This window comes from Somniosus microcephalus, chromosome 8 (genome assembly GCF_052327205.1).
Source record: "Somniosus microcephalus isolate GS21.2 chromosome 8, FLI_Smic_1.0, whole genome shotgun sequence".
NCBI classification, from domain to species: Eukaryota; Metazoa; Chordata; class Chondrichthyes; order Squaliformes; family Somniosidae; genus Somniosus; species Somniosus microcephalus.
The window spans coordinates 79212547-79356725 of NC_140994.1; the positions used below are offsets into that span (position 1 = coordinate 79212547).

The 144179-nt window shown below is 45.1% G+C and overlaps 3 protein-coding genes across 6 annotated transcripts; 2 read left to right on the plus strand and 1 right to left on the minus strand.

Annotated features, from left to right (window-relative positions):
* Window positions 1-3746: 3746 nt before the first annotated feature.
* On the minus strand, window positions 3747-17746 carry cisd1 (CDGSH iron sulfur domain 1). The gene is made up of 3 exons (XM_085994905.1): window positions 17613-17746; window positions 8844-9046; window positions 3747-4195 (listed from the first exon to the last, which is right to left on the minus strand). Exons 1-3 carry the CDS (start codon window positions 17635-17637, stop codon window positions 4106-4108), a joined length of 318 nt encoding a protein of 105 aa, XP_085851031.1. The 5' UTR covers window positions 17638-17746; the 3' UTR covers window positions 3747-4105.
* Window positions 17747-31510: 13764 nt separating this feature from the next.
* LOC147113659 (ubiquitin-conjugating enzyme E2 D4-like) lies at window positions 31511-51085 on the plus strand. 3 transcript variants are annotated; one of them, XM_085994909.1, is made up of 8 exons: window positions 31513-31695; window positions 41720-41772; window positions 45740-45803; window positions 45908-45939; window positions 46037-46114; window positions 46203-46308; window positions 47514-47607; window positions 48842-51085. In XM_085994909.1, coding segments are annotated over exons 3-8 (357 nt in total). In that variant the 5' UTR covers window positions 31513-31695; window positions 41720-41772; window positions 45740-45802; the 3' UTR covers window positions 48888-51085. The 3 variants fall into 3 exon arrangements, with proteins under 3 accessions (XP_085851033.1, XP_085851035.1, XP_085851034.1); XM_085994907.1 differs by lacking the exon at window positions 41720-41772 and having other exon boundaries at window positions 31511-31695; XM_085994908.1 differs by lacking the exons at window positions 31513-31695; window positions 41720-41772 and adding an exon at window positions 41787-42048.
* Window positions 51086-59547: 8462 nt separating this feature from the next.
* tfam (transcription factor A, mitochondrial) lies at window positions 59548-118251 on the plus strand. Of its 2 annotated transcripts, XR_015079252.1 has the most exons (8): window positions 59548-59836; window positions 73446-73579; window positions 76178-76248; window positions 76451-76600; window positions 86957-87052; window positions 91281-91337; window positions 110283-111021; window positions 116480-118251. XR_015079252.1 is itself a non-coding variant. In XM_085994906.1 (7 exons), exons 1-7 carry the CDS (start codon window positions 59757-59759, stop codon window positions 110541-110543), a joined length of 849 nt encoding a protein of 282 aa, XP_085851032.1. In that variant the 5' UTR covers window positions 59548-59756; the 3' UTR covers window positions 110544-111048. The 2 variants fall into 2 exon arrangements, 1 of the variants encoding a protein (XP_085851032.1); XM_085994906.1 differs by lacking the exon at window positions 116480-118251 and having other exon boundaries at window positions 110283-111048.
* The last annotated feature ends 25928 nt before the right edge of the window (window positions 118252-144179 follow it).

Below are 144179 nucleotides of genomic sequence, written 5' to 3' on the forward strand. Positions count from 1 at the left end.
TGACGACCTAAGCAGGCAGGCGGGGGCCTCGGTTTAATGTCTCATTCAGAAGACGGCACCTCCAACCCCTGACAAATAAAGTGTCAGCCAAGGTTATGTGCCAGAGTAGGACTTGACCCCACAACCTCTGCCTGAAAGGCGAGAGTGCTACCACTGGGCCTAGCTGACATTTGTCACTGGTATTACTTTAGTACTGAGTGTGATCTTGTGGGGGGGGGGGGGGAAGAGCATTTGGTTTGAAAGTAGGGGCGACAAAATAAAAGGGTAAATTCAACAATCGGAGTGGGAGCTGAGCTTGTCCCATCGCTGACCGGTGCTCCCTTCCAGCATGGGAGGGAGCGTGTGATTGTGTCATTGGTTGGACAAATTAGCCAGTGATGTAGAAAAAGAACACGCTGTAGCTGGTTGTGATTTCTATCCCTTCTCCGAGGCACATCATAGCCGATTGGCTAGTTCATTACATACAAGAGCAAGTCTCCTGCAAGAACATAAATCCTGATTTGCAGCTTGTCATGGTGTATCCTCAGTTTATAAATAAATCTCTACAGAAGTGGAATTAAAATTATGACAAGGCCACTGAAGTACTAACCAAGCATTTTTAATAAATGGGCTGTATATAATGAATTCTGGTGTTTACTATGAAGATGGATTTCAGTGCTCGGCCATGGGGCACTTCAGCCACTCGGTGTTGACTGCAAACACTTACAGGTTTAGTATAGCACACCCAGCCTCACAGTAAAGCTCCATCGACTCTCCTTTAATTATATATTTCTTCATTCTTGGAATGGCAGGATGCATGGGTGCATTCCCAAGCCTCCAGCACTTTTTCTTTTCCTGAAGTAGGTATTTTGGACACAATGGGGCAGAAATTAGTCCTGGGCGGTAACACAAATAGGCCGATCGCAAATCGACCACCTGTTGCACACCCTGCCCGAGATTCATTCCATTGAAATCAATGAAACGGAATAGTGGGTGGGGTGAACAACAGGCAGCCGAGGCGATGGCGCCCATTTTGCGCTCCGGCCCAAAGCAAAATTCTATCCCGATGTAACTTAAACCCATACCACAAGGATTAAGACCATTCAAATTAAATTTATAAAGTATCTTTACATCTGTCAAAGACTCTCACCCCATCACTGAGCTGGGTTGTAAATCCACTATACCGCCCAGTTGCCCCGAGCAAGAATTTGATTTTCTTCGCGATGCAAATTCAGTTTTGATCATTTAAGTTAGGAAATAGAGACACAAATAATAAAAACGCAAAGAACAAAACTAAAATGGCAGCCGTGCTCAACACGAGTGAAATCATTCTGCAAGGGAACAGCCATGTGGAATTGTGTCCCAAAACACAAAGATGTGCATTTCTACATCACCACCTACACTATCCCACTTGACTACATATGGTTAATGATGGTGGCAATAAAGACCGTGAAGATTCCCAAGTACGTTTAGACATCCAAGCATTGTAACATCCAAATATATAACCAGGAACACCCATTTAATGACCGAAAAAGGCCCGAGAATGCACATGTAACTTATAAAAGGTCTTCTTTATGAGCAACCGGAGCGAGGTGTTCGGCGAGTCGGGCGGAGGCAGCGCAGCGCATCGAACAGCAGCCACGTCAACCCACTAGAGCTCGTCGGCCAGCAGCTCCTCAGCGGGAAGGCATTCCGACTGGGAGGAGGGGAGCCGAGCATGGCGGCCAGAGGCCGGACCGGAAGCGGGAGAAGCAGGCCCCGGGCCGTCGGACCGTGGAGCCGGCGACGGTGAGGTGGAGGCCGCGGCGACCGGAGGATGTGTTCAGCGAGTTGGGCGGAGGCAGCGCAGCGCATCGAGCAGCAGCCACGACGACTCGCAGTCTGACTGGGCGGATGGGAGCCGGGAATGGTGGCCAGAGGGTGAGTGGGAGAAGCAGGCCACCACACGTGGAGCCGAGCCGGCAACAGTGAGGAGGAGGCCGCGGTGACGAGGAGGACGGAGCGGCTGAGGGACATCGTGCTCCCACTGCCACTGGATGCCAAAGAATTGACTTTCTGAACACGGCGCTGTAAGAATAGCTGACATGTCCCTACGGGGAGTAAGCATTCCATTGCACTAGTTACATATGGCAAATAGAATTGAATTGAATTGAATTGAATTAGTGGAAATTTCATTTTTCCTGCCGTGGGATTGGTTTACATGACATCTCCAAATTGTAATAGTGACAATTGACTTCAGAAAGACATCACGAAGCATTTCGGAGAAATTACACAGCTGTGAAATTTTCAGCACTATTCCAGTCGTCAGCTTTATGAGCAAAAACAAAAATTTACCGATGTACCTTTCACGATTTATCAAATACACATTTCAAAATGTGCTGCTGTATGTTAATCTAATAATTCCATGTACGCATGTACTCAAGAAAACTACATTTGTCGAACGCATGAACATTTTACTGCTTCAATTAAGTAATGGGTTCTTGATTTGTAAATGGTTTATATTCAAATACATTGGTGCAGAAAAGGGCAATCAAACTGATTCCAGCTTAAGGCAACTGAGCGAGGAAAGGTTGGAGTGTCCATTTATTCTGAAGAGAATGTGCAGGGGAGATGTTGTTTAAGCGATCGAGATTCTTAAAGATAACTTCTGTCTGAGGCTGAACCACACTGTTCGCAACCTTGGAGTCATATTTGACCCTGAAATGAGCTTCCAACCACATATCCACAGCATAACTAAGACCTCCTACTTCCACCTCCATAACATCGCCCGTCTCCGCCCTTGCCTCAGCTCATCTGTTGCTGAAACCCTCATCCATGCCTTTGTTACCTCTAGACTTGACTATTCCACGCACTCCTGGCTGGACTCCCACATTCTACCCTATGTAAACTTGAGGTCATCCAAAACTCGGCTGCCCATATCCTAACTCGCACCAAGTCCCGTTCAGCCATCACCCCTGTGCTCACTGACCTACATTGACTCACGGTTAAGCAATGACTCGATTTCAAAATTCTCATCCTTGTTTTCAAATCCCTCCGTTGCCTTGCCCCCCACCCCCATCTCTAATCTCCTTCAGCCCCACAACCACCACCACCCCCCACCGAGAATCCCTGATTAATCGCTCAACCATTGGTGGCCGTGCCTTCTGTTGCCTGGGCCCCAAGCTCTGGAATTCCCTGCCTAAACCTCTCCGCCTCGCTACCTCTCCTTCCTCCTTTAAGACGCTTCTTAAAACCTACCTCTTTGACCAAGCTTTTGGTCACCTGCCCCAATTTCTCCTTGTGTGGCTCGGTGTCAAATTTTCTGTCTTTGAATGCTCTTGTGAAGCACCTTGGGACGTTTTACTACGTTAAAGGCGCTATATAAATACAAGTTGTTGTTGTTGTTCAAAGTTGCCAGTCTCTCAAACCAGGAGTCAGGGCTCAAACTTAGAAGAGGGAAGCTAATGGATGGTTTGATTTAGCTACTTTAGAGGATGGTGGTGAATGTGTGGAATGGATGGATTGTGTGGAAAAGGTCAAGTCAGAACTGGACAGTTATTCGAGCGAGTGGGCACTTTACAGGTATTCGGTTTTGGAGCTGGCCAGATCGACAGCAGAGTCTTTTCCAGTCCTGTACTTTCCCATGCTCCTCTACATCCAATTTGGAAGTAAGACGACTTTAGGCCCTTGCAAAACAAGGATTTGTATTCCTACATCCAGCCCAAAGCAAATATTATTCAACTGCATGTACTTTTCTCATGACATTAGATAAAATAGTCTAACAATAATCAGATTTCAAACAACTCCCAATCCTTTATTCATTTGACCGTGGTAAAATGATCAAAATAATATGTTAACTACAATTTGGAGAAAATGATCATATTGCATTGTATTACGCCAATATTTTACTTTACATACACAGAAAGAAAATACCAACAACCACAGACATTTGGAAGAATGACTCAAATGATCTCAAGGCCAAGATTAGTGTTTTCACTGTCATACAGCGTGGACCTTGCTGAAAATTAAAAGTCTGCACCGCACAGTTTACATCTATTTCATTTCACGCCTGCCGTGATGGTGTGCAGCGATTATTTGTACATTAACACAAAACATGTCATAGCTTTTTTTTTTAAATATCCCTGCATCAGACTTCTCTTTTTTTGATTATCAGTGGCCCTACATTGTCTCCAGTTTCTTCATTGTGTTTAGCGTGAGAACCATCACACATGGGGAACTGAAATACAAAAGAGAAAAAAAAGTTAGCTTTCTGCTTCATGCGTAGGGTTCTGGTTTTTGGGTTAATGCACAAAACCCAATAAAACCCTTCTTCGATTAAGTAACAGAGCGGGGGTTGATGAAGGTAGTGCAGTTGATGGTGTGTATATGACTTTCAAAAGGCATTCGATAAAGTGCCACATAACAGACTTGTTAGCAAAATTGAAGCCCATGGGATGAAAGGGACAGTGGTAGCATGGATATGGAATTAGCTATGGGACAGAAAATAGTGGTGAACAGTTGATTTTTCAGACTGGAGAGAAGTATACAGTAGTGTCCCCCAGGGGTTGGTGTTAGGACCACTGCTCCTTTTGATGTTTATTAGACCTGCACTTGGGTATACAGGGCATAATTTCAAAGTTTGCAGATGACACGAAACTCAGAAATGTGGTAAACAGTGAGAGGATGATAGACTTCAGGAGGACATAGACAGACTGGTGAAATGGGCAGACACATGGCAGATGCAATTTAATGAAAAGAAGTGTGAAGTGATGCATTTTGGAAGAAGAATGATGAGAGGCAATATGGTACAATTTTGAAGGGGATACAGGAACAGAGAGACCATGAGTGTGATTGATTTTAACAACTTGAATTTATACAGCACCTTTAATTGAGAAAAACTTCCCGAGGTGCTTCACAGAAGCATAATCAGATATAAATTGATGCTGAACCAAAGGAGGAGCTATTAGGAAGGGTAACTAAAAACTTAATCGAAGAGTTAGATTTTAAGAGGGGTCTTAAAGGAAGAGAGAGAGCTGGAGAGGCAGAGAGGTTTAGGGAGGGAATTCCAGAGCTTCAGGCCTAGACGGTTGAAGGCACAAGAGACCAGAGTTGGGGAATGCCAAGTTCTTGGACTGTTGAAGGGATGGAGAAGATTACAGATAGGGAGGGGTGAGGCCATAAAAGGATTTTAGCATGGGAATGATAATTGAAAATTTTAGGCACTGAGGACTGGGAGCCAATGTAGGTCAGCTAGCAGAGGTGATGGGTGGGCAGGACTTGCTGTGGGATAGAATATGGGCAGCTGAGTTTTGGATGAGTTAAAGTTTATGGAGGCTGGCCAGGAGAGCTTTGGAAGGGTCGAGTCTGGAGGTGACAACGGCATGGATGAGGGTTTCAGACTGAGGCAGGGATGGAGACAGATGGTACCAGAGGTGGAAGTAGGATGTCTTTGTGATGGAGAGGATATGGAATTTGAAGTTCAGCTTGGGGTCAAATAGGACTCTATAGTTGTGAACAGTCTGGTTCAACTTGAGACAGTGTCCATGGAGTGAGTTAGAAATGGTGGTGCGGGCAGGGGCCCAAGATGATGGCTTCAGTCTTCCCAATATTTAAATGAAAGAAATTGTGGTTTACCAGAATGTCAGATAAGCAGACTGACAGCTGAGAGGCAATGGAGGGGTCACGAGAGGTGGAGGAGAGATAAAGATGGATGTGATCAGTATACATGCGGAACCTGATCCCATGTTTTTTGATGATGTCGCCAAGGGACTGCATTTTTATGAGGAAGAGAATGGGGCCAAAGATAGATCTGTGGAGGACTCCAGAGGTAACACTGCAGGGGTGGGAAGAGAAGCCATTGCTGGGGATGTACTGGGTACAATTTTATAGGTAAGCGTGGATCCAAGCAAGGGTCGTCTCACGGAGCTGGACAACGGAGGAGAAGTGTTGGAGGAGCATGGTGTGGTTGACCATGTCAAAGGCTGCACAGAGATTGAGAAGGACAAAGAGGGACAATGCACCATGGTCAGTCACAGAGTACGTAACTTGTGACTTAGATTAGGGCCGGTTAAGTGGGTTTTTGGTTATACGTATGCAGAATGCTTAGCCCACCCATTTTTATTTCTTCAGCCTCTGATTTCGAAGCTTTGTATATATTGTGTGGCCTATGAGAAAGTGTCAGATGGAGAACTACTATATTATATTTTAGATGACTTTAGATAGACAGGGTAAATGCGATTTAAACTCTGGCCTCAAAAATCTGCGTTTACAGGCAAAATATGCTCAATGATGAAATAATCAGGATATGTGAAGAGCAGAATTTTATTTTAATGGGCAACTTCAATCAACTAAATATAAATTTTGAAGGGTCTATTCACAGTTTAAGTTGGTAATTGTAATGTGTAACTGCTTCGTGCCCCATGCTTCAGGGAAGCCATGAGAGGCAAGGAACATCTTGTCCTGCTAATGGTTAAGTTACCCTGACAACATGCAGGAAATGCAAGTCATAGCACCCAAGGGGGATAACAACCATAGAATGATCAAGTCCTAAATGATCTGGGATTTATAAATACCAAAGACCAGGGGCCAGCTAACTTCAAAAAAATGAAACAAAAGCTTAATCAAATTGTTTTGGGAGGGTGGTTGTTCCGCAACACTTCAGTAGAGGACAACTGCAAAAACTTTAAAGGAACAGTGCTGAGCATGTAGAATACATACGTATCTGGGATCAGCATGCATTGACTGGACAAGCATGATCTTAAACGGATTAACAAATTAATTATAAGCAAAAAAATGAGGGAAAAAAACAACCTCCAAAAAATCTGCAGGGATAAAGATGAACGGCATGAATGGGATGAATACATGCAGAAACATGTTAACAAGTTGGTCAGAAGGCAAAGTTTAAGACCTGGAAAAAGGCATAGCTGCAAGTGGAAAAAACAGTAAGAAATTCTCTCAATAGTATAATTTTACAGTAGGAGAGCAGTCAGAGAAAAGATGAGAACCAGAAAATACACAAAGGGCTGTAACAAACAAGGAGCACCAGTTAGTAAACATACTGAATAATTTTATCCTCCAAGTATACACAAGGGAAGACATAAACAATATGCCCTCCGCAAACAGATATAACATATGCAACATTAATAACTGAAAAGGAACAAAACAAAAATTCTCCAAAGAGAGACAATGTTTATCTGAAGATGATCGAGAGAGACAGGGAATGGACCTTGAAACACTGACGATTATGAGGAAACCACTGGACTCTGGGAAGGTACCAGGTCAGAAGTAGGCTGCAAAAGCCCAAGTTTCTAACTTTTCTTCACACCTCTGACACGACGGATTAGCCTCAGTGGCTCTTCTGTGAACTGACTCTAGTACTTGAGTGTCTCTGATTTGTCTTGATGATCAGAATTGGATACAGTACACAAGACGTGATCCGATTAGAGCACAATAGAGGTTCAGCATTCTGTTAGCTTTGTTGATTACTACTCAACAGCGATTGTTGCACATGTTAACATCACGCCTACCATGAACCCATAGATCTCTCAACTTCATGGCACCATTCATGGGTTGTGTGTGCCATTCATTTTGTTCCTTCCTATGGGCAGTGTTTTCTTCTTGTAAATTAGAAACTGGTTTATGGACAACAACTTGAGTTCAGAAGCTCAATGGGAATTGGATAAATTTGCAATTTATTCGGAGGAGCCAGCTCAGGAGATAGAAAATATGTTGAACAAAATATACAAATAGGCAGAACAATATCTTTATTTAATTTCATTTGCCATAGTTCTTGCCAGTTTTACACTGAGGAGAAGGTGCAACAGTTTCAGTGACAAAGGTTAATTTTCTATCTACATTTATTACCTTTATTCTATTCTCATTCTCACTACAATTACTTAGGTATCGGGCAGGTAATGGCAATTCCAACTCATTGGGAGCAAGCATTCACTCATGGGACTAGTCTCTGGCACTGAATCCAAGCAAACCAGCAGAGGTAAAAAGCCCAAGAACAAAACTTCGGGGCCCTATTTCTTTCCCAGTGCCTGTGGTGTTGTGCCTTTCTTCAGTCCGTGCTCGGTGTCTGGCTGATTTGCAGTCAGCTAATAGCGGAGCACGTTTGGCATTCTGCAGTTCAGAGGGGGGACAGGTTAGAGGTTTAGTGGCCCTCCAGGGTCACTGTCTGGTTCCAGATTTGCCGATGCTTGGTCCATTGGCGAGGAAGGGTGTTCATCTTTACTTCAGTAGCAGGATCGTGATTTTCAGAGGGGCAGTGAGAAAAAACAGCTGAGATAGCACATGGCCACCGCTGCCAGGACATCCTCATCAAAATAAACACTACTGCCCACTCACACTGCCCTTAAAATTAACACTACCCTGTTTGGTACAGAACAAGAAAACAGTTGACCTGAACTAATAAACATGCTAAAATATACTATTTTCTGTTGTTTGCTCATCAACTTTTACAAGTTGCAACAATTTTCTTTGGAAATATTTTTTGTAAAATTACCCCTTTTTCCATTTTGGATGCAAAAATCTGACCTTGGTCTTCAAAAAGTAAAAAAAAACACAAAAGACACACACACACTGAAATAGGAACATAGGAACATACAGGACTGACAAAGACCACTCTGGTCCATTTGGCCGATCCCAGTGTGTAGGAAATATATTCCATGATCTTTCGCATACTCGTCAACATTTTCTCAGATACTTATCCAATTCACTCTTCTACAACCTCCCTTGGCAGTCCATTCCACACATTCATCACCTTTTGCATAAAGTGAATTCAATCTAAACTCTCTACTCACTCTTCCAAGTTTGAGGAGGTGGCCCTGTACATTTCTATGTTCCCATGACATGTGATGAGGCAATCAAATTGGCATTCTTACCTGTTTAGACCGCCAGCATCTACAATAGACAGCTTTGTCTCCCAGGTCTTCAATATCGAATGCATGCACTACTTTAGGGTTATCCTTCTGGATGTCTAGGTTAACCAATGACTTACGGCCCTTGTCTCTGGAGTATAAAGTTCTGTAGGCCATGTAACCAACAGCAGCTGCTCCAATAGTCAGTGAAATTGCTGCAACCCATTCTGTTTGAGGGAAGAACACATGGACAAAAATGTTTGGATGAAACAAAATATATGAAATTTGCTAAATTATATATCACAGGGACCCTGGTTATCTATCTTTAAGTACAATGGAAGGCAGCAATATGTGGAAAAATATACAACCAGCGGCAGTGGACTGCGTAACCAAGAATGTCGCAGTGCTGAATGGGGAAGAAATTCAACTCATACATGGCAAACATTTCCATACACAGGTGGGGATGTAAATTAGGTTAAACTAATACTTACACTAAAGAGAGGCTACATAGTGTGCATATTGTATCATAACTAACTTATAAACATGAGCACAGATATCAGAAAATTACCTGTCTTACTCTTAATGAATCGGAGCCCAACACTCAACAAGTAATTGTTATTTCTCTCATAAGGACATACTTTAGTCTTACAAGAGAGATGCATCAAGGTTGCAATAAAAATTTTACGGTTTGTTAACTAACTGTAATGTAGACAATTAATAGATAAACCTTGGAATCTCCGAGTGCATAAATTGGAAGCAGTACTTGTACACTAAACAAACACCGAAGGCACTGCCCAATATGATTATTATTAGTATATTAAGCCAGCTTCTGTAGATTAGAAATCAGGGGTTTTTTTTTAATGCAAAAGTAAGTAACAAAATAAAGACAGTTGTCATAACTGTGCATGCAAGATTCTGAGAGCCTGGGTGCTTTCCTTACAACATATTTTTTTATTAAGGGCATCATGGAACTGGGCACAGCAGCTTAACCAATCCCAACTCAGTCTACTGAAAGCATAAAAAGGTTGTGAAAATTATTGAATGCTGCAATCCAATGCAGAATAATTAGTACTGACTCCTACCCTCCAGTTCACACAAAGGAGAAACAGCCATATGAAGTGTTTAAAAACCCACATCAAGAAACTCTGTCATAGCTTCCTAATCTGTTCATTGCCAACAAAAGGAGCCATCAGCTTCAAACAATTCACAGCATTTCAGCAATAAATTAATGGGAGACGCAATATGTAGGCCAGATCAGGTAGGGCTTCCCTGAAGGACGAGTTGGGTTTTTTAAAAAGAAAACCTGGTAGGTTTCATGGTAATTTTTCAGGTGCTAGCCTGCAAATTACCAGATTTCTTGAATTTAGTTTCATAACTTACCTTGGAAGGATTTGAACTCAAAATTTTTGGGCTACTAGTCCAGTATCATAACCGCTCGGCTCTAGTTTGGCTTCACTTGTTACCATGAAAACATAGGAACAGGAGTAGGCCAGTCAGCTCCGCGAGTCTGTTCCAACATTCTATTAGACCATGGCTGATCTGTACCTCAACTCCATTTCCCCACCTTTGATCTATATCCCTTGATACCCTTACCTAACAAAAATCTGTCGACCTCAATCTTGAAAATTTCAATTGACCCAGCATCCATATCCTTTTGGGGAGAGCGTTCCAAATTTACACTCTCCTTTGTGTTGAAAAAGGGCTTCCTGATTTCACTCCTGAATAGCCTAGCTCTAATTTTAAGATTATGCCCCTTGTTCTGGATTCCCCCAGCAGAGGAAGTAGATTTTCTGTATCTACCTTATCAAATCCCTTCATCATTTTAAAGACTTTAATTAGATCACCCATCATCAACAACACCTTGTATTTATATAGTGCTTTTAACATAGTAAAGCATCCCAAAGCACTTCACAGGAGCATTACCAAACAAAATTTGACACCGAGCCACAAAAGGAGAAATGAGGTCGGATGACCAAAAGCTCGGTCAAAGAGGTAGTTTTTAAGGAGTATCTTAAAGGAGGAAAGAAAGATAGCGAAGCGGAGAGGTTTAGGGAAGGAATTCCAGAGCTTAGGGCCTTGGCAGCTGAAGGCACGGCCGCCAATGGTGGAGCGATTAAAACTGGGGATGTGCAAGAGGCCAGAATTGGAGTGCAGATATCTCAGAGGGTTGTAGGGCTGGAGGAGGTAACGGAGATATGGAAGTAAGTGCGAGGCCATAGAGGGATTCAAAAACAAGGATGAGAATTTTAATATCGAGTTAAAACTTTAAAATACACTGTACTACACATAGAAACATAGAAGATAGGAGTAGGTATTTCGGCCCCTCAAGCCTGTTCCGCCATTTAATGAGATCATGGCTGATCATCCAAATTCAGTACCCTGTCCCTGCTTTCTCCCCATATCCCTTGATCCCTTTAGCCTTAAGAAATATATCTAACTCCTTCTTGAATATATTTAATGAATTGGCCTCAACTGCCTTCTGTGGTAGAGAATTCCACAGGTTCACCACTCTCTGGGTGAAGAAATTCCTCCTCATCTCAGTCCTAAATGGCTTACCCCTTATCCTTAAGACTGTGACCCCTGGTTCTGGGCTCCACTGCCATCGGGAACATCCTTCCTGCATCTAGTCTGTCTAGTCCTGTTAGAATTTTACAAGTTTCAATGAGATCCTCTCTCATTCTTCTAAACTCTAGCGGATATAAGTCTTATCGACCCAATCTCTCTTCATACGTCATTCGTACCATCCCAGGTATCAGTCTGGTGAATCTTCACTGCACTCTCTCCATGACAAGAACATCCTTCCTCAGATAAGGTGGCCAAAACTGCACATAATACTCAAGGTGTGGTCTCACCAAGGCCCTGTACAACTGCAGCAAGACATCCTTTCGCTATGAAGGCCAACATACCATTTGCCTTCTTAACCATCTGCTGCACCTGCATGCTTACCTTCAGCAACTGGTGCACAAGGACACCCAGGTCTCGTTGCATTTCCCAATCTATTGCTGTTCAGATAATAATGTCTCCCTGTTTTTGCCACCGAAGTGGATAACCTCGCATTTATCCACATTGTACTGCATTTGCCATGCATCTGCCCAATAACCCAACCTGTCCAAATCATACTGGAGTTTCTCTGCATCCTCCTCACAGCACACACACCCACCCAGCTTTGTGCCGTCTGCAAACTTGGAGATATTACATCTAGTTCCCTCGTCTAGATCATTAATATATATTGTGAATAGCTGGGGTCCTAGCACCGATCCCTGCAGTACCCCACTAGTCACTGCCCGCCACTCGGAAAAAGACCCGTTTATTCCAACTCTTTGCTTCCTGTCTGCCAACCAGTTCTCTATCTTACCCCCCAATCCCGTGTGCTTTAACTTTGCACGCTAATTTCTTATGCGGGACCTTATCGAAAGCCTTCTGAAAGTCCAAATACACCACATCCACTGGTTCTCCCTTATCTATTCTACCAGTTACATCCTCAAAAAATTCCAGTAGATTAGTCAAGCATGATTTACCTTTTGTAAATCCATGTTGACTTTGTCCGATCCTGTCACTGTTTTCCAAGTGCTCTGCTATTACATCTTTTATAATGGACTCTAGCATTTTCCCCACTACCGATATCAGACTTACCAGTCTATAATTCCCCATTTTCTCTCTACCACCTTTTTTAAATAGTGGGGTTACATTAGCTATCCTCCAATCCAGGGGAACTGTTCCAGAGTCTATAGAATTTTGGAAGATGACCAGCAATGCATCTACTATTTCTAGGGCCACTTCCTTAAGTACCCTAGGATGTAGATTATCAGGCCCTGGGGATATATCGGCCTTCAATCCCATCAATTTCCCTAAAACCATTTCCCTACAAATACTGATTTCATTCAATTCCTCCCTCGCATTAGACCCTATGTTCCCCGACATCTCTGGAAGGTTATTTGTGTCCTCCTTTGTGAAGACAGAACCAAAGTATGTATTTAATTTGTCTGCCATTTCTTTGTTCCCCATTATAAATTCCCCAATTCTGACTGCAAGGGACCTACGCTTGACTTCACCAATCTTTTTCTCTTCACATATCTATAGAAGCTTTTACAGTCAGTTTTTATGTTCCCTGCAAGCTCACTCTCAATCTATTTTCCCCCTCTTAATTAATCCCTTTGTCCTCCTTTGCTGAATCCTTTACTGCTCCCAATCCTCAGGTTTGCTTCTTTTTCTGGCCAAATTATATGTCCTCTCCTTGGATCTTATGCTATCCCTAATTTCCCATGTTAGCCACGGTTAGTCACCTTTTTTGTTTTATTTTTATGCCAAACAGGGATGAACAAATTCTGTAGTTCATCCATGCGATCTTTAAATGTTTGCCATTGCCTATCCACTGTCAACCCTTTAAGTAACGTTCCCCAATTCATCCTAGCCAACTCGTGCCTCATACCATCGTAGTTTCCTTTATTTAAATTCAGGACCCTAGTCTCTGAGTCAACTACTTCACTCTCCATCTTAATGAAGAATTCTATCATATTATGGTGGCTCCTCCCCAAGAGGCCTCGCACAACAAGATTGCTAATTAATCCTTTCTCATTACATAATACCCAGTCTAAGATGGCCGGATCTCGAGTTGGTTCCTCAACATATTGGTCCAGGAAACCATCCCATATACACTCTAGGAATTCCTCCTCCACAGTATTGTTACTAATTTGGTTAGCCCAATCTATATGTAGATTAAAGTCACCCATGATAACTGCTGTGCCCTTATTGCACGCGTCTCTAATTTTCCATTTAATGCCATCCCCAACCTCAGCATTACTGTTTAGGGGTCTGTATACAACTACCACTCACGTTTTCTGCCCCATGGTATTTCTCAGCTCTGCCCATACAGATTCCACATCATCAGAGCTAATATCCTTCCTTACTATTGTGTTAATCTCCCCTTGTAACCAGCAATGCTATCCCAACTCCTTTTCCTTTTTTCCTGACCTTCCTGAATGTTGAATACCCCTGGATGTTGAATTCCCAGACTTGGTCATCCCGGAGCCATGTCTCCGTAATCCCAATTATATCTATTTGCGCAGCTAATTCATCCACCCTATTACGAATGCTCCTCGCATTAAGACATAAAGCCTCCAGGCTTGATTTTTTAACACACTTAATCCTTTTAGAATTATTATTTACTGTGGCCGTTTGATTTACACCCTTGATTTCTCCGCCTTCCACTTTTGCTTTTCTCCTTCCTGTCTTTTGTTTCTATCCTTGCTTCCCTTTCCTCTGTCTCCCTGCCATTTTAGTTTAAACCCTCCCCAACAGCACTAGCAAACACTCCCCTTCGGACATTGGTTCCGGTCCCGCCCAGGTGCAAACCGTCCAGTTTGTACTGGTCCCACCTCCCCCAGAACCGGTTCCAATGTCCCAGGCATTTGAATCCCTCCCCCTTGCACCATTCCTCTAGCCACGTATTCATCTGAAATATCCTTCTATTTCTACTCTGACTAGCACGTGGCATTGGTAGCAATCCTGCTATTACTACCTTTGAGGTCCTATTTTTTAAATTTACCTCCTAACTCCCTATATTCAGCTTTTAAGACCTCATCCCATTTTTTTACCTATATCGTTGGTACCTATATGCACCACGACAACTGGCTGTTCACCCTCCCCCTACAGAATGCCCTGCAGCTGCTCCGAGACATCCTTGACCCTTGCACCAGGGAGGCAACATACCACCCTGGAGTCTCGTTTGCGGTCGCAGAAGCGCCTATCTTTTTCCCCTTACAATAGAATCCCTACCTGCCTGCGCCTACTACTCTGCCTGGTGGTCACGCATTCCCTTCCTGCCTGTGCAGCCTTTACCTGTGGTGTGACCAACTCCTTGAACATGTTATCCACGATGTGCTCAGCATCGCAAATGCTCCAGTATGTATCCATTCGCAGCTCCAGTGCCGCAATGCGGTCTGTCAGTAGCTGCAGCTGGATACACTTCCCGCACACATGGTCGTCAGGGACACAGGAAGTGTCCCTGATTTCCCACATGAGGAGCATGCCATGGGGCCGAGCTGTGCTGCCATGACTTGCCCTTTAATGAATTCAAATTAAATTTAAAAAATCAATACCACTAATTACACTAAAATTAAATGATATATTCAAGGGCCCTTGTTTACCAGCACTCCCCGCTACACAACAGAGACCCTAGAAACTATTAACCACAAAAATTAAGTTTGGAAAAAAGCAAGAGAGAAATACTCACCTACCAATCACTTACCTGCTTTCTGGTGACGTCACACTTCTGATTACTTTTTACTTCTCTCTCTCCTCTCGCTGACTCTGTGCCTCTCACAGGTCCGCCGCTCAGCTCCGGTCCCAGGCCTCCTCTCGCTGACTCTGTGCTTCTCGCAGGTCTGCCGCTCAGCTTTCTGGTTGACGTAAGACTCAACTGTTGTGTCTCTGATCAGCTGCTTAAATTTTAAGCAACTTTGATCAGCTGTCCCCCACTGCTGCTGTCACCTGCTGAGCCTGTGACTGGCTTCCTGATTCTACAGCTTCAGCTACAGTCTGGTTCCTGGCCAGAGTTTCACTCTCCTGGGCCGAAGTACATTTCTCAGCCACTTCTGGGTCCTATGGTGACCTTCAACTTCGTCACCGTTTTTCTGTCCCATGATCAGTCAACCTTCTACACTCAAGGGAATACAAGCCAAGTTTATACATGTCCTCAATTTAACCCTTAAAGCTCCAGTATCATTATGATGAATCTGTGCTGTAGCCCCTCCAAGGCCAATATATCCTTCCTGAGGTGCAGTGTCCAGAACCAAACACTGTGCTCCAGATGGGATCTCACTAACGCTCTGTACAACTGAAGCACAACTTCCTCCCCCTTGTATTCCAACCCCTTGAGATAAAGGCCAAAATTCCATCAACCTTTTTTGATTACTTCTCCTAAATATTAGCCAGGACTGCGAGAACTCCACTGAGCTTCAAAGGGTGCCATGGATCCTTTTTTTTTAAATGTCCACCCAAGAGGGCAAACAGTACCACAGTTTAACATCTCATCTAAAAGACAGCAGTTCCAATAGTACACTTCTTCAGTAGGCACTGAAGTGTCAGCCGACATTTGTGGGCTTGAACTCACAATCTGCTGACTCAGATAAGAGTGCTACCACCAAGCCAAGGCTGACACAAAACCCTAGTGTGTTATTTTAGTTACTAATTAAACAAGAGAAGATTCAAATAATTGTACTGGGGATTCCTAAAAACTGATTGATAGAAAATTGATAAATTATAACACCCTAATAAACATTACTTATATAGATATATATTTATTAACAAGGAGCTGATTTGAAGTACAGACATCTTATTGAGATAGTGAATGCTGGTTGTAGTTAATTTTTTGCAGGTCTTAAATAACTTGTCCATGATGTAATCCTGTAAACATTGACAAATGATTAAACTAAAGTGACAAACCCAAAAGAATAACCTTGGTTTTTTTTTAAGTCGTGCTGACGGAAAGATTGCCACGGTCATTTACTCTCATACATGTAGTGGCATTCAGAAACCACTTGAGCTATGAAAGCAAAGGTAAACAGGAAGCCAAGGTACAGAACCAGAGCGAAATCCAGAATGGCATGTGGAGTACAGTTAGCTGTGACCCCAGTGAAAGAAAGTCTGACACGTTAAGCTACCTTATTGACTTGTGCATCACACCCATACTGATATAGCTGGTTATACCACTGTGTGTTTGCTAATGGAGTACTATTGTGCATGGCATCTGTTACTTGCACTAATGAACAGCAACTAAGCCATTGTATTAGCAGGTGGGAATTCATCTACACACTGCTGACAATATTTAATACCTTAACTAAGAAAGAGTACTTTCATGTGACACTTCACATTGTGTACAACTCATTGTAAATATTGAGATATGTGTACTAAAGTCTATTATTCCAGACCAGCACTGTAAAGTGCAGTAATTCACAAGTGAATGAAAATGTTTCTATAACCTGTGGTTAGCCACAAGATTAATACAAGTACCCACTGGGTTGTGCATTGCCAATGTAGTGAGATTTAAGTTAATTTAACAGAATAGAAGGGAAAGAAAGCTGGTAAACAATCCCATTATATCACAGCCAAATTCTTTATTTAGGTCAATGTATTTTTTTTAAAGTGAGGTCAAAATCTCTTGTCAGCAGGGGAGTACGTTAATGAGTGGAAGGACTGACTGCGTTGTGGTAGTTAACGCACAATCTCACTAGACCAGCAGCATAATAACCTCCGTACAATATAATAACCTCCATTTTTAACAGTTGTCCGCATGTTAAAATGAAACCTTGTGTGGCCAGTACAGCAAGAAGACAGTCCACCAGATATAGCTGAATGGTGGGTAGGGGTAAATAACGCTAAATGTGATCTTTGACCTGAAGTTAGGAGTCTTTTCAGCAGCCGACTAACCATTAAGAAGCCAGTCGGTGCATATTGTGGCTATTTACAGCAGTTTTACGATATTGTCCTTGAAGCAGCGCCGGTGTATTTCCAGGCCAGGAGAGTTGCGATTCATCAGCCGTGCACCGCCAGTAAGGTGGCGTTGACCTTGGCTGCTGACATTACTGCACGGTGCCGGTGTCTGGAGGGGGGGACCATGCTGCGCGGTCTTGGATCAGCAGCGCCAGCGACCATTTCGCAGCACTGACCCATTTGCTGCCGGCGCCCGCTCCTTCCCGCAGCCAGGAGAAAGAGAGATGGCGGGGAGGCAGAGGCTGCTCTGCAGAATGCACCGAGAGCCGCCGCACTGCGTGCAATAATAAGCCGGCCATTTACCTTTGACGGCAGAGCTGCTCGCCATCCCGTGGCCGCTTGCGATCTCTGCCTTTCACTCGCCGCCAGCCACGAACAAACAAAGCTCGCCGGCCCCACGTGACACCGTCAAAGGCCGGCCCGCCGCCGACGTCACGGTGAGAGGGAGTGAGCGAGCGCTGTGCGCAGGCGCCAGGCTGTCGCATGACATCAGCGGCAGGGCTTCCCCCGCCCCTAGGCCTGGTTTGTGAGCAACACTCAGCACTGCTCCTGCTCCAGGCTTTGGGCTGCTCCTCAGCCCAAGCTTTTTTTTATTGTTAGTTCCTGGGATGTGGGAGTCACTTGCCCACCCCTAGTTGCCCTCGAGAAGGTGGTGGTGAGCTGCCTTCTTGAACCGCTGCAGTCCGTGTGGTGAAGGTACTCCCATAGTGCTGTTAGGGAGGAAGTTCCAGGATTTTGACCCAGCAACGATGAAGGAACGGCCGATATACTTCCAAGTCAGGATGGTGTGTGACTTGGAGGTGTTGGCGTTCCCATGCACCTGCTGCCTTTGTCCTTCTAGGTGGTAGAGGTCGCGGGTTTGGGAGGTGCTGCCGAAGAAGCCTTGGCGAGTTGCTGCAGTGCATCTTGTAGATGGTACACACTGCAGCCACGGTATGCCAGTGGTGGAGAGAGTGAATGTTTAAAGTGGTGGATGGGGTGCCAATCAAGCAGGCTGCTTTGTCCTGTATGGTGTCGAGCTTCTTGAGTGTTGTTGGAGCTGCACTGATCCAGGCAAGTGGAGAGTATTCCATCACACTCCTGACTTGTACCTTGTAGATGGTGGAAAGGCTTTGGGAAGTCAGGAGGTGAGACACTTGCCACAGAATACCAAGCCTCCGACCTGCTCTTGTTGCCACAGTTTATGTGGCTGGTCCAGTTAGGTTTCTGGTCAATGGTGACCCCAGGATATTGATGGTGGGGGATTTGGCGATGGCAATGCCATTGAATGTCAAGGGACAGTGGTTAGACGCTCGCTTTTTGGAGATAGTCATTACCTGGCACTTGTGTGGCACGAATGTTACCTGCCACTTATCAGCCCAAGCCTGAATGTCGTCCAGGTCTTGCTGCATGCAGGCATGGACTGCTTCATTATCTGAGGAGTTGTGAATGGCACTGAACACTGTGCAGTCACCAGCGAACATCCCCACTTCTGACTTTATGATGGAGGGAAAGTCATTGATGAAGCAGCTGAAGATGGTTGGGCCTAGGACACTGCCCTGAGGAACTCCTGCAGCGATATGCTGGGGCTGCGATGATTGACCTCCAACCACCACAACCATCTTCCTTTGTGCTAGGTATGGCTCCAGCCAGTCGAGAGTTTTCCCCCCAATTTAAATTCCACAGCTGCTGTGGTAGGATTTGAACTCCTGTCTCCGGATCATTAGTCCAGGCCTCTGATCTTTGGTCACCCGGTGCGGGGGGGGAGTGGGCAGGTCGGGGGACCTCCTCATAGGACTGCTCCTGGGCCTGGCCAAGGTGGCCACCAACAAGTCCAGGCGGTCGAGGGGGGTCGTTCGGCCCAACTACCTGCCTCTCTTCCGTGGCTATGTTTGCGCCCGGGTGGCTCTGGAGATGGAGCACGTGGTGTCCGCCGGCACGCTCGAGGCCTTCCGCGACCGGTGGGCACCGGAGGGACTGGAGTGAATCATCACCACTGAAAATTTAATTTTTAGTTAATTTGATAAGTTACCTTTAAACTTTTTTGTTAAGTTACAGTTGTTTTATTGGTTGTGCCCCTTTAAACAGAGGGCACATGGTTGACTTTTAATAGGCAATTGCCTATGATGAAGAAAAAGTCAGCACTGCTTCTGCACCAGACTGTGGGCTGCTCCTCAATTTTTGGCTGCACTTCAGTCCCACGCTCCTGATCTTTGGTCACCCGGTGCGGGGAGGGGGAGCGGGCAAGTCAGAGGACCTCCTCATAGGACTGCTCCTGGGCCTGGCCAAGGTGTCCATTAACGGGTCTGGGCAACGAGCAGTCGAGGGGGTTGTTCGACCCGACTGCCTGCCTCTCTTCCGCAGCTCCGTTCGCGCCCGGGTGTCCTTGGAGATGGAGCACGCGGTGTCCGCCGGCACACTTGAGGCCTTCTGCGACCGGAGGGCACCGGGGGTACTGGAGTGCTTCGTCACCCCACCCCCAAGAGAAAATTTTTATTTAATAGTTATGGTTCCTTTTAAAAGTTTTTTGTTTAAGTTACAGTTTTATTGGTTGTGCCTCTTCCTGGTGACCTGGCCAATATCCAGCAACCAACATCACTAAAACAGATTTCTGGTCATTATCTCATTGCTGTTTGTGGGAGCTTACTGTGTGCAAATTGGCTGCTGCATTTCCTACATTATAACAGTGACTGCACTTTAAAAGTACTTTATTGGCAGTAAATGCTTTGGGATGTCCTGAGGTCCTATAAGGCACTATATAACAGCAAGTTCTTTCTTTCTCCATTATTTGTGTAATGTCGCTATATTATGTATAGTTATTTATTGTTTGTTTATCATATTTGTGGTGCCCAGGACACATGCCTTAATATTTTAATGTTTCCAACTGGTGACACTGCTGCATCTCGATGTCACCCCTACAGGTCGAACAAAAAAGGCTATAGAATCCCACTTTAATGGAAATAAGGACAAAATGTATGATTTTAAAACAGTCACTGTAACTCAGTCTGTATGCATTGGTTTAATTATTCCCTTCTCTGTAACCTCGCTTCAGCTGAAGACTACATTTGGCTTTGACTAGCCATGTAGACCATTCCGGGATATCGACTGGTATTATATCAAAAGTCTTGTGTCTGCCAACTTTATTGTAAATTCCTATGTCCAAATTTATAATGGTAATTTCTTGTGTGAACTTGTGATATAATTACACTCTCTTGCCAGTAATGGCCCTCTCGTCCCTCAGTCTTGTGTGTCTCAGCTCTTCAGCCTATACTGAAGAGAATTTCCAATGCTCGACTTTTCTGTTTTCCAAATTACCACCCATTTTTCCTATTTAGCTAAATAATATAAAATCCAAGTGTTATATAAAAGTAAGGACAGACTATATGATATTAAAATTAATTCTGACTGCACGTCCTGATCCAATTATCTCCTGCCCTCTAATCTTGCTTCACCTGAAGACTACGCTTAGTTTTGACTCCCCGTGTGCAGTGCCACACCATGTCAACTAGTGACTGGAAAAGACAGCAGATCCGAATCAGTCAAGATGCTGTGTCCTCCTTTATATCTCTGAGAGCGTGGCTAAAGAGTTGGTGCAGGAGGGAGGGCTTTAGTTTCCTGGATCACTGGGCCTGCTTCTGGGGAAGGTGGGACTTGTACAAGTCGGACGGGTTGCACCTGAACCAGAGCGGGACAAATATCCTTGCGGGGAGGTTTGCTAGCACTGTTCGGGGGGGTTTAAACTAAAATGGCAGGGGGTTGGGAACCTGAGCAGGGAGACAGAGGAAAGGGAAACAGGGATAAAAGCAAAAGATAGGAAGGAGAAAAACAAAAGTGGCAGTCAGAAATCAACGGTTTAAATCAAACGTGGCCACAGTAAATAATAATTCTAATAGGTCTAAGAGCGTTAAAAAAACAAGCCTGAAGGCTTTGTGTCTTAATGTGAGGAGCATTTGTAATAAGGTGGACGAATTGGCTGCGCAAATAGAGGTAAATGAATATGATTTGGTTGGGATTACGGAAACGTGGCTCAAGGATGGCCAAGACTGGGAACTCAACATCCAGGGGTATTCAATATTCAGGAAAGATAGGCAAAAAGGAAAGGGAGGTGGGGTAGCATTACTGGTTAAAGAAGGGATTAATACAATTGTAATGAAGGATATTAGCTCTGATGATGTGGAATCTGTATGGGTAGAATTGAGAAATACTAAGGGGAAAAAAACATTAGTGGGAGTGGTATATAGACCTCCCAACAGTAAGGCGGAGGTTGGGGATGGCATGAAAAGGGAAATTAAAGAAGCGTGCAATAAGGGCACAGCAGTCATCATGGGTGACTTTAATCTACATATAGATTGGGCCAACCAAATTAGTAACAATACTGTGGAGGAGGAATTCCTGGAGTGTTTACGGGATGGTTTTTTGGACCAATATGTCGAGGAACCAACCAGAGATCAGGCCATCTTAGACTGGGTATTATGTAACGAGAAAGGATTAATTAGCAATCTTGTTGTACGAGGCCCCTTGGGTCGGAGCGATCATAATATGATCGAATTCTTCATTAAGATGGAGAATGAAGTAGTTGACTCAGAAACTAGGGTCCTCAATTTAAATAAAGGAAACTACGATGGTCTGAGGAGCGAGTTGGGTAGGATTGATTGGGGAATGGCACTCAAAGGGTTGACGGTGGATAGGCAATGGCAAACATTCAAAGACCGAATGGATGAGCTACAGAATTTGTTCATCCCAGTTTGGCATAAAAATAAAACAAAAAAGGTGACTCAACCGTGGCTAACAAGGGAAATTAGGGATAGCATAAGATCCAAGGAGACGACATATAAATTGGCCAGAAAAAGCAATAACCCTGCTGATTGGGAGCAGTTTAGGATTCAACAAAGGAGGACAAAGGGATTAATTAAGAAAGGGGAAATAGAATATGAGAGTAAGCTTTCAGGGAACATAAAAACTGACTGTAAAAGCTTTTATAGATATGTGAAGAGAAAAAGATTGGTGAAGTCAAGCGTAGGTCCCTTGCAGTCAGAATCGGGGGAATTTATAATGGGAAACAAAGAAATGGCAGACCAACTAAATTCATACTTTGGTTCTGTCTTCACAAAGGAGGACACAAATAACCTCCCAGAGATGCCGGGGAACATAGGGCCTGATGAAAGGGTGGAACTGAAAGAAATCAGTATTTGTAGGGAAATGGTGTTAGGAAAATTGATGGGACTGAAGGCCGATAAATCCCCAGGGCCTGATAATCTACATCCCAGGGTACTTAAGGAAGTGGCCCTAGAAATAGTAGATGCATTGCTGGTCATCTTCCAGAACTCGATAGACTCTGGAACAGTACCCATGGATTGGAGGGTAGCTAATGTTACCCCACTATTCAAAAAAGGTGGTAGAGAAAAAGCGGGGAATTATAGACCGGTAAGCCTGACATCGGTAGTGGGGAAAATGCTAGAATCTATTATAAAAGATGAAATAGCAGAGCACTTGGTAAGCAGTGACAGGATCGGACAAAGTCAACATAGATTTACAAAAGGTAAATCATGCTTGACTAATCTACTGGAATTTTTTGAGGATGTAACTGGTAAAATAGATAAGGGAGAACCAGTGGATGTGTATTTGGACTTTCAGAAGGCTTTCGATAAGGTCCCACATAAGAGATTAGCGTGCAAAATTAAGGCACATGGGATTGGGGGCAAGGTATTGACTTGGATAGAGAACTGGTTGGCGGACAGAAAGCAAAGAGTTGGAATAAACGGGTCGTTTTCCGAGTGGCAGGCAGTGACTAGTGGGGTACCACAAGGATCGGTTCTAGGACCCCAGCTGTTCACAATATATATTAATGATCTGGATGAGGGAATTGGATGTAATATCTCCAAATTTGCAGATGACACAAAGCTGGGTGGGAGGGTAAGTTGTGAGGAGGATGTCGTGAAACTCCAGTACGATTTGGACAGATTGGGTGATTGGGCAGAAACATGGCAAATGCACTATAATGTGGATAAATGTGAGGTTATCCACTTTGGTGGCAAAAACAGGAAGGCAGATTATTATTTGAATGGCAATAGATTGGGAGAAGGGGAAGTGCAAAGAGACCTGGGTGTTCTTGTGCACCAGTCGCTGAAGGTAAGCATGCAGGTGCAGCAGGCAGTTAAGAAGGCAAATGGTATGTTGGCCTTCGTAGCAAGAGGGTTCGAGTACAGGAACAAGAATGTCTTGCTACAGTTGTACAGGGCCTTGGTGAGACCGCACCTTGAGTATTGTGTGCAGTTTTGGTCGCCTTACCTGAGGAAGGACGTTCTTGCCATGGAAGGAGTGCAGCGAAGATTCAGCAGGCTGATACCTGGGATGGCAGGAATGACTTATGAGGAGAGATTGTGTCGATTGGGCTTATACTCACTGGAGTTTAGAAGATTGAGAGGGTATCTCATCGAAACCTATAAAATTCTGTCAGGCCTGGACAGACTAGATGCAGGAAGGATGTTTCTGATTGCCGGGGAGTCCAGAACCAGGGGTCATAGTCTAAGGATAAAGGGGTAAGCCATTTAGGACTGAAATGAGGAGGAATTTCTTCACCCAGAGAGTGGTGAACCTGTGGAATTCTCTGCCACAGAGGGCGGTGGAGGCCAGTTCATTAAATCTATTCAAAAAAGAATTGGATATATTTCTTGAGGCTAAAGGGATCAAGGGATACGGGGAGAAGGCAGGGACAGGGTACTGAATTTGGATGATCAGCCATGATCTTATTGAATGGCGGAGCAGGCTCGAAGGGCCGACTGGCCTACTCCTGCTCCTATCTTCTATGTTTCTATCATCAGATGTGATGATAGGCTTACCAATGGGCTCTGTGTTGGGGGCCACTCTTATTTGCTATGTACATAACTTATCTCAATTTAGGAATTGATCAAACAATATTGACATTCGCCAATGATACCAAATTGTGGAGAACAGCAAATTGTGATCTGACTGATGAAAGACTGCAGGAGGACATAGGTAGGCTAGCAGTATGGACAGACAGGTGGCAGATGTAATGTAGAAGTAATAGTAGGGGACGTAAATACACGTTAAATGGTAAGAATTTTAAATGAAGTGGAAGAGTGGAGGGTCCTTGGTATACAGATACATGGGTAATTAAAGGTGACAGCACAGTAAATAAGACCGTAGGGCAAATGGAGTCCTTGATTTTGTTTCTAGAGGCATAGATTACAAAAGCAAGGAATATGAACATATAAAAATGTCAGAGAGGAAAAGACCAGCTGGTCCATCTAGCCTGTCCCATACAGTTGTGATGCCTTATGAATCACATACAGGCACTCCCACTCCACCTGGAATTATGTAATCGCCGGGAGAGGCAAAAAAATATAAAAACCCAGGTCAATTATGGAAACAAACTTGGAAAATATGTAATGTTGAACTTGTAAAGAAAGAAAGAAAGACTTGCATTTATATAGCGCCTTTCATAACCACTGGACATCTCAAAGCACTTTACAGCCAATGAAGTGCTTTTGGAGTGTAGTCACTATTATAATGTGGGAAACGCGGCAGCCAATTTGCACACAGCAAAGTCCCACAAACAGCAATGTGGTAATGACCAGATAATCGGTTTTTGTTATGTTGGTTGAGGGATAAATTTTGGCCAGGACACTGGGGATAGCTCCCCTACTCCTCTTTGAAATAGTGCCATGGGATCTTTTACATCCACCTGAGAGAGCAGACGGCACCTCCAACAGTGCAGCACTCCCTCAGCACTGCACTGGACTGTCAGCCTAGATTTTTGTGCGTCTTTCACAACCTCAGGACATTTACAGCCAATGAAGTACTTTTGAAGTGTAGTCACTGTTGTAATGTAGGTGTACAAGACCTGCGTTAGGCTACAGTTGGAGTATTAGGTGCAGTTTTGGCACCCCCAGAATAGGAAAGCTAGAAAAACAATGGCAAAAGTGAAGCATCGATTCACTAAAATGTTACCGTCATGAGGAGAGATTTGAAAGGCTGAGGCTTTAGTCATTGGAGCTGAAAAGGTTAAGTGGTGACCTGAAAGAGGTCTTCAAGATTCTGAAGTGATATGATAGTTTAAATAGTAACAGATTGTTTCTCCTGTTTGGTGAGGCAGTAACGAGAAGGCACAAATTTAAAATAATCACAAAATGAATTAAAAGGGAGGTTAGATTTATTTTTCTTTTACACAGAGGGTGGTTGGAGAATTCTGTTACAAACCATTGTTGAAGCAGAATCCGCAAATTCTTTACAAGGGAACTGGATAGTTGCTTCAAAAAGAGGAATAGCAAAGAGTATGGGTAGCAGGCAGGAATGAGATAGACTGAGTGGCTCTCCTGGGGAAAACCATCTCCACATAGAACAGCTGAGTGACCTATTTCCTGTGCTATAACATTCTGTGATTCTATTATTTCTCTGTCTCTGACATCCCTCCCTCCAACCTCTCCATATCTCCAAGACCCCTCTTCATGTCTCTGAAATCCTCTCCCATTTCCCACTTTCTCCTGGGATGCCATTACTTGTAACATAACCTCAAATCACCGGCTCTCAATACAGCTTAAACCTCCAACAAGGTAAGTGGCCAACTCTACTTTTTATTTCAGTCAATTCTGCTCCCTCCCTCCCAGCGCTACCTGCCACCTCCTTGCTGTTAGAACAAGACGGGTAGCACCGTGACTGTGAGGCTGCCCCAGTATCCTTAACACTCATGAAAACAATTTATTCCCTTCACTAAAGAAACAACTTGCATTTACATAGTGCCGTTCATTACCTCAGGATGTCCCAAAGCAGTTCACAGCCAATTTAGCACTTCTGAAGCTCAGATGGTTGAAGGGCTGGAGGAGGTGGCAGAAATAGGATGGAGAGAGGCCATGAAGGGATTAGAACACAAGGATGAGCATTTTGAATTTGGGGACTGGGAGTCAGTGAACACAGAGGTGATAACTCAGTGGGACTTGGTGTGGGTTACGACACAGGCAGCAGAGTTTTGAATAAACTGAAGTTTTGGAGAGTTGAGGATGGGAGTCCAGCCAGGAGAGTATTGGAATAGTCGAGTCTGGAGGTGGCAGAGGCCTGGCAGAGGCCTTTCAGCAGCAGATGGGCTGGGGCAGGGACGAAGATGGGCGCTTTCGGAGGTGGAAGTAGACGGACTTTGTGATAGAGAGGATATGTGGTCAGAAGCTCAGTTCAGCGTCAAATAGATCTTCGAGGTTACAAACAGTCGGCTTCAACCTGAGACGAAGGCTGGGGAGGGAGATGGAATTGGTGGCACGGGCACAGAGTTTGTGTCAGGGGCTGAAGACGACGGCTTCAGTCTTGCCTATGTTTAACTGGAGGGAATTGCCAGTCATCCAAGACTGGTTGGCAGATAAACAGGCTGACACCACAGAGGCAGTGGAGGGATCGAGAGAAATGGTGAAGAGGTAGAGCTGAGTGTTGCCATGTCTTTGGGAAATGGCACCAAGGTGCAGTATGTACACGAGGAAGAGGAGGAGGCTAAGGATGGATCACTGAGGGACTAAGTTGATGGGGTGGGAAGAGAAACTATTGGTAAAATTGCTCTGGCTTTGATCAAATAGGTAAGAGAGGAACCAAGCGAGGTTGCCCCCACCAATTTGGCCAGCAGAGGAAAGGTGTTGGAGGAGGATGATGTGGTCAACCATGTCAAAGACTGCAGGGAGGTTGAAAAGGACCAGTTGGGTGACATGGATGTTGAGTCTGGTCGCTGTCTGAGTGACAGCTCCTTATCTGTGCCTACTCCTGCCATGCCCCAGCACTCCCTCAGCATATCATGTAAACTGCATAAGCAGAGACCACAGGCTGTAATGAAGCTGCTGAAGCCTTGCTTTGGGATACTTTCAAGCCAACAACCCAGCATGGTAAATCCAGACAGGTCATATTCATGGACATTGAGGCCCAAGATCTGCATAGCATCAGTTAGAATATTCCCAAAGGAATCAACATCTGCACACAGGGCTGCTGTTAAGGGGGGTGAGGAGGAGCTCTGTTGCAAATGGCCCTGGAAGTGCCACATGCTCCAGGGTGGACAGCAGTTCTGTGAAATCGTCAAACACCACTGCACACAGATGCAACTGGTGGACTCCTTCTTTCGTTGTCTCCACGGATTGACAATCCTCAGAAAGCAGCATTCTTTTGTAGATAGATCCTGGATGGTATCAGTCCCAGAACTTGGCAGCTGAGCGTGCCCTTGAGCACCTTTATGCTACTCCTCTCCTCCAGGCAGTTCCTTCCTGCTCCTCTGCTGCCATTTACATTTGCTCCTCCTCATTCATTATCTGTGCTGCAGCTGGTGCTCCTTGCTGTAACTCAGAATCAGAATCCCCAAGAGTGGAAGCTCCTGTGATGGTGCTTGCCACAGTTAGAGTGAGTGTTACTGTGTGCTGTGAGGTGATAGGGTCAGCATCCTCCAGGCCTACACTTTGCTGTTCCGTGAGGCTACCTATGGAGCACAAGAGGAGCAAACATTAGATGATATCAACAACACTCTCCTTATAACAAATGTAAAAGGAAGAACGTTTGCAGAGTGGAATTTCTGAAAGATGGTTCACGTGGCAAAGCAGAAATGCCCAAGGTAGGATTTGGAGCCTCAGACTTTAGAGCAATTCTGGCCAACAAGGAGTGAGCTGGGGTAGAACTGCTTCACTTCTTAGAGCCTTTCCAGTACATCTAATGGAACCAGGGATGAGTGCAGAAGTTATTTGCTGTTGGACCCACATATCAGAGGAAGATACAGGGTTATGGAAAAAGCAGGGCAGTGGGATTAGTTTTGCATTAGTCTAGCAAAGAGCCATCACAGACACCAGAGAACTTGTAATGGTGATCAGGGCCAGAGTGATCTCCTGGACTAGATTTGATCGTCTAAGGTGGTCAGAGAGGAATTTCCCAGATTATTTTAACATAGAAACATAGAAGATAGGAGCAGGAGTAGGCCATTCGGCCCCTCGAGCCTGCTCCGCCATTCAATGCGATCATGGCTGATCATCCAAGTTCAGTACCCGGTCCCTGCTTTCTCCCCATACCCCTTGATCCCTTTAGCCTTAAGAAATATATCTAACTCCTTCTTGAATATATTTAATCAATTGGCCTCTACTGCCTTCTGTGGTAGAGAATTCCACAGGTTCACCATTATCTGGGTGAAGAAATTCCTCCTCATTTCTGTCCTAAAAGGCCTACCCCTTATCCTTGGACTGTGACCCCTGGTTCTGGATTCCCTGACCATCGGGAACATCCTCCCTGCATCTAGTCTGTCAAGTCCTGCCAGAATTTTATAAGTTTCAATGAGATCCCCTCTCATTCTTCTAAACTCCAGCGAGTACAAGCCCAATCGACCCAATCTCTCCTCATACGTCATTCCTGCCATCCCAGGTATCAGCCTGGTGAATCTTCGCTGAACTCCTTCCATGGCAAGAATATCCTTCCTCAGATAAGGTGACCAAAACTGCACACAATACTCAAGATGTGGTCTCACCAAGGCCCTGTACAACTGCAGCAAGACATCCTTGTTCCTGTACTCAAACCCTCTCGCTATGAAGGCCAACATACCATTTGCCTGCTGCACCTGCATGCTTACCTTCAGCGACTGGTGCACAAGGACACCCAGGTCTTGTTGCACTTCCCCTTCTCCCAATCTATTGCCATTCAGATAATAATCTGCCGCCTTGTTTTTGACACCAAAGTGGATAACCTCACATTTATCCACGTTATATTGCATCTGCCATGCTTCTGCCCAATTACCCAACCTGTCCAAATCATCCTGTAGTTTCTCGGCATCCTCCTCACAGCACACACGCCCACCCAGCTTTGTGTCGTCTGCAAATTTGGAGATATTACATCTAGTTCCCTTGTCTAGATCATCAATATATATTGTGAACAGCTGGGGTCCAAGGACCGATCCCTGCGGTACCCCACTAGTCACTGCCTGCCACTCGGAAAAAGACCTGTTTATTCCAACTCTTTGCTTTCTATCTGCCAACCAGTTCTCTATCCAAGTCAATACCTTGCCCCCAATCCCATGTGTCTTAACTTTACATGCTAATCTCTTATGTCGGACCTTATGGAAAGCCTTCTGAAAGTCCAAATACACCACATCCACTGGTTCTCCCTTATCTATTTTACTAGTTACATCCTCAAAAAATTCCAGTAGATTCGTCAAGCATGATTTACCTTTTGTAAATCCATGTTGACTTTGTCCGATCCTGTCACTGTTTTCCAAGTGCTCTGCTATTACATCTTTTATAATGGACTCTAGCATTTTTCCCACTACCGATGTCCGGCTTACCGGTCTGTAATTCCCCGTTTTCTCTCTACCACCTTTTTTGAATAGTGGGGTAACATTAGCTACCCTTCAATCCATGGGTACTGTTCCAGATTCCATCGAATATTGGAAGATGATCAGCAATGCATTTTCCCCTGAATTGGCCTGGGTTTTTAATCTGGTTTATTGCCTCTCTCAGGAGATCACATGGATCCAGGTAGGGTGTCTGTATCGTGATGCACAAGAGATCACAACTGTGTGGGCCAGGCTGGATGGACCAATGGTCTTTTCCTGCCGACATTTTTCGTATGTTTGTATGCGTATTGAGCCTTTACTCTGGACCTTAGAAACATTTTTTGGGGAAAAAAGAACCTTCCTTCCTATTGTTAGTGAAACTGAGGCAAGTCTACAACAACTTGCATTTATATAGTGCCTTTAACGTAGTAAAACATCCCAAGGCATTTCATAGGGGGGTAATCAGACAACATTTTACATCGAGCCACATAAGGAGACATTAGGACAGGTGTCCAGAAGCTTAGCCAAAGAATTAGGTTTCAAGGGACATTTTAAAGGAGGAGAGAGACGGAGAGGTTCAGAGAGGGAATTCCGGAGTTAAATTTGAGGTGTTGCTGGACCGGGAGCCAATGTAGGTTAGCGAGGGGGGCAGTAATGTGTGAAGGGGCAACAAATTTTGAGGAGAGCTTTCCACAGTCTAGATCTTCATTCCAAAGCCCCTGGATAGGTTAGGTTAGATTCTGTTCACTGTGTCTCACCAATCAAACCTCAGTCACTGTACATCACGAGTGCTCTTTTTTCACCAATAGGGCTTGGAGGGTTAATGGCAAGAGACTAGCAACTGTCGAGGAGTGAAGAGATTTGGGTGTCCAAGTACACATCATTAAAAACTAGTGGACAGGTACAAAAAGTAATCAAAAAGGCTAATGGAATGTTGGCCTTTACCTCAAGGGGGCTGGAAAACAGAGGAGAAAGTTATGCTTCAGTTGTATCTTCCTCTGATAATGTGGGTCCAACAGCAAATAACTTCTGCACTCATCCCTGGTTCCATTATATGTACTGGAAAGGCTCTAAGAAGTGAAACAATTCTGCCCCAGCTCGCTCCTGGTTGGCCAGAACTGCTCTAACTTCCAAGGCTCCAAATCCTACCTTGGTCAGACTCCACCTGGAGCACTGTGTTCAGTTCTGGGCACTGAACCTCAGGAAGGATATACTGGCCTTGGAGGAGGGTGCAGTGCAGATGCACCAGAATAATACCAGGGCTAAAAGGGTTAAATTACGAGACTAGGTTACATAGACGAGGCTTGATTTCCCTCGAGTATAGGAGATTGAGGGGTGATCTGATCGAGGTGTTCAAAATGATTAAAGGGATTCGATAGGGTAGCACTTTTGGTGCAAACAAATAGATTGTAAATTATCAAAAAAAAATTAAAGGAAACTTAACTTAAATTAAAATTTGGTTCCCAGGGGTGATGATGCACTCCAGTCCCGCCGATGACAGTAGGTTGATAGGGTAGATACAGAGAAACAAATGGGGAGTGGTTGAGGTGAATAGCATAGATGCATTTAAGGGGGAAAAAAAGAAAGACTTGCATTTATATAGTGCCTTTCACGACCATCAGGCGTCTCAAAGCGCTTTACAGCTAATAAAGTACCTTTGATGTGGAGTCACTGTTGTAATGTGGGAAGCTAGATAAGATGAGGGAGACAAGGAATAGATGAGGTGGGGTGGGAGGAGGCTCGTGTGGAGCATAAACACTGGCATGGACCCGTTGGGCCGAATGGCCTGTTTCTGTGAGGCCAATCCCATGTCGGTGGTCCACTGGCCTCCCACTGCACTGTGAGCCTCGCGAGGCATTCTGGGAAATGTAGTTCGAGCACGCATCGCCCTCAGGCGAACCCGCGCGAGAAGAACCGCAACTCCCAGCCTGCATGGGGGGGCCGCCGCCGCAGTTGCCACGCATGCGCGTCGACGCTGCTCCCTTGTCAGGCTGAAAGCGGAAGCGGAGCGAGTGTGAGGAGAAGGCGACAGTGGAAGCCGCAGCCTCCTGGGCAGTGACAGGACAGCGCTCCGACTCTTCGTCCCCGCACATCATGGCCAAGAGACGGATAGAGAAGGTAAGGCTCTCCCCTCCCACCCCCGCATCAACCCTCCCCTGGTAACCGAGGCCCGGGCCCAGGCCTCGAGCTGGCCGCTCAGCCGGACACAGCAGCAGGCGGCCGGCCACGGGCCGCGCTTTCATTGTTCACGGGCGGAGGAGAGGAGGGGCTGGGGCTTGTGGCCCTCGGAGTGTGAGTGCCCCGAGCCTCGGGCCCTCACTCCCGCCCGCGGGCCTTGGGCCTCCACGGCGGCCGAATGCGGGCCCTACGAGCCGGGTGAAAGGGTTTTTATTTGCGACGCAAGGGGGGATAATGAGCCGCGTCCCGGCGATCTCACAAAGGGCTCGGGGCTGCTGCTGCCGTCTGTGTGCCGGGGCCTCGGCTTAGAGTATGAACCCTGTCCAGGCCAATGGCCCCCAGAGTTGGGTATGACTTGTGCCTGGTGAGTTATTTAAAAAGCATCCATATTTGTATTTACCATCAATCCGGGACTGGCACCGTCCCGAAACCCTGTCACCAGCTGCTGCTACAAACGCCACCCTTTTCCCTGATTCCCTTTACCAGGCCAACAGGAAATGTTGCTTTTTATTATTTACCATATTTGCATCTGAGATTCAAACCTTTCCCAGTTTGAGGACAGCCGAGCTGTTTCTGTGTTAACTTCAATGATATGAAAAGTTTTCCCTTTCCTACCCCGGCAGTGGGAACTCTCTCGTTCTTCTGTACACTTGCTGTTTAGAGGGACAAATGAAAGAGGATTATGGGCAGCTTGAAATTGGATTTATTTTTTGGGGAAGAAAAGCTGAAAGGGGGTTTGTGTTCGTACCAGTGTACGGAATATTGGACAGCAAAGCTGCTCACCGTGGTGATTGCTGCAATGCCAAGCCAGATGAAACTACTTTTGAAGTGTAGTAGATGTGTCACGTTGAAGGAGCAATATTCCTTAATGGGTGGTAGAATTGGTAACGTTTCCATTTCTGCTGCCAACAGCCTGATGCAGATTTGAGATTAGGAAATGCACTGCTGTGTTGCTCCTGTTACCTTGTCTAGGTCACTGTTTAAAATGTGATTGTGTTGAGCAAGCCGGCTGCTTGTTTTCACTCGGGACCAAACCCCACTCTGCAGCTAGCACTGGTACTGTCAGATGTCATGGGCTGGAGGTGCACCAGGCTAGTTTAAGTATTTTCTGCCCCCCAAAAATCAATGTGCCAGGGCAGTGATGATGAATTTTATTCATTTTAATTTCTAAATATAGTCTTTTTTAAAGAAATATCTGGTCATATCACTGGACTTCTGAGGCTCTCTTGCCTATGTGGAAACCATGTTAAAATGCAGCTTAAGAAAGTTCTATAAAAATACACCTTCCAGTACGGTAAACTGTAGTTGGTGGCTTCACAGACCAAATATTGCTTATGGGTGAAGTGCATCATCATTTTATGGGAAATCGTGTAATCTGCATATTCTGCATTCTAATGCTCATTCTCTTTTGCAATCTGCAAGTTTTCACATTAATCATTTCTGAGATGCTAACCTTGTGTAATGTCAGTATTAGTCTGATTCAGTTTGACGCAATCCTGAAGGTTGTAGGTTCAGGCCCCACTCCAGGACTGCCAAGCTACAAGAGGAAAGCTGCGTGAGCAGAGAGAGTTTGGCCTGAACTGGAATGAGTGGATTATACCAGAACGGGGCATTTGAGTTGAGGGAGAGAGAGCAGCCGAATGAGCTGGAGGGAGTATTGACGCTGATTTGGAGTTAGCACAAAACGACTTTAGTTTGGTCCTTGGGTGCATTTGATGTGGCAGGGCAGTGGAAATGAGTGGTGTGGAACTTGCATGCTATGAAAATTTCTGCAACCCATGAACGTCCAGGAAAACCACAGATGCAGGAAATATCTTCAGGTGGACATGCCCAAGCTTGAAGTTGCTCACTTTGAGAAATGGTTAGAGACACTCCACACTATGTAGCAAGAGGACAGGTTCCTGGAATGCACACTGCATGATATGGTCACCCCTCTTGTTCCCCCTCCCCCCCCCCCCCCCCCCAAAATCTAGAGAGGAATAGTGAGGGAGAGAAAGATATCTGGGTGACCATCTCCTGTGAGGAGTGCAGAGTTGGCATAGAGATTGTGCAAGAAATGTTGAATGGTCTGAAGTTGTCTGATGGCTATACAATGCTGAATTCCTATGATGCAAACAAATACGGTGATGCAGGGGGAGGAATTACAACCTAGTACTGTGGAGCAAGTAGTTATCCAGGTGAGAAGAAGTAGTGCTGTCACAAAAAGGCAAGCAGTAGTTTAGGGAATTCTGCTATTTGAAGGATAGATAGCTTTTTTTCTGCAGTTGTGGCCAGGCTCCCCAAATGGATTGCAGCCTTCCAAGTGTCATGGTAAGTGACATAATGGTGCGAGTGGAGAATATGCAGGAAGGCGGGGGAGGGAGTGTAATCAACTTCAGATTGAGGTTCACTTTGGAACCGGTGGTCGAGGGAAGTTCAGGATATAAATCTTCCAAAAAGAGTTTGAGAGAAGCAGATTGGACATCAATTGACAGACGTGGAAGAGAAGGTTTCAGATTTCTGGGGTGGGGTGGGGAGGCTCGATAGTTGGGATGGGTTTCACAAAGCCAAACTGGTGCCTGTGACCTGGCAGAGAATGTAAATTGGTCAGATTTTAAATTAGTAAGGCAGGGAGCTGAGAAAGTCGTGTAGCATGTTTGGAGAGGTTAAGAGACACAGTTGTCTAAAATAGTAAGCTCAAGGGAGATGTGGAAAGATGTAGTTTAGGGCACACGGAGAGGTTAAAGAAAAAGAAAGTGAAGGAAAAACTAAGATAAAAGGTTTCGACTGGGGGACTTGTCTGTCCCAAGATAGACTGGGGTCAAAATAGGGAAGGATGCTGAGACTGTATTAACACTGTTACAAATCCAACAAAGGTGCAGAGATCTGTGTGGCAAAGCAGAACAAGGAAGTAGCCATAACTAATCAGGTTTATATTGAAAATAGATAAAGAAAGTATTGGACTGGCAATTAGTTCATTAGACCTTGCTCAGATTCTCATTTGAATAAAGGGCAGATTAGCAGTGGACCAACAGTGTGAGATGTTTAAATGCAGTATATGGATATGGTACAGGTTAAATACATTGAGTACAAGTAAGGGGGTTGTATAAGCTGGGATTCTACAGATAAAAAAGGAGCTTAGACCAAAAACTAAGTCTGTGTCCCTGTTTCCCCACCCCCACCCCCCCCCCCCCGCCAAAGAGGCATATGATAAGGGTATGGTGGCATAGTGGTATGTTACTGGACGAGTCATCCAGAGTCTGGACTAATGATCCGGAGAATTGAGTTCAAATCCCACCACAGCAGCTGGGGAATTTAAATTCAGTTAATTAAATAAATCTGGAATAAAAAGCTAGTATCAGTAATGGTGACCATGAAACTATCGGATTGTCGTAAAGACCCATCTGGTTCACAAATGTCCTTTGGGGAAGGAAATCTGCCGTCCTTACCTGGTCTGGCCTATATGTGACTCCAGACCCACAGCAATGTGGATGACTCTTACCTGCCCTCTGAAATGGCCGAGCAAGCCACTCCGATGTAAAAAAAAAACGCTACGATAAACAATAGGAATAAAACCGGACGGACCACCTGGCATCGACCTCAGCACTGGCTACGCACACGACAACGGCACAACCAGCCCAGTTGACCCTGCAAAGTCCTCCTCACCAACATCTGGGGACTTGTGCCAAAATTGGGAGAGCTGTCCCACAGACTAGTCAAGCAACAGCCTGACATAGTCATACTCACAGAATCATACCTTTCAGCCAATGTCCCAAACTCCTCCATCACCATTCCTGGGTATGTCCTGTCCCACCGGCAGGAGAGACCCACCAGGGGTGGTGGCACAGTGGTATACACTCGGGAAGGTGTGGCCCTGGGAGTCATCAACATTGACTCCGGACCCCATGAAGTCTCGTGGCTTCAGGTCAAGCATGGGCAAGGAAACCTCCTGCTGATTATCACCTACTGCCCTCCCTCAGCTGATGAATCAGTACTCCATGTTGAACACCACTTGGAAGAAGCACTGAGGGTGGGGCACTTCAATGTCCATCACCAAGAGTGGCTCGGTAGCACCACTACTGGCCGAGTCTTGAATGACATAGCTGCCAGTCTGGGCCTGTGACAGGTGGTGAGAGAAAACTAACATGAGGGAGGAAAACCTACTTGACCTTGTCCTCGCCAATCTACCTGTCGCAGACACATCTGCCCATGACAGCATTGGTAGCCATGACCACCGCACAGCCATTGTGGAGACAAAGTCCCGTCTTTACACTGAGGACACCCTCCATTGTGCTGTGTGGCACTACCACTGCTAAACGGGATAGATTAAGAACAGATCTAGCAGCTCAAAACTGGGTGTCAGTGAGGCGCTGTGGGCCATCAGCAGCAGCAGAATTGTATTCCACCACAATCTGTAACCTCATGGTATGGCATATCCCTCACTTTACCATTACCATCAATCCAGGGGACCAACCCTGGTTCAATAAGGAGTGTAGAAGAGCATGCCAGGAGCAGCACCAGGCGTACCTAAAAATGCAGTGCTAACCTGGGGAAGCTGCAACACAGCTAAAAAGCGGAAGCGGCGTGCTATAGACAAGGCTAAGCGATCCCACAATCAACGGATCAGATCAAAGCTCTGCAGTCCTGCCACATCCAGTCGTAAATGATGGTGGACCATTAAACAACTAACGGGAGGAGGAGATTCCATGAATATCCCCATCCTCGATGATGGTGGAGCCCAGCATGTGAGTACAAAAGGCAAAACTGAAGCGTTTGCAACCATCTTCAACCAGAAGTGCCGAGTGGATGATCCATATCGGCCTCCTCTTGAGGTCCGCACCACCACAGAAGCCAGTCTTCAGCCAATTCGATTCACTCCACGTGATATCAAGAAACGGCTGAGGGCACTGGATACAGCAAAGGCTATGGGCCCCGACTACATCCCAGCTGTCGTGCTGAAGACTTGTGCTCCAGAACTAGCCGCGCCTCTAGCCAAGCTGTTCCAGTACAGCTATAACACTGGCATCTATCCGACAATGTGGAAAACTGCCCAGGTATGTCCTGTCCACAAAAAACAGGACAAATCCAATCCGGCCAATTACCACCCCATCAGTCTACTCTCAATCATCAGCAAGGTGATGGAAGGTGTCGGCAACAGTGCTATCAAGCAGCACTTACTCACCAATAACCTGCTCACTGATGCCCAGTTTGGGTTCCGCCAGGACCACTTGGCTCCAGACCTAGTTACAGCCTTGGTCCAAACATGGACAAAGGAGCTGAATTCCAGAGGTGAGGTAAGAGTGACTGCCCTTGACATCAAGGCAGCATTTGACCGAGTGTGGTATCAAGGAGCCCCAGTAAAACTGAAGTCCGGGGGGGGCGATGGAGGGGAACTCTCCACTGGCTGGAGTCATACCTAGCACGAAGGAAGATGGTTGTGGTGGTTGAAGGACAATCATCACAGCCCCAGGACATCGCTGCAGGAGTTCCTCAGGGCAGTGTCCTAGGCCCAACCATCTTCAGCTGCTTCATCAATGACCTTCCCTTCATCATAAGGTCAGAAGTGGGGATGTTTGCTGATGACTGCACAGTGTTCAGTGCCATTCGCAACTCCTCAGATAATGAAGTAGTCCATGCCCGCATGCAGCAAGACCTGGACGACATTCAGGCTTGGGCTGATAAGTGGCAGGTAACATTCGTGCCACACAAGTGCCAGGCAATGACGATCTCCAACAAACGAGCGTCTAACCACCGTCACTTGGCATTCAATGGCATTACCATCGCAGAATCCCCCACCATCAATATCCTGGGGGTCACCATTGACCAGAAACTTAAGTGGACCGGCCACATAAATACTGTGGCAATAAGAGCAGGTCAGAGGCTGGGTATTCTGTGGCGAGTATCTCGCCTCCTGACTCCCCAAAGCCTTTCCACCATCTACAAGGCACAAGTAAGGAGTGTGATGGAATACTCTCCACTTGCTTGGATGAGTGCAGCTCCAACAACACTCAAGAAGCTCGACACCATCCAAGACAAAGCAGCCTGCTTGATTGGCACCCCATCCACCACCTTAAACATTCACTCCCTCCACCACCAGCGTACCGTGGCTGCAGTGTGTACCATCTACAAGATGCACTGCAGCAACTCGCCAAGGCTTCTTGGGCAGCACCTCCCAAACCCACGACCTGTACCACCTAGAAGGACAAGAGCAGCAGGCACATGGGAACACCTCCACCTCCAAGTTCCCCTCCAAGTTGCACACCCATCCTGACTTGAAAGTATGTCGCCATTCCTTCATCGTCACTGGGTCAAAATCCTGGAACTCCCGCCATAACAGCACTGTGGGAGTACCTTCACCACACTGACTGCAGCGGTTCAAGAAGGTGGCTCACCACCACCCTCCTCGAGGGCAACTAAATATTGGCCTCGCCAGCGACACCCAGATCCCATGAACAAATTTTTAAAAAATACTGGGGAAGAATGCACTGCGATGATTGATTTAAAAAGTATAGCAAGGGAGCAAAAAGTGAGAGGAAGACTAGGAGTATGAAAGAAGACTGGCAGTCAACAGAGGAAAATAATGGGGGCTTTTATAAACACACAAGCAAAAGGATAGTTAAACGATGGGTCCATTTCAAGACAAAGGGGCCATCTTGTATTTGGCAGGAAATGTCAGATGCTTAACTATTGTGGCTCAGTTTTTACAGAGGAAGTTGAAAGTTGGACTGTAAAAGTACATGACCATGTGTAAGAGCCCTGACTGGAGATAATGTTGAAAAAATAAAATATTAAACCTTATGTGACTGATGGTAGAAAAATCATCAGTTGAGACGGTGCACATCCCAGAACACTGAAGATACTGATAGAGGCACGAAGCATAATTTTATGAAAACTTTTGGAAACGAGTTGTCAAAGAACTGGAGGGTGCAGTAGGTATGTGACCACCTAAGGCTGGGTTACAGGTATGTTGGAGCAGAATGGAGAGCTTTACTCTCTATCTGTGAATGTGTGTGTGCTGGCACTAGCCTCCCAAAGTGAGTGTGTTCCATTCCACAGACTCATGCTCATTACCTTAATTGAGCACAAATTCCACCAAAATAAAACTTTGTTCTCCTAAAATGCCTTTGCTCATGAGACTGATGGAAACCATCAATGATCTTGTATGTCGCACTTAGGCCATGACACATTTTCCATCCGCAAGATTTCAGATATAAGTGCCCCAGTAGATTGTCATATTTTCATTATTTGAAGGACAGTTTTTTTTTCTTTTACGTCACTTGCATGCAAAGTATTAGTTTTGCATCGTAAAAGATGTAGACTTAAAAAAACATTCTGAAGTATAAATCCAAGTGTACATTGTTAAATATTCCTTTATCAAAGTACTACAGAGAATGCTAGAGACCAGTTATGATTAATTTTGGAAATCCTATTAGTTTGTGAAGGACTAATATCTATCAATCTCTTGTATATAATTGGATATAGTGCACTCTCCTGTAATGCTGAATCAAAGTCACTTTTTGGCTGGTCCAGGCAAATTTATTCTAGGCATATTCTTTGTACCTGATTGGCTTATTACAACATGATTGACGGCCAGCTCTGCCTAGCACTTTGTCAACAGCTACAGCAACTGTAAGTCCAACAGAACAGACGAAAAGCCAAAAACTGCAAATGCCGGAACCACATTAGCAGGTCAGTCAGCTTACATGGAGAGAACAGGTGGGTCAGTGTTTTGGGCCAGGCCCCCCTTCAGGACATCATGAAGAAGCATTTTAATAGAATCAGGGGAGGAAAAGGCAAGCCAGCAAACGGACGCTAAAAGCCGAGCAGGAGATTGTTAGATAATGTAAACGGTCTTCTCAAGACAACGGAAAAAAGCGTCAATGAAATTGAAGATGTTAAACAGAGAACACGTGAATAGCTAAAGCAGTGAACGGCCCTTCCAAGCAAAAAGGTCGAGGAAAATGGGACAAATTGATAAAACACAGTTTTTAAAACCACTATACTTAACGCACTGTTTGTCAGTACGTATGGCTCCCCTCAACTTCTCGCCCAAATCCTTAGTCACTGCCCATGCTTCCTCGGTGTTCCTAATTGTACCTCCCATTAACTTTCCAGCCCCCTGTAGCACCAGTCACAAGAGACAACATTCAGCTTGGCAAACTGCTATGTGGTATAACGCTCCTGTTCTTAGAAACCATGTTTTTTTTCACTTGCCGTAAGCAACACCACAAGAGATTAACTAGTATATGGTTAAACTTTGTATTATTTTAACGGTGCTTGGTTAGGCTATGTCGAGTATTGTATATCCAGTTAGACTTCCTGGCACTAATAAATCATGTAGAAATTAGTTTTCCTGTTTTTATAGATAGAACCATTGTGGGATGCGAGAGTCAACTTCTGTTGAACTGAGATTTAATACTAATGGATAGGTGGGGTACAATATTTTTGGCAAATAATTTGAGTCATGTTTGGTACTTCCATCTCACAGAATGAGGAAAATAGTAATAGACTTCAAGAGGACAGACAGACTGGTAGAATGGGCAGCCACGTGGCAGATAATATTCAACGCAGAAAAGTGTGAGGTGATATATTTGGGTAGGAAGAATGAGGAGAGACAATACAAGCTAAAGGGTACAATTTTAATGGGGGGGGGGGGGGGGGGCTGGTGGCGGGGAAGAACAGAGAGACCTTGGGGTGTTTGTGCACAAATCTTTGAAGGTTGCAGGACAGGTTAACAAAGCAGTTAATAAAGCATTTGGGATCCCTGAGCTTTATAAATAGAGACATAGAGCACAAAAACCAGGAAGTTATGCTAAACCTGTATAAAACATTTGCCTGACCCAGCTGGAGTATTGTGTCCAATTCTGGGCACCACACTTTTGGAAGGACGTGAAGGCTTTGGAGAGGGTGCAGAAGAGATTGACTAGAATGGTTCCAGGGATGAGGGATTACAGTTACATGAATAGACTGGAGAAGTTGGGGTTGTTCTCCTTGGAGAAGAGAAGGCTAAGAGGAGATTTAATAGAGGTGTTCAAAATCTTGAAGGGTTTAGAGTAAATAAAGAGAAACTGTTTCCAACGGCTGAAGGGTCGATAACCAGAGGGCACAGATTTAAGGGGATTGCCAAAAGCATCAGACGCCAGGAGGAAAAACCTTTTTACGCAACGAGTGGTTAGGATTTGGAATGCACTGCCTGATAGGGTGGTGGATACAGATTCAATAGTAGCTTTCAAAAGGGAATTGGATAAATACTTGAAGGAGAAAAAAATTGTAGGGATATGGGGAAAGAGTGGGACTAACCGGATTGCTCTTCGAAAGAGCCGGCACAGACTCGATGGGCCAAATGGCCATCTCCTGTGCTATACTATTCTATGATTCTATAAACTGTATGAGCTTCATTGTAAATTCCTTGAAGCTGGCTTTTGAATTTTAAATAAGGCATCGTTCTCTAATGTAGCAGATTGTCCTGCGACCTATGACCGGCTTAGTCTTGTTTCCGTCACTGATTTGATAATGGGGTCAAGCTGCAGTTTGCTCTCTTCATCCACATTTTAATAGTGGCATTTTCTTGAAGTAGTGCATCTTAATAATTTTGATATGCACATATCTTTGCTCCTTGAGGTTACTTAGTTTCTGTAGTGCACCTGTAACTCACTTGGCTCTGCCCCTCTTTTTAGATCAATTTGTTTGAGACAGTGAGTGAGCCTTTCACACCTGTATTTGTCCTTTTAGGTAGCCTGTGCAATGGGGTCAGGCTGCAGGTGGACAAACACACAGCAGCAATCTGCTCAGCTTGCCTACACTGGAAATGGTAGCCGAGGCAAGGTAGCAGGAGTGTTACTCTGCTGGAAATTACACAGAAAAAGACCACTTTTACTAACTAGGTAGAGTATCGTTTGCTTCTACCAACAGCATTGGAAATTAAGGATGAATCTCCTTATTTTTGTACAATGTTTATGTAAAAAAACTTATTTTTCCTCTCCAGTTATCACCCCCTCTACTGAAGGCACTGACTCATGCTGGGGTACAGTTCAACAGGTACTGGTCACCACCCGATACCTCGCTCAAGTGGCCATTCTTCATATGTGAACCTAGACAGTGGGTTTTGGCAAGCTGTTCGACAGTAAGGGGCATCACAGCTGAGCCCGATCCTGTCCACACACGCACTTTACAGCAGGGGGAAAACTGATCAGGACCTGGAACCCTGGCTGATTTTACCCTTCCCTAGCCCATGGGTGCTGAGGGCCCCTCCTGCCACCCCGGCTGGGATCAGCTCACTCAGCAGAGACTGGGAATCGAATCTGGGACCTTCTGGTAGGTATAGCTCAGTCACACTCTGCCTTTACCAGCTGAGCTATTAGGGAGATGTACAATACAGTATTTTGTTTTGTAAATCTGCTGTAGTTCATCCCATCAGCAAGAATGTTACTGTAAGGAAATACTTTCAATGTGAAATTATTGGTCTCCTGGACTTGCACATCCCCTTTTCGTTTTTCCTTAAATACCCGTCCGCTCAATGCATCCGAATTCCCAAAATGTTCATCGCTGGATTTGTATATCCTTGATTTGCATTGTAAACTAGTATATTGGACAAGTTTTGCAATGTTCCCTACCAGTACAGTTTACAATCATTGCTCCTGGGATCTAAATGATCACTTAAATCACTCAAGTGGCAGTCTTCTATTTGTTGTCACCTGAACTTCTTGATTAAATTACAGTTTTGCATATTGCTCCCTGGTTTCATCAGTCGCTTTCACATCTTCATTTCATTCTGGTAGATTTTGACAGCTGCAATAACTTGCTTTTTGTTTCGTATGATTATTCTAGGCTGCATTGAATATAAATAACTTTAAAAAAATAAATAAATAAGGCTGCCAAGTTAACTACATTTAGCAGCTCTTGTGTGCAGATAGATTTTGGACCTAATCTTAAATGAAGTATAATGTCTCTTCAGCTGTATCTTCGCTGCCTGACATTTCTGCTGCTGCTCATTTCTGGTGGAACACCTTCCTTCTGCTGTCAGCTGGTGCCACTGCTTCATTTCTGGCCTGGCTTCTCCCAGACCTGGGCCTGTACTGGAGGCCCAGCCATGTGTCCTGGACTGCTTCTAGCTGCACATATTCGGTGTTCTTTTTCTTCCCATTACCCGCCACCCCCCATTTTCACACAGTGCTTTCAGTACCCATCTCTCCTGTGCTCTCTGTTTGTTTCTCTCTCTTCCCCCAGTACACCTACTTCAGGAGCTTCGCTACCCCCAGTCCAGCCCACTCCTCCATTGTGAGTTGCATGGTGTGCCAGTCCAATCATTATAAAACAGCACACCCTCTGACTGTGAGCAATGCCACAGGAGTTTGTGTGTGTGTATGTATGTGGTGCCATCCCTCATGCTTGCAATGTGTGTCACTCCTGCACCTGATTGGCTAAAATGTCATTTATAAAACAGCAACAAATCAGAACTGAACAGGCCGCAAACCTACCAAGTCGGTACAACTTCTACAAATCAAGGTTGAGCATTCAGAAAAGAGCTACTCGTGAAACAACAGATTGATGATAAAACCATTACCTTTAGAGTTGCCTATTAAATGCTTGAAATCTTAACAAATGTTTTCCCCTGGAGGCCTGCCCCTCTTTCAGACACCTGGGAGTTCTTGCGCCTGTCACTGGACCAGCTATCAGATGCCCTGAATGAAGCGGCTCGACCAGGTAGTAGACTGCAACTCCTGGAATGAACCCATGCCACTCTTTTCAAGCACTTGGCTACAACTACCAGAATGCAACTGAAGGCTTGCCTCCCTTCTGGGTCTGAACACTACCGTGTTTTAGAGTTGGGGAGGGTGCAAGGATTTTTTAAAATCTTTTTTTATGACCTACAACAAGACGGGCCATTCTCTGAGTATGCTTGGGCTTGTTCGTAAGCCCTATTACTCCCCAGGTCTGGCAATGACTGGTCAGATTATCTGCTCCCACTAAAAACAAGAGTGACGCATAAACTTTTCATCAATATGTGAGGTAACTTTGGGGGGAAACAATGTAAATAACTATATTCATGGGCTTGTAGTATTAAAAATAGCATGAACACAGCTGACAAGGCATTTAATTTGTTACAGACACAAAACAATTTTTTTTTTTACAGAAAAGACAAAAACTTAATACTGGTTACTACTGGAGCTGAATCTGATGAGAACTTTACAATTTGCAAACTTCCCTGAGCAAACCGTTAAACTCTTGAGTGACCTGAGCTTGCCTTTACTTAATAATTTAGATTTTTTTAAAATCTTAATTTGACACAGCTTTTCCTTTGCACAACAACCCATTGTATATTACATGACGTACACCGTTGTCCTTTATAAAACAGTTTAACATCCAACACCTATGAGCAATTGAGTGAGTGCACACGCTCGTGCGAACGTAAAGTATATTGTAGGGAATTGAACCTGCTATTCTCACCATTAGTCTCGGGAACAACTCGACCCCTCGCCTCAATGTTCTCTGCTCCCCTCAAGTGCTGGATTTTGCCATTCCTGGTTGCCAAATAACAGGAAACCAAACCTGCTCTTTCCCTGCTTCCTCTCTGGCCTAGTGTCCTGCTGCTGCTCCTACTGTACCCAACTGCTCTGCTCTCTGACCCACGTTCCATTGCCTGGGCAAAAGTTCTACTCCCCTGCATGTGCATCGTTCCCACTCAACTGTTCCACTTCCTGATCCATGTCCCAGAATAATCATGAGTGACACCAGGGAGATCTACTGGTTAAATACAAAATAAAACCTCTCATTGTGCTGGACTGGTCTTAATCAGACATTACTTTGAGTTCTGTTGTGGTAAGATTTGATTTGAAAATTGTGCAAATCAAACACCAGAGTGTCAAGTTCCTTCCCCCTGCTTACAAAAATTTACATTTCTAAGATGGGGTGTCAGTATTGTACTTCGAACTAGAGACCAAGAGATTTTATGTTTGCCTAACCTTTGTTAGCAATGAGTATTTATCTCGGTAATATGTATTTTGCTATCATGTATAGGCAGATTGCCAGGGGTATTCGATTCCAACCACATAGCGATTTATTGAATGCTGATCACAGTTGGGCACTAAAAGAAATCAGTTTTGTTTACAAGTAGACCCCAAAAAATTGTTCAGTTTGTGATGGGCATAAATACTACTTCACGGCTTGCACGTGGGGAAGGCAGCTTGTGGGTGGAGCAAAATATTTGTTGCAGTTACCCTCTAACACTGCAACCGATTAGTGTAGCAGTTGGTGTCTTTACTCTCTGTAATGAGCAGGTCATTACAAAACTTGTGTCTCTGCTCTCTTCCCTATGTGATTGCATTGAAAGATAGCAAACATGCACAGTACATATACTGTAGACCCTTAAAGTCAGGTACCTGGAATTGGAATCCATATAATCATTATATGACATTCATACTGCTCCTTTTGGACAAAGTACATTGTGAAACAAGTCCTGGGAAATTAATTCTGAAAATATTTACAGTATTTATTTAGGTACTAATGCATCTAACATTTATTCTGTTTTAAATTAACAAAAATATCAACTTGAAGTTGAAGCAGATTCAATTGAGGACAAACTTATTTGAGTTCTTTTCCATTCTGAGCAATACCACACCTCACTGATTTTTCAGTCTTGCAGTGTTGTGTAGTCTTGCTATGCATCACTGTTTCTTTTTAATGCTGTTGCTGTTTTGGCCCTCAGCATATGGCATAGTATGTTGTGAGCATTGACAAGTCTTCGACTTCTCGACACCGTGTTTACTCTTCAGCCTCGGGGTTTGAATCGGGTCCAAATTCATAGTTTGTATTTTAATTCAAATGCAAGTGGTGTATTTTTTCCCCCAACATTGCATCAGTTTAAAGAAATTTTTCAAAAACTCTTGCAGCTAAGCTTGTGTAAACCACACTCCCTGCCTAACATGTCAGGCAGGTGCTTTCGTAATTCTTTGCATGGGAGGTGATTTTGCTGCAGTAACGATGATATTTTCTTTTGATCATTTAGGAATTAAAAGACTTGCAACGAGATCCACCAGCTCAGTGTTCAGCAGGTCCAGCGGGAGATGATAGTAAGGGCGTTGTTTTTTTAAAAAAAAATTTACACTTTTAAAATATTTTTCGAAGGAGACTTTGTTCTAAATATTGCTTAATATCTCTTGCCTTCAATGTTTAGTGTTCGCTTGGCAAGCTACTATAATGGGACCTGTGAGTAGTTCATAAATCTTTATTTTACATTTTCTTGAAGTTTTTTCTCGAATCATGGTTGTGTTTAACGCGTGGGTTTGTTTTTCTTCTTCCCCAGTATGACAGTCCATATCAGGGAGGAGTTTTCTTTCTTGCAATTCAGTTCCCCACAGATTACCCTTTTAAACCACCAAAGGTAACCTGCCTTTAAGACATTCTGCACTTTGGGAGGGGATAAAGGGAACTTTTCTCTGAGTGTAATGGTAACTTTTTATACTTTAAAGGTTGCATTTACAACAAAAATATATCATCCAAACATAAACAGCAATGGCAGTATATGTCTTGATATTCTGCGGTCACAGTGGTCACCAGCATTAACGATATCAAAAGGTAGGGCCAATGTTCTTGATATTTTATTTGAGTGAATCCTTTTCATGTTAGTAATGTGTCCTCTCTTTTGTTTGTAATTTCAGCAAACTTTTTTTTGTTCAACAAAGTAAACATTTGAAAACTGAAGGAGAGCAGTTGAAATTTAAAGACCTGGTTTCAAACTAAGCTCAGACTAACAAAGTGTTCTGATATTTTGCCAGCCTCAATTCATCCCCCTTGATGGTTCTCTCTTTAGAATATAAATTTTGGCATTCAACTGGCAAGGCTACTTAGAGACCACATTGATATCTAGTGTAAGAGGACGAAAGGTCACATTAGTGTTCAGAGGGTTAAGGCACATCTTGGAGCAGAATGGGGGTGGACTTTACTTTGGAAATCCGAGTGTGATCTGATCTGGTGTGAATTGGTCTAAGGGCTGTAAGGTGCTGAGGATTATCAAAAGAATGAAGGGTGAAGTTAGAAAACTATTTCCCAGAGTTATTAGAAGATGGAGTGCTTTGCCACAAATGGCTATTGAGGCAGAGGCAACAACGACACCTAGAACAGAATCAGATGGATAAAGAAAATAGAAAAGGAATAAAAGTATTAAGTTAAAGATAGGCAACTGGGATTACAGTAGATGGATCTAGTGGATGTTCTAGCACTGGCACAGGCACAATGGGCCAAATGCCTGCTGTGCTAAATGTCTATTATTCAAAACCTGAAAAGCTTTTTTACTTTTATTCACTGCAGTACTGAAGGAGTGCTGCATTGTTGAAAGTGCCATCCTTCAGATGAGATGTTCAACTGAGGTCCCGTCTGCCCTATGAGGTGGATGTAAAATATCCTATGGCACTATTCGAAGAAAAGCAGGGGAGTGTCCTGGCCAACATTCATCCCTCAACCAAAATCACAAACAGAATAACTGGTCATTAATCTCATTGCTGTTTGAGAGACTGTGCTCTGCACAAATTGGCTGCCATGTTTGCCTACATAACTGTGACTACACTTCAAAAGTACTTCATTGGCTGTGAAGCACTTTGGAATGTCCTGAAAGGTGCTACATAAATGCAAGCCCTTTGCTTTCTTTTGCACCTATGGTTTTAGTCTGGTACAGTGTCTTAGTTAATTACACCAACTAAATGTGTGCAGTTTGCTTTTCAATAATTGCACTGGTTTGCAAAGTACACTGGAGAGTAATGGGCATTGTTCTTCCTTCCTGACAGTTTTATTGTCGATTTGCTCACTGTTGTGTGATCCTAATCCTGATGATCCACTGGTTCCAGAAATTGCACACATGTACAAAACAGATAAGGAAAAGTAAGTACTGTCTGTAGAATTGCAAACATCACCTAAGAATGCTGTTTAATCAACTGGAAAAAAGTTTGACAAATTTTATAGTTTTATCAAAATGCAAGAATGCACTCCAGCAATGGCCTTTTGCTCCTATAAATATGCTGGTTAATTGGTAAAATTGTATGAATGTTATAAAGCTAATTGGAGAAGTGCCTGTAACTACTGTTGCTTAAATAAACTGGGGGAAAATAACTTTCTATTGGAGTCTCAGCAAACTTGATGCACCCTTTTTTTAACCTCTGGGTTCTTGAAAACAGGCATTTTGGGAACCTTTGGTGCATCTGACTAGGTGTGCATAGACTACAATTTATATGATTTTCACTGATTGATTGAATTGCTAGAGTCAGTCACAGACCCAGTGCTCGACTTAACTGGGAGACCAACTAAGATTTGTTCCTCCCCTGAAGACTGTGACCAGTCCTGACTACCCTCCAATGCCTCCCTCAAATGCACATGCTTTCTGTGGGCCTGCGCTCCCACTATCCACTGCGGACAATGGGAGGCCGTAGGGTGACTCCATGCTGCCCCCGATATTTTTGTTTGTTCCAGAGTTTGGTCATTCTATCGACAAAATCACCCCCTCTGAAAGCTCATGGCTTTTTCATGCACCAACCCACGGGTCTGAGGGGGAAGGCCTAAAACGTTCCCCTGAATCATGGGCTCCCTAGCTACAGATTGAGCACTGAAAGGTAGCGAGGACTAACCTCCAGCAAGCCTATTGGGAGGCCTCCGCAACACTGACCTCAGAGGAGCTACCAACCTTAAAATCAGCAGAGAGCCCACCTGTTTAAATGGGCTCCTGAGGCCGCTGATTCCGGCAGCAGGACCAATGGCGATGAGTGCTGATGGAGAGGATTGAAGTAGGCAAATTGGGGAATGCAGAACAATTAGCATTGCAGTCATTTGGAGATTCCGTTATCTCTATTATTTAACCACCGGGCTCCCCTCCGGTATGCCAGGACGTCCTGTTAAAATTGTGTTCGAGTGTGGTGAAGCATCAGTTTAGATGCTGAGAGCAGTATTAAATTCAAGCAGATAACAGATTTTATTAATTTACCGTGTGCTTTTAATAAAGTTGGTCTGTTGGAAATCTTTTGAGGTAGAGTTGTTAAAACCTATGGACTTAAATCCCAAATATCTATTATTTTCATAAGTGTGTTTTGCACTAAGTTGATGTTGCTTGTTTTACTTTTGGTAGATACAACAAGCAAGCAAGAGACTGGACTCACAAGTATGCAATGTAGAATTGGTGTTAGTTGTACTACAACCATCACAAGAGAAGAAAAAGTGGCAACATTTTTTTTCCAATTGGAACCCATGCAGTTCACAATAAATATTCATTGTGGGTGATGAGTATTGTAAAGTTTCTTTAGTTGAAACAGTGCAAATAGAAAACATGCTCATTGTGTCTATACTCAACTACAAACTGTTTTTGCAGAAAATGAGCAATGGGGCAAATAGTTTACTAATGAAATGCCACATGCTGGTTTTTTTTCCCTGTTCTGACGAGCATTCCAATGCTAATTCTGATCTCTGTTCCCCAGTAAAACTGCTTTGCAATTCTATGCATTACATTTTTGTCTGGTATTAACAAACACCATGTATTGAGACCCTTTTCTTTTTACTTTGCTACACTTGTTCCAAAATATTTGTGTAAAACATGGGAATAACCTGGTTGCCATCAGTGATTGCTGTTGCCAAATACCGACCGGTGTAAATGAGGGCCTGCCCATTATAGCTGCATTCCACTCATTTACTGGAAGTGAAGGAGATGAATCATTCTGATGTTTATACTTTGAGTCAGTCTTTTTAACTCATGCAATTAATTGGATCACTCGGCGAGCCTTGTACTACGGGGCAACAAATATATCGTACAGCTTGAAAGTTACCCCTTTTTACCATGTTACAATTGTAATAGTTATTTCATCTAGTTTTAAATGTCTTTTCATTGGGGGATAATTGTAAGTGTATATGGTGCTGGCTGTTTATATTTGACATATATACAGTATTACCTACCTCTGGTAAAATGTACCCTTGCTTGCATATTTTCCATTACACTGATTTACAAGATCGATTTCTCCCCCCCCCCCCGGGCTCTGTTTGCCATGCTTGCCCGTGTTTATCTAATTTTAAATAAATGTGACATTGTGAATGGTCTTAACATTGATGGGTAAATGAAATCGCAACCAGTTTTCCAGTTAGGTGGATTTGTTAAGCTTTAACCACTGTTGCAGAGATAATTTAGGGGGCATTTTTGTCTTTAAAGTTTTTGTGGATTATTTGGAATCTAGGTAAAATCATGGATAACAATTTATTTCACAGCATGAATTGTATGATGCTTACTACAAATCCTGAATTCACATCTGAACTGTTAGCTTCACACCATTATGTATAAAATATTACTGCAAAATGCACCTTTTATCTGAACAGCAGAGAACTGAACTGTTGCACTTGTAATTAAAATGTTTGGAGTGTGTTACCAGCGCTTTGTTTTACAAAAAATAGCCTCTCTCTAATGTTTCTGCTTCAGCAACTGACTGTCTTAAAGATATTTATCCTTGCTGAAACTTCCAGAAGTCTGCATTTTTGATTTTACTTCATGAAATGTGCATGTCTTTTTATGTGATCTGTCCCCTACCCTTTGTCAAAAGCCTGTTTTCTGCTCATTTCAGTCTGCTTTGTTGAGGTAGGGTTAATGTTTCAGTTCTTAACCCTTCGCCAGAACCCTCTGAGGAAGGGTCATCAGACCTGAAACGCGAACCCTACCTTCCTCTCTCCACAGATGCTACCTAACCGGCTGAGTGTTTCCAGAATATTCCGTTTTTTAATTTCAGATTCCCAGTGTCTGCAGTATTTTGCTTTGTTCAGACTTGTGTCCACAGTGGCTGGCCCATGATGTACGGAAGCTGGATTAAATTGACAACTAGTCATATTCAAAAAAAACTTTTTCAAGGCAATTTCAGTTTGGCTTTTCAGAAGTGAAATCACTGGGCTTAAAAAGTGCAAAGCAGTGAGACGGGAAATGGAGTTTCTTGTAAAAGCAACACATGGAGGAGGCTTCGCTCCGCTTCTGATAACTGATGGATGTTAATTGTGGATCTCTGATTTTTTTTTTGGATTTTTTTTGTTAAAACCTAAAAATCACACGGCTTGTGCGTCTCTCTCTTTTGTCCAAATAAAAGAGTTCACAAAATTAGTCCAAGTTGGGAACTGTTATTTGCGGAACCAGTTTTAAGTTTGTATTCTATGTATTTTGTCCAGATGTGTTTATCCTGGTGTGTTAATATTTGTGTTTTCCCCTAGTTTCTGACGACATAGTAAAAACTGATGCCTTTTGGAATTTTCAAACTATGCATGTACTGTGTACATAGTGTGTGTGGTATCTGCAACAACAAAAAAATGATGTTTCCAATGAAAAATATAAAGTGGAACTTGGAAAGCTTGTGACTTTGCGATATTTTGGTGCAGCAAACCTATTGCAGCTCTCAACGAATTAATCTTTTGCTTATCGAGTTGTTTGCATCTTACCAAGGAAAGTAGCTGTATCGGAGAGAGCCAGCATAGATTCCTAAAGGTGAGGTTATGTCTAACAAACCTAGTTGAATATTTTGTGGAGGTACCTAATGTGGTAGGTAAGGGAGTGTCTGGATGTTATTTATATAGATTTCCTGAAGGCATTTGACAAGGTTACACATAAGAGACTGTTAACATAAATAAGAGGGCATGGAATTGGGGGCAACCTATTGGCTTGAATAGGGAACTGATGAGGTAGGAGAGAAAGAGCAGTGAATAATGGGTATGTACTCGAATTGGCAGGATGTGACGAGTGGTGGTCCCCCAGGGGTCTCTGCTGGGCCTTCAGCTTTTCACTATATGTATTAATGACTTGGATGAAGGAATACATAGAATCAGTTACATAGAGCCTACAGCACCGAAACAGGCCGTTTGGCCCGTGCAGGCGCTAAGAGAGCTGTCTATCTAAGTGTGCTGACCGCACTAAGTTAAGTGGCACAGTAAATGGTGTAGATGGGAGCAGAAAGTTGTAACAGGTAATTGATATATTAAGCGAGTGGGCAAAACCATGGCAGACGGAGTTCAATGTGAGGTCATCTACTTTGGACCCAAGAAAGATAGATCAGAGTATTTTCTAAATGAAAAGCTAGGACCTGTGGATGAGCAGAGAGATTTAAGAGTCCAAGTACAGAAACCACTAAAAGCTAGTGGACAGGTACAAAAAGTAATTAAAAAGCCTAATAGAATGCTGGTCTTTACCTAAAGAGGGCTGGCATACAGAGGTGAAAGTTGTGTTACAGTTATACAGAGTGCTGGTTAGACCCCATCTGGACACTGCCTTCAGTTATGGGCACCGCCCCTCTGGAAGGATGTATTGGTGCTGGAGGGGATGCAGTGCCGATTCACCAGAATGATTCCATCTGGGACAAAGTCTTATTCCTAAAGAGCTGGGTGTTGTGTAGATTAGAGAATGTTTTCTCAATGTGGGCTGCGTGCAACTTCAGGAGGTGCATATAAAGGATCATTCATATTCCAATTTATTTGCGCATACCTGAAGTTGATATGAATAGATAGAGGTGTTCTGATTTAGGATTTATCTACCAATGAGCCTTCAGCCCCACAAGATTCAAACGGCAGGTGCCAGTGAATAATAAACATAACCGCAAATATGACTGACTTGGCGGGACTTTGAGGGCTGGCCATCAGCCACCCTGGGACTAGTTGAAAGGACTTAACCAAAGTACATGGGCATCAGTGAGTTATAGGTGCTTTGTACCAATAAATGCTTGAGTACTGGGATGGTGTTGTTTAAGCTTAACGTGGGAGAAGACCTCCACCCTCCTCTCCAAGTTATACATCAGCCTGACTTGGATATATGTGACCATTCACCGTCACTGTCGATATCTTGGAATTCTCTATCTAATAGCAGTGGGGGTACCACCACCACAGGACTGCAACAGTTCAAGGTGAAGACCCATCATCACCTCGGGGCAACGCGATAGGTAATATGCCAGCAGCATCCCCAATCTTAAAAAAAATCCTAGTAAAAGAAGCACGACGAAATCTGCATTAGTAATTAAAAGTTTTCCTCAAAGCTGCTTCCATTGTTTAACAGTTGAAACCTAACCTATTGTCGGTGACAGGAGGAAGCAGCACGGTTGTAAATGTTGGGGGGCGGGGAGCAGTCAAACCGGAAACGGAAACTGAAGACCTACACGACATGTTACATCAAATATTTAGATATAAGCTCACCAGTTACAAGAGATGTTTAAAGTGAGGGGGCGTGAGTGACATTTACATTGTAATGACGTTGAAATAGCTTGGGATGAAAGTGAAGGAGAGGTATTGGTGGAGTTGGTGCTTAATGTGCGAGTCGCTGGAGCAGCAATCTACAAAGCAAATAGAATGTCGAACTGCAGCCAAAGCAGCACAATGCAAGTTGAATAATGCTACGATAAAAATGTACAGTACTCCAGTGAAACCGCGTCTTGTGTACAGTGTCCATTGTTGGCCACTCGGAGACATTCAAGCCCAGCAGGCAATAACCACAAGAGTAATGGGAGAGTCATCTTCGTCTCTCGTCGTCTTACTTAAATTAAGAAATCATAGAACAAGAACAGGCCATTTTGTTCATCAAGTCTATTTTCTACACACTATAATCGTGTTTATCCAGTTGATTTGCTTTCCTAATGGAAGTGGAATAGTCAGAGGTAAGTCTTCCAAAAAACTAAAACGCTGCAAGATTTCTGTGTCCCTAAATCTACTTTCCATTTATATCAGACGGTTCACAATTTGATATTGTGTGTGGTAAACAACTCGTTGCTATCAAATGTAATTTATATCCATAAAACAATGCAATAAAGTGGTTTGATTTTTTTTATCACCATTTGGTTTTAAAGTGTAAAATATGGTTGGGGCACACTCCACTGATGCACAGCACAGAGATCGCCATAGAGTGGATATATTCGCCATTTGTTTTTAAATTGCCCTTGAAGAATTTTTACACTAATACTCTTTAACTGAATGAGAAAAAGGTTCTGAGAATCAAAAACAAGGTTGTAATGTTCACTGGAAACACTCAGCAGGTCAGGCAGCATCAGGGAGAGAGAAACAGTTAACGTTTCAGGTCGGTGACCCTTCGTCAGAACTGGGAAAAGTTAGAGAAGTAACATTTTTAAAAGACAAAGGGAATGATGATGGTCTTTTAATCTCTCCTGCCTTCCATCCTATCACAGACCTTCCCTTTGTTCTTTCCTCTCTTTCCCTGCCCCACACTTGCTTAAAAATCTGTTACTTCTCTAACTTTTTCCAGTTCTGAGAAGGGTCATCGATCTGAAACGTTAACTCTGTTTCTCTCTCCAAGATGCTGCCTGACCTGTCCAGTGTTTCCAGCATTTTCTGTTGTTATTTCAGATTTCCATCATCTGCAGCATTTTGCTATTGTAATGGTTACTGATTCTCATGACTGTCTCACTGAATAACGTTACTGAGAAATAAAGAGGAAAAAATACAGATGCTGGAAATACACAGCAGGTCAATCAGGATCTGTAAAGAGAAAAGATGGGTTAAGATGCTTCATGGATGTCCCCTTCTTCAGAACTGATGGCTAAGAGATGAAGAGGCATTTTAATAAGGTTGGAAAAAGAGAGACAAACGGAAGGATAAAAGGGTGAAAGACTGACAGATACAGCAATCGCAGAGAGTTAATGTATGAAATGACCTACAAACTGCCAGATAGAAAGTGGGTGACATGAAGAACCTGCATTTATATCGCGCCTTTCACGACCTCAGGACGTCCCAAAGCTCTTCACAGCCAATTAAGTGCTTTTGAAGTGTAGTCCCTGTTGTAATGTAGGAAACACAGCAGCCAATTCGCACAGCAAGGTTCCACAAATAGTATTGCGATAATGATCAGATAATCTGTTTTAGTGATGCTGGTTGAGGGATAAACTTTGACCAGGACACCAGATAAACTCCCCTGCACTTCTTCGAATAGTGCCATAGGATCTTTTACATCCACGTGAGAGGGCAGACGGGGCTCAATTTAATATCTCTTCCAAAAAACAGTACCTCCAACAATGCAACACTCCCTCAGCACTGCACTGGAGCGTCAACCTAGATTATGTGCTCAAGTTTCCAGAGTGGGGCTTCAACCCACAACCTTCTGACTCTGGCAAGAGTCAAAGATGGCACGTGATAGATCGTCTGTGAGATATTGCAGATATATAGCAAGGACAAAATAATGTGTTAATGCAGGGGGGCGGGGTGATATGAGTTGTCCACATACGACGAAGGTGTGAGCTATAAAGAAAGAAAACAAATGACAGAAATGCAAGTAAAGCACGGTGGATCTGACACTTGAGGGACGGAAAAAAGAACTGGCCCACACCGAGAGCTCAGACCTGCCAGCAATAACATCTAAACATGATTTTACCCTCTCTTTCCCCTATACAGCCTCTTGTTTGATTCCGTATTTGATAAAAAGTGGCAATCCCACCACCTATACCCTGCAGGACAGTGAGTAATTCTTGTTACTACAAATCGATTTATTCATATAATAATAAAAGCCTTGCATTACCCCATATAATGACGTGAAAGAAAGCCATCATTTCCCGATAGATTTTTTTCTGACTTTGATAACTGGCCTCTCCCAGGGGAAGGAGGCAGAATTGACAAGCAGCTGCCAATCTAAAATTCATGAGGAATCCTGATCCCTTGTGCTCAATCTCAGCAGCAAAGGCAAGTCTGCTGCCTCACAGGTTTTTTTCTAAAGACAAACTTCCCTAAGCAACAGCAATGAGCCTCTAATTAACCTCAGAGTGTGCCTATTTACAGCACTTCATCACAAGGTGTAGTTACGGATGACGGCTCGCACGACTGACCCTTTCTCCCACTTTCAGAATTATCGTTCTACCTGGACCCCCCCCCCCTCTGGCTCTTACCCTCTAGATCTTTTCATTGCAAACTGCCGCCGTGACATTGGCCATCTCCATTTCTCTGCTCCCCTCACTCACTCCAACCTACCTCCCTCTGAACTTGCAGCACTCCATTCTCTCAGATCCAACCCCGATATTGTCATTAAACCTGCTGACAAGGGTGGTGCTGTTGTTGTTTGGCATACCGACCTCTACCTAGCGGAGACTGAACGTCAACTGTCCAACACCTCCTCCTACCTCTACCTGGACCACGACCCCACTACTGAACATCAAGCCACCGTTTCCAAGACTGTCACTGACCTCATCTCCTCTGGAGATCTTCTCCCCACAGCCACCAACCTCATAGTTCCCCAATCCCACACAGCCCGCTTCTACCTCCTTCCCGAGATCCACAAACAGGACTGCCCTGGTAGACCCATAGTTTCAGCCTGTTCTTGCCCCATGAAACTTATCTCTTCCTATCTCGACTCTTTTTTCTCCCCTTGTCCAGTCTCTTCCCACCTACATCCGCAACGCTTCCGATGCCCTCCGCCACTTTAACAGTTTCCAGTTTCCTGGCCCCAACCGCTTCCTTTTCACTATGGACGTACAATCCCTCTACACCTCCATCCCCCACCAGGATGGCCTGAGGGCATGCCACTTCTTCCTTGAACAGAGGCCCAACCAGTCCCCATCCACCACCACCCTCCTCCGCCTGGCTGAACTGGTTCTCACATTGAACAACTTCTCCTTTGACTCCACTCATTTCCTCCAAATCAAAGGTGTTGCTATGGGTACCCGCATGGGTCCTAGCTATGCCTGCCTTTTCGTGGGATATGTGGAACACTCTTTGTTCCAGTCCTACTCGGGTCCCCTCCCTCACCTCTTTTTCCGGTACATTGATGACTGTATCTGTAAGGACTCTATTCCATTCTCCCAGTTTCTCCGTCTCTGCCGCATCTGCTCTGACGATGCCACCTTCCACACCAGTGCTTCCGACATGTCTTCCTTTTTCCTCAACCGGGGATTCCCCTCTACCTTGGTTGACACGGCCCTCGACCGTGTCCATTATATCTCCCGCACTTCTGCCCTCACCCCTGCCCCTCCATCCCGGAACCACGATAGAGTTCCCCTTGTCCCCACCTTTCACCCCACCAGCCTCCACATTCAACGGATCATCCTCCGCCATTTCCGCCACCTCCAGTGTGATCCCACCACCAAACGCATCTTCCCCTCACCTCCCCTTTCAGCATTCCGTAGGGACCGCTCCCTCCGCGACACCCTAGTCCGCTCCTCTATCACCCCCAGCACCCCTTCCCCCAGCACCTTCCCATGCAAGCGCAGGAGATGCAACACATGCCCTTATACTTCCCCCCTTCCCACTGTCCAGGGCCCCAAACACCCCTTCCAGGTGAAACAGCAATTTACTTGTACTTCTTGCAATTTAATATACTGTAATCGCTGCTCACAATGTGGTCTCCTCTACATTGGGGAGACCAAACGCAGATTGGGTGACCGCTTTGCGGAACACCTCCGTTCAGTCCGTAAGGGTGACCCCGAGCTTCCGGTCGCCTGTCACTTTAATTCACCACTCCATTCCCACTCAGACCTCACCGTCCTCGGCCTCTTGCATTGTTCCACGGAAGCTCAGCGTAAGCTCGAGGAACAGCACCTCATCTTTTGATTAGGCAAGTTACAGCACTCTGGACTCAACATAGAGTTCAACAATTTCAGATCATAACCTCTGCCCCTATCACATATATATTTTTAATCCACACTTTTTGTTTGTGCTTGCTTTTTTTTTCTTCCCTCCCACATGGCAGCTGTCTTTCATTCTGCCAGCGCAATTCACACTTCATCTAGAGCCATCCTTTATTTCTTAACCTGTCACATTACCATCTCCTCTTGCCTTGAGTATCTCTTAATGCCTCGTCTTCTCCTGCCTTCCATCCTATCACAGACCTTCCCTTTTGTTCTTTCATCCCCTCCCCCATTTCCCAGCCCCTAAACTTGCTTTAAAATCTGTTCCTTTTCCTGCTTCTTTCCAATTCTGACGAAAGGTCTTCGACCTGAAACCTTAACTCTGTTTCTCTCCCCACAGATGCTGCCTGGCTTGCTGAGTTTTTCCAGCGTTTTCTGTTGTTATTTCAGATTTCCAGCATCCGCAGTATTTTGCTATTGTGTAGCTACGGAGGTTGGTCAGGTTTCTGCTCTGGTTCAATTCAACTCTGTGGCCTTAAAGAGTTAGGTGATGTTAAACACAGTTCACAGACAGCTTTTCGCAAGAAAAGTTTGTTTTACAGCTATTGGCTATTAAAACTCAAACAATCCCCCACTATTATGCATTTCTCTCCTGTTGTAATAAACCAACATATCCTTTCACGTACTGTGAGTAGAAGGTGGGTAGTGGTGTTCTACAAGGATGAGTGCTGGGACCACTGCTGTTCACAATTTACTTTAACAATTTAGACTTAGGAATCCAAAACACAATTTCTAAATTTGCAGATGACACCAAATTGGGGGGGATAGTCAATACTGAGGAGAACTGCAACAAGTTACAGGAGGACATTAATAAACTTGCAGAATGGACATATCACTGGCAAATGAAGTTCAACATTTTGGTAGGAAGAATAGGGAGGTCACTTATTACTTGGAGGGTGCGAGTCTAGGTGGGGTGGAGGAACAAAGGGAGTACAAATACACAAATCACTAAAAGTTGTGACACAGATTAGCAAGGCCATAAAAAAAGCAAACCAAGCACTCGGGTTTATTTCTGGAGGGATTGAATTGAAAAGTAGGGAAGTTATGCTAAACCTGTATCGAACCTTGGTTAGACCCCACTTAGAGTACTGTGTACAGTTCTGGTCGCCATATTATAAAAAGGATATAGAGGCACTGGAGAGGGTGCAGAGAAGATTTACAAGGATGATACCAGAAATGCGAGCGTATACATATCAGGAAAGGATTAACAGGCTGTGTCTCTTTTCTTGAAAAAAGGCTGAGGGGTGACCTAATAGAGGTCTTTAAAATTATAAAAATTTTTGATAGAGTGGATACAGAGAGACTGTTTCCACTTGTGGGGAAGAGCATAACTAGAGGCCATCAATATAAGATAGTCACCAAGAAATCCAATAGGGAATTCAGAAGAATAATCTTTACCCAGAGTGGTGAGAATGTGGAACTCGCTACCACAGGGAGTGGTTGAAGTGAATAGTAAAGATGTATTTAAGGGGAGGCTGGACAAGCATATAAGGGAGAAGGGAATAGAGGGTTATGCTGATAGATTTAGATGAGGAAAGACGGGAGAAGGCTCAAATGGAGCATAAACGCCGGCATGGACTGGTTGGGCTGAATGGCCTGTTTCTTTGCCGTATATCCTATGTAATCTCAACAACAACTTGTATTTATGTAGCACTTTTAATGCTTCACAGGAGTATTATAAAACAAAATTTGACACCGAGCCACATAAGGAGACACTAGGACAGGTGACCAAAAGCTTGGTCACAGAGGTAGGTTTTAAGAAGTGACTTAAAGGAGGAAAGATAGGTAGTGAGGCGGAGAGGTTTAGGCAGGGAATTCCAGAGCTTAGGCACGGCCACCAATAGTTGAACGATTAAAATTGGGGATGCTCAAGAGGCCAGAATTAGTAGTCTCTAGTAGTTAAAAATAGGTGTGATTAAATACTTTTGAGATTTGACTTTCAGTATTTAAATTCCACACCTGTTCTTTCCTGTAAACTCAACAAAACACACCTCTTACATTAAATTCATACATTTTTAGGTAACTATACAGAGCCAGAGAACAATTAATAAAACTTTGGGGGCAGTCTAAAATATTGCAATTTTTGCTGCAGAAAATGTTCCTGCAATTTTCAAAGAAATCATTATGTCAAATTATGCTTGAAGGAGGCATCATGAACAGGAAGTGGCCGACAGATCCGGCTCATGTAGGATATAGCTCTCAAATTCGCCAGCGCTGTTGTAGAGAAGAGTATACATGTATTATTATTTTTTTTTAAATTTGCCTCTCAGTCTGCACAATCAGTGGTGACTCCGACTACCCGCCTTGCACCCAGTCAATGTGCTGAGGGCAGACTGTGACCTCGTCCCATAATCCCTCGGCACGGCGGACGAGCGCTCGAATTGCGGGAACTGCAGTGACACCGAGTAGCAGGACAGGGGCGGAATGGCGGCCGTTGTAGCTCTGAGTGCCGGCTTGCTCGGTAGGAGGCTCGGAGGGCTGATGAGCGGCCCCTGGGCTGTCAGGTGAGTGCGATAAACAGGGCGGGCGGGAATTAGTTGCTTGCAGCCCCCCGCGCGCGCTTTTGCTGGCGAGCTCGGCGCGCGCTGGGCCTGGGGCTCCAGGCCATTGTCCCCGGGGCTGCGGGCACACGCCGCCTGGGCTCGCGTTCCATTCCCCGCAACATTGTGGCGAGGAGCAGCAAATGCTACAGTCTGGCCTCACTGTAACCTTCTGTGAATGGAGCGGGGGGTCTGATGGCCGACACCCGTAGCCTGAACCTGGCCCCTCTCCATAAATGTTGACTAGCCCGCTCTGAGTTTCCAGTTTACTCTGAAACATGCTCTTACCACCCCCCCCTTCAATAAAACAAATTCCTGCCCTGCCCCCCTGCAACATATCCCTCCGCCCCCCCCCCAAACATATCCCTCCCCCCCAAACATATCCCTCCCCCCCCAAACATATCCCTCCCCAACACATCCCTCCCCTGCCCCCCCCAAACACACCCCTCCCCTGCCCCCCCCCCAAACACATCCCTCCCCTGCCCCCCCAAACACATCCCTCCCCTGCCCCCCCCAAACACATCCCTCCCCTGCCCCCCCCCCAAACACATCCCTCCCCTGCCCCCCCCCAAACACATCCCTCCCCTGCCCCCCCCCCTCCCAAACACATCCCTCCCCCCCCCCCCAAACACATCCCTCCCCCCCCCCCAAACACATCCCCCCCCCCCCCAAACACATCCCTCCCCCCCCCCCCCCCCAAACACATCCCTCCCCCCCCCCCAAACACATCCCTCCCCTGCCCCCCCCCAAACACATCCCTCCCCTGCCCCCCCCCAAACACATCCCTCCCCTGCCCCCCCCCAAACACATCCCTCCCCTGCCCCCCCCAAACACATCCCTCCCCTGCCCCCCCCCCCAAACACATCCCTCCCCTGCCCCCCCCCAAACACATCCCTCCCCTGCCCCCCCCAAACACATCCCTCCCCTGCCCCCCCCAAACACATCCCTCCCCTGCCCCCCCCAAACACATCCCTCCCCTGCCCCCCCCAAACACATCCCTCCCCTGCCCCCCCAAACACATCCCTCCCCTGCCCCCCCAAACACATCCCTCCCCTGCCCCCCCCCAAACACATCCCTCCCCTGCCCCCCCCCAAACACATCCCTCCCCTGCCCCCCCCAAACACATCCCTCCCCTGCCCCCCCCAAACACATCCCTCCCCTGCCCCCCCCAAACACATCCCTCCCCTGCCCCCCCCAAACACATCCCTCCCCTGCCCCCCCCAAACACATCCCTCCCCTGCCCCCCCCAAACACATCCCTCCCCTGCCCCCCCCAAACACATCCCTCCCCTGCCCCCCCCAAACACATCCCTCCCCTGCCCCCCCCAAACACATCCCTCCCCTGCCCCCCCAAACACATCCCTCCCCTGCCCCCCCCAAACACATCCCTCCCCTGCCCCCCCCAAACACATCCCTCCCCTGCCCCCCCCAAATACATCCCTCCCCTGCCCCCCCAAACACATCCCTCCCCTGCCCCCCCCAAACACATCCCTCCCCTGCCCCCCCCAAACACATCCCTCCCCTGCCCCCCCCCAAACACATCCCTCCCCTGCCCCCCCCAAACACATCCCTCCCCTGCCCCCCCCAAACACATCCCTCCCCTGCCCCCCCCAAACACATCCCTCCCCTGCCCCCCCCAAACACATCCCTCCCCTGCCCCCCCCAAACACATCCCTCCCCTGCCCCCCCCAAACACATCCCTCCCCTGCCCCCCCCCAAACACATCCCTCCCCTGCCCCCCCAAACACATCCCTCCCCTGCCCCCCCCAAACACATCCCTCCCCTGCCCCCCCCCAAACACATCCCTCCCCTGCCCCCCCAAACACATCCCTCCCCTGCACCCCCCAAACACATCCCTCCCCTGCACCCCCCAAACACATCCCTCCCCTGCACCCCCCCCCCCCAAAACACATCCCTCCCCCCAAAACACATCCCTCCCCCCCAAACACATCCCTCCCCTGCCCCCCCAAACACATCCCTCCCCTGCACCCCCCAAACACATCCCTCCCCTGCACCCCCCAAACACATCCCTCCCCTGCACCCCCCCCCCCAAAACACATCCCTCCCCCCAAAACACATCCCTCCCCCCAAAACACATCCCTCCCCTGCCCCCCCAAACACATCCCTCCCCTGCCCCCCCAAACACATCCCTCCCCTGCCCCCCCAAACACATCCCTCCCCTGCACCCCCAAACACATCCCTCCCCTGCACCCCCAAACACATCCCTCCCCTGCACCCCCCAAACACATCCCTCCCCTGCACCCCCCAAAACACATCCCTCCCCCCAAAACACATCCCTCCCCCCAAAACACATCCCTCCCCTGCCCCCCCCCCAAACACATCCCTCCCCTGCCCCCCCCAAACACATCCCTCCCCTGCCCCCCCCAAACACATCCCTCCCCTGCCCCCCCCAAACACATCCCTCCCCTGCCCCCCCCCAAACACATCCCTCCCCTGCCCCCCCCCCCAACACATCCCTCCCCTGCCCCCCCCCAAACACATCCCTCCCCCCCCCCCCCCCAAACACATCCCTGCCCCCCCCCAAACACATCCCTCCCCTGCCCCCCCCCAAACACATCCCTCCCCTGCCCCCCCCAAACACATCCCTCCCCTGCCCCCCCCCAAACACATCCCTCCCCTGCCCCCCCCCAAACACATCCCTCCCCTGCCCCCCCAAACACATCCCTCCCCTGCCCCCCCAAACACATCCCTCCCCTGCCCCCCCCCCCCCCCAAACACATCCCTCCCCTGCCCCCCCCAAACACATCCCTCCCCTGCCCCCCCCAAACACATCCCTCCCCTGCCCCCCCCAAACACATCCCTCCCCTGCCCCCCCAAACACATCCCTCCCCTGCCCCCCCCAAACACATCCCTCCCCTCCCCCCCCCAAACACATCCCTCCCCTCCCCCCCCCAAACACATCCCTCCCCTCCCCCCCCCAAACACATCCCTCCCCTGCCCCCCCCAAACACATCCCTCCCCTGCCCCCCCCCAACACATCCCTCCCCTGCCCCCCCCAAACACATCCCTCCCCTGCCCCCCCAAACACATCCCTCCCCTGCCCCCCCCCCCCCAAACACATCCCTCCCCTGCCCCCCCCCCCCCCCAAACACATCCCTCCCCTGCCCCCCACCCCCAAACACATCCCTCCCCTGCCCTCCCAAAAACATATCCCTCTCCTTCTTCCCCCCCCCCCCCCCCCCTCCAAAAAAAAATCCCTCCCAACTTTCCCATGCTGGGATTGGGGGCAACGCTGTGTGCTTCTCCGTTTCATTTGGATATGTCTACCTGTTCAGGTGGATGTAAAAGAGCCTGTGGCACTATTTTGGAGAAGAGCAGGCAATTTTCCTCTCCCAGTTAACAATGATCCCTCAACCAACCCCACCAAAAGAAATCTCCAGATTATCTGGTCATTCATGTATTTGTTGTTTGTGGAACCTTGTCTTGTATGAAACAGTGGTCAGGTTAGCTAATTAATCATTAGTGACTGCATTTCAAAAGATAATGCACTCCCTGTGAAGAGCATTGGGATGTCCTGAGGATGGGAAAGTTGCTGTTGAAATGCAAGTTCTTTTCTCTTTCTGGCAAGGTGCATTTCATGGAATTCACGGGGCTCTCACAAGCCCTCAAAGAGGGGGAAATTGCTTGTGGTTGGTGGTTTTGAATCAGGAACTGCAGTCCACTGAATGCTGCAGTGCCTCAGAAATACATGTGGTGGTTTTAACTGTTATAATTAAAATGTTTTGCTAATTGAATCTGGAATTTGCTGTAATTAGGAAAATGTTTCAAGCTGAGTGTCTACTGATTCACTAGGTGAGCAGTGACCCTTTTTGTGTAATGTAGTTCATGTTACAGTTACTTATTGTCTAAAGGTATCTGTTTGGATGGCCCACTCCATTTCCCTATAGAAAGGAGGCACTTGTTGGAGCTGCATTGCCTTTGAGGGAAGAAAGACTTACATTTATATAACGCCTTTCATGACCACCGGGCGTCTCAAAGCGCTTTACAGCCAATGTGTAGTCACTGTTGTAATGTGGGAAACACGGCAGCCAATTTGGGCACAGCAAGCTCCCACAAACAGCAATTTGATAATGACCAGATAATCTGTTTTTTAGTGATTGTTGATTGAGGGATAAATATTGGCCAGGACACCGTGGAGAACTCCCCTGCTCTTCCTGGAAATAGTGCTGTGGGATCTCGCCACCTGAGAGAGCAGACGGGGCCTCGGTTCAACGTCTCATCCGAAAGACGGCACCTCAGACAGTGCAGCACTCCCTCAGCACTGCATTGGAGTGTCAGCCTAGATTTTTGTGCTCAAGTCCCTGGAGTGGGACTGGAACCCACAACCTTCTGACTCGGGTGAGAGTGCTACCCACTGAGCCACGGCTGACACCACCTGACAGAAGGCACTTATTGTTAGATCCGTGATTTAGAGGATATGCTGTTATAAAATAATCACACGGATACTGTACATCAACAATAAACAGGTCTTTACTGGAGGAGGGTAGTCTCACGACTGGGGTACAGAGGCATGCGCAAAGCTTATATACCAGTGTGGTCACTGCCGGTACTACAGTATACAGGAGCTGTAAAAGTAGTTCTGACTTAAAGGCACATACACTACAATTCTTCCCCTTTTAGATTAGTAGTACCCCTAATATTCAAATAACAATTAACATTTTTAACATGTACATTAAACAACAAAAGTCATTTATAGATTCAGTCTTTGGGGCGGCTTCCTGACCCTTTCGGGATAGCGCCTTTCCGGAGGTTCTTGTTCTTGGTGCAGAGGCGATTCTGACTCCTTTTCATCGGGTAGTTCATCGGGTTCCACTGCTACTGGGTCTGAAGTAGATGCTACCGGTATGTCGGGTTCATCCCCAGGTACTCGAGACATGGGGTTGACGCGTTCCTGTGACGCTAAGATCTGATCGACGTGGCATCTCACAATGTTCTCCCCAACATCCACTGTGTACATTAATGGCCCCTGCCTTGTACATATCGTTCCGGGTTGCCATTTCTCTGTTTGATAGTCACGGGCCAAGACTGGTTGCCCTACATTGAAGCTCCTTGTCGGCTTCTCATTGATGTGCTGGAATTGTTTGTCCTCAACATTTCTTTGCACATTTGGTCTGAGCAAGTCCAGACGAGATCTCAACCTTCGGTTAAAGAACATCATGGCTGGGGTCTGGTTGGTAACTGCATGTGTCACGTTTCGGTAGGCTAATAAGAAATTGTCCATCTTATGCTGTAGTGGAATTTCATCATTGCACATGGCCTTTATCGCCTTCTTAAAGGTTTGTACAAACCTCTCGGCCAATCCATTTGTGGCTGGATGATACGGGGCGGATGTGTAATGCCTTACCCCATTCCTTCTCATAAATTTTTGGAACTCGTTGGACACAAACTGTGGTCCATTATCAGAGCAAATCTGCTCTGGCAAACTGTTTCTGGCAAATATGGTCCATAGGACTGCAATCGTTTTCTCTGTAGTGGTTGAAGACATCTTTATCACCTCAGGCCACTTTGAATGAGCATCCACTGCTATTAAGAACATTGAGTCCATGAATGGACCAGCAAAATCAATATGCACCCGTTGCCATGGAGAGGAGGGCCACTCCCATGGGTGTAGAGGGGCATGTGGTGGTGCATTTTGGACCTTCTGGCTTCCTAAGCAGCTCTTAGTTAGGTCTTCGATTTGTTGATCGATTCCCGGCCACCACACATATGCCCTAGCTAGGCTTTTCATTTTCACTCCCCCCAGATGACCTTCATGCAGCTCATTTAGCACTCTCTCCCTTAACTTGGGTGGAATCACCACTCTGGATCCACACATCACTGTCCCCTGGCATACTGACAGCTGTTCTCTCCTGGATGAGAATGCTGGCAACAGTGAGTCTCCATGTGCTGGCCATCCCCTCACCATCAATTCATATACCCGCGTCAGCATCGGATCATTTCGGGTCTCCTCTGTATCCGCGTTTGTTACTGGCAATCGTTCAATTATTGACGAATAAAATATCTCTAAGGTCCACTGCTGGTGCTTCCTCCACAGTAGGCAGTGGCAGGCACGATAGCCCATCAGCGTTCCCATGCTGTTTCGTGCCTTTATATTCTATTTCATATTGATTCGCCCCTAGAAACAGGGACCATCTTTGTAACCACTGTGCAGTCATCACTGGAATGCCCTTCTTAGGATTAAAGATGGAGACAAGTGGTTGGTGGTCAGTCAGCAAGGTGAACTTCTGCCCATGCAGATAGTGGTTGAATTTTTTTACTCCCCATACTAGGCTGAGGGCCTCCCTGTCAATCTGGGCGTAGTTGCGCTCGGCTGAGGTTAGTGACCGAGACGCAAAGGCTACTGGCCTCTCCAACCCGTCTGGGAATTTGTGCGACAGCACCGCTCCAATACCGTAGGGTGATGCATCACATGCCAAACGAATTGGTAATGCTGGGTTTAAATGGGCCAACACCTCTTTTGATGTGATCCCACTTCCATGGTACCCCTGTTTGCAGTAGGGTGTTCAGTGGGTGTAATACCGTAGACAAATTTGGTAAGAACTTGTGGTAGTAGTTTACCAGCCTGAGGAACGACCTCAGTTGTGACACATTTTCCGGTGCTGGAGCCTTGACTACTGCCTCAATCTTGTCAGGGGACTTATGTAACCCCTCTTCATCGATGACGTGGCCACAATACGAGATCTGTTTCTGGAAAAACTCGCACTTGTGGCGATTAGCTCGTAGCCCATAGTCCTTTAATCTGGTGAGCACCTCCTCCAAGTTGGCGTGATCACCGTCATTTTCGCCCGTGACCAAGATGTCGTCCAAATAACACTGGGTCCCTGGAATCCCTTGCAGGACCTGATCCATCGCCCTTTGCCAGATAGCCGGAGCCGAGGCTACTCCAAACACCAGCCGGTTGTATTGGTAGAGACCTTTATGAGTGTTGATCGTAAGTTATTGTTTCGAAGCTTCTTCTACCTCCATTTGCAAGTACGCCTGGGCTAGATCAATTTTGGTGAAGCGTTTACCTCCAGATAGCGAGGCGAAAATATCCTCAATTCGTGGAAGAGGATATTGCACCATGTCAAGGACTGGGTTCACTGTCACCTTAAAATCCCCACAGATGCGGACCTTCTTTGGTTCCCCAGGCATATTACTCAACGACCTCTTCATTACAGGAACGATGGGTGTAGCCCACTCGCTCCAGTCCACTTTGGACAGTACTCCTGAACGTTCCAACCCTTCCAGCTCTGCTTCAACAGCTGGTCTGATCGCATAAGGCACTGGTCTGGCCTTCAGAAACTTTGGGCTTGCATTTTCCTCTATTTTAATCGATGCTGTTACTCCTTTTAGTGTTCCTAGTCCTTCCTGGAACACTTCTTTTGCGTCGGTTAGCATTTTTGACAGTCGTCCAGGTGTGACGTCGTCATCCTTTTCGGCCTCCACATTCAGTGCCTGTATGGAATGCCAATCTAATTGTATCTTCCGGATCCATTCACGTCCTAGCAGTGGTGGTCCTCCATCTGGCAATACATATATATCCATTTTAGGTATTTCCTGGCCTTTATATGTCACTTTCACCCTCATTTTTCCTTTGGGGTAGACTTTTTGCCCCGTATACGTCTTCAAGACAATCTCTGTAGCTTTCAAGGGTATGTGTGAAAATAGCCGCTTGTAGTCTCTTTGATTTATGGCTGTTAGAGCTGACCCTGTGTCCAATTCCATTTTCACTTGGACTCCGTCTATCTTGAGTGTAACCCAGATAGTCTGGTGATCCTCCATTTTGGTTACCTTATGTAGTTTCAGACAACCCAGCTCCTTGCTTCCGGAGTCTGTGTCACTTTTCTGTTCGTCTGAACCACTGTCCATCACCTGGTGTACCTTTTTGTACTTCTCCTGTGGAGATTTCTTACTGTTGGTTTTCTTCCCAGACCTGCAGACTCTTGCTATGTGTCCTGCTTTCCCACACTGTCTGCACACTTGGTCCTTGAACCAACAGTCTTTCTGGTCATGTGTTGTTCTGCCGCAGCGATAGCACTTCCCTGTTCCATAGGACATTTCATTGGTGCCATATTCTTGCGGTCTCCGTTGTATCTCTGCAGCGCCCCTTGCGGCTGCTTCGTGTGATACTGCCATACTGAAAGCTTTGTCCAGCGTAAGGTCCTTTTCTGATAGAAGCCGTTTCTGGGTTCCTTCACTTTGTAGCCCACACACAAACTTGTCCCTTAACGTATCTGCTAGTCCCGCTCCAAACTGGCAGTGTTTCGATAGCTTGCGCAGTTCTGTTAGGTACTCAGCATTGCTTTCGTCTTTGTGTTGGTTCCTTTTATGGAACTTAAATCGTTCTGCTATCAGCAGCGGTGTGGGGTTTAAGTGGTCCTGTAGGATTTCTACTATGCTTTCAAAATTCTTGTTTACCGGCTTCTCTGGGGTTATTAGATTTCGCAGTAACCCATAAGTTTTGCACCCATGGAATTTAACAGAACCAGTGCTTTATTAGCATCTGGCACTTCATTTGCCCTGCAGTACACCTCAATATGTTCCACATATGTCGCCCAATCTTCGACTTCATTGTCGAACGTAGAGATACTGCCACTCTTCGGCATCCTTGAGTGTGAGTTAACTGTCAAAAATGGCGCCTCCCGTGCTTCCCCTTCTTCTCCGCTGGCACAAAATGGCGTCTCCCGCGCTTTCCTTCCTTCCCGCGCTCGCCCTTCTTCTCCGCTGCGGCTTCTAAAAATGGCGTCTCCCGCGCTCTTCCTTCTTTGCGGCTCAATGGCGCCTCCCGCGCTCCCCTTTCTTCGCCCCGCGGACCCTGTTCAGCCCGTGAGCCCTGGCTGTGTTCTGCTTTTTTTTTTTTCGACACCGCTCAGTCTAGAACCCGGCTGTTTCTTTACCCTCTCGCTCTCCGGTTTATTTTCTTCTTCTCGACGCCGCTCGGTGTTCAACCCCCGGCTGCGCCCTGCGCTCTTCACCCTTTGTCTTACCCAGTCGACGCTGGTCGGCTTTCTCTCCGCCGTCGGTCGGCTCCAGCCGCCGCTGCTCGGGAAGCGTCTGCGCTGGACCTGTCGTCTGTCTCTTGCTGCTCGTCGTGGCTGGGGAACCAAGCCCGGCTCTCCGCAGCCTCCCCTGCGAAGTTCAATCGCTGCCTGACGGCTGGGTGGGTGCTCGTGGTTGACGCCCGTGTTCCTGGCCTCGACTATATATTTTTTTGTTGCAGTTAGATTCGAATCGACACTCGTCGCCACTGTTAGATCTGTGATTTAGAGGATATGCTGTTATAAAATAATCACACGGATGCTGTACATCAACAATAAACAGGTCTTTACTGGAGGAGGGTAGACTCACGACTGGGGTACAGAGGCATGTGCAAAGCTTATATACCGGTGTGGTCACTGCCGGTACTACAGTATACAGGAGCTGTAAAAGTAGTTCTGACTTAAAGGCACATACACTACACTTATGATGTATCTTGGTGGGATTGGAAATCCCATAAATTAAGGGTCATTCCAAAATAGTATGTTCGCCACACTTGTGTGTTTCCAAGCTGGTGGAGGCCTGAAAAGTTGAGGACATTGCATGATTTGCAGAAAGGCAGAAAATCACAAATGCTTTGCTGAAATAAATTGTCACCCCAGTCTGATGCTGGATTTATAATCAAGGCCCCTAGTTTACAGTGACTGAACCAATAAGCCAAAATCAGCTATTCCCTGGATTTCTGCCACTGTTTTGGGATTGGTTTTGGTGATTCCATCCATTTTTTTTGTGGAATTGGAAAAACTAGTGGCCTTGCTTGTAATTTAGAATGGGACGACTATTTCCTGCATTGCATCTTGCAAAGGTGTGTCCATGAGGTGATTGGTTCACAACACCGCTGTCTGTTTGCTGAAACATAGGTAGGTGGGAAAAGGTACCAATCAGCGCAAAATGAACCAATCAAATGGCTCAAATTGTTTTCAGTGTCAACTTGGCTCAGTTGGTGGAACTGTAGCCTCCAAGTCAGAAGTCTTTGGATTCAAGCCGCAGTTTGGACTTGAGGCTGACCCTTCAGTGCAGCACTGAGAGAGTGCTGCATTGTTGGCGAGTGCCACCTTTCAGATGAAACGTTAAACTGAGGCTCCGTCTGCCTGCTCAAGTGCGCGTAAAAGATCCCGTGACACTATTTGAAGAAGTCTTCTTCCAGCCAGCATTCCTCCTTTAACCAACATCACCAAAATAAAACCCCAGATTAGCTGGTTATCCATTCATTTTGCTGTTTGTGGAATGTGTACAAATTGGCTGCTGTGTTTATCTACATAACAACAGTGATTTTATATTTCAAAAATAAGCTACTGGTTGTAATGCGCTTTGGGAAGTACTTGGGGCATAACAAGTTGCTTAAATTAATTTAAGTTTTTTGTTTCGAGTCATTTTGATGGCCTTGTTGCTTTTGAATACACTGCGTTATACATCCCTAAATTATCAAAGTAGCTGAAAGAGGAGGATGGATTAGTTGGGCGTAGGCCGGCTGAGGAGGAATATTGTTGGTGACTTTGTATAGGGTGGTCTTAATACTGTAGCACTGCTGAAGGACAACAACAAGGAGAGACGAGCAAAAAGAAAACGAGTAAGATACAAATTAACAGATCCAGACATCCAAATGATATGAGAGCCATATAGAAAGAGGGAGAGAGTGGAGCCCAACCAGAAAGGACACAAAGAACTGGAGGGTGGGGGGCAAAGCAGGGAAACAATTATGGGAAGAGTTACAATTTGTTTTGCCTGATTTAACACCATGGGAAATGCACCTTTAAGGAAGGAGTCTCTTGCCTCAAAAATATCTTGCTGCACCTCACACTGTCTGTACTTCCTATGTAGATATCCTACTCCTCCATTCCTGCTACTGAAAACCCCACCAATACATTTAGCTTTTTTTAAATAATGAAAAGTTTTGTTGCCGCATGACTGTGTTCCAATTCCACTCGGCCTTAAAATGAACCTGCTTCACACCAGATTGATGGATCAACACTGCACTTCCCTGTACAGGAGGTTAATGTCACTGTAACCTCTTGGCAGGTCAAAAATATTCTTGCAAACAAAATACTTTGGGGAGATTTATTAATTGCACTCTTGCCTCTGCGTCAGAAGGGACTTGAGCGCCTAATCTCGGCTGAGAATCGGAGGTGCCGTCTTTTGGATGAGGGTCGTCTGCCCTCTTAAGTGGATGTGAAAGATCCCACGGTTCTGTACAAAGAGGAGCAGGAGATTTCTCCCAGCGTCCTGACCAACATTTATCCTTCAACCAACACCACTAAAAACCGATTCAGTGGTCATTCATCTCGTTGCTGTTGTGGGACCTTGCTGTATACAAATGGGGTGCCGTGCTTTCCAGCAAGGCAACAGTAACTGCACTTTAAAAAGTAATTAATTGGCTGTGAAACACTTTGGGATTCCTGAGGACGTGAAAGGTGCTATATAAATGCAAATGTTGCATCTTGTTATCGAAAAATGCCAGTTCTGAGAAATGTGCTTGACAGATTGAAGGTTACCCTGAATATATTTTTGTCTGACTATTCTCATAAATGAGCCCTTGGTCCTTGAGTGTTCACACTTGCTCCAATATCTAGGTACATTTTGATAGCATATCTAGGATAATGAATAGAAAAGCTTTCTTTAGATTGGCTTTGACTCCTGGTTCTATCCAGTGCCTCCACAGGATCCTCCTTGTGACTTTGGTAAGCAGCAGACTGTCACAACACGAGATTTATTTTTTTAGTTGGGCTTTAATTGCCAACCAAAGTTACCAAATAACTCAACAAGCAAGTAAATAAACAGCAATTAATGGCCTGGAATTTGCAGTTGTAATGGCGGCGAAACTGTCAGCCTTTGCCGTCATTACAAATGTCAATCTGACTGCAACTTCTGGAGTCTGCACATGCGCAGTTAAACGTGGAAATCCAGAAGTTGCTGTCAGTCATTCCCTGCTCCTCCACAGGGCGCGCTGTTGAACTCTACGGAGCTGGCAATCCATTGAAATCACCGAACTGGCGAAAACTTCCCCTTTTACGCTGGAATATCGCTGTTAAAAACCCCTGAAAAAGTTGAGCCTTGTTGAAGGAGGTGTAACTGGGTTTTTAATGGCATACTGAGTCATAATTACTGCTGAACAACTGTTCTGGCCCTGAAAAACTAATTTTACATTTGTGGAATGTCAAATTTTTCCATTATGATATAAAAATTTTATGGTTTTTAATATTTTTTAAAACATTGTGATAAGCTTCTACCGTAATCCCATGTAGAACTCTCGTCTGAGTCAGAAGGTTGTGGGTTTAAGTCCCACTCCAGAAACTTAAATTCAAAAATCTAGGCTGACACTCCAGTGCAGTACTGAGGGAGCACTGCACTGTTGGAGGTGCTGTCTTTCGAATGAGATGTTAAAATGCGGCCCTGTCTGCTCGGTCAGGTGTACGTAAAAGATCCCATGTCACTATTTCGTAGAAGAGCAGGGGAGTTATTCCTGGTATCCAGGCTAATATTTATCCCTCAATTAACATCACTAAAACAGATAATCTGGTCATTATCACATTACTGTTTGTGGGAGTTTGCTGTGCGCACATTGGCTGCCGCGTTTCCTACATTACGACAATGACTACACTTTACAGCCACTTTTTTTTAAAGTGCCTTGGGACGTCCTGAAGCCGTGAAATGCGCTATATAAATACAAGTCTTTTTTTGTATGGCGTGAATGTTACTTGTCACTTATCAGCCCAAGCCTGGATGTTGTCCAGATCTTGCTGCATGTGGGCACGGACTGCTTCATTATCTGAGGGGTTGCGAATGGAACTGAACACTGTTCAATCATCAGCGAACATCCCCATTTCTGACCTTATGATGGAGGGAAGGTTGTTGATGAAGCAGCTGAAGATGTTTTGGCCTGGGACTCTGCCCTGAGGAACTCCTGCGGCGATGCCCTGGGGCTGAGATGATTGGCCTCCAACAACCACAACCATCTTCCTTTGTGCTAGGTATGACTCCAGCCAGTGGAGAGTTTTCCCCCTGATTCCCCTTGACTTCAGTTTTACTAGGACTCCTTGATGCCACACTCGGTCAAATGCTGCCTTGATGGCAAGGGCAGTCACTCTTGCCTCACATCTGGAATTCAGCTCATTTGCCTGTGTTTGGACCAAGGCTATAATGAGGTCTGGAGCCCAGGCAAGTGGATAACAAGCTAATATTACATAAATATCTTTGTGTCATTACTCATGAGGCAGAAGATTTAGCTCAATGAGGTATTTGCCCTGCCTTGCTCAGTGTTTCTTCTCTCCTGACAAAGACTTTACAAATCACTTACAACTTCCTTTCTCTCTCACGATTTTAGGTTTTGCTCATTGGACAGATTTTCTTTGCATCCCATTGTATTACATAGCCACTAAAACTTCTTTTCTGAATGGTCCATATCATATTTACGACTAACGGAAGGTTTATCACCGATGTTGAACGGAAATACACTTTTACCATCTTGATTTTTTTTTAGTTTTTGTATTGCCAATTAACAGAGAATCGTAACAGGAATTTTTCTTTATCTGATACAGTTGCAGCAGTGTGTGCTCAGCAATAAGAAGACTGTCATTGGATAAGTCCCCCTTCACCCCTCCGAAGCGGCCGCTCAACGCTTACCTGCGCTACATGGTGGAACAGCAACAGATTTTATTTAAAGACAATCCAGGTAAAAATAATTCTAAATGGAAATCATTTTGGTAATAAAGGATGCAGTACACTTCCGGCATGAGACTATGCATCTGTAACTGTTTTATTGGCAGGTTTTTTTTCTTTGTGTCCTGGCTGTGAATCCTCTTACAAGCAGCATCGAAAAGTGTGAAGACTTGGTTGTATCTCTCCATTTTTTTTTTAAACATCATGTCCTGGCCATGTTCCCCCTAATTTTCTTTGGGTGCCGTGCCCAATCAAAAGCCAGTCCCAGGCTGTGCAGGACCGGCAAACAGCTGTGCAGCTTAGAGGGGACGTTGGTCCTGGCCTGTATTTAGCTCTCAACTGATGCCACTTTTATTTTTTTTTAAAACAGATGATCTGATCATTATCTGTGGGATCTTGCTGTGCGTAAATTGGCTGCCGCTATTCCCTACATTACAACAGTGACCACACTTCAAAAGTATTTCATTGGCTGCAAAGTGCTTTGGGTCATCCTGAGGTTGTGAAAGGTGCTATATAAAAACAAGTCTTTCTCTTCGTTCTGCTAATTATTATTGTTTTTGTATGTTGGTGCTGCACTGAATCTCTTGTCAATACAATAGCATTTAGAACAGGAGTGGCCAGTTAGCATCTTACAAGTTGCATATGGCTCTTTTGTGATTGGTTAATCCTGATGTGTGAGATACAGATTGGCCACAATAAAACGGGCAGCTTTCCTTCCATTCTGATCTGGTGACATTTAGATGGATCGCAACCTCAGCTAATTATTTACCACCCCCCCCCCCCCCCCCCCAAGAATATGCTGTACCACCTTGTCAGACAGTGTGTCCTGCAGTGGGCAACCTGCCTTTAAATCAACTGGCATTGCCAGTCCAATCAGCATAAACCTGCAGTTTTCTGCTGGCCTTGGCATTGGGTGGAGTGGGGTGGGTGTGGTGGGCGGATATTTCTCCTGGATTGGAGGGCCTCTCCCTATATAGGATAAGCCAGTATCTATGAGAGAGAAATGGAATGGGGACAGGGGAGGAGAAGGGAGAATGGAAGAGATAGCAAAAGAAGAGGGAGAGAGGCTTCTGAGGGTAGAGTTCAATCTGGACTCTTGTACGGTAGAATTGTACCAGTTTTGGTTAAAGTAAGACTATCGGTGAGCATGTTGTATACTATACAAAAATATATTAAATTCTCAATATCATTGATTCCGAGCTGTCCCCAAGTCTAACCCTAGCACAGTCTCCTGTTCACTTACCTGCTATTTCTTTAACCAACTGTCTTTCTATTCCTGCTTAGTTAATTCCACAGATCAATCATCTCTGTTGATCTTTGTGTTGGCGAGAGGTGGGGGGGGAGGGGGAGGAAGGGAATTTACTCCAGAAAACCAGGATAGCATGAATTGGAGTTTTGTGAGCGTATTTCTGGAGTAAAGCAGGATTAGTGTAAGTTTGTGTATAATTCTGCAGAGAGATTTAGTGAAACCTACAGACAACATTTACACATCTAAAATGCTTTTCATCAATGGAACTGATTAATTGAATCACAGGCCATCAGATTTATGGAATTTTTCAGTATAGGAATTGATAAATTGAAAATGTTACCTGCGTTCTACGTGCTGCTGAGAACCTAGCTCTCGTGTGACTGCGAGTCACTCACTGGTCCAGGTGCTGGCGAAATGCAAGGGCTATTTAGCATATATATAACTCAACATCTCTCCCTCCTGAGCAAATGTTTCTCAATGCTTTTTCGCAGGCAGGTGGCTAAGACCTCACCCCCTCACTGGTTTTTTGCATTCTTGTAACCAGGTCTAAGAAACACATTTTGACAATTTAGTGACATCAGCACAGTCAGTGGAAATCTGCGTTTAAGAATTTAAAAAGAGTAACATTTTGGTCTGGAGTTTCCTCCGCATTTGCGTCCAGAAAGACGGGTAATGGGAGCGCAGAACAATTATGTGGCTTAAAAGATTGCAGAAATTTTGGCGTGAGTTGCGCGCATAACTACAATATGGCCAAGTCTCCTCGATCTTTTACCTCCGTCCATCAAACCCTCAGACCAAACGCATCTTCGCCCGCAAAGCTGGCCATGCCGCCGACTCTCAAATGCGAGGATCCTCCAATTGCGCTTTTTCTTGATGCGACCAGATGTTCAGGTGCTGCAGGGAAGAAAGTCATTTTTCTGGTCTTTCAATTGCAATTTTTGGAGTGTGTTTTTTTTTTACTTTATATTTATCATCACTGAGACCTGCTCTGTATTTTCTGTTTCTTGGAATGGATTTTTATGGCATATTAAAAATTGAAAGCTTCCCGATTGCAGGATCCTAAACTTAAATTTTTATACTTAAAGAAGAAACATACAGTATGGGTTCGACGCTTTCCTTTGGCTCCGATTATTTACACTGATTTCCGCCCATTTTAAGCTTGGAGCATATTCTAATGGAATTGGGAGGATACTTGGGCGTAATTTGACATCGGCAAAATCGGTACATTTCCGGGTTTAACTTCCGGGTTACACCCACCGAGGAAACTCCATGTCTTTGTACTTCCACATTGCCTAGTGGTTATTAGCCAATACCATGAAGTCATTTTTTTGACCTTGTTTAATGGACATTATCTCTTTACAGATCTAAAGGTGGTAGAAAAGACTAAGTGGATTGCTCAGACATGGAGACAGTTAACAGCGGATCAGAAAAAAGTAAGTGCTTTCCGTTTGGTGCTCGGGAGTTATTGACAAGAACTAGATCTTGTAAAATGGCCTAAGAGTAACACATTTCTGAAATTTGTAAAAAAGGGCCCTCTCACTCACTGCTGCTATTTAGCTCATTATCAAAAAAGGCTCTTTATATTTGCTTACCTGAAAGTATTTTGGACTAACTAAGAATGTAACTGCCTTCCAGCCGTATGAAATTGCAGCAAATGATGGTCAAATGAAATATAAGGTGGAACTGGCAGCCTTCAAAGCTAAACTCACTCCAGCTCAGTTGGCCAGTTTGAAAGAAGAGAGGAGACAAAAAGTGGCCAAACGTAGAACAATGAGGCAAAAACGAGTAAGTACTAAATCAGCAATGTCCTGTACTGTGCACAGTTCTGGTCTCCATATATCTTGGGGCCCCTCTCTATCTCTGTAATCTCCTCCATCCCTACAACCCCCTGAGATATCTGCGTTCCTCCAGTTCTGGCCTCTTGCCCATCCCCAGTTTTAATCGCTCCACCATTGGCGGCTGTGCCTTCAGCTGCCTCGGCCCTAAGCACTGGAATATCCACCCTAAACCCCTCTGCCTCTCTACTTCTTTTTCCTCCTTTAAGATGCTCCTTAAAACCTACCTCTTTGACCAAGCTTGCCCTAATATCTCCTTACGTGGCTCAGTGTCAAATTTTGTTCGATAACGCTCCTGTGAAGCGCCTTGGGACGTTATACTACGTTAAAGATGCTATATAAATACAAAATAACAACAGAAAATGCTGGAAAAACTCAGCAGGTCAGGCAACATCCGTGGAGAGAAATTTGAGTTGACGTTTCGGGTTGGACCCTTCTTCAAAACTGGAAAGAAAAGAAACTAGATCGGAGGCAGGGCTGCGATCGGACAAAAGAATAAAAGAAACAAAAGAAGTAAAAGAGATTAGAAGCTAGACGAGATGGTAATAGGCTGGGATTAGGTGTAAAGTGTACTGGCAGGGCAAAAGATAGCTGCCAGGTGTGAGAGAGAAACAAAAGGAAAGGGGGGGGGGAAAAGGAGTGGAACAATTACAAGAGAAAATGAAATGGGGGCCGAGCTTATGATCTGAAATTGTTGAACTCGATATTGAGTCCGGAAGGCTGCAGACTGCCTAATCGGAAGATGAGGTGCTGTTCCTCGAGTTTACGTTGAGCTTCCGTGGAACAATACAAGAGGCCAAGGACGGTGAGGTCCGAGTGGGAATGGAGCGGTGAATTAAAATGACAGGCGACCGGAAGCTCGGGGTCACCCTTACGGACTGAACGGAGGTGTTCCGCAAAGCGGTCACCCAATCTGCGTTTGGTCTCCCCAATGTAGAGGAGACCGCATCGTGAGCAGCGAATACAGTATACTAGATTGCGAGAAGTACAAGTAAATCGCTGTTTCACCTGGAAGGGGTGTTTGGGGCCCTGGACAGTGGGAAGGGGGGAGGTATAGGGGCAGGTGTTACATCTCCTCCGCTTGCACGGGAAGGTGCCAGGCGAAGAGGAAGGGCTGTTTGGGGTGATAGAGGAGTGGACTAGGGTGTCTCGGAGGGAGCGGTCCCTGCGGAATGCTGAAAGGGGAGGGGAAGATACGTTTGGTGGTGGGATCACTTTGGAGGTAGCGGAAATGCAGGAGGATGATCCGTTGAATGTGGAGGCTGGTGGGGTGAAAGGTGAGGACAAGGGGAACCCTATCGTGGTTCCGGGAGGGAGGGGCAGGGGTGAGGGCAGAAGTGCGGGAGATAGAACTGACACGGTCGAGGGCAGTGTCAACCACAGTAGAGGGGAATCCTCGGTTGCGGAAAAAGGAAGACATGTCTGAAGCACTGGTGTGGAAGGTGGCGTCGTCGGAGCAGATATGGCGGAGGCGGAGAAACTGGGAGAATGGAATAGAGTCCTTACAGGAAGCGGGGTGGGAGGAAGTGTAGTCCAGGTAGCTGTGGAAGTCAGTGGGCTTGTAGTAAATATTGGTCGATAACCTATCCCCAGAGATGGAGACGGAGAAGTCGAGGAAGGGAAGAGTCCGAGATGGACCATGTGAAGGTGAGGGAAGGGTGGAAATTGGAGGCAAAGTGAATGAAATTGTCAAGTTCGGGGCGAGAGCAGGAAACGGCACCGATACAGTCATCAATGTATCGGAAAAAGAGGTGAGGGAGGGGATCCGAGTAGGACTGGAACAAAGATTGTTCCACATAGCCCACGAAAAGGCAGGCATAGCTAGGACCCATGCGGGTACCCATGGCAACACCTTTGATTTGGAGGAAATGAGTGGAGTTAAAGGAGAAGTTGTTCAATGTGAGAACAAGTTCAGCCAGGCGGAGGAGGGTCGTGGTGTTGTTAGACCACACTTGGAGTACTTTGCACAGTTCTGGCCTCCATACTGTAAAAAAGGACATAGAAGAACTGGAGAAAGTGAATTTTTTTTTCACAATGATGGTACTGGAACTGAGAGATTACAACTATCGGGAAAGATTGAACAGTTTGGAGCTTTTTTCTTTAGAAAAGTAAGACTTGGAGCAGACCTGAGAGAAGTCTTTTCAAATTATGAATGGGTTGGACAGGGTAGATGCGGAGAGAATGTTTCCAGTTGTGGAAGAATCCAAAACTAGGGGCCATCAATACAAGATAATCACTAATAAATTCAATATGGAAAGAAGGAGAAATCTCTTTACTCAGAGAGTGGTCAGAATGTAGAAGTGGTTGAGGCAAATAGCTTAGATGCTTTCAAAAGGAAACGAGACGAGTACACGAGAGAAAAGGGAATAGAGAGATATGCTGAAAGGCTGCGATGAGGTAGAAGGAAGGGGAGGAGACTCGTGTGGAGTATAAACACACCAGTACAGACTAGTTAGGCCGAATGGCCTGTTTGTGTGCTGTACATTTGCTGTAAGCCTATGTAATGTATCCTGCTAAGCCATCACATACTCTGGGTGGGGGCATTAAATTACTCTGCTGCAGGTATTAAATCAGCGATGCACACTTGTGACCGTAAAATGCTTGGGGAGCACGAAATCAGCAATGTGTGCTGATAAGACCATAAAACACTCTCGGGGTACTAAATCAGTGTTGTTTTCCTGTGGACCATGAAATACTGTAGGATAGCATATTTCTCAATGAAGCAGTTGTGCTCTTTTGCGTTGAAAACACAATTGAAATTTGATAGGAAATATCGTCGTGCCCTAACTTGTAAACTGCTGTTCGTGTAAATGGATCTTTGTTAATTGCTTCAGAATTGCCATTTCACACTGGTAACAATGTACCCGAGCTTGTCTTAAAATCTGTGTTCCTGCGCCAAGTAATTATCAGCGGCCCAGTTATGCTGACGAGTGCAATATTCAGTTTAAAAATGATACCTGGCATTTTCCAATAAGTGTACTGAGTAATTTTTCTCTTTTTACAAAATCTTGTGTTAAACCACTTCAAGCAATAAAATGTGAGCGTGTGCAGTTAGTTACAGAGCTGTGGACTTTGAGCCGTGCACAGTAAGGTGTTATATTCATTGCCAAAAATGTAGGCGTTGGATAACTATCTTTAGAACCTGTTATTTGAATTACTGGTACAGTGGTCTGGTGTATTGGTTACAAGTTGCAATCATGTATATCACCCATTTTAATACAGTACAGGAAACTTTCTGGTATCCGGCATGGACGGGACCGAGCTGGTGCCGGTCCATCAACATTGCCGGAGAATCGAGCGCTATTGTTAAAACATACGGAGCTTCTGAGCTCCATATCTAGCAACAAACCCTGTTGCTTAGCAACAGCTTCAAAACAATCAGCACAGCTTGCAAGCATCTCTGTAGCTTAGCAACAGCTTCAGTTAGACGCTTGCACAGCCAGAAATGAGTAAAAAAAAGTAACTAAAAGTAAAAAAAAGTTATCTGAACAGACTCCTGAATTTTGCCGGTTAATCGACATTTCCGGTTATTTAGTGGCCGGTTAATCGAAAGTTTCCTGTAGCTGGTTTTGTTGAAAGTAGTTGGGAGTGCTGGAGCACTGAGTTGGCAGTTAGAGAGAGACTAGTTTGAATCCCAAACTTCACTGATAGGTACTCTCGGTGCCCACTATTTGGGGTTAGGTTTGACAGTTTTGAACTTGTCGTCTGACTGAGGAGGAAATCTTTTCCTTGTGACTAGGGTAGATTACAGGCATTGCTATAGCCCAAGGAAATATGTTCTTCCTGAATGTGGACAACAATGTGGATAGAAGGTGTTTAATTTCCGAGCCACATTTTCTCTGCTGCACGCTTTCCTTCCTTCAGTGCTCCATTTGTACCCTCTGTTGTCACCTCTCTGTCAATCGTGTTTTTCCCTTCCCTTTGACCATTCCTGTTGAGCTTTGTTCCCAATTGTTAGCCCTTAACGCTGTTTATTTTTGTTCTGTAATATCACCTTGATACCGATTTACATTGTACTGTCCAGTGTTCCTCTCTGCCCTGCAATATTCCATTCTGCCTTCTTTCACTGCATAAGTTTCCCCTTGGCTGGGTCCCTAATATCTGCCTCCTGTTCATTCTCTAAGACAACTTGCCCATGTTGCTGGTTATCCTGACCCCTATTGCTTTTCCCCTCCTAATATTACCTGTGCCCCCAATGTCCTTGTCTGCCTAATTGCCTGCGGCCCCTACTAAGGACATGTGGTCCCTTGACTCCATAACAACACTCTTTGTCTCATAGTATTTTCTGCCTCGTAATGTCTGTCTCTGCTCCTCCACCGTCCCCCTCTGGCCCTTTGATGCCCTAACATCTTGCTGTAGGTCAATACATCCTGATGTTCCTCACTGCATGAAATGTTTGTCTTCCTCTATTGCCCCTCTTCCTCATCCTCATTGCTTCTTATGCTGTAATGTCATGTGACCCCCTAAATGTTTGCCTTTGCTCACCCTTAATTCTACTTTACCCTGCAAGTATTGTCCCCTGGCCCATACCTCCTGAATGTGTTCTTGTGCCCGTTCAGCCACTTATCATTCCTTGCTGCCCCTTCCCATTTCCCCTTACTCTATTTAAATGTTATCGGAAGTAGAATTTGTAGTTAAAACCTATCCTGTCTGTGCTTAGCTGTATTCGGAGAACATCGGGACAGCGCAGTGTGGATGGCCAGGGCCGAAAAACCTTGAAGCAGGTCCCTAGGCCCAAACAGTAGAGAACAGGCTGTAGGGTAGTCGCCTGTTGAGTGGGGGAGCATGGTGAGAAACAATGGCAGCAGAAAACAGGCAGCGGAATGGCTGACTGGAGGTGGAGTGGGGGAAAGAGCAAGGCAGAACAGGTGGCTGAACGTGGGGACAGGCAGCATCAGAGAACGGGCCATATTTGGCTAGAAACAGCAGCCTGAAAGTGTGACTGACTGAGTGTTGCCGCGCTGAGTTGGCATGACGATGGGCAGATGAGAAGGGCGCCTGCAAGCAGTGGAGAAGGAAATGAGGGAGAATAGAAGTTTCAGTCCTATTGTGGATTGGCTCCTAATCACCTACATTGTTCCTTAAGTACAGAGTTGCTGGTTGGAGAGTAAACCAATGAGCAATTCGAGTATACTTGTACGTCAAGTTTCGTACTGACTGAAAACTTCATCTGGAAGTTTTGTTCGATGCATCAAGTACATTTGAGGGGAAAACTGGCCACATGCAGTGTAATGATATCAGCAAATAGTGATGATATTTGTCTGTGTCTGATTACTTATGCCTTACAGCATATTTGTCTGTGTTTTTGATTACTTGTGCCTGACCAGCAGAGGTCATGTGAGAGACAAGCAGTCCAGAGGAGTTTTACTTTCAGTTTCATTCTAGATGCATCACAGCATAGTGTGTTCTGTAAAAAGCTGTAGAAAGTCTTGAACAAGACTTTAGATTAAACAACATTCTCTTTCAGAAATGAGTCTTTATTGAACCCAAAAAGAAATCAATACATGATGTCAGAAGTGGCTGAAAGAGAAAAAATCTGAAGTTAGCAACTTGATGGGACAGTGAAAGCAGTTGTGGCAAGTAAGCGAAATCAGCTCTCCACATATTAGCAAGCCAGAAGAGAACATCGTTGCTTACCATTAGAGAATAGCTAACGAAGTGAAAAAATGGAAGGTTTACTCCCACCGGCGATGCTTCAATTGACAGGTAATGTGGCTGAAAATTGGAGAAGGTTCAAACAACGTTTAGAGTTGTATTTAGCGGCAATCGGAGCTGACGAGAAAAGTGATAAACAAAAATCGTCCGTGTTCTTACATGTCGTGGGTGATGCAGCGCTGGAGGTATATAATAATTTCATATTTGCTGTTGATGGAGACAAAATGAAGCTAGATAAAATAATGGAACAGTTTGAGGCCTACTGCATACCTAAACGCAACGTGACCTTTGAGAGGCACAAATTTTTCACATGTGCACAGAAAATCGGCGAGACTATTGATCAGTATGTGACTGAACTGAGAAACCGGAGCAAATCGTGTGAATTTGGGGGACTCACAGACTCGCTGATAAAAGACAGACTGGTGTGTGGTATTCCAGATAATGGTCTAAGGGAAAGGCTGCTAAGAGAGCAAGATCTAGACCTGGGAAAAGCCATAGCATTGTGTAGGGCTACAGAGACTGTGAAGTTGCAGGCAAAGGAGCTGTTCAGTGACAGTAGCTGCAACGTGGATGCAGTGAGAAAGAACGGATACAAACCGTTTAACAAAGAGAGCGCCAATGTGAAAAAAGAGACGTGGCCAGCAAACGAAAATGAAAGAGACAATCGGAAGTCATGTAGTCGATGCGGTACACAGCATCCACCAAGAAAGTGTCCAGCATATGGTAAAACTTGCAATAGTTGCAACAAGAACAACCATTATGCCCGTTGCTGCAAGAACCAAGTGCAACAAAGCAAGGTCCATGCAGTAGATGAAAGTGACATAGAGGAATTCTATGTAGATGTTGTGTCTGAAAACAAAAGAGAAGAAAGAGACTGGATGTTGACACTAAAAGTGAATGACATACACATTCCATTTAAATTGGATACTGGAGCACAAGTTAATGTGATATCAGAGACTGATTTTAAGAGAATTAGACCCAGACCAAAGTTACATGGAATACAAGTGAAAGTGACCGGATACTCAGGTACTGATATACCAGTGAAAGGAAAATGCATTGTCAAAGTAACACACAAGGACAGAGAGCACACGCTAGCATTAATCGTGGTGCCAAAGGATGTGCAAGCCATACTAGGGTTAAAAGCCTGTGAGAGACTGAACCTGGTAAAGAGAGTCCTCGTTGTGGAAAGCGAAGGAGAGACAGTCTATGATGAACTCATGAAAGAGTACAAAGACCTATTTAAGGGTCTAGGCTGCATTCCAGGAGAACACACAATCAGAGTAGATAAAAGTATGACACCGGTCATACATCCATGCAGAAAAGTTCCGTTTGCTCTTCAAAAGCAACTGAAGGCAGAGTTGGACAGGTTGGAAAGCCTGAACGTGATTCAGAAGATAGATGAGCCAACTGAGTGGGTGAGTTCCCTCGTCGTAGTGGACAAAAAGAATGGAAAGCTCAGAATTTGCCTGGATCCAAGAGATCTAAACAGAGCAATAAAGAGAGAGCACTTCAAGCTTCCTACACGTGAGGAAATCATGGCACAGTTTGCAAATGCAAAATATTTCAGCAAGTTAGATGCGTCCTCAGGATTTTGGCAGATGAAGCTGGACGAAGCAAGTTCAAGACTGTGCACGTTCAACACTCCATTTGGCAGATACAGATTCCTAAGGTTACCATTTGGCATTGCCTCAGCTCCTGAAGTGTATCACAAGACTATCCATATGATCTATGAGCACCTGGAGGGAGTTGATACATCAATGGATGACATCATAGTATGGGGAACCACGAGAACTGAGCATGACGAGAGACTGAAAAAAGTGCTGGAAGCAACAAGGAAAACAAACCTGAAGCTGAATAGAGAGAAATGCCAGCTCGGGGTGACAGAACTGACATTCGTGGGAGATATCCTTAGCAGTGAGGGCATCAGACCAGATCCCAGAAAGGTGTCCGCCATTGAGAATATGCCAAGGCCACAATGCAAAAAGGACGTGCAGAGGTTTAATGGAATGATCAACTACATGGGTAAATTCATTTCCAACCTCTCAGAAAAAATAGCGCCACTGAGAAGACTAACTGAAAAGAACATAGAATGGGAATGGAATCATGAGCATGAGAAGTCATGGAGCGATCTAAAGAAACTGCTCACAGAGGAACCAGTTCTGAGGTTTTATGACCCAGCGAGACCCATCAAGATATCATCAGATGCATCACAGAGTGGGCTTGGTGCCATTCTTCTGCAACAATATGACTACTGGCAACCTATTGCATATGCATCGCGCTCAGTGACAGACGCGGAGACGTGATATGCTCAAATAGAAAAGGAGCTGCTCAGCATCACATACGCCTGTGAAAGATTTCACCAGTTTGTGGCAGGACAAGCAATCAGTGTAGAGACTGACCATAAGCCCTTGATTGCATTGTTCCAAAAGCCACTGAATAGCTGTCCGCTTAGAATACAAAGAATGATGATCAGGCTGCAACGCTATACACTGAATGTTGCGTACACACCGGGTAAGCTGATGTATACAGCAGACACGTTGTCCAGAGCTGTTGACCCAAGTGAGCCCGCAAACACCACAATGGATGAAAAAGTGAACGCCTACGTGGACATGATCACAAGTGCACTGCCCATAGCAGATGCAAAAATGGAGCTCATAAAGACTGCGACAAACAAAGATGAAACAATGAGACGACTGAGAAAAAGCATCTTGGATGGATGGCCCAACATGAAGCAAGACTGCTCACCTGATATAGCAGAGTACTGGAACTGCAGGGCGGAACTATCAGTGGTCGAAGACATCATCTACAAAGGAAGTAAAATAGTTATCCCAAAGAGTCTGAGAAGAGAGATGCTAAAAAAGATCCATGGAGGACATCTGGGAATCGAGAAGTGTAAGAAAAGAGCACGAGAGGTGATGTACTGGCCACGAATCAACCAAGATGTGACAAATGAGGTGTCAAACTGCACAATATGCCTGAAATATCGAGCAAGCAATCCGGTAGAACCACTAAAGCCACACCCAGCACCCAGACAGACCTTACCAGAAGGTAGGCGCTGACCTATTCGTATGTCAAGGGAAGGACTATCTTGTCGTCACAGACTATTACTCCCTGTATCCAGAGGTTTGTAGACTGTACACCACCACTGCAGAAGCTGTGATAAGAAGTATGAAAGCCATATTCTCCAGACATGGCGTGGCAAGCGAGGTCTTCACAGACAACGGACCCCAGTTTAACAATGCAAATTTCCGACACTTTGCCAAAGAGTGGGACTTTGTCCACACAACGTCAAGTCCTCACTATCCACAGTCCAATGGACTAGTGGAAAAATCGGTCCAGACAGTGAAAAGACTGATGTACAAGGCAAAAGACAGTGGAACTGACTTCTACCAAAGCATGCTTGTATACCGTACAACGCCGCTCGAGTGTGGTATGTCACCAGCCCAACTCCTGATGGGACGTCGGCTAAGGTCAAACCTACCCATCCCGGAGAACCTCCTGAAAACAAAAGAGGGGGAGAAAGTGAGGAAGTTCAAAGAGCAACAAAGAAAAGCAAAAGCACTACTATGACAGAGGAACACAAAACCTACCTGAACTCCACACTGGTGACCAAGTAAGGTTGAAAGACAAAACAAACACATGGACTCCAGAAGGGAACTGTCCTGAGTGAAGTTCAACCAAGATCATACACCATTCAGACAGATGAGGGTGCTGTTCTGAGAAGAAATCGTCGAGATCTTCTCATGGGACCAGCCACAGCAGGTCAAGAGACTGATACTGGTGAACAACCTGATCACACAGCTGAGAACCAATCATCTGAGGCAACAACTCAGATTCAAGGACAATCAATCAGAAAATCCTCAAGACACGTGAAGCCTCCTGAGAGACTCATTGAGCAAATTTAAGGACTATTGTTAAAGAAGGAAGTAATGTTATCTTATTCTTTCTTCAAGTTCTAGTGTATTGACATATTTCATGTGAACACACAAAGCAAGGGTAAAAAACCTTGATCATGATAATGATAATGTAAGTTCATTAAATGTTGTTAGTTAAAAGTAAAATACTTTTGTTTTAAGAAAGGGAGATGTAATGATATCAGCAAATAGTGATGATATTTGTCTGTGTTTGATTACTTATGCCTTACAGCATATTTGTCTGTGTTTTTGATTACTTGTGCCTGACCAGCAGAGGTCATGTGAGAGACAAGCAGTCCAGAGGAGTTTTACTTTCAGTTTCATTCTAGATGCATCACAGCATAGTGTGTTCTGTAAAAAGCTGTAGAAAGTCTTGAACAAGACTTTAGATTAAACAACATTCTCTTTCAGAAATGAGCCTTTATTGAACCCAAAAAGAAATCAAAACATGCAGAAGTGCAGCCAGACACCCCTGTTCACAGTGGAGCAGTTAAGATGCATGCTTCACACCTCTGTTCGCCTTGAAGCCTACATCACATGATGCTTGAGTGCTCCCGGTTTGGGTGCTTGCCAACATAGAGAAAAAATTGTGTCCAGTTTCTGAAGGTGTCACATTCCAACTCTGCCCCTTGAACAGTAAATTTTTGTTGAAATAGATCAGGCCCAGCCATAAACCTGTTTAAAACACGGTGTTAAAGAACTGTTACTCACTTTTAACTAATTTTTGTTTCCTGTAGAAGCTTACTATGTTGGGGAAACCTAAACGACCCCGGACAGCTTTCAATATCTTCATGGCTGAAAACTTTGATGATGCCAAAGGTGCAACTTCACAGGTAAAAATGACACAGCAATAATTATAATAACGGTGAACAATTAATTATTTAAAACACTATTGTTACAGGCACCTCTACTTTAATGTTGCATCTATCTATATCTATATATATAAATCGGTCTGTCTGTCATTCTGTCTGTCTGTCATTCTGTCTGTCTGTCATTCTGTCTGTCTGTCATTCTGTCTGTCTGTCATTCTGTCTGTCTGTCATTCTGTCTGTCTGTCATTCTGTCTGTCTGTCATTCTGTCTGTCTGTCATTCTGTCTGTCTGTCATTCTGTCTGTCTGTCATTCTGTCTGTCTGTCATTCTGTCTGTCTGTCATTCTGTCTGTCTGTCATTCTGTCTGTCTGTCATTCTGTCTGTCTGTCATTCTGTCTGTCTGTCATTCTGTCTGTCTGTCATTCTGTCTGTCTGTCATTCTGTCTGTCTGTCATTCTGTCTGTCTGTCTGTCTGTCTGTCTGTCTGTCATTCTGTCTGTCTGTCATTCTGTCTGTCTGTCATTCTGTCTGTCTGTCATTCTGTCTGTCTGTCATTCTGTCTGTCTGTCATTCTGTCTGTCTGTCATTCTTTCTGTCTGTCTGTCTGTCTGTCTGTCATTGCATGTGCGTCTGGCGGGCTATGCGCTCGAAAGTTACAGGGCGTACCTACGCGCGCGTTACCTCCAAAGAAAGCTTACGCTTCCGAGACGGTTTTAAGCGTATTTACGTTTCGGCCGGGCTAAAATCGCGCCCGCGGTATCCCAAAAACCTTCAACATTCCGCTCATTAGCATCTCATTATCCGCTCATTAGCGACAGAGTGACCTCGAGGTCGACCAATCGTACGGCGGCTTGCTGCCGCATGCGGCCGGGCCCTCCTATGGTCGAGTGACGGGACGATTGACCAATCCTACGCTTTGGTGACCTGACGGTCGACCAATCGGTGCGTGTGTGGGCGGGCCTTATCGTTCTGAACCGAGGTGAGTCGCCGCCATCTTGCTTCCATTCTTTTTCCTGCTTTCTGCGTCTTTCTTTTCAAATATACATTTCCACCAAAATAAAATTGAATTTATTAAATTGTTTTTTAAAAAATCACTCATTTGTTAATATTTTCTCTAACCTGAACATTCTTTTTCCTACCTTTCCCCGTTTTTTTCTTAGGCCTCAAAGCCTGCGCCTTTCTTGCCCAGCCAGGCCCGAGCTAGGTGATTGCGCTTCTGCTAAGCTCCTCACGCCGCCCCCCACCCCCCCCCCCCGTGTCACGTTACCCAGGGCAACGGCGTCAGCCACGAGGGTCAGGGTGCGCGCGCAGCAGGAGCAGGTGAGACGCAGCGTCTCTGTTCCGCGCTCGGGGGGGCGGGGCTCGGCCGCCGGTCGTCTCTCAGAGCCGCAATCGGGCTCGGCCGGGGGGGGGGGGGGCTCGGAGAGCGGGGCTCTCGGCCGGGGGGGCGGGGCTCTCGGCCTGGGGCCCCCCCTTCCCGCCCCGCCCCCTTTCTCTCCCCCCCCGCCCCCCCCCCGCCGCCCTCCCTTTTTCCCCCCCCAGTCGCTATCTCTCTTCCCCCCCCCCCAGTCGCGCGCGCTCTCTCTCTCTTCTCCCCCCACCCCCCCCAGTCGCGCTCTCTCTCTCTCTTCCAACAACAACATGCCCTCGAAAAAGCCTTGGCACCGCCGGGCACTTCAGCTAGTATATATATAAAGCGGTCGATCTGTCTGTCCTTCTGTCTGTCTGTCCTCGGGTGTGCGTCTGTCCGGCTATGCGCTCGAAAGTTATACCGCGTACCTACGCGCGCGTTACCTCCGAAGAAAGCTTATGCTTCCGGGACGCTGGTAAGCGTATTTACTTTTCGGTCGGACGAAAATTGTTCGCGCCTTATGCAAAAAACCTTCAAAATTAAACTCATTATCTGCTAGCATTGATTGACTGACGTCAAGGTTCGACCAATCCTGTGCCGTCACGATTGACCAATCCTACAGTACGGTCCCCTGATGGTTGGCCAATCGGTGTGTGTGTGTGGGGGCGGGACTAATCGTTTTCATCTCGGGGATCTGGCAGCCATTGTTTCAGTACTTCAGCTGAAACTACTTTGAAAGTTAGTATCTCTTTTAAAAATAACATAAGATTTACCAAAAACGTTTTATAAGTACTTTCACTTTCATCTTTCAAGGTATTAAGTGTGTGTGTGGGCGGGACTAATCGTTTTCATCTCCGGGATCTGCCAGCCATTCTTTCACTGCTTGCAGCTCAAACTACTCTCCTTAGTTTCTCTTTTAAAAATAACATAAGATTTACCAAAAACGTTTTATAAGTACTTTCACTTTCATCTTTCAAGGTATTAAAAGGTAGAAATGTTGCCTGGCAGCAGATTCACAAAGGGACACAGACAGGGCCCTAAAGCCTGGGACTCGATTTAAAATGTTGCCCGGCACCAGATTCACAAAGGGACACAGACAGGGCCCCAAAGCCTGGCACTCGATTTAAACCGCCCGCCCCAAAACAGCCCTGGCAAAGCCGGGCTCCCCCAGCTAGTATATTTATAAAGGCATAGCAATCAGAAGAGCATTAATGTGGCTCAGATAGTTCATTGTTTTTTTCTCACTTGTAGCAATTATGATATGGCCCTGTAAGTAACTGTGAAAGTGTGACCTTAATGTACATCAGTGTACGATGATCTTAAGAAAAAGGTACATAATGAGGAGTGTAGCCTCAAAAGATTTATAAGTGAAAGTGATACCATTTAGTACTGTTTGAGAGTTGGAATGTGGGTGCACGATACAGATCTGTATTTAAATTCCATTTTAGATCAAGCTTCTTTTGAAGTTAAAGTAGGTAAGGTATATGAAACTGATTGTTATGCCATTTTTTTGTGTTTACTAAGGCAATGGATATCCGCACTGGGGAATGGAACTCTACCTCGTTTCAGAACTATATCTGAATCCTAATCTCTATCTACTCTATTTTTAGACGTCATGTAGCAGAGTGATACGTTTAAGTGTTTGCTCTTATCAAATTAAACTGCCTAAATCTCCAACTTTGTCTTCACACCTTCTCTACTTTGAAGACTAGCTTGTTAAACTCGAATATGCAGATTTCTCCAAACTTAATTTCTCCTGGTTTGGGTGTCAAAAGCACAATTTCACACTGAAGGACCCCATTTCACCTATTTTGATGTTTGACCAATCAAGATAACATTTTATTGAAGGATTCACCCTTGGGTGTCAGTCACCTTAAACAGACTGATGGCAAGGACTTATAATGAGCAAATTTCAGTTATTTGATGGGAACCAGGCTTGTTTGTGAACTGCTGAACTCCTTTTACTTTCCTGCCTTAAATACTGATAAACTGAACACCAAATAAAATTAGCTTTCCTTTGGGCCACTCCCAGGTATTGCTTATTTCACCCAGACAGTTTAACCCATCTGGTACCTGTAGGTTTATGACCATGGCAACCTTGGTCTACCCAACGCCATTCATTAATTTGGGGCCAGCCACTAGGTGTACGTGTCCTTTGTTCTAAGACGGTTGCCTGCAGCTCCCAGAATGCTTCTATTAACTCTTTAGCTTTTCCCGTGGCTCCGCATGTCTTCAAACACCGTTTTTAAGGCCACTTTTCTTGAATGTCAAATTAGGGCGGTTTTATGCTGTGATTTTGCATTCAAAAGGAACTGGATTGAGACCGCCAAAACTCATTGTGTAGAATCCTTCGAGAGCCTTCAATTCCACCAGTGTCGATGGGTTTCATACTTGGGTGAAGTATGGCCTGTGACTCAGTGAAACCCCAATCCCAGTGCATCATTATTGCCCTCCGGCAAGGGCGAGCAATTATCCTTCATTTCTAAACTTTGTATCTTCTCAGACTAGTTCACATAAAACAGTAACTTTTTTATATTGATCAGTTCAGCACAATCGCTAATCTTTTATATGTTGCTTATTCTGCTGTAGAAGTAAAGTAGTTCTATGCAGTTTTAAATTTTTCAGTGGGGGGATGTTGGATCCAGACGTGAATTGTTGGATTTAATGCGATGGGTAGCTTGGAAATGTTTCCTTGTGGCATTTGAATTGGATATCCAGACTACATTTGGATTCCCAAAGTTGGCAATTTCTTCTTCAAACCAATCTGCGTTATTTGATCGGGATCCTATCCAGTGCTGCACGTGTTGGTTGTGTTCTGTCTTGTTTTGTTTGTCCTGATTAGAAATTGGGAAAATGTTCATATGCTTTGATAAAATCCTAAAAGGTTTGTATTTTTAGGCAAAACTGAAAAACCTGCAGGATGAGTGGCATCGGCTGTCTGATATGCAGAAACAGGTAGGAGTGACTTTTGTTTGCATTTCAAACTAAATTAGTGTATAACTGTGGTAGTTACCTGGTAATTCCCTCATCTTAATTTACGAACTGACTCAGTGTTTCTGCTCCAGCACAATTTTCTGTCAATTTGTGCTCTCTACTACCTTTCCTGTTTTCTTTTTTCTCCCTCCCTCTTTATTAAGTAGTCTAAAGAAACAGTGGGCTAGACATTGGCCTTTTCACATCTGCAACCTGGGTTCAAATCCAGTCCTGACCGATGCGATCGAAGCCTCCTCTGTCTGCTGGTGGTAAGGCTTCTGTGTGAAATGAGCTTGTGTAGTCTTGGTCCACTACCCAGTAGCCAGGGGCTCACACCCCAAAACTGTTCCTAATTTATTGCAAACTTACATTTATTCAGGCGGGTTGAAGGATGATTCGTGCGGGAAATGAGAACAAATATCACCATGGGGCAGTAGGGGGTTGCTCTTGTCTGAAGCAGAGTGGCTGAAATGGGAAGTGTTCCACTTCCCCCACTTTGAGCCCAGAAAAGTTGATAAATTACAAAAAAAAAAGTGCAAGAGGGGTGAAGTATTTGACAAACATTTCAGAGATAATACAGATCCGGGAGTCTTTCTGGTCATAGTACTTCAGAATTACCAGAAGTGAAGAAAAACCTGTAGCGTCCATTAAACAGCTCCTCACCAGCACCAGGATGATGACTACATTGTTTAATGAGTGCAAAAAATTGAAGTATTGTGATAGACAAAAATCTGCAGTCTGTAAACTACTGGTGGTGTATTCTAATGAGCCGTGACCGAAATTGCCATGTGCAAACATGGATTGTCAGTTCAATTAATGTTTAATGTCTGTATTAAAGGGTACATGCAACTCAAGAAGGTGGGAACTTGATCTGACCCAGAGGGTCACTTGTCCTAGAGTTGTCCATCAGTCAGAGTTGTTTGGATCAACCATTGGTCAGGTCATTTCATTGACTGTCGTGTGGAAGTCAAGCTTTTTGCCTTTCTGGGGGGAGTACATAAGGGGAGTGGACAGAGAGAAACGGAACTGATCCACGACTTGCTCAGCTGGTCTCCACTGACCAACCAGGAGTGCATCGAGAGCATTTCCAGTAATATTCAAGCTTAGGCCTTCCTGTCCAACAAGTTAGAAGGCAAGGAATGAATGGCTATTTGTGGTGATGGAAAAGTTGAAACTTTATGAAATTGCTTTTTAAAACTCTGCTTCCTCAAAATTTTTGAAAAGAATAAAATCCCATTAGTTCCAATGCCTTTCAGGCCCAATCTGAAGAAAGATGTATGAAGTTGGGAGTGTTAAATGAATTCAGCTGCCCAGGAAGTCTTGTTAAAACGTTACGCTAATGGAACTTTCTACCTTGCACCAAAATCTAGCCTCTAATCGAGAGTTTTCAATTGAATTGGTAAAATATTGTAGTCGTAGGAAATCGCCAACCAGAGACCATGAGGGGGAATTCTCTCACTGCTCACTGCATTAGGTATCATGGCTAGAATGGTGAGAATGTGGAACTCACTACCACAGGGAGTAGTTGAGGTGAATAGTATAGATGCATTTAAGGGGAGGCTAGATAAGCATATGACGGAGAAGGGAATAGAGGGTTATGCTGATAGAGTTAGATGAGGAAAGACAGGAGAAGGCTCGAGTGGAGCAGAAACGCCAGCATGGATTGGTTGGGCCGAATGGCCTGTTTCTGTGCTGTATATTCTATATAAAATGTTTGAGTTGCAAGAAAGTTTTACCAATGATCATAACTGGGGCTCTACGTAATTCCACCATGACTTTGCATCTAACTCGGGCTGATGGTCACCTGCAGGGCTACAAATTGAAATGGAGGATGCCACAGCATTGGATGAGTCTGAAGCAGAGTTGATACTGCAGAAATGACAAACTGAGCCAATGGCTTTCCTGGATCCTTTGGTTCAAGGTTCAATCACTTAAAAGCCCCAAATGTAATGAAATTCCTGATTGTCAGATTGCTGCAGCAAAAGAGTTTGCAAACAGCATTTTGTGATGGCAGACCTGAATCACCCAACCCCCCCATTAATAGTAGTGCATTTGTTTGTGATGTGCAGGTAAGGTGAGAGACATTGTTTGGGTCAGTGGCATTTTTCACAACACTAAGTGCTTCTAATTGCTCTGGAAGGAGTAGAACATTCAGCAACAAACTACTGAGGCAAGTGCTTTTTTGACAGCATGGATACATTTCAGTATATTAAGTTACGGTTGCCCCACGATGAGTCCAAGTGTTTCCTTGAAACACCACAATGTGTCTGGTTCAAAGCTCTAGTAAGCCTTTAATTCCAAGTTAATCAAATTATAAGATCTTGGGGTATTTCATGTCATTCCTTTCCAGGCGTACAGACAGAGTTGTGTTTTCCAACTGCTGTCGGGTATCAAAGACTATTCCACCATTTGGAAACCTCAGTTCACGACTTGTCCAGCCAACGTGTTTACATTTGGATTGCCTGACTCCTGAGAAGAAATAATTTGGCTGTCAAAGAAAAAGGCACCAAGAAAGACTGAGTTATAAATCTTCTGGGTCTCCTCATGGGGTGTAGGAACAGGAACTCCAGGAGCAATCCAGTGAGCATGAGACACTGTTAATTAAGAACTTGCTGAAAAGAACTGCAAGGATTTCCGACTTCTTTTACATGTTATTGAATCAGACAGACCAGTTCATATATTGTGTAAGGTTGGTCCTCATACTGTTTGGCATCGTGCTGTGTGTTTTTGCTTCTGTACATTATTTCATCTGTAAATAAATCTACCCTAGTAGTTTAGTCTGCCTGCCTTCTGAGATGACAATAGAACACTGTAGCAACCCATGTATTCTCCAGTGAGCAATATGCTGTTACTGGGTGTTAAGTGCTAAACCTGGGGACACTAACACTTACACAGTGAAGAATAAAGATCCAAGCTTTGGTTCTAAGGGGCTTGAGCTGTGAACACGAATGAAGGTGTTTGGGGAGGGAGCCCAAGTCATAACTGCCACCAATAATGTTCTACTGGGAGACCGTAAGAAATCTTTAAAGATAATCTATCTTTAGTCAAACTATATGTTGACGCTGGTGCCTTATAATAAGGTTTTATTGCTTCAGTGTATTGAAGGATATAGACAGTCTAAGTGAGTGGGTAAGAACATGGCAAATGGAATATAATGTGGAGAAATGTGAAGTTATCCACTTTGGTAGGAAAAATAGAAAAGCAGAGTATTTTTTAAATGCTGAGAGATTGGGAAATGTTGGTGTTCAGAGGAACCTGGGTGTCCTTGAACACGAATCACTGAAAGTTAACATACAGGTACAGCAAGCAATTAGGAAAGCAAATGGCATGTTGGCCTTTATTACAAGAGGATTTGAGTATAAGAGTAAAGATGTCTCACTGCAATTATATAGGGCCCTGGTGAGTCCACACCTGGAGTATTGTGTACAGTTTTTGTCTCCTTACCTAAGGAAGGATATACTTGAGGTAATCTCATTGAAACATACAAAATTCTTTCAGGGCTTGACAGGGTAGATGCAGGGAGGATGTTTCCCCTGGCTGGGGAGTCTAGAACCAGGGGTCACAGTCTCAAAATAAGGGGTCGGCCATTTAAGACTGAGATGAGGAGAAATCTCTTCACGCAGAGGGTGGTGAATCTTTGGAATTCTCTACCCCAGTGGGCTGTGGAGGTTCAGTCGTTGAGTATATTTAAGACCGAGATCGATAGATTTTTGGATATTAAGGGAATTGGGATATGGGGATAGGGCAGGAAAGTGGAGTTGCGGTAGAAGATCAGCCATGATCTTATTGAATGGCGGAGCAGGCTTGAGGGGCCGAATGGCCTACTCCTGCTCCTATTTCTTATGTAATTACTTCTGACAGTTTGAAGTTTTTTTTTGGTTGGGTGATTATTAGTTGGTTCTTTAACGAGATGAAACAAATTTCAATTGCCGAGTTGATGGGAATCTCTGAACTTGCATTTTTGAGGATATTAAGATGACTTGATATTGGCTCCTGGAGTGCCTCGTGCTCCATTGGTAGTATTCTCTGGCTGCCAAGAGTCTGAGACGCAATTCTTCCCGAGTGCTGTGTGCAGGTTGGGGCTGGAGTTGACGTGATATATAAGGACATTATTCCTGGGTGCAGTTCTTTAATTTATGGTCCCATGGTGGACAATCTAAAAGGATACTCCATGCTCGCATATGGCGTTGCTTACAAATTCCACTGTGGAACTTGTGGTAGCTGACCAGCTACAAACCAAAGGCGATAGATCTGGTCAACTAGCACGACTGAACATTGTATCCTTGGATATGGTGTCAAAGTGTTTACATTCTGGGTCACAAGTTGTACCTTTTGATAAGCACACTTTGCAAGAGTAATTTACCCAATTATTGTGAACTTTATTTTAAATAAAATATAATGGACGCAGGGCTCAATATAAAATGCCTTTTTCTTCATCTTTTCATTTGAATTTTTAGCTAGACCATTGTATTTTTAAATATTACTCTTGGATCTCCTTTATCTTAGAGCCCTAGGGTAAAGCACAGAGTTCAATAGTGGCTGGAGACTAGCTGCTGGATTTGGAGGACAGGGATGGGAGGGGGAACTGTAAACAAAATCTGATCGAAGCTTGTCTCGTTGGTACTTCCAGCCTGTGAAATGATAACGTGTGCTAGTTTGTCTCCGTGGAGAAATGGAGCTTATTGTCTATAAATTGTCACCGCCATTAAGGGGGTGTCATACCAGATGCAAATTCTAAAAGGCTTTAGCCCAATTTTACCCTAACCCGCCCAGCGGGAATGGGGCTTGTTCGGGGTCGGGCGGCCCATTTTACACTCCGCCTGATTTCATCTCCATTCACTTCAAAAGTAAAACGGGCATCTGGCCTGAGCTTGCCCTGTTCCCACCAGTAGGGTTTGGTTAATATTGGGGCTTTTGTTTCCTCTTTCACCTCAAGTGTTGTCTTAGCCAGTAATATCGATATACTGGTGATAGAAATAATAATTAATCTTGGTCAGTTTCCCATGGTGTTCCACACAGGGAGTCGAGATTAAGTGTAATCTTCAGGTGACGCGGGGTTAGAGGGAAGGGGATAATGGGTATATTTCAGTCCCCATTTTAAGGCCTACTTCCTCTCCTCGTTTTTATGTAACACCTTGATTTTATACTATAGAATCATAGAATGATACAACACAGAAGGAGGCCATTCAGTCCATCCTGCCTGTGCTGGCTCTTTGGTAGAGCTATCCGATTAAACCCACACCCCTGCTCTTTCCCCGTAGTCCTGTAATTTTTTTCCTTTCAAGTATTTATCCAATTCCCTTTTGAAATTTACTCTTGAATCTGCTTCCACCACCCTTTCAGGCAGTGCATTCCAGATCACAACAACTCGCTGTGTTTAAAATAAAGTTTCTTCTGTCATCCCTGGTTCTTTTGCCAATCGCCATAAATCTGTGTCCTCTTGTTACTGACTCTTCTGCCACTGGAAACAGTTTCTCCTTATTTACTCTATCAAAACCATTCATGATTTTGAACAACTCTATTAAATCTCCCCTTAACCTTCTCTGCTCTAAGGAGAACAACCCCAGCTTCTCCAGTCTCTCCACATAACTGAAGTCCCTCATCCCTGGTGCCATTCTAGTAAATCTCTTCTGCACCCTCTTTAAGGCCTTGACATCCTTTCTAAAGTGTGGTTCCCAGAATTGAACTTAATATTCCAGATGAGGTCTAAACAGTGTTTCAGAAAGGTTTAGCATAGCTTCCTTGCTTTTATACTCTATTCCTGTATTAATAAAGCCAAGGATCCCATATACTTTTTTAACAGCCTTCTCAACAGGGTCTGGACAAAGTAGATAGAGGGAAACTGTTCCCATTGGCAGAAGGGTCGAGAACCAGAGGACACAGATTTAAGGTGATTGGCAAAAGAACCAAAGGCGACGTAAGAAAAAACCTTTTTACGCAGCGAGCGGTTAAGATCTGGAATGTTCTGCCTGAAAGGGTGGTGGGGGCAGACTCAATCACGGCTTTCAAAAGGGAGTTGGATAAGTATCTGAAGGAAAGAAATGTGCAGGGCTTCGGGGAAAGGGCGGGGGAGTGGGACTAGCTGAAGTGTTCTTGCAGAGAGCCAGCACGGGCTCGAATGGCCGCCTTCCGTGTTGTACCCATTCTGTGATTCCATTCTATAACTTTTCCTGCCATCTTCAAAGATTTGTGTATGTACACCCCCCCAGGTCTCTCTGCTCCTGACCACCTTTAAAATTGTACCATTTATTTTATATTGCCTCTCCTCATTCTTCCGACCAAAATGAATCACTTCACTCTTCTCTGCATTAAATTTCATCTGTCATGTGTCTGCCCATTTCACCAGTCTGTCTATGCCTTCCTGACATCTGTTACTATCCTCCTCACTGTTCACTACATTTCCGAGTTTCATGTCATCTGCACACTATGAAATTATGCCCTGTGTACCCAAGTCCAGGTCATTAATATACATCAATAAAAACAGTGGTCCCAATACTGACCCCTGGGGCACGCCACTGTATACTTCCCTCCAGTTTGAAACACAGTCTGGTAAGCAGAGAAGTAGAATTGGTTGGAGGATGGCAGTTTCTCTGCAGTACAGGCTGAGGACTTGAGGGATACAAAACAGTGGCACTAGTGGTTGGAGCGTTTAATTACAATATTTTCAAGTATAAACGTGAACATACGAATTTATAATGAGAAGTGTCAAAATGACAACAGAAAGTAAGGTTTTGAAGATAGAAAGTGTGTGCTGATGTAAGATTTAAAAAATTTATAGATTGTTACCTGCCTGTTGGGACAGAGCCAGGGAATCCTTCAAAGCAGCTGGCTTCCACATCAAAGGAAGGGAGGAGTATATCTGGACAGCAGGCCTAAGATGCTTGATTCTTTCAGTATAGCTGTTTATCTTCTACGGTGTGATAACTCCCTGGAGACAAGTCTACTCTACATAAGAATCATTACAACACTATGTTAAAAGACGCAAAGAATTCAAATACTTGGTTCTTTTGATTTTGAAAGCAGTTTAAAATCAAGTACTGTATTACTGTTTACCTGATTTATTTTGCTTCTGTGCAGATTTATTTAATGTAATAAATCATCATTGTAATTTTAGCCTGAATGATAGTCTGACAACATACTGTTTTTCTGCCTATGGAAGTGGTTGGGTGTGTACAGTGACCATCCCGTATAACTTCTCGTACATTACCCCAGTACAAGGGTCTATCGTTAGCCCTGAGGCACACTACTCCTGTTTCCCACTTGCTTTTAATTCAGTCTTCACTCTCAGGCATTGTGGATTTGCCTGTGGAAACTGCAATCTGCTGTGAACACAAAGAATGTTGAGAGAGGGCTCACGTTGTAACTTAAGGTAGGCTACACAACACCATGAGAGATGCTGCTTTGCCCTTTACAAGAAATACATTGCAACGTATTAAATCTGTAATTAGAATACAGATTTAAGGCTTTTGTGGTGTTCAGCATATGAGATACTGCTCTTCTAATGAAGCAATGGCTTATCCTTGGGATGCATGACCCGAGATGCCCAGAATTAGGTGTTTGGGTTGTCCTTTGATGGCACTCGTGTAATTAGGGACCAGGATCTTGCAATTTAATTGTGTTGTAAAGTATTTGTTGAACCGTGGAAGTGTTGTATGTGCTTGGATGTAAATATAATTACAGTATCTTTTTAAAGTGCTCACAAAATAGGATGCGAGTTCAAGCCTTCAACTGGAGAGTATTCCACTCCCGCCACCTCCCATTGACATTAGGGTCTACCATTGTGAAAGAAACATTACAACAGTGACTACACTTCAAAAATACTTCATTGGCGGTAAAGCGCTTTGGGATGCCTGGTGGTCGTGAAAGGCTCTATATAAATGCCAGTCTTTCTTTCTTACCACTGTCGAATTGCACTAGCAACATTCTCACATTTCAGTGTGACTTTGTGGGCAACAGAAATCCCCCAGGGGTGTATTCTTCATTCAATTGTTCACACCCATTGTCAACACTATCAACCAAATTGTGAGGTACTGGGAGGTTGTCTGTAAATAAGAACATAAGAAATAGGAGCAGGAATAGGCCACTTGGCCCCTCGAGTCTGCTCCGCCATTCATTAAGATCATGGCTGATCTTGGACTCGAAGCCACTTCCCTGCCCGCTCCCCACTTCCCTGCCCGCTCCCCATAACCCTTCACTCCCTTATCTTGCAAAAATCTATCTCTCTCCACCTTAAATGTATTTAATGACCCAGCCTCCACGGCTCTCTGGGGCAGAGAATTCCACAGATTTACAACCCTCAGAGAAGAAATTCCTCAGCTCAGTTCTAAAAGGGCGACCCTTTATTCTGAAACTGTGCCCCCGAGTTCTAGATTTCCCCACGAGGGGAAACATCCTCTCTGCATCTACCTTGGCGAGCCCCCCCCAGTATCTTGTATGTTTCAATAAGATCACCTCTCATTCTTCTAAATTCCACTGAGTATAGGCCCAACCTGCTCAACCTTTCTTAAATCAACCCCCTCATCTCTGCAATTAACCTAGTGAATTGTCTCTGAACTGCCTCCAATGCAAGTATATCCTTCCTTAAATAAGGAGACCAAAACTATGCAGTACTCAAGGTGTGGTCTCACCAATACCCTGTACAGTTGTAGCAGGACTTCCCTGCTTTTATACTCCAACCCCCTTGCAATAAAGGCCAACATTCCATTTGTCTTTTTGATTACTTGCTGTACCTGCATGCTAACTTTTTGTGTTTCATGCACAAGGACCCTCAGGTCCCACTGAACTGTAGCATTTTGTAATCTCTCCATTTAAATAATAATTTGCTTTTTTATTTTTCCTGCCAAAGTGGATAACCTTGCACTTTCCCACATTATACTCCATCTGCCAAATGTTTGCCCACTCACTTAGCCTGTCTATATCCCTTTGCAGATTCTTTGAGTCCTCTGCTTTCCCGCCCATCTTTGTATCATCCGCAAACTTGGTCCCTTCATCCAAGTCATGAATGTAGATTTTAAATAGTTGAGGTCCCAGCACCGATCCCTGTGGCACCTCACTAGTTACCGTTTGCCAAATGACCCATTTATCCCAACTCTCTGCTTTCTGTTAGTTAGCCAATTCTCTATCCATGCTAATATATTACCCCCAACTCTGGGAGCTCTTATCTTATGCAATAACCTTTTATGTGGCACCTTACCAAATGCCTTCTGGAAATCCAAATACACCACATCCACTGGCTCACTTTTGTCCACCCTGCTTGTTACACCCTCAAAGAACTCCAGCAAATTTGTTAAACATGATTTCCCTTTCAGAAAACCATGCTGACTCTGCTTGACTGCATTATGATTTTCCAAATGCCCTGCTACTGCTTCCTTAATGAAGGACTCCAGCATTTTCTCAACAACAGATGTTAGGCTAACTGGTCTATAGTAATGTTGAAACGGATTCTTTTGCCCTCAATCTGGTTCAGTACAAACACTGAGTCGAATACTGGTTGAGTTCAACAGTTGTTTTATTCTGTTGTCCCGGGAGACTTACTCTGATACAGCACAGTTCTGACTCCAGCAGAGTCTCGACAGGTTCCACCAGAGCAAGTAGTCTTTCATACAGAGTACCACATTATTATACTTGCTTTTGAGAAGACATTAACACATCTTACAGTCTGCACCAATCCTGAGCTGGGCACGTACACATTTAAATTGATTTCCTGGCCTGGCAGTTTGAAATAAAGAAGTCACATTTCACTGAATGGTTTATAGTTTAGGAAATATGCGGGTAATGGTTTCACGATCACCTAATCAGTATGGTAATGCGTTTTCTGATCGCCTATTGTCTGTATATCCTCTGCACTCCGCCCTACACTGTTTCCACCAGCAAGGTGTGACGTTGTGGGTGCCAGCCATATTAGCAGCCACAGATCAGTTTAGCTTTTCCCGAGTTAACATGATCATCTCTTACAATATGCAAGTGACTCAGCGATGTCGACATTGCACCACCATTTTAGGCTAACAGGATCCTCCATTTTAGATTGACAGGGTCCTTGGCCATGCGAAGCGAGTTGTTACCCTATTTTTGCATTCTATATCCTCATTCCCCCCTTTTATCATTCCATGATAACCATCTAAGGTACCCAGTGATTCTTGGCTTCATCCTACTGGTCCATCTCTATCTTATTGAGTCTATTATACTCCTCCTCCATTAATTCCTTCTCCACTTGCTCCTTTACCATCTCACTCGCTTCACCCTCTATATTTAGTAATTCAATTTCTTCTTCTGATGATTTCCTTTTTTAATAGTCCATTACAGAAGTCCCATTTAGTCACGTTCCAGGATCCGAAAGCTTTAAGATTCTTGTCTTTGCACTGGAGAATATCTCTTCGGCACATTTCTTCAGTCGATTGAACGCCCCGCCCGCGAGCAGGATAACGCTCAGAAGCAGTAATAAAGTCCTCCTCTTGATTCTCCGTGATCAATCAATGCGACTTATTAGTTATTAATCTGGAAAACAAACTGCTTACACAAGATCCAAAGTTAAAAACTTAAAGCTAAAATTTTAAAAATTAAAAATTAGAAATCGTATAATAAAAGTAGGATTTTGGCAGGCCAAAACAATCCAAACACAACACCAGACCTCGCAAAGCTGCAGTCACCTTTCTCAAGGCCGAGCATGAGTTCTGTAGTCTATCAATGGCTGATCAATTAAAATAAAATTAATGATTGTTCGTAAAATCTACTATATACTGTACTGATAGCAAATCACCCACTGCCCTGGCACCACAATGAGTTGCAAAGTATCCACATTCAATAACCCAAAGAGCTAACTCATCAGACATGCAAGTCTGTTCTGCGGGAGTAGTCCAGAGTTTTGATAAAGGGTTATATACACATCCCAATTCTCTCCATAAATGCTTATCACTATCAGGAGCGTCCTCCTGCAACTTAATCACCTCTTGGATGGTTGGCATTAGTTTTTCCGAGGTAGACTGATTCTTTTTGGAATTTTTAGTCTGCCTCATAATTCGGGGCACAATCATTTGGTGACTCCTAGAAGCAATTTTGGCTGCCTCATCAGCGCGGCGGTTTCCTATATCTACTGGGTTTTGGCCAGTGGTATGGGCAGAGCATTTAATCACAGCTATCTGTTTGGGGAGTAAAAGGGCTTGCAGGAGGTCTGAAACTAACTGACGGTGTGAGATCGGACTGCCCGAGGAGGTTAGAAATCCTCTATTTTTCCACAATTGTCCAAAGTCGTGAACTACTCCAAAGGCATATCTAGAGTCTGTATATACATTGATTCGTAATCCTTCTCCCAAAGTACAAGCTCGTATGAGTGCAAACAGTTCGGCTTGCTGGGCAGAAAAAGGGGATTCAAAGGCTGCTGATTCTAAGGTGACACCTTCCTGATTCACAATTGCATAACCAGAAATTCGTTTTCCCTTCTCATCAATTGAAGAACTGCCATCTGTATACATAATCACGGATTCCTTTTTGTATGTTACTCCGACTGCTTCCGTCATCGCATACTGAGATACTTGTCCTTGAAAGCCGGATAAGCTTTGAGTTTCTTTCGATTTTGGGGAGATTAAGGTCTGATTGAACAGATGACATAGCGGCCCCTGTATCGACCAAAAAGGGATACCATTGATCTCGAATCTGAAGCATTAATAGGGGTTCTCGATCTGGTTGTAACATGTTGTAACATGTGGAAACGGATTGGTTTGGGAGAAATCCGTGTATGTTCCCCTTCCTCGACCTCCTTGCCAACCGCCTCTATTTCCTCGGGTCTGACCTCCCCTTCCTTGTTGTCTGGCCGGACACTCCTTACTCCAGTGGCCAGACTGACCACAATTGAAGCATAGACCTTGTCCTTGTCCTCTGCCCCTTCCTCCTCCCCCATAATTTTGTTGTGGGGGCGCATAGGGTGGGCCATAAGCAGGAGCGTCGGGTCCAGTTGGGTGATTGTAATACCCATAGTTTTGGGAGTCTACCCATCCTGGAACACAATACTGGGGTTCCATTTGATATCCGGTTAGGTCTGGCCCTACTTTTGGCTGTATGGGCACGTCCTCTCGCTTCATTACATATTCCGCCTTGACCTTAACGTGGGGTTGACTTTCTGCACTCTTACTTTCTTTCCAGTAATATTTCGCAGCTCTAGTCATTTGAGTCGGGCTGTTTTCTGCCCAGTTCATATTATTGGTTTTAATGGCTGTCGCCACAGCAGCCGGAAGACAGTTCATCAGAATGGCGCAGAATTGGGGTGAATTGGCTCCTCCTTGATAATTGGTGTCCCCCGACTGTCCCTGATAAACCTCACAGAATCTTTCCAAAAATTCCTCAGGTCCCTCATCTTTCTTTGGCTTAGTATCTAGGACATTAGATATATTGATAGGTTTTTGGAGTGTAGCATTGAGTGCTGCAAACATGCGTCGCTCCCTATCAGCTGTGAGGGCGTGGGCGGCCTCTAAAGCGGCATGATTAGGGTGAGTCAGGCGTTCCAAGAATCTAGTGTGTTCGGAAGGAGTTAAAACTTGTTGAATCAAAGCCCATAGATCTCGGGAGTCTGCATGGTACACCTGTATCGTGGTTTGAAGAAAGTCCACAAACCTAGCCGGCGCCTTTTTCCTGTCTGGCATACCGGTTAGGATAGCCATTATCTCATTAGGTTTCCAAGGGAAAAATACATCTATGGTGGGGTTGGCTGCGGCAGCCGCTGCATTCGGGTTTGGCATTGTTCTTACCGGCAGATTTCTGGGCGTTCGTTTTGGTTTAGTAAGGCTAATTTCGGGTTCTGAGTCGGAACTGTTTAAGGGTGAAAGGTTGTCTTCAGAATCAGTAAGGTCACTACATGAGTCAGTGTCATCTGCTTTTGCTGGTTTATGTTGTACTAATTGTCTGGGTCTACGTTCTTCTGCCAATTCAGACTAGGGGTATTCCCCGGTTTCACGTCTTTCTTGGGATTTGTTGGATCTTTCGATCGGGTTCGACAAGCAACAGGGTCTATATAAACATCAGAAATCGGCGTGATTGGGGAGTGACTTGGGACAGTAAGGGAGGGTGTCGGTGGACTGGTAACGGACGTAATAGGGATCAAGCCAGTCTGATTTGCAATAGGTTGGTCGGGATAAATGTTATTATATTGGGGTGGCTGAGGAGGTGGCGCGGTAGGAGTTCTAATTGTCCAATTGTTTAAGTCCTCATCTGTTCCGTCTCCCTCGGTCAACCTAAGGCCAACCATTGAACTACGTAGTTCATTTTTATCCTTTTTATCTGGCGCCATTTCAGATTTTGACCTTTTCTCATGTGCACATTCTTTCTTAAGTATTTCAATGGGTTTAGGATTTCCTCCTTCGGTTAACTTTATTCCTAACTTAACAGCATTCTCTTGCCAGCTGGCTAATAGGGAACTGTCTTTAATTTCTTGGCAGTACTGTCGCCAGAGTCCAATTAGTTTCTTAGTCTTACTTCCCATGTTCTTTTTCCAAATCATTTCTTGAGCTTGTTTAACCGTTTCTAAACTTTTGGGACCCCCTAGAGGCCATTGTTCGCTGCCTAACTTTTTATTTAAACCCCCTGAGAGTTGTCTCAATTGTTTGGCTTTGTCCGGGTATTTGTCACACAATGTTTGTAAGGCACTGCCCTTGTCACTTGTTGTGTCTAGGTAATTACCCATGGTTCTTTTACACTAAGGGTTCCTTTTCAGGATTCGAGTTACTTTTTGCACGTGTCTTATATATTTCACGGATACCGGCACACAAAATGAAACGCAACACTACAATACTTACAATACTTAGACTTAACAAAAACACAGTACAATACTTAGACTTAACAAAAACACGGTGAGTCGTCTATAGTCAAATAGTAATTTTAGCCTCTGTCACCGCCTGGTACAGGTATTCTTAGCCTCTGTCACCACCTGGTACAGGTATTCTTAGCCTCTGTCACCACCTGGTACAGGTATTCTTAGCCTAATTATTCTACTTATACGACCCTTATCTTGCACTCCCCGAGTACAAGTTGCTATAGCTCTAGAGTCCCCGACTCTCTCTTTTTACTTTCTTTCAAGTATTCTTTTTTCTTTCTCTAAAATCACTTATCTACTTTTTAGTCCAATCGGAGCCTGAGCGGGCCAAGTGAAATACGAGGCCGGCGCTTTACCCGACTTGGATACTTATTTCCTAAGTTTACACAGTATTCGCCAGATTGACCCAGATCTCGTCGGGACACCACACAAGAATTAGCGAGTGGCAAAACTTTTATCGGACTTACGGATCAGAGGAAAACCGAAGTGGTAAATTTAAACATACTCACTCCGGGGGCCCATTTCCTCCTCTCACGTCCAAAACTAGTTCGGCTCTTAATTTCGCGAATTCTCGGTGATCGTCCGTTGAGATCCCACTTCTGACACCAAATGTTGAAACGGATTCTTTTGCCCTCAATCTGGTTCAGTACAAACACTGAGTCGAATACTGGTTGAGTTCAACAGTTGTTTTATTCTGTTGTCCCGGGAGACTTACTCTGATACAGCACAGTTCTGACTCCAGCAGAGTCTCGACAGGTTCCACCAGAGCAAGTAGTCTTTCATACAGAGTACCACATTATTATACTTGCTTTTGAGAAGACATTAACACATCTTACAGTCTGCACCAATCCTGAGCTGGGCACGTACACATTTAAATTGATTTCCTGGCCTGGCAGTTTGAAATAAAGAAGTCACATTTCACTGAATGGTTTATAGTTTAGGAAATATGCGGGTAATGGTTTCACGATCACCTAATCAGTATGGTAATGCGTTTTCTGATCGCCTATTGTCTGTATATCCTCTGCACTCCGCCCTACACTGTTTCCACCAGCAAGGTGTGACGTTGTGGGTGCCAGCCATATTAGCAGCCACAGATCAGTTTAGCTTTTCCCGAGTTAACATGATCATCTCTTACAATATGCAAGTGACTCAGCGATGTCGACATTGCACCACCATTTTAGGCTAACAGGATCCTCCATTTTAGATTGACAGGGTCCTTGGCCATGCGAAGCGAGTTGTTACCCTATTTTTGCATTCTATATCCTCATATAGTTTCCTGCTTTCTGTCTCCCTCCTTTCTTAAATAGGGGTGTTACGTTTGCGGTTTTCCAATCCGCTGGGACCTCTCCAGAGTCCAGGGAATTTTGGTATATTGCAACCAATGCATCCACTATCTCTGCAGCCACTTCTTTTAAGACCCTGGGATGCAGGCCATCTGTTCCAGGGGACTTGTCTTTTAGACCCACTATTTTACCAAGTACTTTTTCCTTAGTGATAGTGATTGTCTTTAGTTCCCCCCCTCCCTGTGGCCCCTTGATTATCCATTATTGGGATGTTAGTGTCTTCCACCGTGAACAGATATAAAATATTTGTTCAGAGTCTCTGCCATTTCCCCGTTCCCCTTATTAATTCCCCAGTCTCATCCTCTAAGGGACCAACATTTACTTTAGCTACTCTCTTCCTTTTTATATACCTATAGAAGCTCTTACTATCTATTTTAATATTTCTTGCCAGTTTACTCTCATAATTCATCTCTTTTTTTAGTCATCTTTTGCTGGTTTTAAATTTTTTTCCAATCCTCTGGCTTCCCACCAATCTTGGCAACATTGTATGCCTTCATTTTCAATTTGATACCATCCTTTTACCTCCTTAGTTAGCCACGGGTGGTGCTCCCTTCTCTTAAAATCTTTCTTTCTCACTGGAATATATTTTTGTTGAGAGTTATGAAATATCTCCTTAAATGTCTGCCACTGCATTTCAACTGTCTTACCCTTTAATTTACTTTTCCAGTCCACTTTAGCCAGTTCTGCCCTCATGCCATTGTAATTGCCTTTGTTTAAGATCAGGACACTGGTTTGAGATACAACGTTCTCACCCTCCAACTGAATTTGAAATTCAACCATGCTATGATCACTCTTTCCTAGAGGATCCTTTATTATGAGAACATTTATTAATTCTGTCTCATTACACAGTACCAGATCCAAGATAGCCTGCTCCCTGGTTGGTTCCATTACATACTGTTCTAGGAAACCATCCCAGATACACTCTATGAACTCTTCCTCAAGGCTACCATGGCCAATTTTATTTGTCCAATCAATATGGAGATTAAAAACACCCATGATTATTACTGTACCTTTTTTACAGGCCTCCATTATGTGTTGATTTATACTCTCTCCAAAAGTATTGCTACTGTTTGGGGGCCTTTAGACTACGCCTACCAGAGGCTTTTTCCCCTTATTATTTTTTTATCTCCGCCCAAACCGATTCTACATCTTGATCTTCTGAGCCAATATCACTTCCCTTTCCAAATTGTCAAATACCCTGGAATATTCAGTTCTCAGCCCTGGTCACCTTGCAACCACATCTCTGTAATGGCGATCAGATCATACCCATTTGTATCTCTTTGTTCTGTCAACTCGTCTATCTTGTTAGATTGTTGCGTGCATTCAGATATAGAGCTTTTATCTTTGTCTTTTTGCCATAAATGAAGGGATTTAGTGGTACTGGTATGTAACTTACTAAAAGCTCATTTGCAATTGCAAAAAGAACAATCAAGGCAATAGAATGCTTTAGACCTCATGTGTTCAATTTTGGACACCTGATTCGGGAAATATATACTAAGCTTGAAGAAAGTCCAGCAACAATTTGCCAGTATGGTAACTGGGATGAAGGGACTGAGTTATGTTGAGAGACTGTATAAACTGGGGTTCTGGCCCCTAGAGATGAAGAGGTTAAAGGGTGGCCTGATTTGAGCTTTTTAAAATAATGGAAGACATTCTCAGAGTAAATGCGGAATAATTCTTCCTCTGGTAGGCAAATTCAGGATAAGGGAATAGCATTTTAGAATTCAAACCAAACCGCTTAAAAGCAAATCCAGCAAGAAATTTGCATGAAGGAGTGTTGGCGTGTGTAATATACGGCTCCAGAAAGCTGTAAATGCAAAATTATTTAAGGTGTTCAAAGGGAGGTAGGTACATGGGAGGCAAGGGTACTACAGGATATGGAGAAAAGGCAGGGAATTGAAATTCAAACAGTTGTACTGCCATGGCTAACCAAAATGGTGACACAATCTTGCTGGGCTGAATGGCCCAATGATCTTAGGACAAGCCAATTGCCGTTACTTGTTCAGTGGAGTTCACCTCTCAAGTCATTATTGGGCTTTCTTCAGGGCAGGAAAGGTCATATTCTCTTGTTTTTGTGCAATCACTTGAGAGCTGTTGGCAACTGAGAGCCCAAAGGCTGCATTTATACTGAGACTGGTAACTGCAATCTCAGTTCTGGAAAAGGCAGTGCCTCGTTTATATTGGCTGGCTCCAATTGGAACTCTCCTACCTAGGAGAGAACTCTGCACTTGTGTGAATACAGCCTGTGCTCCAGGAAAGGCCGACAGTGTGGTCAGATTGTTGTCAATTAGTTATCTGATTTGGTGCCCAGGATATTCATTGTTCAGTTGTAGTTCATCATCATCTTCAGGTAATCCATTTTAACTCCTATCTAGGTGACTGCCAAGTGAGCACCCACTGATGCACAGCCCTCGTATTCAGTCAGTTAAGACACTGGGCAAAGCTGGAGCAGTCATTGATGGAACCATTTTGGGACATAAATCTGAACTATCTCAGGAATAATCTCTGTTAAAAAGACAAGTTTAGCTCCCTGGAAAAAGTTGGTACGTTACTCTACCGGAAACTGAATCCTGTCAAATGCTTTTTGCTTCTGTCAAATGATTTGCTTCTGTTTATTTGGTGATGAATGTAATCAATTGCAGCAGAAATAGTATTCCCTTTCCTTCTGATTAGCAGATTTTCCAGTGAGTCCTCTGATGAATTAATTGAGCTGAAGGGTCTGGGTACACATTCTGAAAAGTACGCTTTCATTCCGAAATAGCAATAACTTTGCTAACAACATTCATATGATGAGTATATCAGTTCACTGGATATTATTTGGTTGGCTTTTACATACTTTCCTTGTCCCATTCAAAGGTTTTCACTGATTTAAAAATGTTTTTTCAATCTTCAACATGACAAATGATATATATTGGGTATATTTGTTCAAACACACCCAATATATTATTAATATTGTCAATGTTTACATTTTGTTGTGTAAAACTGGTGTAAGCTATTCCAGTACTTGCATTATATAATGTCTTGTCATGCGGAAATATTTCAAAGTACTTCACACAATGAATTACCGTTGAATTGACTGTTACATAGGCAAACACAGCAGCTATTCTGCATTGGAAATACTCCACACAAAAGCAAGGAGATGAATGACCAGTGGTGGTGCAGGTTGAGGGCGGAATCTTTGAATAGCGCCGTGAGATCTTTAATGTCCAGCTAAATAAATCACAGGAATGGGCAGATGGGACTCTGGTTTAACCTCTTTTTCCAAAGGGCAGCAGCTCCTCAATGCTACATGCCCTCAGCTTTGCACTGCGCTGTTAGCCTGCACTGAGTTTAAAACCTGCCATGATGCTTGAACCCACAACCACCTGAGCCAAGCTAAAATTGTTTTCATCTGATTGTAGGAGCGTCATAAAGGATAGTGAAAACTGTGAACTATAGTTCATTTCCCAGCTGTGTTTATGGGTGAAGATTACTGCTCTGTTTCCCCTCCCCAACATTTGAGTAGGAGTGGAGGGAGAAGAGGCATGAAAGCCGCTGGGTGAAATCTTGAATTTGTTTCAATATAAGAACCTTAAGAGAATTAAACAATCTATGAAAGACAAATCAGAAAAAACAGCGGTTCTGTTTTTGTGGTCCTGACTTACATAGAATTTACAGCACAGAAACAGGCCATTCCACCCAACTGGCCTGTGCCGGTGTTTATGCTCCACACCCTCCCACTTTGCCAACAGAAGTATTGTCTTTCTTCCAATGCATGAATATCTCACGCCAGCTGTTATTTTCTAGATGTACACACAGCTGGCCGAGGATGACAAAATCCGTTACCAGAACGAAATCAAGTCCTGGGAGGAGCAAATGATTGAGACGGGACATGAAGACGTTATTCGCGTGAAACAGAAGAGAAGAGCTCAAAGGTCGGCGCGGATGAAAGCAAAATCAAATCAAACCGTACTGAAAACGATCCCGACAACCGCTAATGCCTCCAAGCCAGCTGCAACTTCAAACACAACCAAGGCAGTCCAGAGTAAGAAGAACGCTGAAGAATAAAGCTGTTCTTAAGAGATGTATTTTTTTTTTATTGACCATACTGGTAACCGATGTTGAATACTGACTTCATAGTCCTGATATTTCGGGAATCTACATGGAGTATGTCCCTGAAATAATTCATTGGATCTTTGAATTTTTCTACTTGCTGATTACAGAAAGACAGTTTGTGACAGCAGATGTACCAGACATAGTATCCTAGTTACTTGACGGAAGGGAATAGTATCTGCCATCCACGTTGGGCATGTGTGAAGAGCCTGTTGTCTACAGTAGAAGTGATGTAATTTACCAGTCTGCAAATACACAAGTGGTGACTGAAATAATGTTAACCAAATCTAGTTTTGTGATCCACAGATTCTTGAGTTGGAGAACTCTCCTGTGGGCAAGATCAGTAGTATAAATTTTACAGCCTTTTTTTTGTAAACTGAAATAATTAATCAATGCAACAAAACTTTCAGCTGAAGAATTTTCTCCAATTATGGTATGTAAATAAAAACTCAAATTTTCATATAGTATTAACACAACTTGCATTTGTATAGCGCCTTCAATGTAATGGAACATCCCAAGGTAATTCATATAGGAGATCAATGGGCATTAGTGGCAAAGTTAGCCAAAAGCACAGGCAGAATGAGGAGACATTTGAAGTCGAGGAGAGCAGTCGCAAGGTGAAGAGAATTTGAGAGGGAGTTCCAGAGCTTGGGACTAAGATGGTTAAAAGTTCTGCTATCAAATACGAAGAATGAGAGGGGATCTCATTGAAACTTATAAAATTCTGACAGGACTGGACAGACTTTGGCGGGGGAGTCCAGAACCAGGGGTAACGATAAAGGGTAGGCCATTTAGGACAGAAATGAGGAGGAATTTCTTCACCCAGAGAGTGGTGAACCTATGGAATTCTCTACCACAGAAGGCAGTAGAGGCCAATACATTAAATATATTCAAGAAGGAGTTGGATATATTTCTTAAGACTAAAGGGATCAAGGGGTATGGGGAGAAAGCAGGGACCGGGTACTGAATTTGGATGATCAGCCATGATCGCATTGAATGGCGGAGCAGGCTTGAGGGGCCGAATGGCCTACTCCTGCTCCTATCTTCTATGTTTCTATGAATTGGGGGGGGGGGGGGGGGTTAGGTGAGGCCAAAGTCTGGGACTTAGAACTGGAAGTATTTGTGAAGGCAGAGGTGGGGGCAATGACGGGAAGGACATGGTATGTCAGGAGACATGGAACAAGTGTAGGTTGGTGAGAATCGAGGTGATGGACAAGTGGGACTCTGTGCACAACAGGATGTGAGCGGCAGAGGTTTGAATCAGTTGGAATTGTATAAGGGGAGCTCAGGTGGCCGTTCAAGAATTGTAGTCTCGAAGTAATGAAAGCATTGATAAGGGTTCAGTGGCATGATAAGTTGGGCAATGTTGTGGTGGATAGAATATGGGGTTTGATGCTCCGCTTCGAGTCAACAGGGCAGCAAAGCTGATCAATCTTGGTTAGCAGCTCAGGAATGGGATAGCTTCAGAAGCAAATGTACAGAGCTTTTGTTGAGAACCAAATAAATTGGCTTTAGTTTTCGCAGTGTTCAACTGGAGAATGTTCTGGTTCATCCACTATTTGATGTCAGTTTGGCATTCTGACAACACTGGTATTAAATTGAGGGTGATGGTAGTGGAGCATTAGAACTTGGTGTCATCAGCAAAGGTACGGAAACTGCCCATGTCTATGGATAATATCGGCGAAGGGCAACATGTATGCAAGGAAAAGGAGGCGGGCAAGGTTGGAACATTGAGATATCTGAGAGAACCGTGCAGAGGTGAGCGGAGAAACCATTGCTGGAGACATAGCTCCATTGGGATAAGCAAGAGAGGAACCAGGCATGGCAGTCTCTTTGAGGTTGACAGTAGAGGAGGATGGAATGGTCTGTTGTGTTGAAGGACAGAGTGATTAAGGTGGGTAATGATCAGCAGGGTTGCAGTAACGGAGGATGTCTTTAGTGACTTTGACCAAGGTAGTCTTGGTGGTTAGTCAGGGTAGAAACTGGATTGTAGGGATTCCTAGAGGGAATTTTGGGAGAGGTGAGCACAGTACTCGGCGACACACAGGCAGTGTAGAGCCTTGAAGAGGGAAGGTAGGTATGGGACGGTATGAAAAATAAAAAGAAATGATTGCATTTTGGATTGGAGTTTGCAATCAATCTACTCCAACTGTTCATAGAATCGTGGTCATGACATAACTTGGAAAAATTTTCCTGAAGTTAGCATTCTTAAAATAGCTTCGGAATCTGTCGAGATGATTTTTCTATTTACTTCCACTTTAAACCATAACCAACGTTCACATACCATTTGGCAGTTTAGATTTTCACCAGATTTACAACTGTTAACAGTGTCAAATATACCAGTGTAAATGGAATACATTTGGATCTTCCTGTAGATTTAAAATGATCAGCTCACACTGGTAGTTATGAAAATGCTTAGACTTGAGTAAATAGCCTGATCAATATTCCCACTGACCTTTTGCCTTTTTATAATACAGCCATTATATACTTACCTTGCAGTATTAATTTGCGATAGTATTAGATTAAAAGAAGAGGCTTATAATGTTGCCAAAAAGAATAGTAAGCCTGAGAATTTTAGAATTCAGCAAAGGAGACCACAAAATTCATGGGGAGAGAGAGAAAAGAGAATCTGAGAGTAAACTAGCAAGAGACAAAAACATTGTAAAAACCTTCTTTCAGTATGTAAAAAGGAAAAGATAAGCAAAAGTAAACGTAGGTCCCTTACAGGCAGAGACAGGATAAATTATAATGGGGAATAAGGAAATGGCAGAGACATTAAACAAATACTTTGTATCTGTCTTCACGGAAGACACAAAAAACATTCTGGAAATAGTGGGGAACCAAGGGTCTGGTGAGAATGAGGAACTTAAAGAAACTAGTATTAGTAAAGAAATAGTACTGGAGAAATTAATGGGACTAAAAGCCAACAAATCCCCTGGACCAGATGGCCTACATCCTAGGGTTTTAAAAGAGGTGGCTACAGAGATAGTGGATGCATTGGTTTTGATCTTCTAGAATTCCCTAGATTTAGAGCGGTCCCTGTGCATTGGAAGGTAGCAAATGTAATCCCGTTGTTTAAGAAAGGAGGGAGAGAGAAAACATGACCTAAAGGCCAGTTAGCCTGACATCAGTAGTAGGGAAAATGCTAGAATCTATTAGAGATGTGGTAACAGGGCACTTAGAAAATCATATGATTGGGCAGAGTCAACAAGGATTTATGAAAGGGAAATCGTGTTTTACAAATCTGTTAGTTTTTTGAGGTCATAACTAGCAGGGTAAATAGAGGGGGAGCCAGTGGTTGTAGTGTATTTGGGTTTTCAGAAAGCATTTGATAAGGTGCCACACAAGAGGTTATTAAACAAAATTAGGGCTCATAGGATTGAGGGTAATATATTAGCGTGGATTGAGGATTGTTTTCTGTCCATTAACCAGAGAGTAGGAATAAAAGGGTCATTTTTGGGTTGGCAGGCTGTAAGTAGTAGAGTACCGCAAGGATCAGTGCTTGGGCCCCAGCTATTCACAATCTACATCAATGACTTGGATGAGGAAACCGAGTGTAACGTATCCAAGTTTGCTGATGATACAAAGCTTAGGTGGGAAAGTAATTTGTGAGGAGGATGCAAAGAGGCTGCAAAGGGATGTAGACAAGTTAAATGAATGGGCAAGAACATGGCAGATGGAATATATTGTGGAGAAATGTGAAGTTAGCCACTTTGGTAGGAAAACTTGAAATGCAGAATAGTTTTTAAATGGTGAGAGATTGGGAAATGTTGGTATTCAGAGGGACCTGGATGTCCTTTTACATGAATCACTGAAAGTTAACATGCAGGTACAGCAAGCAATTAGGAAAGCAAATGGTATATTAGTTAGCCTTTATTCCAAGGGGATTGCAGTATAAGAGTAAACAAGTCTTGCTGCAATTATATAGGCCCTTGGTGAGACCACACTTGGCGTACTGTGTACAGTCTTGGACTCCTTACCTACGGAAGGATATACTTGCCTTAGAGGGAGTGCAATGAATGTTCACTAGACTGATTCCTGGAATGGGGAGATTGTCCTATGAAGAGAGATTGAGGAGACTAGGCCTATATTCCCTAGAGGTTAGAAGAATGAGAGGTGAGCTCATTGAAATGTATAAAATACTTAAAGGGCTTAACAGGGTAGATGCTGGGAGCATGTTTCCCCTGGCTGTGGAGTCTAGAACCAGGGGTCACAGTCTCAGAGTAAGGGGTCGGCCATAAAGGACTGAGATGAGGAGAATTTTCTTCACTGAGGTTTGTGAATCTTTGGAATTCGCTACCTCAGAGCTGTGGGTGCTCAGTCATTGAGAATATTCAAGACAGATTGATAGACATTTGGATATTAAGGGAATCAAGGGATATTGGGATAGTGCAGGAAGGTGGAGTTGAGGTAGATCAGCCATGATCTTATTGAATGGTGCAGCAGGCTCGAAGGGCTGAATGGCCTACTCCTGCTCCGATTTCTTATGTTCTTATTCGTTCCAGCTCCTGGGGGAAGGGTATTCCTCAATGTGGCAATTGTCCAGTCAGTTTGTGGTCCTGGCTACAGGTTCTAGATGTCCTGCAGTCCTCTGAAATATGATCACTGCACTTGCGTGTTGAACATCATGGGTGACACTGCTCTCCTTTTCAGTCTGAAGCTGGAGCAGGCAATGTAACCTGGCCCATACAGCTGAACTCTACCGTGGTATCGTTTGACTGCCTTGTGCCGCTAGGGTAAATATAAACTGTGGCAATGATGTACATGATGACAAGATGTCATGCTGCATAATGGATTTCAGCAAGTCTCATCGCTTCCAGGTGTTAAAACCAGGCTACTGGCTACTGAAACACCATGCGAACATGTAGTGAAATATAAAGACTGCATTAACACCAGTCTATTTTGCCCGCCCCCCAAATCAGGCACTTTTCAGTGAGCTGCAAAAGCAAAGGACAGCATGTAGCTTTAAGAAAAATGAGATGTTGAACAGCAAGTAAAGAGCGGCATTTGCATCATGCCTGTAGAAAGGCGACGGCAGCTAATAGGAGCACGCTTCAACGCCTTCACTCAACACAGGTCGGCGGCACCAGAGCAGTCGATGGAAGTGTTTTGTGCCTCAACATAGGAGCTGGTGATCCTATGCAAAGGATTTTGGGAAATGGCCGGGTGTCCACTCAACGTCTTCCCCTCGGAGTGGGAGAACAAGACCTCCACACACGGACGCACCACTGAGCCAGGAGATATGTAGTTGGTCACATATGGGGCTTGAGTTGGCAATTCACCTGTGCTATGATTGCCAGCTGCTATGTTAAAATCTGTGTATGCATATGTGTTGGAAGGATAGAGACAAGACATGGCTTTCACCCTGCTCACCCAGAACTATAACAAGCTGCTAGAAAAGGACTTATGAACATAGGAACAGGAGTAGGCCATTTAGCCCCTCGAGCCTGTTCTGCCATTCAATGGGATCATGGCTGATCTGTAACCTAACTCCATATACCTGCTGTTGGCCCATATCCCTTGATACCATTGGTTAACAAAAACCTATCAATCTCAGATTTAAAATTAACAATTAACCCAGCATCAATTGCTGTTTGCGGAAGAGTTTTCCAAACTTCTACCACACCTTGCATGTAGAAGTGTTTCCTAACCTCACTCCTGAAATGCCTGGATCTAATTTTTAGACTTGGGAGAAATTTAGCTTTCCCTCTCCTCTTGGACAACTATAGTACCCAGAATGCACTGAGACAACAAGGCAGAAAATATGTGTGGTTAGAGAAGTGAAAAGAAATATTACTTTTAAGAACAAATCATTTTCTACATTTTTATAGTTTTAAGTGTTTGATTAAAAATTCTGTGCTGGTAGTGTTGAGATGTGTTTTGTTTTGCAGAGGGGGATGGCGGGGAGACTGATGTTTGGGGTGTTTTGGTGCTGGAACCAACCAATGGCCAGGCCCTGTTGACCGTGGCTAATAACTTCCTGCCCAGGTGCTCGTCATTGGAGACTCGGCAGCGAGCAGTACCCGCCCGTGCAGGTACAGTACTACCCACACGGGCTACACTGGTGATGACTTTAATGAGAATGGCATGCCCACCCTGGGAGGCAAGGTGGGGAAAACAATAAAATCATCTAAATAACTGAGAATAAAAAGGCCATTTTTCAAGAGGGAGGAGGGAAGAATAAACAACGACTTCAAATCCACTGCTTGAGGTAGAGCAAAAATTAAATATTAAATTAACATGGAAAAAGAGGTTTCGGGGAAAGAAGAATCAAGTTACTTGTATCTTAGGTTTTGAAAATTGTAAGTATATAGTATTACAGCTGTGTGTGAGGCCTCAGTAAGGTTGTAATATTTTACCTTAGTCATGGAATATACTGCTTCATATATTTGCTGTACATAGCAATGGGAAACCGCTGTGGCATTTAGACTGCAACTGGACTGCTGTAGTGATTGGAAATCCCCCTCCCTGGCCACTGTCTCAGGCTAAACCAGACTGTTTTCAACCTCGGTAACCTATTCGAACCCGAGCTGAGCTTCTGACCCCAGATCTTCTTCGTCATAAAGACTGCCTACTTCCACCTCCCCACCTCCGCCCCTGCCTCAGCCCATCTGCTGCTGTAACCTTCTTCCGTGCCTTTGTTACCTCCAGACTCAGCTCTCCTGGCTGGCCTTCCATCCTCCCCCCTCCATAAACTTCAGCTCATCCAAAACTCTGCTGCCCGTATCCTATCCAGCACCCAGCCCGGCTCACCCAGCACCCCTGTCCTCCCCATCACCCAATGCCTCCAATTTAAAATTCTCATCCTTGCGTTTAAACCCCTTCATGACCTCGTCCCTCTATCTCTGTAACCATCTCCAGTCCTACAACCCTCTTTCCTGAATTCTGGCTTTTTATACATCCTTCCCTTCCTTCGCCTCACCATTCATGGCTGTCCCTTCAACTGCTTAGGCCTCAGGCACCCATCCTTCTCATCCTTTATCACCCTCCTTAAAGCCCACCTCTTTGACAAAACTTTTGGTTATCCCCTTCTTTGGCTCAGTGTCTATTTTATTTCGATTAGACCTCTGCAAAGCACTTTGGGACATTTTTCTACACTGAAGGCGCTGTATAAAAGCATAGCTATTTAATATTATGACTATTTGCATGTGTTGCCATCTAGGACAACCGTGATAACCAAAGTTCAATAACCTTGGGTTAGTGATTCCACAACTTGGGGCAGAATGTATATTGCTATACAGAGGGGCTCAGTGCTTGCTGCATTTCAAGCAAGTTTAACTAATCTGAGACTGACAAAAATTACCTTCGACTTCACATGAAGCCACTAAAATGTGCATATGTATTAATGACAGTTTGCATTATGATAAGGAACAAAATCAATTGAATTTGCTAATGAAAATATTTTTAATGTTAGAAACCTCTAAAATCCTGTTTTTTTAAAAAAAATGTAAAATTAATAAAGAACAGAAGATTCTTGTCTTAATAATTTCAAAATACATCAAGATGCAGTGATCAAGTACAATGAGTTTGACCCATCGGCCTTTTATATTGCACAGCACTGCCTCGGACAAAAGAGAGATTGTTGTACAGTAGTATGAAAGTAAAAACGAAAATGGTTTGGCAGCATATTGGCTATTACTTTGAATTAATGGTAATAAAACCCAGCTGCTTTGTAACATTGATGAAATTGTGCAGTTGGGCTACTTAACTTGGTCATTTTAATAGCATCGATAGTAATGTATTACTATAAAAATTAGTATCACTACTAACTAAAAAATTTCCAAATTAGTTAGGCCACCTTTGCAGGAGTAGTTTGAAAGAAAGAAAGACTTGCATTTATATAGCGCCTTTCATGACCACTGGGCATCTCAAAGCGCTTTACAGGCAATGGCGTACTTTTGGAGTGGAGTCACTGTTGTAATGTGGGAAACATGGCAGCCAATCTGTGCACAGCAAGCTCCCACAGACAGCAATGTGATAATGACCAGATAATCTGGGTTTGTTATGTTGGTTGAGGGATAAATATTGGTCAGGACACCAGGGATAACTCCCCTGCTCTTCTTTGAAATAGTGCCATGGATCTTTTACGTCCACCTGAGAGAGCAGACGGGGCCTCGGTTTAACATCTCACCCGAAAGACGACACTTCCGACAGTGCAGCACTCCCTTAGTACTGTACTGGAGTGTCAGCCTAGTTTTATGTGCTCAAGTCCCTGGAGTGGGGCTTGAACCCACAACCTTCTGACTCCGAGGCGAGGGTGCTACCCACTGAGCCACAGCTGACACTGTTTGGGTGCTGAATGTAGAGTAGAAATTTGAGTTGCATTAATTAACTTAAGGTAGGTAAATCTCTGATGGAGTTTGGTAGAGGCAAACAAGAAACCATCAATATGTTTGTTTCTACAACCACAAAAAAGCCAAATAAAAAACTTAACCAAAACATTGATTGATCTATCAATGTATATATCAGTTTAAGTATCTACCTATTTATGGAGGTTTGTATCTGTGAATGTAACACTCTTAACATTGTGGAGTCCATCCACTGTTGCTGATTGCACCATGCTAACCATGTGAGGGCTTGCACCAATCCGAGACCCTCCATTCAATTCCAGAAGAACACCATCAGACAGCTTTTTTGACGTTCGCTTTCTGCCCATACTTACCATTTTGACCCGACCTCCTCCGCTTTTAAGTATTTACTTACTTTTATCTTTACATTTTCTTTCCTAATTACCTTTCACTGGCCTTATTTTCTTTAGTCAGGTCCTAACCGTCTCTGCTTTTCAGTCTTTACAGTAGAGGACACTAAGAATATCCCAACACTGGACAAACAGGGGGCTATAAGGGGGGAGGAGCTAAATACGATCAAAATCACTAAGGAAGTGGTACTCGGTAAAATAATGGGACTCAAGGCGGATAAATCACCTGGACCTGATGGCTTACATCCTAGGGTCTTGAGGAAAGTGGCGGTAGGGATTGTGGATGCATTGGTAATAATTTTCCCAAACTCCCTGGACTCAGCAAAGGTCCCGGCAGACTGGAAAACTGCTAATGTAACACCCTTATTTAAAAAGGGCAGTAGACAGAAGGCTGGAAACTATAGACCGGTTAGCCTAACATCTGTGGTAGGTAAAATTTTGGAGTCCATTATTAAGGAGACAGTAACAGGACATTTGGATAATCATAATTTAATAGGACAAAGTCAGCATGGTTTTATGAAGGGGAAGTCATGTTTGACAAATTTGCTGGAGTTCTTTGAGGAAGTAACATATAGGGTGGATAAAGGGGAACCAGTGGATGTAGTGTATTTAGATTTCCAAAAGGCATTTGACAAGGTGCCACACAAAAGATTATTGCTTAAGATAAAAAATCACGGGATTGGGGGTAATATTCTGGCATGGATAGAGGATTGGCTATCTAACAGAAGGCAGAGAGTTGGGATAAATGGTTTATTCTCAGACTGGCAATCGGTAACTAGTGTTCCGCAGGGGTCAGTGCTGGGTCCCCAACTCTTTACAATCTATATTAACGATTTGGAGGAGGGGACCGAGTGTAACATATCAAAGTTTGCAGATGATACTAAGATGGGAGGGAAAGTAGTGAGTGAGGAGGACATAAAAAACCTGCAAGGGGACATAGACAGGCTAAGTAAGTGGGCAGAGATTTGGCAGATGGAATACAATACTGGAAAGTGTGAGGTTATGCACTTTGGCAGGAAAAATCGTAGAGCAAGTTATTATCTTAATGGCAAGAAACTGGAAAGTACTGAAGTACAAAGGGATCTGGGGGTCCTGGTGCACGAAACTCAAAAGGTTAGTATGCAGGTGTAGCAAGTGATTAAGAAGGCCAATGGAATGTTGGCTTTCATTGCTAGGGGGATAGAATATAAAAATAGGGAGGTATTGCTTCAGTTGTACAAGGTATTGGTGAGACCGCACCTGGAATACTGCATACAGTTTTGGTGTCCATACTTAAGAAAAGACATACTTGCTCTCGAGTCAGTACAAAGAAGGTTCACTCGGTTAATCCCGGGGATGAGGGGATGGACATATGAGGAGAGGTTGAGTAGATTGGGACTCTACTCATTGGAGTTCAGAAGAATGAGAGGCGATCTTATTGAAACATATAAGATTGTGAAGGGGTTGGATCGGGTGGATGCGGGGAGGATGTTCCCGATGATGGGTGAAACTAGAACTAGGGGGCATAGTCTTAGAATAAGGGGCTGCTCTTTCAAAACTGAGATGAGGAGGAACTACTTCACTCAGAGGGTGGTAGGTCCATGGAATATGCTGCCCCAAAAAGCTGTAGAAGCTACATCATTACATAAATTTAAAACAGAAATAGACAGTTTCCTAGAAGTAAAGGGAATTAAGGGTTACGGGGAGCGGGCAGGAATTTGGATATGAGTCTAGGTTCGGATCGGACATGGCCCTGTGGGTAGCGGAGCGGGCCCAGGGGCCGTGTAGCCTGATCCTGCTCCTATTTCGTGTGTCTAATTCTGTTAGATTCAGGAGATGGCTCTGTGATAGTAGATTGGCGGTTAGGATCAGATCAGCCATGATCTTATTGAATGGCGGAGCAGGCTCGAGGGGCCGATTGGCCTACTCCTATTTCTTATGTTCTTATGCTTTGCCCAATCCAACCTGACCTGATTCTCCAACTGAATCTCCTCACCTGTCCCTGTGCACTGACCCAATCTGTCGGCTTGACCCTGACAGGACCTGAAATCCAAGCAGTGTAGCTGCAAATTGCCTACTGTTGCTCCATGACTGATGGGGATAACTCCTCATGCTCTTCTTAGAAATAGTGCCTTGGGATCTTTTATATGTCCACCATGAGAGACACAGGGCCTTGGTTTAACATCTCATCTGAAAGACAGCACCTCCAACAGTGCAGCACTCCCTCAGCACTGCACTGGAGGGTCAGCCTAGATTTTTTGGAGTGGGATTTGAGCCCACAACCTCCTGACTCAGAGGCAAGTGTGCTACCCACAGCCACAGCTGACACAGAGAAAGGAGGACACAGAAAAAGAGTAAACAAGAAGATAGGTGGTCAGAAATAATTAAAAAGTGTGAGGTGAGCACAATTGTTCTTTTATTGTTGTTTGTGAACGTCATGGGCAGATCAAATAGTTAATGTTTTAAAATAGGTGAAGAGAAAGTTTATTGATTTTTAAGAAGGATGACTTTCAGGAAGGAGATCAAAGAGAGAATGTAATTTTGTTGATGAGTTTAACAGCTATAAAGATAAGCTGCTTGTTCCTAACAGTAATCCCTTTCATGCAGCTTCATGGCATTGACTGCATGAAGAGATTCTTGAAATAATATTGTGATACATTTAATCTCCTTCATCACTTTTTGCCATCATCATCTGTGTTAAGTTACAAAATACAGACTCTAAAGTACTGAAGCAACGTATAATATTAAACCGTGGCATGTGGGGCTTTTTTAAGATTGAACAACGTGATATGAAAGGTAAAGCCTTTGTGGTCAGTTTTCTTAAATACCATCTTTGTCTGCTGCCTAATGAAGCATTCTTATCTGCCATCAAACAGGGCATGTTGAGAGGCAGTTATGCTACTAGTTTTCACCCATATGAAGCAATATTTTAGTAGGATGCCTATCAAATGCTAAACAGGAAGTATAACTTGGGAGTCGGATCAGCAATCTGACCGCTTCCTACATTATGGTAGGTGGTGTGAGACCATCTCTCACAGCCTCACGCCCCTTGGGTTTTGCACTGATTGTAGTATAACTTCCGTTTGGGGCGAAGCCAATGCTAAAACGCTCTTGGATGGCCCAATGGAAACTCATTTTTTTTAAACTTAATTTTTGATGTTAGCGGACAGCCAGCAGTGCCACTGGCACACCTGTAATACTGACATTTAACTAACATTCATGTGGTGGTGAATGGAACTCTGAGCTGTACAAGCGTATCTCCTCCAGCAGAGTGCGACTGGGAGAACTTTCATTTAATTAGTGCCTTTCAAGGGTTTCACAGTGAAGTACTTTTCAAGTGTAGTCACTGTTATTATGTCAGAAAATGCAGCAGCCAATTTTCACACAGCAGGGCCCCATGAACAACAAATGAGATGAATGACCACTTAAATCTATTCTTCTTAGTTCTAGTTGAGGGATGAATGTCAGCTAGGACACAGGGAGATCTCACTACTCATCTTCAAATAGTGCTGTGCGATCTTTTACATCCACCTGAACAGGCAAACAACCCGAGTTTAACATCTCATCCGAAAGACTGCACCTCTGACAGTGCAGCACTCCCTCAGTACTGCACTGAAGTGTCAGCCTGGATTATGTGCTCAAGTCTATGGAATGGACCTTGAACGCATGCCCTTCTGACTCAGAGGTGAGAGTTCTACCACTGAGCCATGATGTCGACATGTAATGATCCTCCAAGCTGCTAGACTGAGTTCATTTCGCATCCTGCAACACCCAAGTTATGCATGCGTTGGTGATTAGTGAGTGATGGCGGGTGGAAGGGTTTCAAATCTCCCAAAGACGAAAGTGTCTGGGAGGAAGTGCCTTCATTCTCCTGAGGCTTCTGTGTTTGAGTGTGCGATGTGATGGGGGCGTGTGAGCCTTCATCTCTTGAGGGCTGTGTGTGTGTGTGTGTCTGCTTAAATCTTATGATATTGGAGCAACTGTACAAGGGAAAAAGTCTAAGGGATAATCTTTTGGAGCTACATACAATAATAAAACTTTATGGAAAAGATAGACCCAGAAAATTACTTCAACCTAAATTGATAAAGGTCTCACTCCTGAACATAAGATGCTGAGAAAGCTTACGGGAATGAGCGGCACTGCTGTAGGAGAGGGTATCTAAGGCAAGACTCTAAACTTACAACACGGAATTCATAAAGTTGTATTTAAGTCCCTAGAAAGAAACAGAAAGAACTTGCATTTGTATATATAGCACGTTTAATTCCATATTTAAAATATTTAACACTATCAGGCGAAGAAAGACAGAATTTACAGTAGGTTTCAAAAAGCTGGTCAATAAAATAAATAAGGTGTGAAAAGAAATCAGACTTTTGGGCGGGGGGGGGTCTTGTGTCTTCAATACTCACATCCTGTTTCTAAATTCATGAGTATTGTAAACTGCATTTTTGAATACTTTAGGGTTTTCCCCCCCTGTAATAAAAGTGCTTGAATATTGGGTACACCTGCACTTAAGTTAAGACAGGTCTGTGTGCTGCTCCTAACTCCTTGCCTTTACTCCTAGCTGTGAGGTGCACAGTCAGAACTGTTTTTGAGTGGCAAGGTGGAAGGCTGCTGTATCAGCTCTTTTGAAGCACTTGGTCAACTATTGCTAGGTTGTGTGTGTTTCCATTCTCCCTAGCATTACCAGTCAAATTATTACATTGTTATAGGTTCTGAAGGACTTTTTTTTTGCCTTTACATTTCCAGGATGGGGACAGACGCAACAGTGAGCCAGTTTTGTGAATGTAGAACACCCTGCCCTCCAAAGGTGCTTCACTAACAAAGGAGGCAGGAGAATGTGGTGGGCATTCCATGGGATCTTTTTCCGAAATACTATACATGAGCACATGACTGCACACACAGCACGTACAGGGGTGCAGGCTCTGGGTCATGGGAGACACGTGTTAGGGAGAAAGCCCGAACAGAAACAGCACCCCTTGCCAAGTGAGCTATCAGAGATGGGCTCACGGCTTAAGTCTTGAGGTTTGGTGATTAAGATTTATTGAAATTCTCAATAATTACTGTCTCCGCATCATGAGAGGATATAGGCGGAAAAAATACGCTTCCCTTTTTCCCGGAGCACTCCCCATTGCCCATTTGATGCTCTTTCCATCTGAAACAATGGGGGTGACGTTTTTCGTTGCACCTCCCACAGCAACGGAGGAACGTCTGCGGGGTTTTCATCGAACTTACGGCAGCGGAGCGGGAGAAACCCTGAGGAAATTCACCACTTGCGTCTCACAACCTGCAGTACCACTTTCATCCAGTAGAGGGAGCACCAAGATGTAATCAGCAGGAGGACATTGGGCCGCAATTTGCTGTCAAAACAACGGTGAGGTTAACGGCGCTCGCCATTATTTATGCGTAAATTGTACAGCAACTTCAGGCGAGGGGCAGATGCGCGGTTAAATGCCAACATCCAAAAGTGTCTGTCCGAGTTGCGCCGCTCCGCCGTTAGCTTCATGAAAACGGCATCTTGCTGTTAGGCTCACCATTGACTTGCAGTGAATGGCGTGAAGCTGCTGTATTTGCGCGGTAAATACGAACTAAACTCGCCACAGATAGGGCTTAATTACAAGTGTAAATACCCTTTTAATAATGTGGTAATTGTTAATTATTGCCAGTCAACCTCTCTGGCAATGGAAATTAACTATTACAAATGTGGAGTCTCATTCCTTCAGGTTTTAAAAATGTCAAATTTTAAATGTTACATTTTTTTCTTGCCTTTCCTTTCTGTCTTTTTTTCTCTCTCAATCCAATCTTTTTTTCTCCCTCTCTTTATTTCTCTTTCTGTACCTGATTTGACACTGAATTCGCCCACTTTAATTTACACACCTTCTCAGTCCTTCTGCTGTTTATTTTCCCAAACCTTAAATCTGATTGTTTACGGAGATACCCGGTTGGTTGCTGCCCCATTGCCCTCGCTGCACCGTTATCAGCTCACACGACCAGCAACTTTGTGGGCAAAATTTTTTTAAGCTGAAAAAAGAAAGGAAGACTTGCATTTATATAGCGCCTTTCACGACCACCAGATGTCCCAAAACGCTTTACAGTCAATGAAGTAATTTTTTTTTGAAGTGTAGTCACTGATAATGTAGGAAACATGGCAGCCAATTTACGGAAAGCAAGATTCCACAAACAGCAATGTGATAATGACCAGATAATGTTTCAGTGATGTTGATTGAGGGATAGATATTGGCCAGGACACTGGGGATAACTCCCCTGCTCTTCTTCAAAATAGTGCCATGGGATCTTTAACGTCCACCTGAGAGAGCAGACGGGGCCTCGGTTTAACGTCTCATCTTTCGGATGAGACATTTTTCGGGTGAAGGGTGCAAAGACAAGTCTAACTAACAGCAGACACCGCTCGATGCCCTGCTACAGCATTACTTTCTGAAATATATTTTACATATAAACCCTTCTATACTATATTTAATTTTTACAATTTATGTTTTGTGCTCATATGATTGAGGAGAAAACATTGGCCTTCTGAGGATGTCCCAAATCGCTTCACAGCCAATGACGTATTTTTGAAGTACAGTCACTATTGTAATGTTGGCAAACATGAGAGCTAATTTATGCACAGCAAGGTCCAACAAACAGCAATGAGATAAATGACCAGATCGTCTGTTTTAGTGACATTGGTTAAGGAGTAAATGTTGGTCAGGACAACTCCTCTGCTTTTCTTCAATTGGTGATTTTTGTGATCTTTGATATCTGTTTGACAGGGCGCGTGGAGCTTCAGTTCAACATCTCATCCAAAAGACCGCACCTCCAGCAGTGCAGCACTCAGTGCTGAAGTCTCTGGAGTGGGGCTTGAACACACAACCTTCCAACTCCGAGGCGAGTGTGCTGCCAACTGAGCCAAGGCTGACACCAATTGGCATCAGCCTAATGCTCAGAAGTGTTGCGTGCAGAGGCCTAAGGTACTCCTTTTACCTCAATGGGAGTTCTGTTAACTGCCAACACACAATTCTCCCAATGTTGGAGGCATTCCTGACCATTCAAATTTCAACCTCCTTTGAGGTGAATAGCCCAGACCCAGATTTGTGTGGGAATCATGCTCTGCTGGATACAGTGCTGCTCCTGACCCAATGAACGCACCGAGACAGTTCGGTGGATCGAATGTAATCTCAGTACAGCGCGACTTATCTCAGATGCCTTCTAATGGGCGACCGACTGTAGTCTGGCTGGAAGACCTCAGGCTCAATGCCACCATTGTCTTGCAGTCTGAACGCAGCTAACAGCAACTGGAGTCTGTAGAATCAGCACTGTGCACAGAAGTTAGCTCTAATTTAATCATTGAAATAGCTGGGATGTTGTTTGGGTGGAGCTCTCTGTACAGTGAGAGAGTTCTTACTATCCTAATCAGAGACTTTCAGTCAGGAGACTCTTAAGACGCAAGTAAAATGGCGAAATCAGAGGTGCTTTTCACAGGGAATCATTTGTTGAGTGGCTGTATGACCTGGGAGGATGTAAAATTCCACTCACCGCAAGCCAAGATGAGTCAGTCCGCAGCCTCGAGCTGACTGTGGACTTGTACCTGCAGGCCAGAAAACACCGAGAAATAGTTAGGATTTTCTGCTCACTTTGTAAACAGATAATCATTAATTCAGTAAAAAAAATTAAATGCTAACCTGCAATGCAGCAGATTTACCGTTTTCAGCAGGGGTTGTAAAGAATACCTCCTGTGCTCTCTTGTTAAACGGGACGCACAGGTGAACATGTTGGCACAGTGTGGTCGTTGGTACGACCGAGCACATGTTGCTGATCCCGTGGTTTCGAGGCTCAGAGGGGCGCACCATCGCTGGTTAAAGCCCGTTAGGTTTTCATACCATGATGGGTCAAATGCTTACTGTGAAAGATATCATTTACTTTTCCAACAGATGGAGAAGTCACCCCTAAACAATGATCTTGTGGCGTACCGATCACAGAAAGGACACAATCCGCTTTTCGGTCCGTAGACTATAAATCAGGCGTCATGCCTTTAAGAAGGATCACACCTTTAAGAAACTCGATCTGCAACATAGTTAAGCCCAGAGCGGGGGAGGAGCAGTCGAAGCTGTGGACTGATGAAAGGCAGTCGGACTTGATGTAGTCTCTGACGCCATTTTTGTGTTCAACATGCAGTCTCAACAATTAAACCTTTTCTGTTGAACCTCTCCGAGTTCAGTATTTTTTGCTAGGAGTACGTAGACTCCTACAATCTAATGTTTATTACCCAGTCAGTCTCTTAATAACGGATCTGAAATGAACAAACTAAGACATTCACTTGCCCTCAGGACTTCTCAATGTTACATGCCAGTAGTGACCTCCTAATTTTAAGATTATTATTCCCAAACACAGTCCTATAAAAACCCTACATTTTTACTCACTCTCGGGATGTGGGCGTCATTGGCAATGCTGGAATTTTTCGCCCGTCCCTAGTTGCCCTGGGCGGTTTGATCCAACCAAGTGGCTCGCTGGGGCACGTCCGATGGTCAGCCACGTCGGTGTGGGACTGTAGGTCAGAGCGGGTATGGACAGCCAGTTTCCAGTTCTGTTTTCACCACAACCTGACAGCTTTTACAGGTCCTAGCTTTTTATTAAAACTGAAATCACATTCTCAAACTGCCACCATGGGAACTGAACTCGCAATCTCTGGGTTACTAGTCCCAGTCTCTGGGTTACTAGTCCCAGTCTCCGGGTTACTAGTCCCAGTCTCTGGGTTACTAGTCCCAGTCTCTGGGTTACTCGTCCCAGACTCCGGGTTATTAGTCCCAGTCTCCGGGTTACTAGTCCCAGTGTCCGGGTTACTAGTCCCAGTCCCTGGGCTACTAGTCCCAGTCTCCGGGTTATTAGTCCCAGTCTCTGGGTTACTAGTCCCAGTCTCCGGGTTACCAGTCCCAGTCTCTGGGTTATTAGTCCCAGTCTCTGGGTTACTAGTCCCAGTCTCTGGGTTACTAGTCCCAGTTTCCGGGTTACTAGTCCCAGTCTCTGGGTTACTAGTCCCAATCTCTGGGTTACTAGTCCCAGTCTCTGGGTTACTAGTCCCAGTCTCCGGGTTACTAGTCCCAGTCTCCGGGTTATTAGTCCCAGTCTCCGGGTTACCAGTCCCAGTTTCCGGGTTACTAGTCCCAGTCTCCGGGTTACTAGTCCCAATCTCCGGGTTACTAGTCCCAGTCTCTGGGTTACCAGTCCCAGTCTCTGGGTTACTAGTCCCAGTCTCCGGGTTATTAGTCCCAGTCTCTGGGTTACTAGTCCCAGTCTCTGGGTTACTAGTCCCAGTCTCCGGGTTACTAGTCCCAGTCTCCGGGTTACTAGTCCCAGTCTCTGGGTTACTAGTCCCAGTCTCCGGGTTACTAGTCCCAGTCTCCGGGTTATTAGTCCCAGTCTCCAGGTTACTAGTCCCAGTCTCCGGGTTATTAGTCCCAGTCACCGGGTTACTAGTCCCAGTCTCCAGGTTACTAGTCCCAGTCCCTGGGTTATTAGTCCCAGTCTCTGGGTTACTAGTCCCAGTCTCTGGGTTACTAGTCCCAGTCTCTGGGTTATTAGTCCCAGTCTCTGGGTTACTAGTCCCAGTCTCTGGGTTACTAGTCCCAGTCTCTGGGTTATTAGTCCCAGTCTCTGGGTTACTAGTCGCAGTCTCTGGGTTATTAGCCCCAGTCTCTGGGTTACTAGTCCCAGTCTCTGGGGTACTAGTCCCAGTCTCCGGGTTATTAGTCCCAGTCTCCGGGTTATTAGTCCCAGTCTCCGGGTTACTAGTCCCAGTCTCCGGGTTACTAGTCCCAGTCTCTGGGTTACTAGTCCCAGTCTCCGGGTTACTAGTCCCAGTCTCCGGGTTACTAGTCCCAGTCCCTGGGTTATTAGTCCCAGTCTCTGGGTTACTAGTCCCAGTCTCTGGGTTACTAGTCCCAGTCTCCGGGTTATTAGTCCCAGTCTCCGGGTTACTAGTCCCAGTCTCTGGGTTACTAGTCCCAGTCTCCGGGTTACTAGTCCCAGTCTCCGGGTTACTAGTCCCAGTCTCCGGGTTACTAGTCCCAGTCTCCGGGTTACTAGTCCCGGTCTCCGGGTTACTAGTCCCGGTCTCTGGGTTACTAGTCCCAGTCTCTGGGTTATTAGTCCCAGTCTCTGGGTTACTAATCCCAGTCTCTGGGTTACTAGTCCCAGTCTCCGGGTTACTAGTCCCAGTGTCCGGGTTACTAGTCCCAGTCCCTGGGCTACTAGTCCCAGTCTCCGGGTTATTAGTCCCAGTCTCTGGGTTACTAGTCCCAGTCTCCGGGTTACCAGTCCCAGTCTCTGGGTTATTAGTCCCAGTCTCTGGGTTACTAGTCCCAGTCTCTGGGTTACTAGTCCCAGTTTCCGGGTTACTAGTCCCAGTCTCTGGGTTACTAGTCCCAATCTCTGGGTTACTAGTCCCAGTCTCTGGGTTACTAGTCCCAGTCTCCGGGTTACTAGTCCCAGTCTCCGGGTTATTAGTCCCAGTCTCCGGGTTACCAGTCCCAGTTTCCGGGTTACTAGTCCCAGTCTCCGGGTTACTAGTCCCAATCTCCGGGTTACTAGTCCCAGTCTCTGGGTTACCAGTCCCAGTCTCTGGGTTACCAGTCCCAGTCTCTGGGTTACTAGTCCCAGTCTCTGGGTTACTAGTCCCAGTCTCCGGGTTACTAGTCCCAGTCTCTGGGTTATTAGTCCCAGTCTCCAGGTTACTAGTCCCAGTCTCCGGGTTATTAATCCCAGTCACCGGGTTACTAGTCCCAGTCTCCAGGTTACTAGTCCCAGTCCCTGGGTTATTCGTCCCAGTCTCTGGGTTACTAGTCCCAGTCTCTGGGTTACTAGTCCCAGTCTCTGGGTTATTAGTCCCAGTCTCTGGGTTACTAGTCCCAGTCTCTGGGTTACTAGTCCCAGTCTCTGGGTTATTAGTCCCAGTCTCTGGGTTACTAGTCGCAGTCTCTGGGTTATTAGCCCCAGTCTCTGGGTTACTAGTCCCAGTCTCTGGGGTACTAGTCCCAGTCTCCGGGTTATTAGTCCCAGTCTCCGGGTTACTAGTCCCAGTCTCCGGGTTATTAGTCCCAGTCTCCGGGTTACTAGTCCCAGTCTCCGGGTTACTAGTCCCAGTCTCCGGGTTACTAGTCCCAGTCTCCGGGTTACTAGTCCCAGTCTCCGGGTTACTAGTCCCAGTCCCTGGGTTATTAGTCCCAGTCCTGGGTTACTAGTCCCAGTCTCTGGGTTACTAGTCCCAGTCTCTGGGTTACTAGTCCCAGTCTCCGGGTTATTAGTCCCAGTCTCCGGGTTACTAGTCCCAGTCTCCGGGTTACTAGTCCCAGTCTCCGGGTTACTAGTCCCAGTCTCCGGGTTACTAGTCCCAGTCTCTGGGTTACTAGTCCCAGTCTCCGGGTTACTAGTCCCAGTCTCCGGGTTACTAGTCCCAGTCTCCGGGTTACTAGTCCCAGTCTCTGGGTTATTAGTCCCAGTCTCTGGGTTACTAATCCCAGTCTCTGGGTTACTAGTCCCAGTCTCTGGGTTATTAGTCCCAGTCTCTGGGTTATTAGTCCCAGTCTCCGGGTTACTAGTCCCAGTCTCTGGGTTATTAGTCCCAGTCTCTGGGTTACTAGTCCCAGTCTCTGGGTTATTAGTCCCAGTCTCCGGGTTACTAGTCCCAGTCTCCGGGTTACTAGTCCCAGTCTCCGGGTTACTAGTCCCAGTCTCCGGGTTACTAGTCCCAGTCTCCGGGTTACTAGTCCCAGTCGCTGGGTTATTAGTCCCAGTCTCTGGGTTACTAGTCCCAGTCTCTGGGTTACTAGTCCCAGTCTCTGGGTTACTAGTCCCAGTCTCTGGGTTATTAGTCCCAGTCTCTGGGTCACTAGTCACAGTCTCTGGGTTATTAGTCACAGTCTCTGGGTTATTAGTCCCAGTCTCTGGGTTAATAGTCCCAGTCTCTGGGCTACTAGTCCCAGTCTCCGGGTTACTGGTCCCAGTCTCCGGGTTATTAGTCCCAGTCTCTGGGTTACTAGTCCCAGTCTCTGGGTTACTAGTCCCAGTCTCTGGGTTATTAGTCCCAGTCTCCGGGTTACTAGTCCCAGTCTCTGGGTTACTGGTCCCAGTCTCTGGGTTACTAGTCCCAGTCTCTGGGTTATTAGTCCCAGTCTCTGGGTTACTAGTCCCAGTCTCTGGGTTATTAGTCCCAGTCTCTGGGTTACTAGTCCCAGTCTCTGGGTTATTAGTCCCAGTCTCCGGGTTACTAGTCCCAGTCTCCGGGTTACTAGTCCCAGTCTCCGGGTTACTAGTCCCAGTCTCCGGGTTACTAGTCCCAGTCTCCGGGTTACTAGTCCCAGTCTCTGGGTTATTAGTCCCAGTCTCTGGGTTACTAGTCCCAGTCTCTGGGTTACTTGTCCCAGTCTCTGGGTTACTAGTCCCAGTCTCTGGGTTATTAGTCCCAGTCTCTGGGTCACTAGTCACAGTCTCTGGGTTATTAGTCCCAGTCTCTGGGTTAATAGTCCCAGTCTCTGGGCTACTAGTCCCAGTCTCCGGGTTACTGGTCCCAGTCTCCGGGTTATTAGTCCCAGTCTCTGGGTTACTAGTCCCAGTCTCTGGGTTACTAGTCCCAGTCTCTGGGTTATTAGTCCCAGTCTCCGGGTTACTGGTCCCAGTCTCTGGGTTACTGGTCCCAGTCTCTGGGTTACTAGTCCCAGTCTCTGGGTTATTAGTCCCAGTCTCTGGGTTACTAGTCCCAGTCTCTGGGTTACTAGTCCCAGTCTCTGGGTTATTAGTCCCAGTCTCCGGGTTACTGGTCCCAGTCTCCGGGTTATTAGTCCCAGTCTCTGGGTTACTAGTCCCAGTCTCTGGGTTATTAGTCCCAGTCTCTGGGTTACTAGTCCCAGTCTCTGGGTTACTAGTCCCAGTCTCTGGGTTATTAGTCCCAGTCTCTGGGTTACTAGTCCCAGTCTCTGGGTTATTAGTCCCAGTCTCTGGGTTACTAGTCCCAGTCTCTGGGTTACTAGTCCAGTAACATAACCAATTACACTACAACAACAACTTGTATTTATATAGCGCCTTTAATGTAGTAAAACGTCCCAAGGCGCTTCACAGGAGTGTTAAAAGACAACAAATTTGACACCGATCCACATAAGGATAAATTAGGACAGGTGACCAAAAGCTTGGTCAAAGAGGTAGGTTTTAAGGAGAATCTTAAAGGAGGAAAGCGAGGTAGAGAGGCAGAGAGGTTTAGGGAGGGAATTCCAGAGCTTAGGGCCTAGGCAACAGAAGGCACGGCCACCGATGGTTGAGCGATTATAATCAGGGATGCTCAAGAGGGCAAAATTAGAGGAGCGCAGATATCTCGGGGGCGGGGGGGGGGGGGAGTTGTGGGGCTGAAGGAGATTACAGGAATAGGGAGGGGCGAGGCCATGGAGGGATTTGAAAACAAGGATGAGAATTTTGAAATCGAGGCAAAAGGGGAAGTGCAACGAGACCTGGGTGACCTTGTGCACCAGTCGCTGAAGGTAAGCATGCAGGTGCAGCAGGCGGTTAAGAAGACAAATGGTATGTTGGCCTTCATAGCAAGAGGATTCGAGTACAGGAACAAGGATGTCTTGCTGCAGTTGTACAGGGCCTTGGTGAGACCACACCTTGAGTATTATGTGCTGTTTTGGTCACCTTACCTGAGGAAGGATGTTCTTGCCATGGAGAGAGTGCAGCGAAGATTCACCAGACTGATACCTGGGATGGCAGGAATGACGTATGAGGAGAGATTGGGTCGATTAGGGTTATATTCGCTAGAGTTTAGAAGAATGAGAGGGGATCTCATTGAAACTTATAAAATTCTAACAGGACTAGACAGACTAGATGCAGGAAAGATGTTCCTGATGGTTGGGGAGTCCAGAACCAGGGGTCACAGTCTAAGGATAAGGGGTAAGCCATTTAGGACTGAGATGAGGAGGAATTTCTTCACCCAGAGAATGGAGAACCTGTGGAATTCTCTGCCACACAGGGCAGTTGAGGCCAATTCATTAAATATATTCAAGAAGGAGTTGGATATATTTCTTGAGGCTAAAGGGATCAAGGGATATGGGGAGAAGGCAGGGACAGAGTACTGAGTTTGGATGATCAGCCATGATCTCATTAAATGGTGGAGCGGGCTCAAGGGGCCGAATGGCCTACTCCTGCTCCTATCTTCTATGTTTCTATGTTTAACCGGGAGCCAATGTAGGTCAGCAAGCACTGGGGTGATGGGTGAACAGGACTTGGTACGAGTTAGGACGCAGGCAGCCGAGTTTTGGATCACCTCAAGTTTACGTAGGGTAGAATATGGGAGGTCAGCCAGGAGTGCATCCAATATTATTTACTAGCTTAATGTGATTGAGATATCCTGCATTGGAATGGGTCTCTTTGTTTTTCTTAATTCACTCTTGTGTCAGAACATAAATATTTGACAATCTTTATAACTGTAAAGGTAGTTTACTGCTTGGCTGTGTGATATAATGGGGCAGATTTTCCTCTTGTGACACTTGGGTGTAAAGGATTGACTAGATGATGTACTTAGAGGAAGCTCGGCTGGGCTCCATCACGGGCGTGCGATTTCCCCCCACTTCCCCAACCGATTTATCTCTCTGTACTTCGCCCAATGCTACAAGAATATAATCTGCCATATATTTAAAGATAATCAGTATCAAGTATATTCATTATCATCAAATAATTGTGTTTTCGTATCCGCACAGTCTTCCCATGTAGAACAGTGTGAAGTAGAGGAAGGATTCGCAGGCTGTTTAACAGTCGGACAGGCTGCAACGTGAACCCTCCTTCCCTGGCTGTAACCACCTTTATACAAGTCGATAGGGTGGTTAATCCTATCCAGCGGGAGGGGTTAATGGGCTCACGACCCATTTGATGAGGGTGGGGGGCGGGGTGGTTGGTGTGGGTATCCGACTGGGTGTAAACCCAGAATGCAGAGCTCTGATTGCCACGCGTCAGGACTGCCTGGAGCGGGGCTCGAACGCTGCACATTCTAACTCCGAGGCGAGAATGTTACCGCTGAGCCCAGTAATTGTGTTAAAGACAAAACATCTAGGAGTGATTTTAAGAAACTGAACTGGCAGGATCTCTGCTTCAACCTCAGTAAATGATGTACAGCTTTGTGAGCGAGTTGTTGCACTGAATTTTACTGTATGAAAACAGGTGGGAACTTGAAATCGAGGTGAAACAACTAAAAAAATGTGGTCTCCTATTAATGTATTGATACAATCTCAGCAGTAGAGCTCATTTTTAAAAATTAATTCTCGGGATGTGGGCGTCGCTGGCTAGGCTGACATTTATGGCCGGGCCCTAGTTGCACTGAGAAAGTGGTGATACAATTGAGTGGCTTGCTAGAGGGCAGTTAAGAGACAACCATGCAAATGTGGGATTGGAGTCACATGTAGATCGGGTAAGGACTGCAGGTTTCCTTCCCTAAAGTATGGTCGTGACCCAGTTGGGTTTTTACGACTGTCCAACAGCTTCCTGGTCACTTTTACCAGATTTTAAAAAAACTGAATAAATTCTGAAGCTGCCCTGGTGGGATTTGAACTTGTGTCACAATGAGTTGTTAGTCCTGGTCTCTGGATTACTGGTTGTGTAACATGACCACTACACCACTATATAATTAGGTACATCTGCTGTGTCAGCTGTGACTCAGTGGGTAGCACACTCGCCCCTGAGTCAGAAGGTTGTCCCACTCCAGGTAGTGTATGTGCCTTTAAGTCAGAACTACTTTTACAGCTCCTGTATACTGTAGTACCGGCAGTGACCACACCGGTATATAAGCTTTGCGCATGCCTCTGTACCCCCAGTCTAGAAACTACCCTCCTCCAGTAAAGACCTGTTATTTGTTAATGTACAGCATCCGTGTGATTATTTATCCACTGAACCACGGATCCAACAGTGGCGATGAGTATCGATTCGAATCTACCTGCAACATAAAAAAAAAATAGTCGAGGCCAGGAACACGGGCGTCGACCACGAGCAACCGCCCAGCAGTCAGGCAGAGATCCAACTTCGCAGGGGAGGCTGTGGAGAGCCGGGCTTGGTTCCCCAGCCACAACGAGCAGTAAGAGACCGACGACAGGTCCAGCGCAGACGCTTCCCGAGCAGTGGCGGCTGGAGCCGACCGACGGCGGAGAGAAAGCCGAGCAGCGTCGACGGGGTAAGACAGAGGGTGAAGAGCGCAGGGCGCAGCTGGGGGTTGAACACCGAGCGGCGTCGAGAAAAATAAAACAAACCGGAGAGAGAGAGGGTAAGAAACAGCCGGGTTCTAGACTGAGCGGCGTCAAAAAATATAAAAAGAAGAATGCGCAGAGCACAGCCAGTGCTCACGGGCTGAACAGGGTCCGCGGGGCGAAGAAAGGGGAGACGCCATTGAGCCGCGGAGAAGAAGGAAGAGCACGGGAGGCGCCATTTTTAGAAGCCGCAGCGGAGAAGAAGGGCGAGCGCGGGAAGGAAGGAAAGCGTGGGAAACGCCATTTTGTGCCAGCGGAGAAGAAGGGGAAGAGCGGGAGGCGCCATTTGTGATAGTTAACTCACACCCAAGGATGCCGAAGAGTGGCAGTATCTCTACGTTCGACAATGAAGTCGAAGATTGGGCGACATATGTGGAACGTATTGAGGTGTACTGCAGGGCGAATGAAGTGCCAGATGCTAATAAAGCACTGGTTCTGTTAAATTCCATGGGTGCAAAAACTTATGGGTTACTGCGAAATCTAATAACCCCAGAGAAGCCGGTAAAGAAGAATTTTGAAAGCATAGTAGAAATCCTACAGGACCACTTAAATCCCACACCGCTGCTGATAGCAGAACGATTTAAGTTCCATAAAAGGAACCAACACAAAGACGAAAGCAATGCTGAGTACCTAACGGAACTGCGCAAGCTATCGAAACACTGCCAGTTTGGAGCGGGACTAGCAGACACGTTAAGGGACAAGTTTGTGTGTGGGCTACAAAGTGAAGAAACCCAGAAACGGCTTCTATCAGAAAAGGACCTTACGCTGGACAAAGCTTTCAGTATGGCAGTATCACACGAAGCAGCCACAAGGGGCGCTGCAGAGATACAACGGAGACCGCAAGAATATGGCACCAATGAAATGTCCTATGGAACAGGGAAGTGCTATCGCTGCGGCAGAACAACACATGACCAGAAAGATTGTTGGTTCAAGGACCAAGTGTGCAGACAGTGTGGGAAAGCAGGACACATAACAAGAGTCTGCAGGTCTGGGAAGAAAACCAACAGTAAGAAATCTCCACAGGAGAAGTACAAAAAGGTACACCAGGTGATGGACAGTGGTTCAGATGAACAGAAAAGTGACACAGACTCCGGAAGCAAGGAGCTGGGTTGTCTGAAACTACATAAGGTAACCGAAATGGAGGATCACCAGACTATCTGGGTTACACTCAAGATAGACGGAGTCCAAATGGAAATGGAATTGGACACAGGGTCAGCTCTAACAGTCATAAATCAAAGAGACTACAAGTGGCTATTTTCACACATACCCTTGAAAGCTACAGAGATTGTCTTGAAGACATATACGGGGCAAAAAGTCTACCCCAAAGGAAAAATAAGGGTGAAAGTGACATATAAAGGCCAGGAAATACCTAAAATGGATATATATGTATTGCCAAATGGAGGACCACCACTGCTAGGACGTGAGTGGATCCGGAAGATACAATTAGATTGGCATTCCATACAGGCACTGAAGGTTGAGGCCAAAAAGGATGACGACGTCACACCTGGACGACTGTCAAAAATGCTAACTGACGCAAAAGAAGTGTTCCAGGAGGGACTAGGAACACTAAAAGGAATAACAGCAATGATTAAAATAGAGGAAAATGCAAGCTCAAAGTTTCTGAAGGCCAGACCAGTGCCTTATGCGATCAGACCAGCTGTTGAAGCAGAGCTGGAAGGGTTGGAACGTTCAGGAGTACTGTCCAAAGTGGACTGGAGCGAGTGGGCTACACCCATCGTTCCTGTAATGAAGAGGTCGTTGAGTAATACGCCTGGGGAACCAAAGAAGGTCCGCATCTGTGGGGATTTTAAGGTGACAGTGAACCCAGTCCTTCACACGGTACAATATCCACTTCCACGAATTGAGGATATTTTCGCCTCGCTATCTGGAGGTAAACGCTTCACCAAAATTGATCTAGCCCAGGCGTACTTGCAAATGGAGGTAGAAGAAGCCTCGAAACATTACCTTACGATCAACACTCATAAAGGTCTCTATCAATACAACCGGCTGGTGTTTGGAGTAGCCTCGGCTCCGGCTATCTGGCAAAGGGCGATGGATCAGGTCCTGCACGGGATTCCAGGGACCCAGTGTTATTTGGACGACATCTTGGTCACGGGCGAAAATGACGGTGATCACCTCGCCAACTTGGAGAAGGTGCTCACCAGATTAAAGGACTATGGGCTACGAGCTAATCGCCACAAGTGCGAGTTTTTCCAGAAACAGATCTCGTATTGTGGCCACGTCATTGATGAAGAGGGGTTACATAAGTCCCCTGACAAGATTGAGGCAGTAGTCAAGGCTCCAGCACCGGAAAATGTGTCACAACTGAGGTCGTTCCTCGGGCTGGTAAACTACTACCACAAGTTCTTACCAAATTTGTCTACGGTATTACACCCGCTGAACACCCTACTGCAAACAGGGGTACCATGGAAGTGGGATGACGAACGTAGACGAGCTTTCCAGAAGTGTAAAGAATTGATGACATCAAAAGAGGTGTTGGCCCATTTCAACCCAGTACTACCAATTCGTTTGGCATGTGATGCATCACCCTACGGTATTGGAGCGGTGCTGTCGCACAAATTCCCAGACGGGTTGGAGAGGCCAGTAGCCTTTGCATCTCGGTCACTAACCTCAGCCGAGCGCAACTACGCCCAGATTGACAGGGAGGCCCTCAGCCTAGTATGGGGAGTAAAAAAATTCAACCACTATCTGCATGGGCAGATGTTCACCTTGCTGACTGACCACCAACCACTTGTCTCCATCTTTAATCCTAAGAAGGGCGTGCCAGTGATGACTGCAGAGCGGTTACAAAGATGGTCCCTGTTTCTAGGGGCGAATCAATATGAAATAGAATATAAAGGCACGAAACAGCATGGGAACGCTGATGGGCTATCGCGCCTGCCACTGCCTACTGTGGAGGAAGCACCAGCAGTGGACCCTATCGAGATATTTTATTCGTCAATAATTGAACGATTGCCAGTAACAAACGCGGATATAGAGAAGGAGACCCGCAATGATCCGATGCTGTCACGGGTATATGAATTGACGGTGAGGGGATGGCCAACACATGGCGACTCACTGTTGCCAGCATTCTCATCCAGAAGAGAACAGCTGTCAGTATGCCAGGGGACAGTGATGTGTGGATCCAGAGTGGTGATTCCACCCAAGTTAAGGGAGAGTGCGCTAAATGAGCTACATGAAGGTCATCTGGGGGGAGTGAAAATGAAAAGCCTAGCTAGGGCTTATGTGTGGTGGCCGGGAATCGATCAACAAATCGAAGACCTAACTAAGAGCTGCTTAGGATGCCAGAAGGTCCAAAATGCACCACCACATGCCCCTCTACACCCATGGGATTGGCCCTCCTCTCCATGGCAACGGGTGCATATTGATTTCGCTGGTCCATTCATGGACTCAATGTTCTTAATAGCAGTGGATGCTCATTCAAAGTGGCCTGAGGTGATAAAAATGTCTTCAACCACTACAGAGAAAACGATTGCAGTCCTACGGACCATATTTGCCAGAAACGGTTTGCCAGAGCAGATTTGCTCTGATAATGGACCACAGTTTGTGTCCGACGAGTTCCAAAAATTCATGAAAAGGAATGGGGTAAGGCATTACACATCCGCCCCGTATCATCCAGCCACAAATGGATTGGCTGAGAGGTTCGTACAAACCTTTAAGAAGGCGATAAAGGCCATGTGCGACGATGAAATTCCACTACAGCATAAGATGGACAATTTCTTATTAGCCTACCGAAACGCGACACATGCAGTTACCAACCAGACCCCGGCCATGATGTTCTTTAACCGAAGGTTGAGATCTCGTCTGGACTTGCTCAGACCAAATGTGCGAAGAAATGTTGAGGACAAACAATTCCAGCACATCAATGAGAAGCCGACAAGGAGCTTCAATGTAGGGAACCAGTCTTGGCCCGTGACTATCGAACAGAGAAGTGGCAACCCGGAACGATATGTACAAGGCAGGGGCCATTAATGTACACAGTGGATGTCGGGGAGAACATTGTGAGACGCCACGTCGATCAGATCTTAGCGTCACAGGAATGCGTCAACCCCATGTCTCGAGTACCTGGGGATGAACCCGACATACCGGTAGCATCTACTTCAGACCCAGTAGCAGTGGAACCCGATGAAAAGGGGTCAGAATCGCCTCTGCACCAAGAACCAGATCCTCTGGAAAGGCGCTATCTCGAAAGGGTCAGGAAGCCACCCCAAAGGCTGAATCTATAAATGGACTTTTGTTGTTTAATGTACATGTTGAAATGTTAATTGTTATTTGAATATTAGGGGTATTACTAATCTAAAAGGGGAGGAATTGTAGTGTATGTGCCTTTAAGTCAGAACTACTTTTACAGCTCCTGTATACTGTAGTACCGGCAGTGACCACACCGGTATATAAGCTTTGCGCATGCCTCTGTACCCCCAGTCTAGAAACTACCCTCCTCTAGTAAAGACTTGTTATTTGTTAATGTACAGCATCCGTGTGATTATTTATCCACTGAACCACGGATCCAACACCAGGGACTTGAGCACATAAAGCTAGGCTGACACTCCAGTGCTGTACTGAGGGAGTGCTGTGCTGTCGGAGGTGCCGTCTTTCGGATGAGACGTTAAACTGAGGTCCCGTCTGCTTTCTCGTGGATGTAAAAGATCCCATGGCACGATTTCGAAGAAGTGCAGGGGAGTTACCCCCGGTGTCCTGGCCAATATTATATCCCTCAACCAACATAACAAAAGCAGATTATTTGGTCATTATCACATTGCTGTTTGTGGGAGCTTGCAGTGCACAAATTGGCTGCCGCGTTTCCTACATTACAACAGTGACTACACTCCATTGGCTGTAAAGTGCTTTGCGATGTCTGGTGGTCGTGAAAGGCGCTATATAAATGCAAGTCTTTCTTTACAGCTGCAGAACAGCAAACTGGAATTAGAGTAGGTAGCACTCATTTGATGAGCTAGCACCGGCAAAGGACTGAAGGATCGAATGGCCTCCTTTTGCTGTCATTTCTGTGATTCCATGGGGCAGATTTTCCTCTTTAGTGGGCGGAGCTCGCAGAGGGATACCGGATGAGGAGGATCGCGCGCTGGTAAAGCAACCCGTCCAATTTTCTCTCCATTAATTTAAAGGGACAAAAAGTGGTATGTCTGCGGCCACAACCCTCTCTGCCTCGAGATGCCGACCCTCCTGGATTGTCCTGCAGTCCCCAGGGATGAAAGATTAATTCCCAGGCACTGGCGCGAGCCACCCGAGGGAGAAAAAATCATCGGGAGTTCGCCAAATGAATACCGAACGGTAAATCAGATTTAACAACAGAAAATGCTGGAAACACTCAGCAGGTCAGTCAGCATCCGTGGAGAGAGAAACAGAGTCAACGTTTCAGGTCTGTGACCCTTCAAGGGTCATCGACCTGAAACGTCAACTCTCTTTCTCTCTCCACGGATGCTGCCTGACCTGCTGAGTGTTTCCAGCATTTTCTGTTGTTATTTCAGATTTCCAGCATCTGCAGTATTTTGCTATGGTAAATCAGATTTATCTGGTAATCAGCTTCTCAGTGGTTTCAGATACGCCTGGAGGCTCTATAGTCCGGCCCCTGCTTGAAATGTCATGGCAACGGGCTTGCCCTCTCCCCCATCTCATTGGTGCACTGGTGACACTAGCCGAAGGATGGTGGTGCCTCACTTTACCATCAAACCTCCCAGAATACGACCAAGCAGAGTTTAGCAAGCCGATCTCTGCCCATGTCTTGCCGTGCGCTCTGTCCAAGTGATAATTTACATCCAGTCACAAAAGAGGAAACTCTGCCCCAGTGAACAGAAATGGACTCGCCCTTCATTTTACTTCAGTCTTCCCATCCAACTGGAGTGACGCCGACTACAGTGCCACGTGGTGTCAGAACGGTGCAGGCAAGAAAGAAAACCTTGCCTTTATACAGCGCCTTTCGCGATCCCAGGATGTCCCAAGCACTTTTCAACCAATTAAGTAGGTAGCACTCACCGGCAAAGGACTGAAGGACTTTTGAAGTGTAGTCACTGTTGTAATGTAGGAACTGCAGCAGCCAATTTGCGCACAGCAAGCTCCCACAAACAGCAATGTGATAATGACTAGACCATTTTTTTTTTAGTGATGTTGGTTGAGGGACAAATATTGGCCAGAACACTGGGGAAAATTCACCTGCTCTTCGAAGTAGTGCTATAGGATCTTTTACGCCCACCTGAGAGAGCAGATGGAGCCTCGGTTTAACGTCTCATCTGAAAGACGGCACCTCCGACAGTGCAGCACTTCCCCAGTACTGCATTGGAGTGTCAGCCTAGATTTTGTGCTCACGTCCCTGGAGTGGGACTATGAACCCACAACCTTCTGACTCAGAGGCAAGAGTGCTACCCACTGAGCCACAGCTGACACTCAGCCAAGGCAGGTGAAATTCCTTTCATAAGTAAGGTATTGTCATTGCATTGCTGCAGGTTAGGATCACAGTATGCTGCACTGAGGTGTGGGGAATTAGCAGCAATACTTATTTTATATTACTGTTAGTTGAACAAAGCCGCTTCTATGCCATGTAACAGCTGATGAAACAGGCGCAGTCAGTGAGAAAACGTACAGTTGTCAGCTATCCAATTTTGCACAGCGTATCAACCAGCATGAGCTGATTCAACGGTGACTGTGGACCTGTACTGCTGCAGGAATGAATCTCACTGATCCATCCTGACATCAGCAGCTTCACAACGGCTGAGGGCTGCCGCCGTGTTTCTGTACCAACATTAAAAAGAGAATAAGACTGAGGTGTTTCACAATTCACCAGGAGCTTAACAACTAGACAGCACCAAGACCTGTTCACCCATCACCCCTGTGCTCGCTGACCTACATTGGCTCCCAGTCCACCAACGCCTCGATTTAAAAATTCTCATCCTCGTGTTCAAATCCCTCCCTAACCTCGCCCCCTCCCTACCTCTGTAACCTTCTCCAGCCCTACAACCCTCCGAGATCTCTGTGCTCCTCCAATTCTGGCCTCTTGTCCATCCCCGGCTTCCATCACCCCACAATTGGCGGCCATGCCTTCAGCCATCTAAGCCCTAAGCTCCAGAATTCCCTCTCCAAACCTCTCGGCCTCTCCAGCTTTCCTCCTTTAAGAGGCTCCTGAAGACCTGGATAGCTGACAACTGTACCTCTCTCACTGACCAAGCTTTTGTCACCTGTCCTAAAGTCTCCCTCTTTGGCTCACTGTCAATTTTTATCTGATAACGCTCCTGTGAAACGCCTTGGCATGTTTTACTACATTAACGGCGCTATATGAATGCAAGTTGTTGTTGGGTTAACGCTGGCTCACAGCTTCCCAATTATCCATACCTCGTCCTTTGTTTCATCCCCTTTAATTCAGTCTCCTGTTTGCTGTGAAAATAAGCCCCACTTCGAGGCCTGAGCACCTAATCTAGCTCGATGCTTCACTGTTGGGGGTGCCGTCTTTCAGAGGAGACGTTAAGCTGAGGCCCCGTCTGCCCTCTCATACGTAAAAGATCCCACGGCAATATTCGAAGAAGAGCAGGGAAGTTCTCCCCGGTGTCCTGGCAATTATTTATCCCTCAACCAACATTTGGTCATTATTTCATTGCTGTTTGTGGGATCTTGCTGTGTACAAATTGGCTGCCATTTTTCCTATATTACAACAGTGACTACACTTCAAAAGTGCTTAATTGCATGTGAAACACTTTGGGACGTCTTGTGGATAGGATAAGGTGCTTCAATGCAAGTTCGTTTTCCATATTATTTATTTTGTAATGTGTGCCTTCTTGCTGATCCTTTTCTGATCCTCTCTGCTTACATATTTAAGAACATGAGAACATAAGTATTAGAAACATAGAAGATAGGAGTAGGAGTAGGCCATTCGGCCCCTCGAGCCTGCTCCGCCATTCAATGCGATCATGGCTGATCATCCAAATTCAGTACCCGGTCCCTGCTTTCTCCCCATACCCCTTGATCCCTTTAGTCTTAAGAAATATATCCAACTCCTTCTTGAATATATTTAATGCATTGGCCTCTACTGCCTTCTGTGGTAGAGAATTCCACAGGTTCACCACTCTCTGGGTGAAGAAATTCCTCCTAATTTCTGTCCTAAATGGCCTACCCCTTATCCTTAGACTGTGACCCCTGGTTCTGGACTCCCCGACCATCGGGAACATCCTTCCTGCATCCAATCTGTCCAGTCCTGTCAGAATTTTATAAGTTTCAATGAGATCCCCTCTCATTCTTCTAAACTCCAGCGAGTACAAGCCCAATCGACCCAATCTCTCCTCATACGTCATTCCTGCCATCCCAGGTATCAGCCTGGTGAATCTTCACTGAACTCCTTCCATGGTGTTGTGTATTTTGAATGTGTATTAGAATTGTCCCACATGGGATACCGTCGTGGTGATTTGCAATGCACTATGGGAAATGTAGTGCATTGAGTGAAGAAGCACATTGTAAATAAAATGGCCGTTAACTAAACTCTCCACCCCGGAGTCCTTCTTAATTGTTATATAGGTAAGGGTATAAAACCCCTTGAGACACAACAAAACTGGCGACGAGGACGACGGACTTGCGCATCACTTTGCACTGGAATCGGCGATGTTTAAAGTAAGAAGTTCCTGTCTTTTC

Coding starts and splice junctions, on each gene's coding strand:
- tfam (XM_085994906.1), top strand. CDS start 59,757: ATGGCGGCCGTTGTAGCTCTGAGTGCCGGCTTGCTCGGTAGGAGGCTC. Junction 76,601..86,956: donor GAACAATGAGGCAAAAACGA/GTAAGTACTAAA, acceptor TGTTTCCTGTAG/AAGCTTACTATGTTGGGGAA. Junction 91,338..110,282: donor TGTCTGATATGCAGAAACAG/GTAGGAGTGACT, acceptor GTTATTTTCTAG/ATGTACACACAGCTGGCCGA.
- LOC147113659 (XM_085994907.1), top strand. CDS start 31,672: ATGGCCAAGAGACGGATAGAGAAG. Junction 46,115..46,202: donor ACCCTTTTAAACCACCAAAG/GTAACCTGCCTT, acceptor TATACTTTAAAG/GTTGCATTTACAACAAAAAT. Junction 46,309..47,513: donor AGCATTAACGATATCAAAAG/GTAGGGCCAATG, acceptor CCTTCCTGACAG/TTTTATTGTCGATTTGCTCA.
- cisd1 (XM_085994905.1), bottom strand. CDS start 17,637: ATGGCGAGCAGCTCTGCCGTCAAAG. Junction 9,047..17,612: donor GAGCAGCTCTGCCGTCAAAG/GTAAATGGCCGG, acceptor TCCCTCAAACAG/AATGGGTTGCAGCAATTTCA. Junction 4,196..8,843: donor GATGCTGGCGGTCTAAACAG/GTAAGAATGCCA, acceptor TTTGTATTTCAG/TTCCCCATGTGTGATGGTTC.